General features: G+C 43.4%; 1 protein-coding gene across 4 annotated transcripts; it reads left to right on the top strand.

The window, feature by feature from the left end:
- Positions 1 to 47,486: 47,486 nt before the first annotated feature.
- Positions 47,487 to 141,585, top strand: LOC115318078 (collagen alpha-1(XVIII) chain). Of its 4 annotated transcripts, XM_029977781.4 has the most exons (28): positions 47,487 to 47,829; positions 80,136 to 80,183; positions 81,410 to 81,464; positions 82,932 to 82,970; positions 83,500 to 83,540; positions 84,748 to 84,810; positions 85,111 to 85,173; positions 87,116 to 87,208; positions 90,612 to 90,674; positions 92,008 to 92,133; positions 94,332 to 94,490; positions 99,130 to 99,237; positions 102,326 to 102,445; positions 106,494 to 106,556; positions 107,634 to 107,744; positions 108,960 to 109,052; positions 111,799 to 111,909; positions 114,436 to 114,457; positions 115,596 to 115,678; positions 117,376 to 117,465; positions 120,299 to 120,380; positions 121,112 to 121,233; positions 123,454 to 123,582; positions 123,677 to 123,715; positions 126,598 to 126,663; positions 136,717 to 136,911; positions 138,379 to 138,494; positions 139,057 to 141,585. In XM_029977781.4, exons 1-28 carry the CDS (start codon positions 47,743 to 47,745, stop codon positions 139,493 to 139,495), a joined length of 2,826 nt encoding a protein of 941 aa, XP_029833641.3. In that variant the 5' UTR covers positions 47,487 to 47,742; the 3' UTR covers positions 139,496 to 141,585. The 4 variants fall into 4 exon arrangements, with proteins under 4 accessions (XP_029833641.3, XP_029833644.3, XP_040355564.2 ...); XM_029977784.4 differs by lacking the exon at positions 82,932 to 82,970; XM_040499630.2 differs by lacking the exon at positions 84,748 to 84,810.
- The last annotated feature ends 2,594 nt before the right edge of the window (positions 141,586 to 144,179 follow it).

The raw sequence follows: 144,179 nt of genomic DNA, 5'->3' as shown, positions 1-144,179 counted from the left end.
AGCGCGGGGTCGCACCAAAGTTACCACCTGCGCAACAGGCGTGAAAGCTAGCGGCGGGAAAACGCGTATGCTAATCTAACCCTCCGCTTTTTCCCACCACTAGCTTTGCCCCTGGTACACGACTGGTAAATTGAGTGTAGTACCGTGCGTCACGCATGCATCAAGTCGCTCTAAAAGTGACTGATTCAGTGGTTTTCAATTATGCTCAACAAGTTTCTAAATAGAACCGCGTGTTTATTTTCACTGAATCAAAGTTAATTAAGATGTGTTAGTAGATTATCTAACTTTTCGTGAAAGTTGCCTTCCCACTTTATGTCCCCCCGGCTGTAAACGCACCTGCACAAACCAAATAAGTGTACCCTTCACGGATTGTTGGTAAAATCTGACCGAATTAAAATCAAACACCCTGTAGTGTGGACGCCGCAGCGCCCCAACTGCCAAATAACGTCCTCTCCTCGCCTTGGTTGCAGGTGGCGCCACCAGATGGCTCCTCGATATGCCGCTAATGGCAGCCTGTCGCGGCCCGGCTTCCCATGCTTCTCTATGGGAGACACGCTTGTTTTTAAAGTCGTTTTCTCGATGCGCCACGTCATGTAGAACTTGGTACTTGCGGTACGTGTGTTTGTTAGACACTGCTTCATCATTCGCCTCAGTTTTGGGCCTCAAAGACTGCAATTGCAGTTTTATGAAGGCGTTGAAACGGAGAGATCTCTGGTGCGGTGTTGAAGCCAGCGTCCCTCAAGATCAGAGCAGACGTAACGAGCAGAAAGATGGCGTACCCGGGTGCCATGGGACTGAGGAACTTCCTTTCCTGCGTTTTTTTTTTCTGTTTTCCTCAGTTCCACCGTCTGGAGGCGGAGGCGCTGCCGGCTGGGGCTACTCGGACGCGCGCCGATAGGATTTTATCTGGTCGATGTCGTCGCAGAGGTCGCCGTGCTGTGTCTCCTCACCAACGTATATCTTATGATCGATAACATTATTCTGCAGAAATCCTTTCTCTATTTCCAATGTACTTTTTTGGAATTATTTTTCCGTGTAGACCCTATGCATCAACAAGTCCGACTATATAGATAATGAAGGGACTGGATCCTTATTCTCGAGCACGCAAGATTCCGAATACAAGCTTTATGCAGCGAATTCCAAACTGATAGACTTAAGTTGAGATTCACGGCTCGATAGCGCATTTCGGAATGCGACGTAAGTGTCTCGTCCTCTCAGGTGGACCCGGACTGACGCTGCTTCGATTTCCCGTAGTATGCGCAGTCGATTTACCGTGGTGCACCGGCGCAGGTTTATTCAAGGTTCTTCGATTTACGTATAATGCGCCTGACTGACCGAATCGGGGCCGGTCGTTTCCCACAACGCAAATAATTGAACGGAAAAATTTCAGTTATCTAACGGAAAACGTTTATTTGCCATTGTCATTAAGCCTTGGAAAACTTTTTTTTGGTCTGGTGTTTTATTTCTGTGCCTTTCTTTTATACGTACTTCTGTTTCAAGTGCTTGATCTGAATAGTAGCATAGTCATGCCTCGTTAACATGGACGCCCCCGTTCCCCTTAAAAAGCTTTTATAATGTGAGTTGTCCATATTAACGAGACAAAAATGCATGTATTTTCTCAGTTTGTCCCCGAAGATGGTGTCCATATATAGGGGTATCCATATTAAAGGGGTTCATATTAACAAGACATGACTGTATAGCGTTTATACACGTCCCTCTGCAATCAAATTGCAAGGGACATGGTCATAACAATTTTGTTTGCTGCTGGAAACCAGTCTCACCGCGTCATATCACGTATACGTTTCTAAGAAAATATGACCTTCATGATAGACATCCAGTTACAGCTTATACCTTCAACGTTGACAGCTCATAAGTATGGGGAAAACCCCACTTTTAGCAGCTGTATTTTAATTATTCGCAATATCATGCAACATCTTTTTTATACATATTTTTGTCAGCCCAATAGATTTGAGCATAACCAAAAATCACAAACAAATCAAATGTACTTTCTTTTTTAATTAATGAAAACTCTAAATCAATTGTTGTTCTTTTACGTAGTTTCGTTTTCATATTTCGATAGTATTTTTTTAACTCTTCATTCACAATGTGTTCTAGTATCCTCTTGTTTTGTTTAGCAAATTGTTTAGAATGAGAAGTCATCTAAACTTTTTATTTCAGGGTTCGTTACACGACGAGATATAAATCGTCAAACTCATCACAAAAAAAAGATTAGCTCAACGAGTTTGATAGTTTTGTTTTTCTTAAATGTTTAAGTTATCAACGCTACGGCGTAGCTCCGAATCATAAAAAAAAAAGTCTGGCCTACCTGATTCCCGGTTGCGCATGGAGCTAATCACTAGACTTTGAGGGATCCGTTCCTCGTCCAGGCCTATAAATCTTATTAGCTCTAAAATACTGTACAAATAGAACGTCACGCTGATGCCTAGGCAGTGAAAACACATTTTAGAAAGAGATCTATAGCCCACGAGTCATGAAACATGTCCAAAGCCTACTCAGTAAAGGGTTGTCCAATTACTTTAATATGACGACTATTTTTGAGCTACCTAAACCAAATACATTCTCAAGATACGTAGGCTTTACCCTTCCCGGCTTTCTATTTATTGTATCCGTAATTAAAATAGCTATTCCGAAATAAGCCTTGAGGCTTATTCCGGAATACAATAGCGAGCCGGAATAAGCCTTGAGGCTTATTCCGGCTCGCTATTGTATTTTGAAAAATGGTTGTTCTTTCAATAAAGCTATGTTCTATGTTCTATATTCTATTCAGAAAACGGCAAATGAAGGTTAGGCCAAACCCAACGTTCAAAGTTTCCCGCGCTTCTTGGGGGGTGACGTCACACGTTACACAACTTGCAAGTCATGCAGGCGGTAAGAAAAAAGTATTTTACGGATTTCTTTTATTCTGCTGATGTGGGCTTTCCTAGGGTTCATTTGACGCCCTTAACCGTCTTGTAACGATCGTCGGGAGCAAGCTGTGCTGCCCCCAAATTACAACATCTGATGTCACATTCTTTTTGTTGCCACTAGAGCCTCTCAACGTCTCTGGTCAACTATAAAAATTTAATAACCTTGCAAAAAAAAAAAACAATTTTACTTGTAATTCGGGATCTGTCGTAGAGTGTTTATAACTATTGTATTTAAAACTTGGTGAAAAGAGCATGGCGCGCAGACGAGCTTGCTGACCCGGCGTCATCTGATAAATCGTGTTTAGCGGAACATTTCTGACTTAAAAATAATGGCAGATTTGGAAATTTGTAAAATCTGGAGAGAACATAAAGGTGTGAAAAATAAAACTAAGGACTTCGACTGGGCGCCTAACGCCCAATCTTACTTGATGCAACCTAGGAGCTTAATGTTTCTGTTCTTTCAGTTACGCGTGTTCCGATTCGTTAATGTGATGTGTCATTGTGGCGTTTCCCGGGTCAGCTCCTACGGAGCTCCCTCTTGCTAGCGTGCCCCATCTCCTCTAAGATGTATTTGTATCTTTGCTTTCTCTTTCGGCAAGCTTGCGCCCAAAAACGTATCACGCCCCATTGACGTAAATAGTGGGAAACGTGGGGCGAAAAAAAAAATATATATATACGCATGTTGGAGCAGGCACACACAAGCGCCTATCTTCTAAAGAGCCCGCGATTCATCTGGCCTGTCGGCACTTCAGTGCCAGGGGGGAATTTGTCCTTCCCGTCGAATCTTAGGCGACCCGGTTCTGCGCCTTCACAATGGCGTCGAACTCAGCTCGCCTTTCTTTTTCACGAGACATTTGGGAAAACAATTTATATACTGAAATCAAGAAAGACAAAGTGAGAATGGGCAAAGCCAAGATTAAACCAGACAATAAACAATCGGTATTTTCTGTATCATGAGGTTGTCGATGAAGTAAATGACTCGAAGCTTCCCCGTGCACTTTATTGTTACCTCTGCTACAGTTAAAACTTTGGTCTACACATGTCTCATAGACATGTCTACTCTGACGTGTCGCATACATGTCACATTAATGCGGTATGTGCAAGTGAGTTATACGGACAGGGGGACTTAGTACAGGGGGCAAATTGTCACGATAAGGTGGATGGTAAACCAAAATGTGTTAATTAACTTCTCAATTAGTGAAATAATCATATGGCTTCAACTAGGAACTTGGTGAGCGTCATCGGAAGCCAGACTTTAATGGTAAATTATAGAAAAATTTGTGGCGCGTAGAAAGTGCGGTGGGCGCATTGATATCTTAATAGCTACGTGTTGAAGCCGGTAACTTCGTCCAAATTGCGAGTTGAAAATATACGTTCCGTCTAAATTCACTTCTGTAACAACCTCGAAAGTGGTTAATAGTATTAATAAAGATAGAAAAGAAAGAAAGAAAGATTAACCGAATTAGCGGGGCAGAATTATTCCCCTACATTATGTCATCCTGTACGTATAACTCACCTGCACAGGCCGCATAAAGCTTTCACAACCTTTAAAAACAACAAAAAACAAAAAAAAAACTTTCAAAAATATTAAAAATATGTTGAACACCAATTGTATAAAAAACACGTCCTAAACAAAAAAGGCCATGCTAGAATCTTCTTTTCTTAGGTACTAGAGGAAACGCATAAAAATTAGACATGAAGTCTTCGTCAGTGCCGGCTATTCTTTAAAACATGAAAGAATGCTAATTGGACAGTTTGACGGTATTTCAGATCACGGTATCGTGCACTGGTTAAGCAGGTTCTGCGTGTTCTTCAGTACAGCAGAGAAACAGTCTTACACGCGGTGCAATAAACGCTACAACAAATGTTATAACATTATATTTGGCCCCTAGCTGTCTCGCCTGATTTAATAATATGCCGTACAAACATGTTGAGGCGCAAGCTAGAATCAATTCGATATTCTCACGTGCTGCGACAAATAGTTTTTACAAAGTTTAATATTGACATATACGCCGTTCTATGAACACTGTAAAGACGCGCATTCGAATATATACTTATTTTAATCGAACGTGGTTAAAACATAATTATAAGACGTATATCGAGGCGAATAACGCCCTCTTTTGCAGGCAGTGTGATTCGGCTGCATCACGTATCAAAGCTCGCATCTTTTTTTTATGGAATTTTTTGGTTCTGTTAGAAAGAAGCTATGCCTCGCGTGATGGTTTCAACCCTAGGCATCCTCACGTTTTTCACAGGAGTGGTGGGAGCATCTGAGCAGCTGAGCCTGCCTCCGATGTCAGGTCAATTATTCTGTCATCCCACTATACCTTGTAATTAAAGCGAAGTTTAATATATTCACGCCCAGCTTTTTTTTTTTTTTCGGACTGGGATTTTTTTATCTCTATGTAGATGTCTATTTGTGAAGAGTGCGTGCGTACAATGCTATATCCTCAGCGGCTTTGGACAGGCCTCTACATCGGAAATTAACAGCATCACGATTTGCGTTGCGGCACGTTGCTTAGCCACGCCGTACGAAGTTTCGGTTACTCGTGCGAATCGGAATCGATTATTATTTTAGATACGCATCGCATTCCTGGTTCACGGAAACGTGAGTCGATGACGCCATTCCGAGCAGGAGATCGTGAGAGGCGAACCCAGCTCGCTCTGCCGGTTTTAACCTCCTTCGCTTCGCTCCGTCTCTCCTAAAAGTGAACCGCGGTGAAGATTGTGAGTGCTAGCTCGCTGCTTTAGTATGCACCTCGGCCGCACAAAATCTCGTGCTGCGGGAGTACTCAACGAAGTTATTTGATCGAACCTTTTCTCTCAGTTCAACATGCAACGGAGGCAGGAGTAACCAACAAAAATTATGAAGTTCAAACACTCGCCGCTTTGTACCATTTATATTTGAAAAGATTCACACTGAACTCAAACTAGCAACGCCGAACGGAGGTAAAAAGCAAAAGCAAATTAAATGTTGGATTTTTAGATACCGTGAGTTTAGCCAATCCGAGTATGGCGACATCGCTCCGTGCTGATGAAAAATTTCGCAAGTGTAGTGTGACTGCTAGCTTGCCTTGGCTCTTTAAAGGGGTTAGGTCGCACCAAAAATTAAATATGGAACAACTAAACTTCTATGACCCATTGTATTTCAGCATATTTTTGCTAAATTTATTCTGTAAATGACGCGATAGTTTCGCGGAAAAATCGATTTATAGACCGACACACGGAGCGGCTCTGTTTACCAACACGGCCGGAAGGTCGCGCATGCTATGTGGGCAAAAGCGGCCCGGCTCTCCGTGTTTTCACCATTGCGTTGTGAGGCGTGCGCTCGTTGTTGACGTTGTAAGGACGCTTCTAGCTTTATTTGTGCATCGTATTTTCTGACAACGTATGTCGCATGCTATGCCCGACTATTTGAGCTCGCTGCCCGAGCCTGAACGGCAGCGGTATCGAAACAAACTCCGCGTGGACGGAGTTGGCTTCGAGGATCCGTGCGCCGCAAACAAGGCCTGATGGACTTCCGACGTGAAGTTGCGGCCACCAAAATCGACGGCTGACGTCGTCGTTTATTTAGTTTTTTCGCCAAGCCAGTTCACGGCTGACACGGTGCAAGCGTGCAAGTCTCTCGAGGCCTACAATTACTTCCGGTCGGTTTCTGCACTGCCGGTGGGATCAGCAGACTGGGGGTCTGCGGAAGGGTATTTTTTAATTGATTAAATACACACAGCGTCTTCAAGCCAAGGTATGATGTTTTTCCTACCCTCATGACCACAAGGCATGACAAGCAGGAACGCTTTGTCCGTTCTGCAGTCTTGGCGGTAACACGTTACGGGTAATGGCGTTACCAGGAACGCGTTACTTTTTTCAGAAACGTAGTAACCTAGTCGTTACTTTTTCGACACAGTAACGGGTAACGTACTTACGTTACTATTTCAAATAACGTAGTTACGTTACGTAAATTTTTGAGTTTTGTGCATTTTTTCGCGTGAGTATTTAGGTGAAACCGCAAAAAGAGATAATGTAATTATGTTTCGTTTCTGCGTGAACATAATGTTTCTTGATATATGAGCTTATGCATAGCTGTATTGTCAAAACAGTAGAACGTTTTAAATCATAATTTAAAAAGTAACCCAGAAGTAACGTGCGTTACTTTTTATCGGTAGCAGTAACGCGTTCCTTTTATTTTTAGGTAACGTAGCTCGGTAACGCGTACCTTTTATTTGCAAGTAACGAGTAACGTATTTTGTTACTTCTTTTTTTTTTTCAGTAGCGCGTACAACACTGCCGTTCTGTCGCCGATCCCCTTCTGCTGAGTAGCACGGGCGTAGCGAGCCTCCGACGAGCGCTTGGCCGGTGCTTTGTGCGCGAACACCGTGGGAACAAAATCCAGGTGGTCTCGATCAGACGACGGTTTCCCTGAACATCAGCAAACCTCGGGACGGAGATTGAAATGGAAACCGCACTTGCCTTCAGGAAAGTGCTTGCCGCACAAACGGTCGTTCGCGCGAGGCGAACATTCTTTTCGATCCACGAATATTATCCACCTTCTGTGCCTTTTAGAGTTCGCCGGGAATTTGTGGAAACTCACTCCGCTATTTTTTTCTGTACCTTTCGGTGCAATTAACGGCTACACAGCTTCGTGGCAAGCTGAAATGCTATGACGCCTATACAAAACGCGCGCCCCTTTGCCCACACCATCCGGCTTCGGCGCGATCGCAGCGCCGCCGCAGCTCCATGACGTCAAGCCCGCGTGCCAGTCTATAAGTGAGTGAATAAGTTCGGTCGGTGACGTACTTTGCTCAACGAACAAGGTCCCCTTACACGCACTCGCAGACTTGGCTCTCTCGGCGTCTCGTGCTTCAGCTTCCTCGTTTACCTTTTGCGTTTCGAGCACGCGCTTTTGAGACTATAAGGTCTACGGCATCGCTCGCTTCGTCGGAGTCTTTGACAGTAATCGCAGCAGCGATGAGAGTGATTGTTATCAAGGGATGTTGGAAGTTGGTCATTGTCACTTCGGCCCGCTAACGGCCAGCTCTAGCGACGACGACGAGGCCGTCACGGACGTACTCGCAGTCGTCCGCAACGATTTCGCACGTGCATGTGGATGCAAGGTCGAAGGGCAAGGGGGCCAGAGCGAGACTAGCGTTGGAGTAGTCGAGTAGTGTAAGGGGGGGGGGGGGGGGGGGGGCGATCGTACTGTGGCAAGGGTGGCTTAGGAGAGCATGGGGCGCCTAGAAGGAGAAAGCGTTCAAATACCCAAGATTATCACGTGGTTTATGGCCACCATAGTGATTAACTTGGGCAGTGTTGCTAGGTCGCCGGATGAAATTGATCAGCATTCGGAAATGTAATATTGCAATCACTGTAGCTTAAACAATCACGGAGCTTTGTGTATATACTAAGTAAACTATAAGCATTGCATTTAAAGATTAATTTATTCGTTTAAATTTCGTGCCCTGACCTCTTTAATGTGCATCACACAGTAGTGATGAACATCCAGATTGATATGGGCAGGGCTGGTAATGAACACAGGACCCCTTGCTCATGAACAGCGCAAGCTTTTCACCTACCCCCCTCCCCCCGAAGTTAGGTACCCACCGTTTCTCTATCTCTTTAATATATTTTATATATCTAAACCGATAGAAAAAGTTGAATTTAAGTCTTAGTACCAAATCAAAAATGCTTATTCATTAATATGCCACCCACATACTCATTCGAGCATACACTCAATAGAACAAAGATGCACAATCATGATTATACATATTACTATAGAGTTATAAAAAAAAAAAAAAAAAAACTTCCGGCCAAACACAGTCAGTAGTTTTTCATGATACCAGTGTCGAGAAGGAAGTCAGGAAGTAGGTTCGTAGCGTTCTTCTGAAGTGCCGTAGACGGCGATTATTCCAGCACTTTTGAGAGCGCATTCTTGAAATAAAGTCGGGGAAACCCAATTAAACGTTCGCGAATGCGGGAAATTCAACGCGTAAAAATAAAAAAAAGAGGGAACCTGTGTGCGTTGACGAAGTTACAACGTCATATACTGTGCTACACATTGCAGTATTAAAAAAACAACGGCCGCAGAGAGTTTAATCTAGAATTTCTAATATGAAACTTCCAGATTTTTTTCCAGTTATTAGAAATATGAAACTTCCATATTTTTCTAAAAAGAGGCCATGGCTTCTTTTTAGAAAAATCTGGAAGTTCTATATTAGAAATTCTAGATTAAACACTCTACGGCCGTTGCTTTTTTAATACTGCAATGTGTAGCACAGTATACGACGTTGTAACTTCGTCAACGCACACACGCTCCCAATTTTTTTTTATTTTTTACGCGTTTATTTTTCCGCATTCGTTGTCGCCTTTGTGCCTTTTTACTGCAGTAAAAAGGCACAAAGGCGACAACAAGAAAAAACAGCAAAGCATATCAAAAATTAAAATGTTCCTTGATAAACTTTTCGGGTGAATGTAACTTATTGTTAGCTTAGTGCTAAACATTGAATCAAGGCATACGGTACTATCATGAGAGTTGCCATCCTACACGACTTTCTGGATCACCGCCGCCTACGCCTGGGTACATGGCAAGGCAGCTGTACATCATTCGCGAGACCACCCTGAACTTGAAAGGTCGCACCCCTTTGGTTTTCCCGTCTGCGACGCCGAGGGTGTGGCAGAGAAGGCGTCGACAGCCCCTTATCCGTCCTCTGGTTCCTTTATGCGGTACATCAGTTGCTGTCTCAGTTTTTTTATTATAACTGGGTTTCCTCTCCCCAGCAGTTTAGAAGGTCACCTAACCAGGCTGCCTGACATGACCCCTTCAAACGTGTTTTGCTAAAGCACGCGGCTATCAAACTCAGGGCCCAAACGAAGGTTTGAACACATACAAACACCTACACACACACTAAAAGATCAAGATATCTAGAATTTACTGCGCTTGACTGATTTATCAGATAATAGCAATGCATTGCGAAATATAATAAATAGCTTGACATTGTGTTTTAACTCTGCTTGACTTATCCCATCAGCTGGTAATGTTGGTCGCGCTCGGACTTTAGAAAAAACGGAATGTAGTAAATTCGGACCCGGAGAAAATCATGACGATGGGAAGTGGCGAGGTTCGATTGTCCCACAATCCCTAAATTGGCTCTGAAATCAAAGTATTATCGGATTAAGAACAACTGAACTCCAATCATGAAGTGACGAGCGTTCTCGCAGTTTATTTCCCCTGTCTTTCTTAGCGGTTACCCATCAATTGTGTGGGTGATTTGTAAAGATTAGCTTACAATGTATTCGCGAAAGGGAAACCCATTAACGCAAAAGCACTAAAAACACAGAAGCAAGAAGTGGTGAGAAAATTCAGAACCAACCAGAAAGCAAAATAATCTGATTCAGTATCAAACAAAGCCAAACACATAAACAGTTTACCGCAATGCACCAGTCGCTGTCATTTTCAAAAGCAGTCAGATGAATAAAGAGGGGTCAACTAAGTTTGTCGCTCATCGTCATCGATTGGGTTTCTTCCATAGATGGGAACAATTGACTGCAAGCGTGAAACTTGGAGACAAGATTGACAATTTTTTGTGGCACACAGCATTTTTTTTTTCTCAAAAGAAAAAAAATTATATTACCTTAATTTTTGCACCCGCTAAAAAAACATAACTGTAATGTGTAGTGAAAACTTTAACTACACGCCGCCTGAAGTTTGAGCTAGCAGGGGGATAGCAAATGAAGCAGTGCCAACTTTCCTTCTGCCTGCGTCACCATCGGCTTTTCTAATGAAGGACGCCGAACTCAGAGGTTCTTTTAAATTCCGTGCCTCTTTTCCTCCTAGAGTTTTTGCAACATATGAACTGTAAAAGTGGATTGGCCCTCGAATTCCTCGTGAGAAATGGCGTCACCACTCCACTCTGTACGGACCTACCATTTTTCTGAAAAAATGAAAAGAAAGCAACATTTGTCCCTATCCTCTTTTTTTTTTTTTTGTTTTTCTTCTTTTTTCCAAATTTGACGTTTACAAAATCATTGCTCCGTCTAATCCGCCATGCTCTTCGGTGTTAGACCGTTGATTGTGGTGGATTTTTTTTTTTTGTTTTATTGTAAGTTCGAGTTTTTTTTATTGAATTTGTACGCCGAAACTGACTATAGCTCTTCGCGTTACGATTTAAAGTTAAATCAAGGATAGAGATGGAGGTAAATTGTAAAGGCTTAGGTCGTTGAAGGCGCATCGAATACACCGTTGTTTCTTGTCTAGTTCCTTTTATTCTTGTTATTCTTGTAACCGGCTATTAAAATGCACCATGTTGTCTTATATTTACTAGGCCTGTGGAGGGTTAAAAACCTAAGTTCCAATCCCGCCAAGCTCATGTCCTTTCAAACGACAAACTTAAACAACATTCAAGCTTGCATTCGAATGAAAACTGCAAACTGGATTGACTTCTTTTGTTCATCAAATACTCATGAAATCGAACTGTAACCGCGCGAATGCGGTTTAACCGCCAGTCTGTGCAGCTTAGCTCCACGCCCTGACGTTCATATGGCTCTGTGGGACGTAGACTGAAAAGCAATCAAAACTTACCACTAAAGAGAAACACCCTTCTCTTCCGTCCTAAAAGATCGCTGGCCGATCGTCACAGTAACTCGTTTCTTTTACGTGAACTGTCGCGAGTACATTACGCGGAGCCGGCCATCACCCGTTGCTTCCTGAGCGGGTTCAAAGCTCCTCAGTCAACGAGCGTGGGCGGAAGCGGAAAGCCCAGAGACAGGGAGTCAAGGCCTCGCCGCTTCGCCCTTCCCCTCGGAGGAAGACGGCGAGGAGCGCCTCGCCCTCCGCAATTACCCTGCCAGCGTACTACCCTTCACCACTCTGCTCCGTCTCACCTTCAAACGGACCGCAGCTTATGCTACGAACCATAAGAGCCAATTAAAGAAGCGTCACGTGGCTTTGAGCATAGCACGTCACTACGCAAAGCAGAAAAGTCACGTTGCGCGCTCTCAGTTCCGGATTCGCTCTGATGTTTCAGAGAGTTGGCTTCGGTTCGCTTAAAGTTGAACCACGGCGTATCATCGCGAGAAACAGAAATCCGCTTTTGCCACTCAAGCTCGAAAGCCGCTCGTAAACGGGCGTAGGAGAAAAGAAACGTGAAAGAGTTATGTCCCGTCGATGCAAAGAGCAGTGGTCATCGAGTCGTTGATCGCGTGGGATGAGCTAGGGTGAAACGTTCGATGAGATAGCTTTGAAACCACGTCACCTTCGGGCGATTATGTTTTTATTAATTGGCTCTCTTGAGCGTTATATGGCAGGAGATAAATAGGGAGTGGGGGCGAAAGACAAAGGAGAACATTAGACAGTTTTCTTAGATCGTTTTCGCACAGTACAAAATAGTTGAGCGGCGTTTGACAACTTCCGGTTCTTTAGGAAATTTTGTTTCACTGTTGACAAACGACGACAATAAGCTGCAAGCCTGTAGAAGCACAATTCTGAAACCTCCAGACTGTAGTTTTCGGAACCATCAAACATACTCGGAGATCATCGTCGTCGTTCGCCAACAGTCAAACAAAATTTCCTGAGGAAGCGGAAGTTGCGGAACGCCGCGCAGCTATTTCATGTCCAGATGAGTTAAATCAGAAAAAAAAAAAAAAATATGAACACGTCTCAGAAATCGGAAAGCTCGAAATATAATTTTAAAATGTTAGCAATTTAGTTCTCCGATATAAATTTTATAATTTGAATAAGGGTTGTCCGTCCTAGGTTAAAATACATTACATTACCTCGTGAGTCAAAAGAACCGTTGTACATTTTACGAATTTGGTTTCTTCTGTTCATTGGTTTCTTAACGTATCGAGCTAAAATTGTAGGCAGAGGTGACCGAAGATGGTGAATTTTGTGCATTTAAATTTCAAATGTTCAGCTTGCGTAAGTAAGGGCAACACAAGAGCGTAAACTATGCACTACCTACAAGGTCCATCTGCTACCGATATGTGTCTGTCTGGTGCAACAGCCAAAAGATGGCGCCAACTGTACATGGTGGAAACAGCCCGCCAAACAGTCTATTCTGATGGTTTTGTGTCTATCCAGTATGTTTTAATAGCAAGAATGACCAACTCAATAACTTCACTGTAATAGCCCGCGCCGCGTTTGGCTCGAAAAACATGGTCTATATCAGCGCCTGTGCCCTTGCTCTTGCCTGCTTTTATCTATCAGCTGTTACGCCAGCTCAATGCATTTTTGTTAGCAGACGGTCGCCGATACTCTAACGTCTTTGCCCTTTCCGCAAGTAAGCTTATCTTTGAAATTTTGATGAAGAAAGTGTACCATCCTCGACCAACTCAAAACAGAATCTTAGCTCGATACGTTAAGAAACCGCTTTATATGGGCCCTTTAAAAAGACAACAGTCCCTTTGACTCGCGCGGTATTGCGTGAGTCAGAGACTTTTCATATCTTGATCAGAGCTCGAGTTCGAATTTCTGAGATGCGCATCGAAAATTCCAAAGGTCTTGGTCACGTGGCGCAGTTGCGGAGGTGGTTCACGAGGGCCTCAGATGGAGGATCAGGGGTAGTCGCGGTGGCATACTGAACTGGCCGGCTTGGAGTAATTAACGACGCCTGATTAACGACCCGCAGGACCACGGCGGAGGTAGAATGTGAGGCTCTCCTCCGAGAATGATTGGACGAGGGGCTCGCGGAGGGCTGCAAAATCTCTCCCGCACCGCGTAATTGGGCGTTACGTAAACGCGAGATGCTTTTCTTGTCAGGTCAGGAGAAAGCGAACAAGAGCCCTTCATTTAGTAACGAAGAAAAACGAGCTTGTTCGCCAGGACGCCGTTGAGGTTTTTTCGGGTTGCTAACAAGAAAGGCTCCGCTCAAAAGAGGAGGCTGAAACGGAGATAACGGGAGACTTGGCCGCTTTGCGGATCGGTGACAAATGAACGGCCATCCTTTTTTTATTATTATTTACCTTTTTTTTTCTTCTTATGATTGAGCGCCGCGTAATGGCAGGATAAGAGACTGGCCGATGACTCTCTCGTCGGTGCTTGTAAATCCTAAGAGAACGACGAGAACACGGAGGATTTCTGAAGTAACTTTAAAGGCTGCATATTAAATCAAACGTCTTTCTTCTTCTGGAGAGGGGGGGGGGGGCGGAGGGAGGGTTACTTGCACTTTTTAGGCAGTTCGAGTATGACACTGTTCACCCTCCTCAAGCTCCAAACGCACTAAATGAAGATCAAGGATGTTTTGTTACGAGTGCACTGTGGAACATCAAACACACGCCACTGACTGAAAGTACAGAAGGGATAGCACTCTATACTCCGCGACAACTTTTCTTGGCAATGCAGTGGAAGGCACAGGCCTGCGTTCCCTCTCCCATTTTGAGTGCGAGCGGGCTCTCCTCCTCTCCCCGGAAATGGAAAGAGGAGGAGAGCCCGCGCACAGCTTTGATGCGCTCAAAATGAGAGAGGGAACGCGTGCCTGTACCTTCCACTGCATTGCCAAGAAAGGTTGTCGCAGAGTATAGTCACAGCTCCTTGCTTCCGTCGAATGTGTTACGTCCGAGCATGTTTTTTTTTCTCACTCTAGTAGTTTTATAAAAGTTAAGAGTTTAAGAATTGCAGGGCGCAACTTTTTATCTTTATGCATCTCGCTTTCTTATCAATTATTCTGCGTTCTCATCGGCTAATGCCCTAATCTCATTAGCAACATAGAGATGTTATAATAACTTTCTACGCCTTTGATTTTATAAGCAGCCAGCGAGTATACTTTTTCTTCTCCTTTCTCGATTCTAAAGGTCATAAATCTCCTATGTCTTGCTATTGGTGCCGTTTACGAAGACCGTGTTACGCTTTCGTTAACCGCATGAGCCCCCGCTTTGAAACATATTAGGTGTGCGGCACGTTCGCTTGACTTCCATGCACCTGTGTAGATGCCTTATACCCACTTATAATGCAAAATATTCCAACAACGTCAGTTCCTACTCGTGAGACTGCGCGACCTCTAAAAGCGTTATCTGTTTACCTCGTGCTCGCCTTGTTTCAGGTGCATTGTGTCTTTCCAATGTGTTTTAAATATGTCTTCTGTTACGAAAGGGTGTAAGACTGTAAGTAAAACACAAAAGGACGGACTCTCATATAATATGTCAGAACTCCAGCTATGCGTCCAGTCTGCGTCCGGCATTGTACGATATTATTTAATTTACAACCTAAAATACAAAAAAAAAAATTGATAACGAGCAACTAACAGTAACACGTCACGCTTACCATAGTAGTATAAATAAATGTATTTCTATTTAAATGACCATCATACTGGCGCGCGATTTTATGCTCACTATACTATCTAATGCACATTAATGACCCAAGCATAGTAGTTTCACTTAACTAATGGCATTACTCACCTACAGCAGAGACAGATGACGACAGCCGCAATTTCGGGGCAGTCTAACATCCTGCTCGCTCTACAAACCTCAATATATATATATATATATATATAAGTAAAAAGCCACCGAGGTTCAAACAAATTTGGATAGTTTAATCGGACGTTTCGGAGGGGGATCCTCCTTCTTCAAGCGTGACATAAAAGCAGAGACACTTTTATATCACGCTTGAAGAAGGAGGGTCCCCCTCCGAAACGTCCGATTAAACTATCCAAGTTTGGTTGAACTTCGGTGGCTTTTTTACTTATATGCGAACGCCTCGGCTCCCCACAACTTGAAGATGCCATTTATATCTATATATATTATTTACTTTGAGCTAGGGTAGCAGAAAGTCGCAAGCTTGTCTCAAGTCCACGCACAAACCTGTAATACTCCGGCGTTTTTTTTTTAATTTTTTTTTAGCAGCTCTATTTAACTAAGTTTAATAATATCCTTATATTTTAATATGCTCGGCATGTTACTTAGCATGGGTGAATTCCGAGTGGCTGCAATAAAAGTAGTGCAAACGATTGTGATGCCAAAATAAAGAAATTTTCCCTTGCTTTGTAGCGGAGTGACGCCACATGTTTAAAAACTGTCAGTTCGAGCAAGTAGTCTAAAAACACAAACAACAGAGTATGCCCCGAAAATATATTCAACCGTTGAACGATTGCTAGAGTGAGCTTGCATAACATTCATTTTACACTATTAAGCTTGTTGTGGTCTTCTCCCAACATACTCTACTGTGCAAACAGTGTAACCTGCCCAAATCTGCCGTAATTTTTACAGTGTTGCCAGTAGAAACGTTCAGTTTGAAGGAGTGGAGAATAATAAATTCAAAGATGCAATACCTTCGTGATAAAATACAACACACACACTATTTTAACCAAACAATTTTCGTTCCTACTTCGGCGGTGTCTATCGGTGCACTGAACCAAATCTTGAAGCAAATCAGCGACCATCAAAATTTTCAGCGGAGCTCCTCTTAAACCATTGCAGCCCCATCTAAAAAATAATAATAATTGCGACATAAAAAAAAAGTATACAGAAGCCTAACTTTGTCTGGGGCACCTATATATATATAGAAACAGCATTCTGGTGTATATCCCGACGAGGCAAACCACGGCTCATTCGTGCGCCGGTGGGTGCTGGACATTTTAAAAGCAGGCGGCCACAGCCCAAGACACGAGAAAGGGGTGAGCAAGCTGCACTGAAGCCTCTTTCTTTTAAACCGTCTGGAGATCCGCCTTGCAGAGATGCCCCCCGTTAAGTGACGTCATCGTGGCAGTCCTCCTCCACATCTGTCTGCAGTGGGCGAAGACGGAAGTGTGCCCGGTTCGAACTCGCTCCAAAACTAACAGGCCGTAAAATAGCGCGAAGGAGTTAACGTAAACCAAGCGGCGTCTAGCGCGAGCGAGCGAGCGGACCTCGTTGCGCTTCCGCCAGCGCTGCAGATTTGTTTGGCGGAGTTTCTAAAAAGGAGCTGACTTTGCTAGAGTGTATAACTCGATCGGCCATCTGAAAAAACGCCGACTCCAATGGGGGATTCTGCATGCAAGTTTTTAAAGCGCTCGGCTTGTGTACGCCATACCAGAACTGAAGACGATGGAGAGTCCAATTTTATTTCGGGAGCAACGTCTGGTCGTGAGGCTAATGCATGAAAAATATATCCTGAGTAATATTTTCTTTATGATGCGGCCTGTTGTGTCCCTTTCTTTTTTTCCCCCTGTTACTTCCTACCCTGAGTGCTTTATTGTGATCTTCATGGGGTTCGTCACTGACAAGTCCCGTGTGAATTCATATTCGAACATACCGGCTTTCACATTTTATATTTTATGCAGGGACCAACAGGTCTTGTAAAGCGATGCATAAATAGTCTTTCACATAGTTAATATTGTTAAAATGTTTCAAGGACGCGCGTGTTTGAATGTTCTGCGGAAATCATATATTACGATCTGACTAAACTTGCTGAGAGATATCAGGTGGTGATGTATTTCCATGCCATATTTTTCACGATTGTTTGCGGTACGCAGAATTCGTAAATATTGGGTCACTGAAAAATATAGGTCGTTAACGGATTTTTTTTATTTTTTTTTTTTAAGATTACATTTTCGGCGTATTTGCGATCTTTACTAGGAAAAAAAATTTATCGCGCTCCCCCAAGTGAAACGTCCAGACATATGACGACTAAATCTAAAATAGCCAGCTGGCGAGGTTAGCAAAGTGAATATGCGCAACCGAAATACATACTCAAGATAATTTAAAATGTTTTTGATGAAAGTTCTTGGAGATTGCGAGAATGATCAGGAAGCTAGGATAGAAACGGGTATTTTACCCCGATGTGTTGGAATAAATACTTGTTTATGCAAACATTAAAAAAAACAACGATAGAAATATAACTTGTATGATTTTTTTTATCTCATTTTAATATCTGAAAGGCGTCCGTTGTGATGATATTTGAATGACTGGGATTAAATGTTCTGCCGCAGACGAAAGCCAAACCAAGGCGTGCTTCTCAAACCTAAAAAAAAAAAAAACGTTTCTTTATGACCAGTCATTTATATCTCACCCCCCCCCCCTTCTTTTTTTTTTCTTTTTTCACCGAATACTCACCCAGGCTGACTCAGATACCTCGCAGATTTTCCTTTACGAAGTACACAAACCTATAGTAATAACTTTCACATCCCCTAACCTCATTCCACAGAACCCCTTCCAGAAATTTTGTTAATAACCGCACACTGACGGACCTGGAAAACGCCTTGCTCTTAAACATTTCGACTCTGTAAACATGGTAGTTTTCATTCACTCTTTATTCCCAGGTGGAATTGCCTGTTGCACGTGACTTGCTGGAAGAGTTTCATGGGTTGTCTCACGCTGTGAGGATTATCTCGGACGCTCACCAGCGTCAAGTGTTGTGTGAAGGTATCTTCGACAAACATATGTCCCGAACTGACAGCTTCAAAATCACTTTCATGTCACTTATTTGTTTTAGTAAATTTTAAAACGCATTTTATGTACTAATTAAGGTGTGGTTACTGCGGTTTGTAGATAAGCCTAGTCACAGCAGAGAGTTCCCAAAACACATCTTACTTTGCATTTCATTATTTTATAAAAAGGGAAACAGATTGTGAAAGTATCATAACGCGCAAGCAGACAGGGACGAAGAAGACAGTGGTAACTATTGACCATCCTCATTACTTGTGTTACCTTTGTCCCCGTCCTTTGTGCGCTTTTCAATGCCTTTAAAATTATGAACCAACTAACTCAATTCAAAGTTTTATTTCGGCCACACATTGCAACGTAATTTTTTTTTATTAAGGAGAAGACAGGTTACAGTTATTTTTGGCTAAATCTTACGTTATTTATTATTTATTTATTTATGGCTGTGTTGTAAGCATTGCTGGAAAAAAAGTAACAAAATACGTTACTCGTTTCTTGCAAATAAAAGCAACGCGTTACCGTTACCGTTATTGATATAAAGTAACGCACATTACTTTTGCGTTACTTTTTAAATCATGAATTAACAGCTTTTACTATTTTGACATAGCAGGTATGCATAAGCGCTATATTTCAAGAAACATTATGTCCATGCCGAAACTTAACATAATTACTTTATTTTCATATATGGTTTCGGCTAAATGCTTACAAAAAAATGCAAAGAAAAACTCAAAAAGACTGAAAAATGCACATGGCTCGTCGCCATAGAAACAAAAAAAAAATTTAAGTGCAACTTTCTTAAGCCTTCGGAGAAAAAAGTAACGAGTAACTTAACTCTGTTACCCGTTACCCAAAATAATAACGTAAGTACGGTACCCGATACTATTTTTTAAAGTAACAGTTAACGTTACACTTTACCGGTAACGTCGTTACTTGTAACGGGTTGCCGCCAACACTTCTTTATGGGAGGGGGGGGGGGGGGGTGGAGGCGTGAAAACAAGAGCTTTAGCCAAAACAGGCTCGAACAGCACGCCCACATGTCCGCACACCTTTCTTTGCAACTCTTAAAGTATGAAATTACTGTCTCTAGCAAAAAAGAGTGTAGTCGAGAAGTTCTGTACAAGGTCTATAACTCAATCGATTTTGTATTCTGGTTATATCAAATTTCAGAAACGCCGGATGGGCATGGCGGTGGGCGACAATAGCAATGTGATATGAATTCGTACGCTCGCTTTGCATAACGCAGCACATTACTCTAAACAAGAAATATAAATTAGTTTTCTTTTATTACGTTTTCACCTCAAACAGTATTAGGCAATAATACCGCCGCCTGTCAGATATTTCACAGGCGCATGGCCAATCTTCTCGGGTGCGTTTTCTACGACCAATTACGAATAATGCTAAAAAGCACCACCTTTCGAAAGTTACCGCTTTTTTGCCAGCATCGCTGGCAAACACACTGACACAAAAGTTTGAAACCCTATAAGCTTTCGAAAGGTAGCGTCTTTTATAGCTTCGCTGACAAACACCTTGACACATTGCTGTCACCTATAAGTTATAGGTAGCAGCAATGTATTATACAAGCCACGTTTTATCTAGATTGTTTCAAAAACAGGATCTGTACAGCTACTACCCCTCCCCCCCCCCGCCCCCGCCCCCGGGCCCCCTAACCTCCACTCCCAGCATGCACGCTCATACCTAAGCCAAGGAGGGACCAACACAAAGACGAATCCTTATAGAGCGGCTTTTCACGCAAACGTTACGTTTTGTTACGTTAAATTATGTATTCGAAACGTCCGTGTTTCGAATGTTGCGTGCGAAGCTACTCCTTGAGTTGGTTGGCAGGGTTTACATAAAGCACGGATGTTCCGGTAACACCCGGTAATAAGCTCCCATAGCGTAAGGAAACGTAAGAAAACGGTTTTGTGTCAACGGGCATTCGCTCGCTACGGTGGTCGAAAATAAAGTGTAATATAAAAATTAAATAACCACGAGTTGACGAAAATACACCAATTAAAAAAAAAAAAAAAAAAAACAGATAGCGCAAAGCGAAAGATGGAGTTATTTGCAAGGGCGTACGCCATGGAAACCCCGCTTAGTCCCTACCCTTTTTCTCCAGTGCCTATATTCAGAGCCAAATTTAGAGCGTGGAGCAAGCAACCAACAAACTATGTGGCGCATAGAGCGCCATATACCTGTGCCTACAGCTACGAAAACGTAAACACTTGTTAAGCTTCTTTAAGCAGCACTTTCGCAAAGTCGGAGTTCGTAGTTTTGTCCTTTTCTACAGCAACGCACGTGACGCGTAGAGTCTGGGTTTTCTTCTTTTTTTTTTTCTTTTTTTCTTCTACCGGCGCCTTTCTGAGTGAGCACGTCTAACTAAGGATTTGCGCTCATGGATCAAAGCGCTATTTTTGTTTCAAGGCAATGCACTAACTTGCGCCGAGCGAATGTGACGAAGCAATCGCGTTACGGTAGCGCAAGTAATGATGCGCTGACGAGAAAACTGAAAGACATCCCTGCCGTTGTCATCTTGTGAGTGACCATAGTTGATCCAGCTTTCACCATTCTAGCGCTTTCAAACACGACGGACAGCATATTGAGGGTACCCGCTGAGAAACGTTCAAAGGCTTGAGATTAAAAGCGCGTAATTAACAAAACTTAAATATTTTAAAATAGCGTCGAAGTACTGGGTGTTTTTGAGAAGTCCGAACCCGGCTTTCCGATTCGCGAAAATAAACTAGACACTGCGGGGAGCTTCAACACCGTCAAAACGCAGCCCCAGTCGTTCGAGCAAGGTGCCAATGTTTGAGCAGCAACCGTTATTTTATTCAAAAGTTATAAGCAATTTTCTGAAAATTTCAATGGAAAAATGGCGGCCGCCGGAGCTCTCGAATACATGGAGCTCTATGACGCCAGAAACCGAAAACGCGCCAAAATGGGCTCCATTTTGCCATTGAACATTTCAAAAATCACTTATAAGTTTTGAATAAGGTAACGGTTGGTGCTGAAACTTTGGCATCTTCCTCGAACTGCTGGGGATACATTCTGACGGAGTTTGAGCTCTCCGCGTTGTCTAGTTTATTTTTGCGGTGCGAAAAGCCGGGTTCGGATTTCTCACAAACACCCTATTGATTGCTAGACAGTAAAACGACAACACGACCTTCGGCTTTATAATCCCTCGAACACATTTAACGCGGATGTCGGAAAAACTCCACGGTAAAAGAGGTGATCGCTCGCTAGTACATGATCATATTCGTTAACAATGACCGAACAGGTATCTGACTTATCCTCATTGTAATGTATGATCGTAATGTGGGGGGTTTATACTTGTTCTTTCTGTGATTAGTTGCTCTAATACAGTAAGACTACTGCCGAATGCGACTCTTAAGGAACGCCAAGCAGGTTTGTATCCTGAACTCTCCTTAAAGTTTTAAAACTAGTGCAAACATGCAAATCAATCAAATATAATTCACCGGTTTTAGCTACACTAGCCTCAACTGATTATACAAAAGTCAAACCATGACCACGACCGTACTGATCAACGTCGGGCGTTTTGGCAGGGATTCGCTGAGAAGTTTACCACGACCCCCATTCGTTTTCCCTGGCTCCAAATTTAACTACTCCCAGCATGACTTGTGCGAGCAACTCTCGTTCCACATTCAGGCCCCTGAAGCAAAGAAAGAGAAGCCAGCCCCCGGAACCGGGCAAGAGGAGAAAAGCGAAATGAAGCCCTCTCGAAACACATGCGGCGCAACGTGCACTCAAATAGCAGGGTCGTTTCGGGCGCCGAACCGGAACTCCGGAAGGGCACGAATAAATACAATAAAAAGAAAATCCAGAAACTTTGAACAGGAATCTTTCTTCGACGATAGGCTCGATAGCATATCGGGATATATGCATCGTTTCGTTTGACGGTGGACCTAAGACAAGGTACGCAGCCATCGCTGAAGCTCTGAAAGCGCAGTGTTACCTGTCATTCACGGCACGCGTTTTAGGATCTTAGACAATCATTATGTGTCGTGAGTGGTTATTTTATTTCTTTTGTAATTGAGTGGTTCGTAAGGGAGAACTTTTATTCGCAATCACTTTTTCCTTCTTTTGAGGTGTCATGGCATTCATTAAGAAAACAAGAATACTGCAGCCCATACTTGTCATCCCTGAAAAATATGCGTGCACGTAGAATATGGCACAGGGTCGTCACGAAGCGGGGTCACGTGGTAAGGTCACCTGATCACCGTTCGCTTAATTCGGCAGGCGACACATGGACCGCGAAATTTAATAGATAACGTCATTTCTTGGTCGGTATCTTCATGCATGACGGTTATATCTTGCATACGATATGCCTAAAACGTATTCTACCCTAATAGCGAGGCAACGTATTCTACCAGCCACGCGCCCTATTGACAAGACCGGTTTAACATTTCGTTGGTTCTGCGCATCATATAGACCACACTTGCAACGCACATTCTCCATCGTTGATTGACTTATCCGACCAAACAACGGCATCAGACTGGCTGAGCCCGATCGCAGCCTTCACAGCGGTCCACCCTGAGAGGCGAATCGGCGCGTCAAACGTTGCGGCTCTCGCGGACGCAGATGCGGTGAACGACAGGAAGTCCGTGCCTCCGTCTCCCGCAGGCCGCGGCAGACGCGATCTCGACGAGGACAACGACGCGGCGGGAGATCGCCGTGCGCGCTCCCCACGACGTTATTATATAACTTGGTGGACGGAGACGCCCGGATGTGACGGGACAGCCAACGCAGCCGGCGCCAACAAAGGAGCCGCCGCTATATAGCCGCCGTCTTGACAAACAGGTCGAAGTCGCCGTAGGAGAAGGGACGTGCCGGGATGCGCGGGCGGATTCCGAGAGATTCGAGCTCCCACAAACAAAGGAGGCGTGGGAACGAGTGTGCTTGGCAGTAGTAGGGCAAGGAGAGTACGGTATGGTTACGGGAGAATATGTGATTGTTAAATCGGCGGGATGGCTGCGTCTAAATAGAATCGTGAAATTGCGAAGGTGGGCGCGGATATGGTTTCTTCGATTGCATTGTTACTGAGATTGCCGAGACAAAAGAAGACAAAGATTGGAATGTTTATTGTTGTTCAACAACCATTAGGCTCACATGACTTATTTCAACGACATCGTGAAAACCCAAGAGCAAGGAACAAAAAAAAACGTGTCACGTGACGTCAAAGAGTCACGTGGCGTCACAGTGAAGTGACGCCACAGTCACATGACGTCACAGTGATATGTGGTGTCACATTGACCTGGTGTTAGGCTCTCACGTGTCACACAAATGCCTTTTACGTATCGTCTTCTTTTTTTTCTTTTTTTTTTGGTTCCTCGCTTTCGTGTATCCACGATGTCAGCTCGTCTGTGTCGCGTTATTTTTATCTTTCAAGAGTAAAAATTTAAATGCAATAACGTTACTTCGAGCTTGGTTGGTACCAACACACTGAGTTTGCATAGCATTGTTATCTGAAATTGAGAACTGCACATGAATAACTGCACATATACAAGCTACCAAAGGAACTGATTAAATTGCTTAAGAATTACAACTGCTCTTTTTTAACAAAACGTCAGTCGCTTTAGGAGCAACAAATGTACGTTAAGAAATAACAGTTACGAATTACCATACTGCAATACAATTTATATTTTATACATTAAGACAGAAAACGAATAAGAAAAAAATAGCTAAAGGAATATCTACCGGTATTTGTTTCACTATTACTACAGTTCTCTACAAGCATACCTTGAACATTGGGTATTGATTTCTAGAAAAATAAGGAAAACGACTCAGGGGATATTCAAGATTGAAGTTATGACCTTAAAATCAACACAAGATGGATCCTAAAATAATAAAAAAAATCGATTTTCTAGAGCAACAGGCATAGATAAAGTAGTGTTGATAAAATTGTTAAGGCACACTGTAAGTAAGCAGTTTGTTCCCTTCCAATGCATTTACGCTCCTTCCCTTTCATAACCTCAATGGTCGTTGACTATTTTTGTTTTGCATTTAAGTGATGCACTTACCACAATGATCGGCTGTTTTCTAGGGTTTCTATTATCTTGTTCTATCTTAAAGTGATTTTATAAGCGCGTACCTACTAGATCTGGATCAATAAAATCAGACGATCTAACGAGACTATAGAAAGCCTGTATCAACGTTTCAATTTATACATGGTACCTTGGCAAAAGAAACGCATACAACTTCGAGACAACATACTCTCGTATTTTCACTATAAAAATGCATTTTGTCTTAAAAGATAACAATAAATAATAATGTTTACTCCCACCAAAAGCTGATGGTGGCGGTCAGGAAAAAAAAAAGCTGTAAGATACAGCTTCACGCGTCCCTGACTTTCTACAGCAGTGGCAACAGAGCGAGGAAATAGAACATGAAACAAAAATAAAATTAAATGTACGATCCTCATCATAACACGCTGAGCACGTGTTTCAGATTATTTTATCGCTCACATATCAAGGCATGGCGGACAACAAAAATAAATTCATAGTGATAGAAAAAAAAAAACTATGCACAAACCCCAACAAAGGAAAGTGACTACAATTGATCATCTGTGAAAAAAGGTGACTTGACTTCTCTTAGCAGTAGCATAGTACAGTCGGTACCTTTAGCTATAAATAGATTAGGTAATTCAGGAATGGTGACCACAGGGACGTCACTTTCTAACAAAATCAAAATAGTAAAGCAAAATCGCGTTTTACTTTAATTTGGAGCAGAGTGAAAAGTGATTGCAAGCCCCCAAAACTTTGTTAAAAGAGTAACAAAAATGTAAATGTTTTTTTTCTTTAAACGACTGTAGCTTTTCATTTGAAAAGCTTCAGAAAAAATCTGTTGACTTTCTACGGAAAAAGTGGGCCAATATTTAAAAGAAAGTCTCCAGAAAAGCTAGAGAAAGTCAGGTGAAAAACTGCTGACATTTTATATCCTATGCTGACTTTTTTCAACAGCGTTTCAACAGAATACCACCGCCATTTTTTGTAATGGTTGTATGAACTGATAATGTATTTTCAGACTATATCCTCCAAACTATACACAGCTAAAAGTTAAGAATTTACGCGGTGCAGACTACTACAGGTGCGAACTATACAAGTATTTGTATTTCACAAATCGTTCATTACGACAAAACGTTACGGGTTTTTTGAAAGACAGGTTAAGTTAATGACAATTTCTTTATAATACATGTTTTTTTGTGCGCTAATATACGTCAGGCATGTTTCAAGGCGTGTCCCTAATTAGAATGTTTTTATGTGCGGAATTAAGCGCGATATGCGTATTATGCTCCAGGTGCGAATTATGGGTGAAAAATGAGGTACTTATTGGTTGCTAGATATGACCATCCCTGCCCCATGAACTTGATGCCGCGGTGCAAAAGACATCTCTTGCAAACATGCCTGGTCTTTCCAATATTGTGTAGTTGGTAATAGAATGGCAGCTTTTACAAGATCAGCAAAGTTTTTTTTTTTTTTGTATTTTAATGCAAAATATTTGCTCACACTCACAAGCGTTCTGAAAGCCTCGGGTTTCCAAGGCTCAAAGTTTATTAAATACAATTACAAACATTGTACAATCAGTTCTCACTATAACATTAAGATAGCTGGCTTTTAGACCAGGAGTGTATTTAGGTCTGCACATAAAACTTTCCCGAGAAAAGCAGAAAATATAAGGAAACAAATCACTAAGGTGCTCAAAAGGTTGAGTAAAATGACCACCTGGTCGCTGAAAAATGTGTGATTATTTTAAAGAAACTGTACCCAAATATTAGGGCAGGCTAGTTGGTTAAGCATCCTCAACATAACCAAAGGAAAGACAAGGACACGAAGAAGACGGCGCAACCGCTATCCTTACAATTGGTATTCGAATACAACCACACGAAAGAGGATCATGGTTGTAATGGGAGCGAGTTGGTTCATAATCTTCTGCTCGTCCTTGCCCGCCCTTCAGGCTATTTATGTTTAACTTTTTTAACGAACAACTGCGGCGACAGGATCGCGGAAAGAAAAAAAAATAACAAGATCGTGATCAGCTTAGTCTAAACTTATTTATGCAGTCAAGATATCCCCTTTCCTAATAATAAGGGTTGGCCGCCAGAGTTTTGCGGGACACACCTCCGCTAACAGAGGCAGACTTGTATGAGCGCAATAACCCAATAAAAGAAGGCCGTAGACTTGCCGGGCAGGTGCGGCACCCTTCTTATGGCTCACCGTCGGCGAACGCGCTTGAGCCAACGCGAAAGTAGGAGTATTTAAGCCCAGGGACCCATTTTCGGACGCTCAAAGAACATCTACTTGAACGGTCATTCTCCCGTCTGGAACCAGAAATTTCGCTACCCCCGCTGCCCCAAACAAATAGTGCTCACGGGTGACCCGCGGTGAAAGTTGCGATTCACGTGACCTCATGCTCCCGTAGTAGTATGAGATTGAGAAGCTACTTACCGGTTACTAAGCCTGACCACGCTGGCACTTAGAAATCAATACTGCGGAGGTTAAAACAGCGCTCGTAAACATCACCAGCGTTTACAAACATGCTCATACAAGCGCAACATAAGATACATTGTAATATAACCTCGATAACATTTTAGATGTGCGCTTTATCACTCGAGCTTTCCCTCGCAAACCACAGCCTATCTTAGGCCAGTTTTGGAAAACTGGTTCGTAAGGTGCTCAGAGTCCCGCAAAAGAGAAGAGCTAGGCCAGCCAGAGGCAGCAAAAGTTTGCTCGGGCTTCGCACATCTCCCGCCAGGTGCAGTGTCGGTTTGGGGCCTTCACGCAGATGCGGTCGTGTGCCGCCCGGCATTGTAAGCATACGCGCGAATAAGGATGGTTCCTCGATCCGCTCTCATCAGCCCGTTACATGCTGCGCCATCTCACGGCGTCTGTCAGAAATGTAACAAACCTTCGCCCACTCTTGTAAACGTTACATGAAAAAAAATATCTATTAAAATCGCAATTACTCTCGGTTAAAAAGTATTTACAGTAAAATCCCGAGAGATGCCACACCCCATAAAAAGAGCCCACCCCTATTTTTGGTTTCATTTGCCATGTTTTTTAAACATCAAAAGATAGCCCACTCCTGTTGGCATCAATGATCGCCTCGGCGTAAATGCGGCTAGTTCGTGGTGGTACACAAGCGAACGCTGCTGACAGGGAAGTAGCCACCTTTGCTTCGTTGCCCCTTGCCACCATGACAAGTTTGAAATGTACACGATCCAAAAATAGCTATTTTGTTTAACTTTTCTTGATTGTACACCAAAACTCAGCCTACTCCATATTTTCAGCTGCTTTGCTCTTGATGTTAGGTGGGCTATCTCTCGGGATTTTATGGTAACCATTTATTTTTGACGCCATTCCGGTTAATGGTTCTATTGTCCTGGAAATAAATTGAACACTACGTTTGAAGTTTCTGCTACTAATAACTTGAATAAAATTTGCGAGGACACCTAAGCACTTCTTATGAGTTGTGAATGCGAAAGCATTAATGTAGATTATTGGATCAATGTGACACAAGGTGTCGGATTAATACAAGAACGCCATTCACAATCGCACTATTTTTCATATAAAGGTTCCACGAATCAAGCAATTTAATCAAAAGCTTAAATTTGTCGTTTGCGTTATTTCACATACTCTACATTAACTTCCTAAATGGAGTCGCTAACTTATTATTCCCCTGCTTCAGTGAGCACTCAGGATGATGAAAGAACACGATTGTAGTTTCCGACACGTCGAAGGTGTTGCTAAGTAAAAATGATACCATTTCCTGGCTCGACCTTTTATTTTATACTACTGAAACCTGCTGCCACACTAGGTATTCACCTGAACAGAACGTTATCCATCATTTTCACGATACTTGCACCAAAGATAGAACTAGAATAAGCGATAAATGGAAATAAAGTATGAAACAGGATTTAAAAAGTGGAACCCCTGGCTCAGTAGGTTTTGAAAGCGACCCTTCTTTCTTTAGTGAGTGTCAACTCCGCTTTTGACGCATTCTGGCATTTGTTATCGTACGGTTATCAAATTTCATATTATTTGGGCGGTCGTTAATTTTTTATAAGTTAAATCATAAAAAACTCTTCAAATAATTAGCGTTATTTATTAGAAACTACAATTGTTTATCTTACAAAATGATGAGGCTGCGCTCAAGATGGCAACTGCGTACGATCTCAATACATAAGGTAATCATAGAATATTCTGTTTATGCTTACTAGCGCTTTGAGCTTCAGATTCTATTAATGATGAAAACTATCTTGTCGCGCCTATCTTTGGTGACGGGTCGATACCAATGCTGCAGCAATAAATCGAATGGAGAATTTCTCACAAGGTGACAGAGCGAAGGAAGGCCGTACTTGTCACAAATATACGCGCATCCATAACGGAATGCAACAAAAAGACGAGCGGGAGTTAAGCAATCACAGCTAAAACATGGAACAAGGAAAGCAAACGAGAAGTATAGGCATTCCACGTTTTACGCGTATGTATGTGCGACGCATCGCGTACATCATTCAATTAGTCATACCAGGCTATTGTACGGTGACACGTTTCTAGACGCACGTTGATCCACGGCAAAGAGTTAATGTACTGCCGAACGGAGAAAAATGATAAATGGTTTGTATAGCTTGTACAGTTGTCTTCCTCTTTGAATAGAATCTGAGCAGGCTTTTCCTTCTTTTAACGCCACCTGTTGTTGGCCTGTTTTAAGAACGGCTGACTGGTTTTTAGTAGATGAGGTCAACAACAGCGTTTATATACAGATATTTACGTTAAAATCATCCGGCATCGTCCGCTCATGGTCAGACATCAATCGTACACCTCATGCCTTCTTTCCTTCAAGATCGCGCTTCGTTTTGGTCTTTGGCGAGATGCCCGCTTCCAGATAATGACTTCTACACACTCCTCTTGTGGAAAGAAGAGAAAGAGAGAGAAAAAAAGATTCTACGCATACTCGAAAATTATAGACGTAACGTGAGGGAGCTGTGCACTCAACTACTCTTTATGGAATACAATATCTTAAAAGCAAATCAAATACATTAATTTAAATCATTCCAGTTCATTAAAAAAAAGTTATATGTTACGGACAGCGAAACAGAAACGTCATCGTACCATTTCCGTCACGTTAAAATAAGGACAGCCTATATCAGAGCTAATTACGAAGGTACATTTTAAAATATCCAATACCCGATGTGAACTACCAACAATCTTTCTTAATATTTAAAAAGAGAGTGCGAGGCATTCCTGGTGGGCAGCGATATACACTTTCAGTAAACCTAACCTACTTTAGATTGTATGCAAATATCTGTGATGATTATTTCTTTCGCTATCTATGTTATATATCATTTTCAGAGCTGACTCCTGTATTTTGCATTCGCATACTGCATAGTCTTTTCTTGTTATGTACTTTGTTATATCGTCTAGTTTCTGAGAATTTTTTTAAGCACCTTTTTTTCTGTTTTCATCGTTGTGTTTGGCGGAGCACTGTTTTGTATATTAAACTGTAACCAACCAGCGCCTCGGCAGGCTTGACAGCCTTTTGCACTGGCCCTTCTTTTGGACACAGTTCGAAACAAAATATACGAGTAAAAAAAAAAGGACAGAAAACTCAAGATGTCCTGGTTGTGAATTTGAATGTTTAAAGAACATTCTTGTTCTCATTATTCCCTTGCGTCCGGTTGACGTTTCTGTAATTCGGAGGGAAGCGTCGGTAGCCTGAAGATCTTTGCGCCATTTACGTCGTGTTGTTGCATGTCATATCTACTCTTTTCTGGCATCCCGATGCGAGCTCTTCTTTTGCGTGATTTGGCCAGCAAGTCCATCCGCCATTCCTGTAGAGCTTCAAGTGAACTGAATAGCCTCGTTTAGCCAATCCACGAGCTGGAGACAAGGCGCAAAGTTTGCGATAAGCGATTTTTCTGGTTTCCTTTGGAGCTCTTGAATTGTCGCTGATGCATTCCGATAATTCGTCTTGTTCTATGTTTTTGTTTGGTTCGTCTTCTCTATGGGATTGTTTCTTCCCCTGAGTAGATTGTCTGAATCGATGTTTCCTTATTTGGTTAGTTACCTTGTCACATTTCCGTTTTTTTTTCCTTCTGCGTCTGTCTCGCTTTTTCAGTTCTGTTGATTCATCACCTTCGTGTTTTGTGTGAGAATCTCCATATGAACCTGCTTTACATTCTTTTTTATAGACCACCTATGACTTGCTTGTCGGTCATCATGTAGACCGTAGCTTTTGGGAGGGTCTCTTGCTCGGGGTGGTCGTTTAGTGGCATATTAGTGACGTTTTTTGGTCCAATCGGTGCGTGTACGTCCTTCGCCTGCTGGTCTGATCACTGTTCTCTGAAGAGACAATCATCGGAATAGTTGGCAGACACTCCGGCGACAGTCGCGGGCTCATAAACTTTTCCATGGGCGGTTACGTTAAGCTGATTTGGTTTCACGAAGTGTGGTCTGTTGGAGTTCAAATCGGAGGCATTATGCTGTTTCGGTAGGCAATGATTCTTTGTCTTGATATTTTCTGGTTTGGCGATCCGCTTATTCACTAGCTACGCTTTAAAGTTCAGCATTAATATACACCCCACGATGCGGTCGTTAACTTCTATAATGTTAGCAAATTCTTCTTCAAGGTCTTCTGTGAGTAGAAGTGGTTCCACGGCTTCGTTAAGGTATTCAGTTGGCAATCGTAGCTTTTTAACCGCTCGATGGCTACGTCAAGTTGTCGGCCTGTTGTTGTTTCTTACAAATCATTTTCAAAATGATCAAAGAGATGTTTCCTGCGTGCGATTTGCAGTTCCTTGCTGGCGAGTATGTTCAGTGTCTGTATCGCTGAAGGTATGAATGCCTTGGCTGTTCGTTGCCTTGGTTGGCGTCTCGTTCATGTTGCCAGTCAAACTTAACTTAGGTGCATTGAATGTTGTGACCTCTCGTTGATATGTCAAGTCAGGTTCTCACCGTTTCGTTAAGCCCTCTTCAAAATTGGACCGAAAACGCGCACAAGAATGATGTCTAAAATTCTTTGTGCGCTGGGCGTTTTTATTTTTATTATGCATAACCCACGTCAAAACATCGCGTCCCTATTTTGCAAAGTCAAAGGTCTCTAGAAGAAAATAGCTCCTTCTAACATAGTTCCCATTATGTTTGCGTACTACGAAAAAACTTCACCGTACGTCTTTTCTTTTTTTTTTATTTGTTGTCAAAGTCTCGGAGTCGTAGCTTATTACGGGACAGCCTAACCAAGTTCGACCATTTAAAATGTGCCATTTCGTCATAAAGCTACGTCTTCTTAGCGGCGGTCGATATTTACGTGCCAATACTTGGAAAACGCGATGGGAGAAACATAACCTGATGAGGCAATGTTCCAGTTTCCAAAGAAGTACGTGCTTCCGAACTACCTCGACGTGATAGCCACTCTCACTTTCTTTCTCTTCAAACGTCACAAAAGTTTCGTTCACCGTTTTTGAGGAAGCTGGAAAGAGAGAAAAATGCGATAAAAATATCCACCATACTTGAACAGATCATCAGACGTAAATCAATATTTAAAAACAAAATATGCCAAGAAAAAGAACATGCAGCTGCTAGGAATTTTGTACAGGATTTCTTTCTCTCGTTTTACTTGTCTGTACGGAAACAAATCTATGGCTAACAAAGTAGAAACAGGTTCACGGGTTGTTGAATTAGTGTAGTGCGAACACATTGTTGAAACTTCGGTGGCAATCGTTTTGGACATGGTCGTACTCCCGCCTACACAACACCAAGTTGTGGAACGGTTCTGTAAGCTGTAAGAAAACAAAAATAACTTTCAAGACCCTTAATACGTTGTCAATTATTAAAGCATCTGCAATCTAAAACTGTCAAGGGAAGTGGAAGCAGATTAAGTGCTATGCGACAAGAAAAACCGCCAAAGTTTGACGAAACAATTCCTCCCATATATTGCTCTGGATCACTTCAAACCAAATATATTTTAAGGCATCATCGTTGGTGATATTTACTCCTTCGTTCCCAGATGTTCGGCCGCCTCTGTATCAAATTAATTGTTGTCATTGCACCATAGATTAACAATAACCGGAGATGAGTTATAGTTAGGTGTAAATTCTCATGCTGCGTTGAAGTCGCGATTCGTGTTTAAGTTTTTGGATTATCTTAAAGTAACAATTAGGCTTGGGCGTTTCAGAATCTATACTAATGCAAAATATTTATTACTAAGATTTGCGTCTCATCTGATTGACCCTCGTTGAAAATCTAAATATTGATAAAAACCGCATTTACGCAAAGAAAAAGTGGAATAAACATCACGTGAAACTTTGACCGTTGACTGCCATCAAAATAACTGAATTGTATTATTTTTTATTTATTTATTTTTTGTGTTCATGCGGGTAGAGGCAGTGTATATTCTTCTGTGAAGAGAAAGAATTTATTTTGGGTAATACTGCTGCACCCAGCGTTTCATAGTTGAAGCGTTTCATAGTTATGTTGATGCTTTGTGGTGATGTTTAATAAAACCCATGTCCGAAAAGTGCTTTGAAAAACACTCTTCAGACGAAAGTTGCAACTGAACATGATGAATTGGCCCAGAAAGTAAATGAGCTTTCTGAACACTGCAAAAATGCGTACAAAAAAGTGTCTGAACCAATGTAACGAGTGTGATACTTTGAAAAAGAACTTACAGCTTTCAATTGGGATATATGAATCGCAAGAAAAAGAAAACGATTCTTAGCTGGAAACTGCGCACGCAGAACTCGCTGTTCTAACATCGCGTTGTAATGATGCAGAAAGTCACTCACGTAGATCAAATCGGCTGCTCTTCGTTCGAAAAGACAAAGATAAGAAAACGTTGGCCGAGTCAAAATTCCTTATCGTTAAACTTTGTGCACAAAAATTGAGATGAAGCTATACCCGAGAACTACTGATAAGGAGCATTGCATTGATGCATACAATGGTAGTAAAAATACCCAATGTAGATGAAGTTTTGCATTTTGAAACAAAATAGTGTGTGCTATTTTCCGCTTACAAGCCAAAAAATAGGGTCCTCGTTGTTAGTAAGGACTTTTCTAGGTCCGTTCAGTTGGCAAGAAGAAAGCTAGTCGAATTTGCGAAAACACAAAAGTGGAGACTTAGATTGCGAATATTAACGATAAATGTTTCATGTTTGATCATGCAATTGAAAGTGTTCTGGAAGTTGACGAAAGACGATCTAGGGAAATTACAAAAATTTCACTGAGGCTTTTTGCTAAATTACCCGTGCTCAATGACGCGTGCGAGTGTATGTAGTGACATGCGCTGCGCGTTCTGCCTTCTGCAGCAGCAAATGTTCTAAAGTGAAACTTTAAAACATATGGCACTTTGCACGCGCGTTCACCAACCTCTTGATTCAGTTGTATACTTCAAATATTTAATAGAGATAAGGCGAATGCGTGCAGCGCGTGTACCTATTTTCCCATCACTCTTTTGTTGCTCGGGTAATTTAGAAAAAAATCTATATTAGAACCTGCACAATGAAGTATGTACGAAGAAATGACTTCGCAAATCAACCTGCTCCCTCTGGTAATTCCAATCCTCACAAAAAAACCAAACAAATGGAACAGATGTGACTACGAGAAACTCATGCTTTGTCACAGCTATGGCTATCAGCTGCTGCAGTATCAAAAATTAATTGGACGAATTCATGGGTCTGTACTGCACAGAGTTCAACCGGTGATTGTCTATAGGTACAGAGTCATGGTTGGATGCCACTATAGGATCAACCGAAACATTTCCTGATAGTTATGCCGTCTGCAGAAAGGATAGAAATTTATACGCTACATGGGTCTTTATTCGTGTAGAAAAATGTATTCCGAGCAGGCCAGTGAAAATTCCGGAAGTTAAAAGAAAAACAGTATAGTGTAAAATGGGCTTAAACGGGAAACACTTTTCGGAGGGTGTTTATTATCGTCCACCAAATGATAACAGCGAAGGTTTAGATGAACCAACTGGCATAATATGGTATCTTCTCTTGGGAGGTGATTTTAATCTCTCCGATGTAACTTGGGAGAATGTCAGAAAACTCGCTTCACATTAAACTCCATGTCTTTGTAGAAATGTTCGAACTAACAGGAGGGACCGCGATCTCGAAACATATAAGATCCGCTGTTATGCAACTTACAAGGAGCAGCTGACAATATGTGTGTGTGTTGCCTGGAATTTCTGATCACAATTGTGACAGCGGCATTAGTTCATTTAATGATAAACAAGCCAAAGTGTAAAGAGAGAACGTATTGTATTATAATAAAGGAGACTATGAGGCAAGAAGTGAACTCGGTAGTTTCTTCTCGTATCATTAGAGCTGTCAGATAATATTAGCATTAATAAACTCTGGAGCTTGTTCAAATTCAAAGTTCAGAGCCGAGTTGACAAATATATCCCTCTAGAATACAATCTTCGAAAACCAAGAACAAGCTATGGGTGAGAAAATAAGTGAGACAGATAGTCAAGTGGAAACAGAGATCAAAGTGGAGCGTCCAACAAAAAGAGGTTGAAGTTAATAGGCTTTTTAAAACTACAATAAAAAGATACAAAACCATGTGTTGAAAGTGTTGGTAGTCAAACTAAAATTGAACCCTAAGGAAGTTCGGGAATTTGTAAAATCAAACAAGACGGATGATACATCTGTTCCTCCTCTCTTAATAAATGACCAACTTATCTCGGATCAAGAGATGAAGGCTGCGTATCTCACTTAATTTTTTAAATCTGTATTTTTCTAAGCCAACTACCACAGGCTGTTACCGAAACGTGCAATCGGCGATAAAACATGTTATGTCGCCCCTAGGAATAACGTATAATAGAATAGCTTCGTTATTACGAAAACTCAATGTGCAGAAATCAACTGGACCAGATAACATTTCTCCTATTATATTGAAGAGCTATTCTGAAGGTATAGCGAAATATTTATGTGTATTCCTTAACAAATATTTAATGGACCGAAAGCTTGTAACGGAATGGAAAATGGCAAATCGGGAGATAATAACTGCGTGTGTTGAAAATTATAGGCCAATATCTTTAACGTACCTAAGCTACAAAATCATAGAACTTACGATTTATAGTAACCTCATTGCTCACCTGAATGTAGAAAGTTTTCTAATCCAAAGTGAGCACGGATTTCGTTCTGGAGCATCTAGCAGTACAGTTCTTGACGATGTTTTTCATTTTCTTGCTGGCGCCAGGGATACTGGTAACGATGTTAACTGTTTGTTTTTAGATCTCAAGAAAGCTTTCAACAATGTAAGTCATTCATTGTTCTTTTATGAACTTAGCTCATTGTCACTTGATAGCAACGTAGTGGCTTGATTGAGGGAGTATCTAAACGGAAGAATGCAATGCGTTGTACCTAATGGGGAAAATCTCATTGTGCAGTTGTCACTTCCGGTGTTCCCCAGGGCTCTGTTCTGAGTCCTTTGCGCCGCCTTGCATATATAAATGATACAAATAAGCGCATAAATCAAACGTAAGACTCTCTGCCGATGACTGCATTATTTATAGAATAAATGGGAATTCAAACGATATTAATATTTTGAGAGTGATATCGACAAAATTTCTGGTTCGTGTGGCAAATTGACGGTCGTTTTAAACGTTAAAAAGTGTGATCACACAAAATTTACTAATAAAAGGAATCCTATTACTTTGGCGAACATGCTTAATAATCAAAAAATTAAAGTTGGCTCAAATATTAAGTACTTGGGTGTTATGCAATCCAGCGGCTTATTGTGAAAGAGTCATGTTGATGTGGTACTCCTAAAGGCATTACGCATGCTTAAATTTATTGGACGAAACTTTCGACAGGCTTCGAATCAAATTAAGGATACATTGTATTTTACATTTATTCTTCCATGCATTGACTATTTTTCAGTAGCCTGCGACCCCCACCATAAGTATCTAATAGACAAACTTGTAAAAAGATCAGAATCAATGCGCTGGATTTGTACAACGGAACTAGACATTTTGAGCAAGTGTCACCGTCACGAAGGAGGCCCTGCATTGGTAATTGAATAGACTACTAGTAAATAGGGATATGCTCTTACATTAACCGTTTTATATATTACAAGGCAGGTTACCATATACGACCTCCCCGCTTGTCATCGACCCAAAACTGTCGTAGAGTGGACGCGACCAGGGGGCGGCATACAACACAGAAAGATCGTGCTGGACTTTCTGCTTAAGTTCATTCAAGAAGCCGGTATCCGGCACTATTTTTAAACATTTCATCCTCATCGTAGTCCCCATCTCTCACCCCTAATCTTCCCCACAAATGACGAAAGTTCAAAGTGGTGGAAAAATCATTAAAATGCGTCTTAAACAAAACAAAAAAATATATTAGGAGGAGAGGACCACCTAACAAAATCTGACCATACTCCTGTCACGCTGATGTATTTTCTTTCTTTCTTTTTTTCTCTCCTTTTTTGAAAATTATTGAAGAGTGGAATAGTTTGCCTAAAGATAAATAATTAAACCTTTTAAAAATAGCATTTTATATAGTTCTCCGGCTTCTGTTTGATGGCTGGTGCTTTGATTTTCCCAGTTGTTTTTTCGTGGTGTCTTTTATACTCCAATAGTGCTGATAGATATATTTGTTTCTATTACACTGATGTTTAATTAGTACTTTTTGCATATTATTTTGATGAATATTAATATATATATATATATATTATTATTTTTTTTTGCATTTGCAAGTTTTGGTTTCCCCTCCCCTCTGTGTGAACTACTATTTGATTTGGCAACGTTACTTCCATTTCCTATTGCACTTTACCGCCTCTAATTACTTCTTAGGGGTAAATAAACATTCACGGGCTGTACACTCGTTACCTGATGAAGAGCGGTCCCCACTCGAAAGGTCGTAATAAACTTCGTATTAGTAGCTCCGTCAGTACGCATCTTTGACTAACTATTAACTTTTCCCGGTCCATTGTTTTATATTTACCTTACTTCACGTGTATATATATATATATATATATATATATATATATATCGTTTGTTAACCCACCCCCTGCTAAAATACCTCACGGCGATGCAGGCTTCTTTGTACATGATTAAAAAAAAAACTGGCCCGACAGGTTAAGTTTTTCTAGATTCGGCGACTATGGTTTTGGCATTACCCAGGTAAGTCATGCTATAAAGAAAAGTTATAAGGTCGTTAAAGACTAAACAATTCTTTAACATATCTCCCAGGCTTGGAAACTAATGCCTCTGAAAAAAATTAAACAGAAATCGAAGAATACGTTTATTGTGGCGTTGTTTACCTGAAAAACAAAGAAATAACTTCGGTTGTCTGTTTCCAAGGGGATTCCTGCGCTATATTCTACTAGAACTATGATGAAGAAAAAGTTTGCACACAACGCTTGTCATCATACAATATTTGCCTCAGAATTTTAGAAAGGTAGGGGAGATTATAGCAAACTTATCAATTATTTTCTTGTATAAAATAAAAACTACCTTGTAATAAAAAAAATGTAATATAATATTAAGATGAAATTCCGTTCGTTCTGGAAAGTCATTGTCAGCGGCAAGATTGTAAACAGATGTCTAACGTCGGAAATGATCCGTCTCCAAGTCAGACTTTAGAGTTGATGCCTCTTTACATAACATGCTATGTATACGCCTATTTGCTCGTGGAATGCTGTTTATGGATAGGTCAAAAGTGTTTTGAGAGAAGCCAAGGAGAAACGGCGAGCAACTATTTATCAACAGGTTTGTAAACAAATTCTGTACTAACAGCTGGCATTAACCCGGATGCTACTTAGCTACGAAGAACGCTTTAGAATATTCGTGGAAGCTAGTGCATGTGTATGGGGAAAAAAGCTTGATGATACGGCCAACAGGAGTGGAGAACATATAAGAGGGGGAATGAGGGAAATAAATTAAGCACCCTCTTCGTAAAGAAAAAAATTGAATTATTCAAAATCGCTTCCCTCTCTCGCATAGCAACAAGATCTTAGCTAGGTTAACACCACCTACTCTATGATCCTTGTGTCAAGATGTTTTCGCGCGTGTCGGCGTAGGCATTCAGGAGATGAAAGGTCTTTAATAAAGAGAGACAAAGACAGACAGGTCGGAGTGGCAGCTCTTGGTTAAACTTTTTTTTGTCTCTTAGAGAGTCGGGGTTGCTGTGGCCAGTTCTATGTTCCAATAAGTTACAAAATCGTACGCCAGTGTTATTTCTGACGGTGGCAGAGAGATCAGAAAGAAGGCTTCCACCGCGCCACGCCCGCAGTGCATTTCTCTTTGTATCGCCACACGTCGCCATTGCTGGTCCAACACGGACACGGATATTTCCAGCACATTCGAGGATCCCATTGTTGAAACCGAGAAAGTAAAACACGACGCAATACCGGGACGTCCGAGTGATCTTGAAATCCTCGAAGCTACATTGTAGCCCTTTCCAGCCTTCTCGAAACCTCTCTCGACCAACAACACCGTACAGCCGGAACGAATTAGCTGGGAGACCGCGCATCGCCTCGGTCGTGCACCCCGGCCACGGTCCCCTGCAGACGTCACGTGTTCGCCATTGACGAGGGACGCTTGGTTCAGACGCAATCGGCTCCCAACTGGATCTCGTGCCAACGCTATGTCACTCCGCCTCGGCCTATCCATCACCCTGGCCCTTTGTGCGAAACTTGGCCTCGCAGAGGAAGGAACATCGTGCAGGTCTCTACGTGTTTATCCTTACTGCTGCTGCCGAGTGGCGGCGCTTTAGGTGTGGACGTACCAGAGGACGTCCCATTTTCGGGCGTTCCCCAGCTTGCTGTTGTACCTCTGGCCTTCGCGCGCCCTTTTTTTCGACAACAAATTGGCCTTGAGGGTCTTTACGAAGTTGAAAACTGCAGGCACTGACCTCATGGGCAAGGTCGGTGACTCCGTTCGTTAGAGGTCTGGTCTTCCATCACGCTCAAAATGATTCTCTAACCAAGGGGTCTTTGAAGTTTTGGGAACTTAAACGATGACTAAATACATGCTTCCAAGCCCGCAAGTGATATTTATTTTCTTTCTTTTTGCTCAGGGGGGCGGGGGGGGGGGGGGGGGGTGCTCGTGTGAGTCGTATAGCCTCATCGCACATGTCAAACTTGAGAGGTAGTCATCAATATTACTAATTATGTATTACGACCGTCTTAATAAGCACTGTTTCTTAAGCATTTATGAGAAGACTTTAAGAACTCTGCTGCTGCGTTAAAACTTTGGAATGTAATGTTATGAATGTAACGTCTCTCGTTTTTGCTTGCTGGATGGTTATTTTGTTTGCTGTTGTCAAGTGGACTAAACGTTTCTGCGATTTGTTGCGAAATCTCCAGGTGATTTCTGCCTGACATTTTTTTAGATGTGAACGGCTCAAAAAGTAAGACATGTAATCGAAATTCAGTTTTTTTTACAGCAAATTTTTCGCTAAACCTGCCTCGTTGTTGGTGGCAGAGGCGGACAACATCCCGACGCTCTATGCAGTTCCTAAAAGTGCTTCCCTTTCCTCCTCCCGTAGAATGTTCAAAATTAAATTGTAGCAAGCACCTGGGAAGTTTTACTTGTTTTCCACGCTCAACAGAGGTCGCTGCATCGCATGCATAACAACTGAAATTTCTCAGGTGTATTTCAAAATCGCATGAATCAGAATTTGATGCACTGTATTAGAAACTGTAATTACGGTTTCCAGTTTGTCCTATCTTGTCTTCAAAAGCACTATAGTTCTTTGAATCTGTCACAAAGATGACCGTGAAGCTCACTGAAATTGCGAATGCATAAGTTGTGTTATAAAACACATACTTACTGCGGTCCGCTTTCGACGGAAATTTTAGAGTGGGTCGTTGATCCTACGTGCTTTCTGCACAGGGTTAGCATGGAAAGTGTCGGCCCTACTGTAGCCACGTTCCGAAACTTACCGTCCCACAGATTTTGTCGACTGCCTACACTGCCTACTGGTAACACAGCCCACAGGTTTCCGTTCTCCGTATTCTGCGTGTTAATCGCCTGGTGTATGTAATACCTGGTGGGTCGAATGTATCGAATGAACTTTTTAATGTCGCCAACATCGCCTTCTCCAGCTCTGGCGCTGCAATTATTCAACGAGGGTAGTCTAAATAATTTCTTTGACTTTTCCCCGCATCCGTCAAGAGGATGTTGAGCTTTTCTCCGCGTCCGACAGTTTGGCGATTAACCTTTCACTGGTGAGTTTCCCTTCGATGAGCTTTTTAGCCGGTAAGCTCTTCCCCAGTGAGTTTTTTTTTTTTTTTTACCGGGGAGCTGATTTTTGGTGGGCTACTTTCCGGAGAGTTTTCCACCGGTGTGCTTTTCTGCGATGAGCTTCGCTTCCGTGATCTTTTCTCCGCCGCCCTTTCATACGGCACCCTGCTCGTTCCGATCGACTGCACAGCGCATTCGTGTAATTTTATCCCGGTTGTACGCGGCGACCGGCTCCCGCGCACGGCATCTCCGCCAAAGCACGGCGTTCATTAAGTCCTCGTAAATCCTGCTCGTTAGCTCGAATTAAGAGCCGTCCAAGGAGCTCGAAATCGATCCGAGTTAAGCGACATTAAAACGCGACGGATGAAAGGAGATCTGAGAGAGGCCGTGCACGCACCGCCCGCAGCGTGTCTCTTCTTTTTCCGCGCGTTGCGCTTGTCAGAGAAACGACTGATCCGCAACAACAAAGGCACAACAAAAAATGATGAAAAAATAATAAGGAAACAAAACAAAAAAGGCTCCCCGAAATAAAGTGAAGTTATGTATCGGCTACCCGGAGTGACTTCGGATACATCTCGATGCCACGAAAATCTTAATGAGCAATTAGAAGGTACGAGTAAATGTGTAATCTATATTTCTAAGCGAATGATTACATTTGTCTGAAGAGTATACGAAGGATTTACTTAGATTCTCTTACAAAACTCTTATTTTACCGAAGTAACTCAAATCTCGTAGTGTTTGTGTTATGGAATTCCGTTTTCTCTAGTACGTCAACGTTCCAATTCCTGCAACTACCTTCGCATCTCCAAAGCGCTGCTTCGTACCATTTGCGCAATTTCGTGATCTCTGACAGGAAATCAATGCTTCGAAACTGTATAATAGCTTTTCTTTTTTTTTTAACTTTAGGCGGTGCAGGTAGCGTCAGGAGGCGGGCGCCATACTGAATGTGATCATCTTGAGAGATGGCGGTAATGACATTACTGCAATGAAATTACAGTTAATTAAATTTATTTTGTGGTAATCAGTAATGTAAATAATTAAGTTTCTAGGCCGGTAATTTAGGAATACAATGAATTATTTCAGGCAGTAATTTCGAGAGCAACTCGATACTATTGAAATTACTTTGGTCCCAAATGAGGCAGTTCATTTGCAAGATTTAAGAAAAAAATAAAAAAATTAATTTGCATGGGGAAATGTCGTGGGAGACAGCAAATAAACGCCGGCGATCTGAGCGCAAAGCCTCGTACGAGGAACGCGACAGACGCCACAAAGGCGGGCTCACGCTTTTGTGTGAAGACATTCGCTGCCAGGCCACAGCTTACTAACACCAGACAAGAGGAACGTTTCTAGACAAGAGCTTCCTACAGGTAGCGACATTCTTTGAAGCGCCGACTGCGTGACGTTGCAAGGTTTTAGGAAGCGAATGGCGGCGCACAGCAGAGGACTGAACTGAATGCCGCCATCTTGTTCAAGCGGAATGTGCTTTGTCGTTTGTATTGGTTGTCGTTATTTGTAGAAATAAGTATAAAAAGACTGTCAACCAGCCAGTTCCACAACGCCACGACATCCATGACGGTACATATATACTTCGTTTACTACTGAATTGACAGTGTGGTGGGAGCTACGAGCTTACCGGAACCAATCAACCACCTTCCTTTCATCACCAGACTCTGTGCGTGCGTATGAACGAGGGAATGGTTACGTTGCGAAAGATAGCCGTCTTTATATAAATAGTTAAACCCAAATGCCTTTTCAAGGCCACAGAACACTTCGTGCGTAGCCTTGGCCATGGTAAGTAAAGATGTTTTTTGTAATCGGAAAAGTCGAGAAGCGAGCAAAGTAGGTGCCGCTCGCGGTATGTTTCTCTGACTTCCTTGGGAAGTTCCTTCGGGAATAAGCAAACGCACAGTCATCGCCACCTGTTTCATGGGAAAGTACGGGAAGCTCGCGCCATCCCTTGCCTCAACAGGCGACGCTTCTGCCTGGTAAACATCCAGACCCATTGTGGGACAGCGCGCAATAGAGTGCGCTCTTCTGTTTGTTTGTTTTTTTAATTTTTTTAAATATTACTTGAGATGAATGTTAGTCAATGCCTGAGCTAGTGTTAAAAAAAAAAGGATTAGACTGGGGGCTCTTGAGTCGGGTGAGAGACGCTTCACATGACGACGTCTTGTAAGAACGAGCTCACATAGCCCGACTTAAGTTTTTGACGCGGACTATAGCTTCTTCAAATAAAGAGACGGAATCACATCACCCTTTACCTAATAACTTTCACCTTTGAATGAACAGCGTAACTGATGAATCAATCGTCTTTGAGTCACATCTAAAGAGGAAACTATTCATCATGTTTAACACTTCAGTCGTGAGCGCCAGTGGAACGACTGTTCAGTATGGTTAACTTTGAGGTGCATGAGGCTGCTGCTGTGTAAACAGACATATCTGAGCGCTGGTAGATATAGTGTAAATAAATTAGCACGATTTACTGTCTCAAGGTATTGAAAAGTAATGCCAAAGTAATTGCGTTACTTCTCTAACGCAATTGTAATGTAATGCATTAATTTTAGCCTGCGATAATTTGTAATGTAATTTAATTACATTTTGCAGCTTGCAGCAAAGCAATTCATAACGTAATTTAATTACTTCCTGAAAGTAATTTTGCTATCTTTGATCACCTTACACCGATTACAAACGCTGCGTTTTTCCTGTTCAAAGCGACATGGCGCAAGAAGTAGACTTGTAATATGGTGGAAAGTTAGCCGAGTTGGTGGTAGATGTTTAACGAAAAAGTAAAGCAGCGCCATAAAAACGGAGGACAAGAAGACGAGGTGTACAAACAGCGCTCTATTTGTGCAATTTGTCTTCTTGTCCTCCGTTTCTTATGGCGCTGTTTTAATTTTTCGTTAAACGTTAATTAGACTTAAAATTATTTTATTTTCGCCCACGTTCTACCTGTCAATTCAAGAAATAAAAACATAAACCCAGACTAAACGTAAATTTTATCGATTGACCCACAGCACCATGTTTCATTGAAACCACGTTTGAAGTTTTCAATTCATTAAAACAAACGTAACAATGTGTTTGACAGGATAGGTTGGTGGGCTCCCTCCTTTTCTTTCTCTTTCGTGACTATACATTGCGCGTAAAGTAGTATCGATATATATCTCTCCCTCTTTATATTTCCTTCTTTTTCTCTCTTTTCCTCTTGGTATTCGCCACCCAAAACCTCGTGCAGTAATGAAATGTTCCTGTTTCACGCTTCGGTCGCTAGGTTATTTGCGTTTATACTTCTCACTGAAGTAGGCACAAGCGCCTTTTTTTACCTCTATACGTTGGGCGTCGTCTACTACGATGTTTAAAATATTACAGGTCCTGGGATTTCCCCAAGAGTAGCGGAGCGTTCTACCATCTGAGATAATCAGGAACTAGCCGTTACCGGAGCAAACGGATGTTAACAGCTGCCCCCAGGCGTAAATTATGGTAGCGGCTGTTTATGTTCTTAGCTCAGCAATAATAAAAAAAATTCTTTAGCTCACTTAGCAGGGCGCTCCGCCAGCCTTGAAGAGGCCTCGGGACTAGGCGAATTCTTTTTAGCAGCACACCAGACGCCTAGAGGGCGCAAGTCGCGCTTCATCTTCAGGTGCTAACTGCATTATTCTTCTGTATCTCCTTCTCCTTGGAGAGTTCTTCTAAATCATTAACGAAAAATATTACAGCAGACATTTGCTTTAATAAATGTTTTCTTCTTTTTTTTTTGTCGTGACGTCTGTTATTTGTAAATGCTTTCAAGTTCACACCCTTGAAACAGCGCTCATCGGTGTCAAACGTGAAAGTGTTTAGTGACACCATGTACATGATCAGGACCATCTTAAAAAGGGAACGTGATCCCTTTTAGTGCTTTGGTTGGCGCGAAATTTGCTTACATGTTTTCACTGAAGTACCTACAAATCTGCGGATGATACCATCTTCATAACTGAATGCGAACATGGGGCTTCGTTAGCGGCAACGAACATCGCTCGTGGTCGTTGCACGCCGACGTCGTATATCGCTTATTCAAACTGTGTCAGCGCAAAAAAAAAATACAGGGCCTTTGTCGCTCAAAATTTATTTTATTTACTACCTTTTTTATAACTCAAATGTTAAAATACATAAACACATACCATTTACTATGCTATTACTCCTTAGGTAGATCACGCAAATTAAATACAAAAGCGAGAAAAGCGTCGTAGGATCTTTTTAAGCAGAGATCACTCAAGAAAAACGATGTTCTTATTCTAGCAAGAAGAAACAGTGCCAAAAGCATTAATGTCGCGTTATCACTTACGCCGCGCTGAGGGGCAGCTGCGAGAATAACTCACACGAATTCCAATAGCGGCGGAGAATGAAAAAACGTTCTTTATTCTTTGGTAGGCGGTATATATAGATAAGACACACCGGATCACGTAATTCGCTTTCTAGAAAGGTCGGGAGAGTCAGATGTGTTGTCGCCACATCTTCCCTTTTTCTTTTCTTGTTTTCTTTTTTTTTTTTGTACTACCGTTGCGTAGCAAGCTTGAGTCCGGCAACTGCTAGGCTCAAGAAACAAACACTTTCAAACTGAGCTATTAGGCGAATAAACATCAGTCGTACAGAACTAGCCTGCCAGGTGCAAAATACAAACACTTTCGAACAAAACTATTAGACAAGCGAGCATCTACTGAGCAAACTAGCTGCCAGCTTCGTAGCGTTGCGGTTTTCAGACAGCACGTCCATACCGGGATACATAATCAGGAGACGTAGCCGGCAAAGGACCGTCACGTGACACCCAAGTCGGAGGCGTAGCAGTCAACGGATATTGTGCCATAGCGGGCTCTAATTGTGCCTGCGGTTTTCTACCTTCTTTGGAAAATCGTAACTGATCTCGGAACAATCTGGACAAGATTCCTTAGGGTTCAAGGAAATCAGACCCTTGTGGTTTTTCTCAAGAATCCCTCCTGAGATTGTCTCGACCTTAATTTATTGGCTGGACGAAAGACGATGGCCTCCTTCGTGCAGTCTTTCACCCAAACTGAAGCTGCTGGCCTGAGGGGTTGAAGTTGACCGACGGCATGGCGGCGAGCGAAGTGTCGCCGCTGCGTTTTTTTAAACGCACGGTCCTGGTTTGGGAACATGTTCAGGCTGACCGCTCGAGGAACTAGAATTCGAGGGTGCAGCAGAGGACTAGTACGTAGGCTCCTGCCCATAATTCCGCTGGGCTTTACTCAAGAGGCCCTGAGGTGTCCCTATAAGCCAGTATAGTGCAAAGTAGGGGTCATCTGGCTTTGCCATCAGGGATCTTACCGCTTTGGCCATGCTCTCTACTTCTCCGTCTGACTGAGCGTACGCGAAGAACGCTAGATCGACTCAAATGCGTAATGCACAGGTCGGTTTCAAGACGCGTACTATGCCCGCACACCATTCAGTCGGTTCGTCCACTTTACGAATCACTCCGTTTCGCTCTATTCGTTCAAAGACCTGCTTAAAATCGTCTCGCAAATAAAGAGGCACCCTACGCTACGTGTGAATTGCAAACGGAATACAATCGGGCTTTAAGTTGATTTTCTACTCTCCCGCCATCGTCCCCAAGCCGTTGAAGAACTGCGGGTAGCAAGCTTCTACTGACTGCTTCCAGGTGGCCGCGTTGACGAACTTAATGATGCTTAAACACTAAGCTTGGTAACCCATACTATATGTGCACATTTTCAAATCCTAGCATATACCTTTATTTTATAAGGTACATTGTAACCTAAAGCTTTGTAACCATTAGCATGGGTATTGCTTCAAATCATTTAGAGGTTACGTTGTGTGCCCCTACTTTTCGCCAATAGTTCTAACCTTTAAACCGTGCGCTCGACCGGTGCACCAGATTCATTGTTTCATACAAAAATAAAGTGTTTGAAACGACGAACGCTAGACTCGGAGACGAGTGAGCGTCTCGCGTCTCAGACACTTTATTTTTGTATGAAAGGACGATTTTGTGCTGCCTCGGTCGAACACGATACAAAAACGCCACGTTGTTGTAGAGCACTGTCAAAATAATTTAAACTCAGTGGATTCAATAAATTAGAGTTTATTAATTAAACCGAAAATCAGTACAAAACACGCGACGGCCACGAAGACGGATGTCTTGAATTCAAAGAACCAACACACAATGGTTTAAAAAATCCTATATTATATGTCCGAACAATAGATGAGAATTTGTCCTTCAAAGTAATATGGCCAATAACGCAACATAAAGCAGATGTTCGGTTTTTTATTCACCAATATCCAAGGACAGTGTACTTAGTGCAAAACAGCTCTTGAGGTAGAATCAATAGCTGAGCATGAAAAGGGAGGTGAAAGTTTACGACGTAATAAACTGCACCACAGATTACGGCGTCTTCATCATGGGCCCATGAAGCATCCCGAGTGTGAGTTCTCCCGACCTTCCACCCTGAACCGCAGGAAGAAAAAATAGACTTGCGTAAAGGTTACAGTGAAGGCTTCGTAGCTAACCGCGCTTGTTATATGTTACTGTGTAGAGGTTACACGTCGGTTGCCATTCAAGTAACCTTGAGATCAGCTTTGTGGCTTTCGATTTGGGCCTTGTAGCCTTAGTCTTGACGGAAATAATTTAAACACCAAAACTACCGCCGTTGTAACCTTTATTTTGTAGGTGACTTCGTTTTACAAGTCACATTATAGGTTACCGAGCTTAGAGTATAACACTTCATCTGCGGGGTGGCCGAGAAGAACGGAGCGCGAAGGGGTGACTACGTGCTATTTGACAAAAGTATAAGTTTCGTTTATAATTACGCGTAAACGCGAGTGTATCTGTTGATACAACTGAACTTCTGAAAAGGAAGAAAAAATCTACAGAAGGGAAAGATTGTGTACCAATTAGTGAGTCACTGAGACTCTCAGTGTTTTGTTTTATGTTTTGTAGGGTTATTCCCTTAAAAAAGACACTCAAACTCGCTGAAAGTGAACCTCATTTCGTCTCTTTCTTTCCAGGTCAAGTCAGGGGGGTGACATTGAGTCATCAGTGCCGCGGCGAATGGCCTGAACCCGACCCAGTGAGTTCATGAACAGCTCCTCCTCCGCAACACCGCGATCAGCGGCGCCCTGAGCACTCCCGACTTCGTCGAGCTGACTGGCCCGAGTGATTGAGTGAGGGCGACTCATCACGCCGAAGCCGCCGCGCACTCCGACGGAGAACACTAAGTAGGGAATTCGTGAATTCCACGCCTGTGGCGAGACAGTCAGTTGTCACCATGGTCGTCCCCCATCGTCTCGTAACCGCTCTAGTCAGCCTCCTGGTCGTCACTTCTCTCGCCAGCTCATCTGATCTTCCCCCCGAGGTACGTGACATCTGTTTCGCTTTTACATTGCGCCATCGTGCCCACAATTAAAAAAAAAAAAAACGCAGAAGAGAGAGTTGTTAGACAGACACATTTGACGTCGCCTCGATGTCAAATGTGTCTGTCAAAGGTTCCCTTGCCTTTCTTTAAAACGCCGTGAGGTGCGCAACATGGCTAGGAGCTCGAGGAACCGTCCTTATTCGCGCACACGTTTTCAAGGACACGCGGAGTGCGACCGCGCCTGCGCGAGAGCCCTAAACCGACAGTGCCTCCTGCTGGGAGATGCGCGAAGCCAGAGTAAAATTTCGGCATCTTTCTTCGGCCTTGTTCAGGCACCTCTCTTTTTTTTCCGCCGTGCTCGTGCCTCGATGGAGCGTCTGCGTCCCTGCAAAGCACTCGAGAGAGCCAATCGCTGCAATCCACTGAGGGCGATCGTCGAATGGCAAGGCTGAAAGTACGTTGAGGCCTAGACTTCAAGTAACTGCCTGCGCTGCGGCACTAATCGCGACGTTTCACCTTGCTCAGTATCACAGCGCAGTATGTTTGAGGTCCAGACATATTCTCATCCCTGCCATTCCCCAAGCCGTAAGTTGAAGCGGGTATTTTTAGCCCTGCGGCTAAGTTGGTGGCCAACTTAACCAACTTAGACTTAACTCTAATAAATTGGAAGTAATTAGTTAGCTAATTAATTAGAAAGCTTTCGTGAACTTCCTTAATTCGGATTTTTGGGTGCATAGAGGCATTAAAAAATTGACGCTCGGCCACGGTGGGGTCTAGCGTTCCGCAAAGTTTTCACGTCACCGATAACATAGCCCAACATAGCCCCAGGACTAAGTTCGCTGTTTTAACTTCCAGACCCACTTAAAAAAACTCGCCAAAGACAATTAAGATTTTTTACGTGTGGGAATGCAAAAGCATTCCTACAAGCCACGCATTCTTCAAAGCAGCGCGCTACGCCTTTCTTTCGCACACGGCGCTCCGGCGGTGACATCACGCTCCCCCACTGCGCAGGCGCGGTGGGGGAGTGTGATGGCTTCGTGAAGCTGCCGGCTTCACGGCGGCTTCCGCGACGAAGCATCTGCGTTGCTGTGCTTTTCTTTGTGTTTTATTTCTGAGGTGCGTGCTTGATGACGTATTTTTATGACCATCTTTCGGGGACAACGCCGCCGCTTTTTCGCGTAATGGGACAAGTAAGGCTTTCGCCTTAAAAACATGCGTATAAAGAATACGTATCACACTGTTTACTTTTTGAGCTCTTTCCTAAGTCGCACCCGCGCGGTTCCTTTCGTCCTGATGACACGGACAGCAAATCATTGTGTTCTTTGGGACCAGTCTGTACTGTTTTTTACTTCAAGAATCATAGTAAAAAAACGTCCGACCCCTCGCATAGCATTCCAAATTTCAGATTTCAATGAGAATTAAGATGCATATAGGTGCACTTTACATTAGATACGTGTTATCTTATCAAGACGTACACGTTTCAAGCACCGAAAGCATATATCTTCTTTCCGGCTCCGTCAACCAAATCGCGTAAGAACTACTTCGCGCAAAGTAAAAACAATGCGCAAAGTTTTCTTTTTATTTTTCCTTGAGGGGACGACGAGCACAGGAACGAAGACGAAGTAATTACGAGATGCGCTTGAGCGACGGAATAGCATCTTCGCCAGATGCCTCCGAACGCTGCAGTTGTTCATTTGCAAACGTTGTAAATAAAGCGTTATGTAGCTCAACGTGCCTTGACGCTATTTTCGAATGAGAAAACCCAGATAAGTATTTACTGTAATAGGACCCGCCACGACAAAGCATGATGTTCCATACAGTTTTCTTGCAAATATTGTACTTATGGCTCAGAAAGTCGTTGTTTGAAGCCACCGAAATGGGAAAAAATACACTACTCAAGAAGTGTCGATTTCTGTTCTTATTTTTAGCTACATTGTCCAAGCAAATTCAAGAATACCCATGAAGAAAATCATTCGGGTTCTGTTGTTAACTTAGATATAGCTGCTGACTCGAAAATAAGTTCCTTTAAAGTTGGAGCTGCTAACCTCATACTTGAATAAAAAAACACTTTTATTTTCTGTAGTGCACAAAGGCTAGTCACTTCATCTCCAGAGAAAACCTAGTGAATGGTAGGACCCATGAAAGTGTATGATTTCTGCTAATATTAAGAATGTTTATCTTTGTGTGTTTCTGGTTTTGTTGCTAGAATTATTATGTGCATTTTTGTATGGGACTTTTCTTTGATTCTGATAAGCCAAAAATAAAGCGGCTAGACAAAATAGCGAGTCTCGTATAATGTTCAGTCCATATCGCGAGCGAAACAATCAGACACCCGTTGATAAATATCAGGGACAGAAACAGACCAACTTGGGTAGCTTTGCTCTATTTAACCCTTAAAATAGCTAATGGATTCATGACTTCTTGTGTATCAGCCTCTCATGCGGAGTTGAGTGTTCAGCACTCAACCTAACACGAGAGGTTGATATGGAGGGAGTCACGTTCAGCAAAAGATACATCCCTTCATCATAAAAACGTTCGGAGCTTCAATCATGGGGAAAAGTAACTTTCCCGCATTGTTTAGATTGAATGACTTACGCCTTTTTTTTTTAACGCAACGCTGATTGCCAGCAGCTCAGTTCACTGAATTCCATAAAACATTCAACAAATTGGGGTATTCATATGCAACCATGAGAGTAAAATTTATTAATCTTTAAATTAACTTGAATATACTACAACTATCATGACCTTAAATATATAAAGGTCAAAAACTTTTGAAGTTTTAAATGCACTTTATAAATGTTCGACGTGGTCAACGTCGGTGACACGGCAGCTGTCAAGACAGTAGGTCAGTCCTGTCCACGCGTGCCCCAGCACAACCTGGGATATTCATAGTTGGTATTCACTGGCGGCCATACGTGAGTTCGTTGCTACGAAGAAAGTTTATGGTGAGCTGCCACAAACCCTCGATATCGTGTATTCCACACTGCCAATACGGTAGCTCTTAGAAGATAAGTATACGGGCTTCCTATGAGCCTGCGCTGGGAACACCATGCTCAAGTATGACGTCCAGTGAATGCCGCCTACTCCGCGGCATTAGAAATGCACTAGTATTTCAAGTCGTCGGGCTCGTGTCATACACTAAATACGCCAATGCGTCCAGTTGCTGTGCCAATGGAAATAGAGGCGTTATTTAAAATCTCCACACACACAAAAAAAAGTCGCAGGGAGTTGGATCTGGCGGTCCCTGGAGGAAAACCTCCATCGGCCAACCATAATTTCCAACATAAGCGGCCATGCATGGCATTCCGAGGTAAACATAAACAAGCAATGGCGTACATTCCAGGACACTATAGTCCGTTGCAACCTAAGAACGAAGGGCGAGGCTAAGACGGGCCGGGGAGGAGGAAGCAGACGAAACGCTGGAGAAGAGAGGGGGAAACCTCCTTCTCTCTTTAGCGTTCCGTCTGCTTCCTCCTCATCGGCCCGTCTTACTCTCGCCCTTCGTTCTTAGGTTGCAACGGACTATAGACCTTTTCTGTGTACTCTCGTCCTTAGCCACCTAATAGGCGTATCCGGTATGGGCGACGAAAAAATAATCCAACGTTTCAACCTGCAAAGAGTAAAAAAATAAAGGGGAGGCAAAACGAGGAAGTGTGACGGTTACGCTTATATCCCAAATGCCTTCTATTGGCGTGGCAAAGGCAAAACAAGGTTTTCGCCCATACTGGAAGTGACGTCAATTCAAGATGGCGGCGCACTCGCAGAAAAGGTCTATAGAGTACTTCCGGTTAGCTCCCATTTTCTGTACGTTTCAATTAACGAGAGTCAGAATTCTTTGAAGTTTTTCTTGGCGGAAAATCTGAAAAGGTATGTCAAAAACATATCGTGCTATTAATCGATGAGTACGCCTAGTTCATACGAGGCCAACGAAAAGCACTGTTGCTCGTTTTATTTGGCTCTCCTGCCAAAAGTTATTCCTATTCAACAGCCAACTGGAAACCCGGCCATTTACGCTAAAGACATTCAACAAGACTAGACGCAAATTAATTGAGGCCTTTGTAATTATGTTGTGAACAGGAGAGCGAGTGCGTACACCAGCCCACGTCGCTTCGTCAACTGCACGCGTGTCGTCCCGTTCTAGCTGGCCAAAGCGAAACTGCGCTACGCTTGTCGGACGTCGTTCAAGAAGGCTACGAAGAATTGTACAGCTCGTTCTCGTGCCTGGCAAAAAGCAAGCGTCGTGTTTTCGTCTACGAGTGGAGATATCGTGATTGTGACAACATGGGCCTACCGGAGCAAACCTGTGAATGATATTCATGTGGAGACGTTTCATACGCGGATGTGAAAAAGTTGTTTTCGGTTCTAGAAGCCTGGGGATAAGGTAAGAAAACCAGTTTTGTCTCCAAATTGTTGCCTATCACACGAAACTCCTGGGACATACCATGCAGACACACGTTGGCATGCATGACGATGAGGACGAATAATGAAATTGAGAGGGAGGTACCAAATGATTTCGTGCAATGTTTTATGTCTTGCCTCAAGCTTTTCATGAAAAGGCGCTTTATTTCATGCTCTAAAATAAACCAAAAGAAAAAAAAAAACTTTTGCAGCTCTCAGGATATTTTGGCAAAGTCCCGGCTTATGATTTCCCAGGTTCAGTTCCAATTCAAAAGATCCCAATTCTCAATACTCCGCTAACACGCGACACAGAAACTCCCGAAATTGTGTCTTTTTTTTTTTTTTTTCTAGTTTGTGGATTTTTTGGTTGGTATTTGTTCAAAACTGACACATAAACCGGCTGCTCACAAACGCACAAGCACCTGAAAATTAACGTAAATGAGCGAATGCGTTTTGGTTTAAAAAGAACAAATAATCGTGATAATAGTAATTCCATTAATATTAAACATCCTATGCATAGCGCGAACCTAGTTGGTTTGGGTTATGATCCGGAACTTGGCATGAAAAACAGAACATCAGCACTCTAATCTGGGATCTGAAAATTGAGCCAGTACGATCCTTGATGATGATTTTAACCCGAGGCTGGGGTAGAAGCAGGAATATCTTTTCACAGTGGAAGAGAAAGTAACAGGGACAGACAACGTCTCTAATTAGAGACGCTTTCTTGCCCTGTTACTTTCTCTTCAACTGTAAAACAATTTCCCTGCTCCCACATCAGTCTCGGGTTAACATCATCATGGTAAACTTCCACCGACTCGCTTGCACACTGACTGTAATTACCATACTTCATTCTAAAATGTTCATTTATTTGTACTTTTCGACGTGTCAATGTCTGAAAGTGGCGAATATTAATTACTACTTTAATCAGTCTTTACTTGTTAGTCTTTTCGCTCTATGGAAGGGCCAGATGCGTGCATTCTTGATTAAAAATAAAGCGGTGAGTCCTAGTGCTTTCGTCGACCAACCGACGCGCGCGTGACAGCGACTGGCCAGACTGGTTACTCTCGACGGCCGCGGCGTCCTTCACTTCCCGGTGATCTTCTAAAAAATCTAAATCAAATTTGTGCCGTCAATATACCGATCTCACTAAGCGTTCCACGCATGCCTGACGCCGCCATAACTGTAGCTCACAAGAGGAAGCCGCCCGTGCGCGAGATAGCTCGTGCCGTCTCGCGCTCTGCTCGCGCGGACTTCCAACGTGGTTCTCGCGCGTGCAGAAAGACCCCATTTCCTACGATGCACGGCGACATCGGTGACGTACTCAAACTATACTCTATTTCACCTGATGTTATACCGCAGGAAAGGCTATAAGCGCGACCTCCTTGCTCTGGGGCAGATCTCGGCGGCACAAGCCCTCGTACAGTAAGGACAGCTGCCAACGCTATGAGCTCGCGCTTCTAGCCTTCGCTGCGGTACAGTATAAGGTGAAACGGAGTATAGCTGGTGAGATCAGTCTATAGACCTATTGCTAAATTACCCAAGCATCAAGGAGAATGCTGGGATTCGTGTTCCACGCGCCGCACGTGCTGGCCTCAGCAGTAGTAACTTTTCTAAAGCAAATGCCTAAAACAAATGGCATCTTGCAGGTGCGTTCGTCAACGCTTTATTTTGGTTATTTACTTCGAAGCTTTTTACGGGGAAGGCGTGCGCGTGTGGCGCGTGGAACACCAATCCCTGCATTCTCCTTGATGCTTAGGTAATTTAGGAATAGGTCTATAGGGAGTATTCACTGGACGCCATATTTGAGGGCGATGTTTAGAGCGCATGCTCTGAACGAGCTCACGTTAATAGACTGGTAAGACTGGCAATCTTGGTGGCGCGGAATGCACGTGGCGAAAGAACTGTGGAAGCTCGCCGTCAGCACGCGCTCCATAGCCGAGCACACAGCTATGGCCGCCAGTCAATACTCCCTATAGCACAATACTACAGAATCTTCGTAGCCAGAAGACACCCAGAACACACACAAAAAAATACCGATTGAATTACACAACAGGCGAAACTTCTCGGAGATGCAGCCCTTTAAAGGCATGCGAACAATACCCGAGCCGGAAAGCATTTTCGGCACGTGTCATGGCGACGCGGAGGTGCCCGGAATAGCATGTATACCAATAGGGTGTCATTCAGGTACCGGCGAACATGCAGGGTGAAATATAAACGGGCCTCATCTTGTTGAAAGATTAAAAAGACACTAACACCCCCCCCAAAAAAAAATTTTTTTTTAGGCGATCCATTATGGCATCAGAAAACTACCCGATCAATATTCTGCTACAGTGTCACGTATATTTTTAATAAACTCAAAAAACGCAACCGCTCGAAACCGAAACCGAAACTGCATTGGGGAGGAAGAAGAAATACAGAGGAGAAAGATACCGGAAGTAAGGAGGCTGTGCAACTTCTTTCTTTTTCAATCAATGTCTTTGCAGCTTTCTAGTAATAAGTGTGTGCCTTTGATGACCCACGACTTTGATTGTCTTTGGTGGCTGCGTCTAAACCATAGAAAACAGCACGTGACCACAAAGAAAAGAGTAAGCGCGACTCAAACCGGCCAATTCTCGATCGGCGGTTTTCGGGCGGAAAGGAAACGAATTTCAGGCCGCAAATTGTATTCTGGATAGTTGAGCTCTCATATGTCACGTACAACTAAAACCTTAGCGAGCATAAATACCCTCAGTGCCCCTTTAAGTATGGAAGACAAATAAGAGACCGTGTATGTTGCGTCTATGGATTGTGCAAAACGCATTCACTTTTGGTGAGTCTTCCACATGTTTCACGATGGCACGCAGTTTTTCTGTGCCTTGTATTCTAATACCAAGCTAATTTACATTCCTGTAGAGCGTGGAAAAGGTGACCTCGTCACCGAACACTGGACTGACCGCGAATTCACCCTCTTCTAACAGGCCTTGCATTTCAATGTAGAAGTCTTGGTGTTTTAGTTTGTCTTTTCACTTTAGCGCGCGAACTAGCTGCATTTTGTGTGCCTTAAAGGAAAATATGATTTCGTAAGATACGCCGTTTGTTGTGCACCTGCAGTTCCACGATAGCCCTTGTTGTCGATGCCTTTTTTCCCTTCTGTCGTACATAGCTCGGGTCCTGCTCACTACCTCGTTCAAAGTCTATTTGCCGCCCCGACTTTCTACGGCGCATAGACAATAGAGAGTTTTAGTAGATCGTTCCGATACCTCCAATAGCCCCGATAACGATACTATGCATGCACAAGGGAGGCGGTGGCGGAGTATCGGGTATCGTTATCGGAGTCATGGGAACGATCTACTAAAACTCTCTATTCAGTACTATTGAAAGGCTTCACCCAGAGGACAATAGGGAGTATTCACTGGCGGCCATAGATGTGTGCGCGACCTCTGGGCGCGTGTTGACGCCGAGCTTCCACAGTTCTTTCGCCATGTGCATTCCACACCATCAAGATTGCCGGTCTTAGCAGCCTAGTAATGGGAGCTCGCTCTGAGCATGCGCTTTAAAGAGAACCCACAAATATGGCGTCCTGTGAATACTCCCTATAGCTTCTATGTGGTGCACGCGCACCGAATTTGATCTGAAACTATCGCTGCATCGTCACGACAGCACCATGGTCGCCGAATGCCATCACGCCGAATGCTTCTTAACACTGCAATGTCGCGATATTGTACAAACAGGGGAGTAGGCGCCACTCTTGGTAACCTAAACATATGTGCAGCAAGAACTTGATGAAGTTCAGAATAATTTTATTATATAATTGCTTAATTACCGTTTGACCCCCTTCACCATAGAGCTTTGGTTTTGCACCATCTTGTTGTTATAACACCAATGAAAACAGAAACAATTACGTGCCACCTATATATGCATATAAAATGTCGGTTGTTTGCAACGAAAAAAATTCCTCGATCTGCAGACCATTCGAAATGAAAAACAGCTTTTACGAGCGCGGAACTGTCGAAGACATGCTGACCAGTTGGGAACAACAAGAGACGTGCCCGTCTCCGACACCTTGTTCTCTCTTTACGAGCCATCGATTCTTGACGTGTGGATTGCCACGCCGGACATCCGTGGCCCGAGGGTCAGCTCTGTTTTCCTTTCTGAGCAGACAAGAGCCGACCTTTCCATCCATCCTGCCACAACGATCACAGACCTTCCCCCATCTCTCTCGCCAAATCGACCGGAAGCCGTTTTGTTGCGCACTCAACTGACCCCCCCGAAGAAACTCAAGTTCCCTCTTGACCCCATCTTCCGAACAACAAACAGCCAGCTAACGAACTCTGCAACCGCCGGGACAGTGAAACACAAACACAGAGGTCGACGAAAAGCCAAACAGCAATGAACTGTTGCCGAGTAGGAGCAAATCGTCCCTTGTTCCTCCTCAGAGCGTCCACTATAGTCGGTGGCTGTCCCCTTCTCTGCCTGCTTCGTTTACCCTAAAGTGGACCGCAGTCAATTTGCTAGAGCCAGCCGAGCCAATTACGGTTCGAGATCAAACTGCGTCATCGTGCTCTTCAGCCAGATTGACCGATGGACAGAACAGAAAGCGACTTCAAAATCTCCATCTGTATGAAGATATTATGTGTTACGGGAATAACGCCTGACTCTTCATTTGTATAGGTAAAAACTGCTTGTAGAGCCTTTTGTTCGGTCCATGTTCAGAAATGGTGTGGCTACGGGTCTTCCCGCGGAATTGTCTTACTAGCCCCGAGGGCGTCGCTGCCCTCGGTCGGTCCCTAGTGGGAACGGCGCAACCGCTGCCCTCGCCCGAGAGTCGAGGAAAGCCAATTACCGGGCGGGACCGCTACAAGAGACGTACTGCAGTTGCTCGTTGTTGTTGCGAGCAGCGTGCCGTGGGGCGGGATTCGGGAGCGTTGATCGTCGCGATCGTTATTTTCGGATGAAGGCGGATTATCGCCGATTACAAATCCCACAGGTGCTTTTCCTTTCTGTTTTACTTTTGTGCTATTCTTTTTTTAAAGCTGTAAACAACAGATTTAAGGGATCGCTGGTTTGTCGACGACTTTGGGCGATTCCGAAATTAACGTGGATATTATCAGATTTTATTAATATTTTTTGTCCGCTAAAACTGGATAAAGAAGAAGGATTAAAACAAGGCCATAAGAAATCATGAAGGACCTTCCACATCTGTAAGACGGCGTCTGTCCCACAGAATAATGTGCGCTATTGTAGTTTGGTCGCACCAAGACTGTACACGCGAGCCGAATAAAGGTAGCACCGCAGGGTAGTAAACGACCTGACACCACAAGAAGAGGAACGTTATTTCTATGAAGGCAGGGTATGCCTATTGGTTCGAGAGTTCTAGCCTACTTAACACACAGCGCGTTCAATCTATTTTCAAGCTATTTCAGAGAGTAAGCACTTGAAACTTGTGCAGTTCACACTCTTTGGGATAGCTCTGAGCTATGTCGCTAGCCAACCAACCACAAAGAATCTAAGAATCTGTGCGCTACCATGGGTTCGCAGATCATAGAACGTTTGCATCCTCTGTTTTCACGATTCTTCCCTAGCACCTATTCAACCGATTTCGCTTGCAGTATTCTAGGCCAGAAAAAAAATAAAAGTAACATCTTAAATTAAATCTAGAAAAATATTCTCTTTCCTTTTTTTTAATCTGTATGTCGCGGAAAAGGAACACACTGAGGAGCAGACAAGATGCCCAGGACAAAAAGTAAGATACGCCAGCCTCGCAACTTTATTTTCTTCCTTCCTTCCTGTTGCCCTCCGAGTTGTTTCACTCCCAAGTGCACACATGTCAGAAACATGGTCGTCTGGGAATGTGGAGGGGAAAGAAAAACAACGAGCAAACACGTAACCAGCAATCTCCCGCGGGGTCAAGTTTCAGTGCCTTCCGGTGGCTAAACACGGAACCCTCCCCAAGCTTTACTTCTCCCCACGTGTACCGCGGCGAACGAGCGCTTCCCGTCACCACGCATTCCGAAGACAGGGTGCACGCCTTCAGGAGCGTGCGTTGGAATGTCGGCGGGCGGGGCACCTCATCGTCGATGCCGCCTCGTACGTGCAGGGCGCGCGCGCGGGCGAACTGTGCGTCGTTTTCCGCAGCTGCCTGATTCAGGAGCAGAAGGGGTGACGCTTGTGACGAGGTCCTCGGAGCCGTTTCAGTTCGTTAGGCTGTCCGTTAAGTCTTTTTGAGTCTTTACTCCAGTAACGGTGACTATTTCCATGCAGACTGCGACTTGTAATGATCCCATCCGAAGCTGTTTCGCGGAGTGGTCTAATATTGCCGATGGTTGGCGGAAAACTATCGTTAAATATGCACGCTGCAAAGTCTATTGGGTAGGAGGATATATGCTTTCCTCGATTATTCGAGTGGTTATCATTTGAGCTCTTTTTCGTACCAACCTTATCATTGGGACCCTCTCAAAAAGACCATTCTCGAAACGTCCTTCTTTGGTTGGACCCGCCGCATTTCGTTCGTTCTTTGTACAACCTGAGCGTTTAACCCGCCAAAGAAGAAAACAATCAAAAGGGTGCACTTCGAGGTTTTGGCGTTGTGGCACATCCCCAACGAAGCTTCTTTAAAACCGCCCCCCCCCCCCCCACCCAACCCCCTTTCCATTACCCCCCCACACGCGTTCACATACACACGCACACGCGCCTTGGTCCTGCACCACGGTTCAGGTAACGGCTTCATACGCCATTCGCTCCTTAAACCTACAATGCAGTGTATCTGATTTGATACACTTCTGTAAAAAGTGCCTCCCAAGAAAGCAGAGCAGAAAGGCAACGCTAATACATGCCAAATCACGCCCAATACATGCTTTGTGCTACCTGTTTCTAAAGGACTTCTCTAAATGAAGACATTTGGCTGAAAAGAGTCAAATTACAGGCTAGCTGGTGGAAGTCAACCATTTCGTCGTTTACCCCGAGACTGGGTTTTTTTTTTTGAAGAGCAGAAGTAACAGAAAAAACAGACAGGTTTGAGACCTGGCTCTTTTTTCTGTTACTTCTGCTCTTCAAAAAAAAAAAAAACCCAGTCTCAGGGTAAACGACGAAATGGTTGACATTTGGCTGCTCGGCGCTCAGATGTACGGCTTGCTGACCTCGGCAACACTTGCGTGGAAAGCCCAGCTTCCAGGCAGCGCTGCTATAGCTTCCAGGTTGTGCATCCCTCATGTTTGAAAACTGCGCCAAATTTGCTGTCGCGCTGTGCTTGAACACATACAAAAAGTGTTTTCGACGCATTCATAACCCACAAGAAACCAATGCGCCGTGTATCAGATATGATACATAAAGTGTTTCTTCGTTTTTGATTTTAAAAATTGAATAAACATCTGTTTTTACATTTTTAGAATTCTGCTTTATAGTAGCAAACACTCCCAAATAATTTTATGTAAAAATACGAAGTCATGCATTGTAGGTTAAAATAAACTTTAGAGGACGCAAGCCTCTTAGACCAATCTAAGTCTCAGAACGTACCCGGTGCCCTTCGGTCGTAGCCCGAACGGGACCAAATGCGAATACTAGTAAATCCAAACGCAAAAAAAAAAAAAAAAAAAAAAAAAACGGTTTGGATGTTTTGAGAATGTTCGAACGAGAAGGTTCAAATGATAATGGGAAGAAATGAGGAAGTGCGAACTGCGAATGGAAAGTTTTGGGATGCACCCGATCATCCAGCATCGCGGGCATAACCGTACATAGAAATATTTAAAAAAAAAAAAAGATGCTGGAAGAGTTACGTTTTGGTTAATGTCATATCGGCTTTTTCCCAAATAAATAAAAAGCTACCCCTTGGAATTAGTTCTACTGCGCGAACTGGGCTCTACAATTTTCCTGCTAGGTTATTACGGTGTGATTTATAGATAGAACAGTTGCATTGACTTTATTAGTTGGAAGGCGTGTCTAGTGCGCCAACTGTCGGTGTATATAAAAACAATAGTAAACAATGCGGAAGAAAAAAACTTCAATGTCTCACTTCGCAAGGCAAGGTAGTACTATTAATTTTAACAGCAACGAGATAAACTTATTCAGCAAAAACCGGGCATACCAACCAAACCGGCATTACGCACAGATGCTGCTCCACCACCCCTCGCGCGCGCACACGCACAAACAAACAGACATCCTTCAGATCCAGAGCTGTCTTCACCCTCCTGTGCCCTCCGCACTTCATCGTCATCCATCCAGGGCACAGGAGCCACCAGAAAAATACAGCAAAATAAGCAGCATCTTTTTTTTTTATTCCTCACAAGAGCACAAGTCATACGAAAAGAAGCACAAGACCTGCAGCTCGAAGGCAAACAAACATTCCAAGAAGCCCGCTTGTCCCCACTATCAAAGACTCGTAGAAAGGGACACACACACACACACATAGTCCCCTTTTAACCGTGGCGGCTGCAAAAAGAAAAGAGGGGGCTGTGCAAACACGCCTCTAAGTGGGGGAAGAGAGCGAGGGAGCTGAAGTACCTACCAGTATACCTCCCACCCAGAAGGCATCCTTCAGTTTGCGATGACGCGGCAGAAACGCAAAAAAAAAAAAAAGGCTTTCGAGAGCGAAAAGCGAGGTTGGGGCGCAGGACTGACCAAATGCAAACAGCACAAGACGCGGAGATCCCCCTGCCGATGGATCACGGAGAGAGAAAGAGAGGGACTTCATGAAAGTGTCTCCTTTTTGGGGAGGACGCTGCCGTTCCCTTTCCCCCGTTTCTCACGCGGTTACACACACGTAAAAATATTATATCACCCCGAAAGAGGCGTGCGTCGTGTTCAGTTGGCCAGGGGGATGTGTTGCAAAAAACATGAGTCCGTTCCTTCCGGAGAAAAAAAAAAACAGATAAAAGAAAAGAGTTTGCGTTACTTTTTCTGGCGCTGTTGGTTTGGTGATCTCACGGAGGGGAGTTGACGCGCCCGGAATACTGAGCACGGTTGGGGTGCAAGACGCGGCTCTTTTGTTTTCGCGTGAAATCTCGAAAAACGCGCTTCACCACAAACTTTTGATTGTTGTTTAAAGCGAGGCCGAAACATTCAATGAACGAGGCTCGGGATGGGAGACTGCCATGTCGCTGTTTACGTATTTCTGCTCTCAAGTCAAAATTCATCAGTAGAAAATATATATTGGTGCAGGCACATACTCAATAAACTGAAACTACAGGAGACAAAATATTCTATTCTAATGTAGGCTATTCTGATGTACGCTATTCTAATGCACGCTAGAGGTTCAGTTGGAGCTCGTGTTTACGGGACTTCATGTTTCAAATTGAAGCGGACAGCAATCAGTCTAGTTTTGCGGAGCTCCAGGGCATTCGTTGACTTGGTTTCGCAGATCGCAGAGATTGGCTCTTCGAGTGTTTCGCGGCTAAGCAGACGCGCAGGCATTTCTTTGGGTGTACCTTAGCGTCAAAACTAATTTACAGCATTGTGTATATAACGTAAAACCTATCTGTAATTTCGTTTGACACATTTATGGAGCTCAATAAATCTCGACGAATACGTGATAAACATCCTAACACAAATGTAGTATACCTACACTACGGGACGTACTGTTCAAAGACAATATGTTCACCGACTCCATCCACGAAAGGAACAGCCTTCTCGCCTACACCACAAATACGCCATCCTTCGAAGACTTTCCGCGATCATTTTAATGTCGCTTTTCAAGTTCACGTTCCTAGGCATCAAGGTTTACTTTATTTATCTCCGGTTGCATTTCACTTTAAATATTCCCTGCCTCGGCTGCCAAACAGCAGCTGGTAACACGAATAAATAAATAAAACAAACAACAACCAAATAGGGACGCAAAAAGAGCTGGTGTAATGGACAGAACTCAGAGTCTGCAGAAAGTACGGAGGTAGGAAGCTTCTTGCATACGATGCATGACCTAACCAGAGGTGAATCCAGGGTCGCTAAACTCGTGAAACTCAAAGTTGTGGCTAAAGTTAACGGAGCGCACCGATTGGCCTATCACGATGATGACTTTGCGCTTTTTTCGCCGACGTCCAATCGGCGCGCTCCGCGAACTTCCCGCTCAAACTTCGTGTTTCACGAGTTTAGGGCCCCAGAAGTGTGAAGGGACAGACACGCCTCCCAACTATGTCCAAAAATCAGCTGTGGTTTTGGTCGTCGATGGAGGACGTGTCCCTCCACACTTCTGGCTTCACGATCTGGTGGAGTCATGTCGCCTCCAGAAGCCTCCTTCCTCCGTGTCACTGAGTCACTGACAGCTTAAATAAGCGCAGGATATTAGCTATCATGTATCACGCGCCGTGCTTCGTGACTGGTTCGATGTTACTGTAGGCTGATGACGTATTCTCACTGAATGCGAAATAAAAAATAAGTTGCTTCGCCACGTGCTGAATCTTTTTAGTATATCTCAAGGCAGATATCATTTTTTTAAATCTAAGAATAGTATAGGCCTCGTCATTTCTCCGTTTGTCTTGCGCTTACGTAGAACGCGATGATTGGCCGTATATGTACTCCGCAAACTAAAGTAGACGCCCGCACATTTTTCATCGACAGCGCGTTGATCATTAGACCAGCCGGTGCGGCTGGAAAGCACCCCAAGCGGCGCAGTTCTTTAGGCAAATATTTTTTGTTGGTTTTTTGTTTGGCAATTTAGGGGCTCCGAAAGCCCCAAAAGAAGCCGACGTATATACCCATAATTGATATTCATTGATCAGAGTCTGGGTATATCTTGGCCAAACATTGGACAACCAACGAGTACCAGGGCTAGGATTCACTGCGTGGTTGTTCGGCTTTTTTCATCCCAATTACTTGGGCCTCGCAGTTCCCGAGCAAATGTCGAATCTATATGTTCATTCCTAGAGGAGTTCTCGAGCGATATTCGGCCGTAAAGAAACACGCATGATTAAGCCAGTGAACAGAGAGTCACGCAACCTTTTTTTGTTCGTGTGATGTGTTGCATTGATCATATTCAAATTTTGGGTGTAGAAAGTTTTGGGAATAAATGCGAAAAAAAATCTTGTGGTTTTTCTTCTACGTCCGGAAGGAAGACAGAAGCAAACCGTCGGGTTGATGTTGCTACTCACATGTTGCATAATACACACGCTCGGTTCTGCTGAGTCTTCTTTATGGTGTTAATCTCTAAAAAACTTTCATGTTTTTGTAATTTCTGGTGCCGGTATGCGAGTAGCAGCGTCAACCCGACAGTTTGCCTCTATTTTTCTCCCGCGCAAAAAAAAAAAATGCTTTTAAATATTTTTTTTTTTTTTTTTTCACAGAAACCTAAAATCATTATATTTAAGTTCGATCAATGTACCACCTCGAAACACCTTTCTGGCCATTTCCGTGGCACTTATTTGTTAACTGGCTTATTTATACGAATTGGTGTATGCCCGAATAGCGCTCAAGAACACCTAGTTGTTCGGATGTCACATGACATCTTCTTTGGCTCACCTACGGCACTTGAAAAGTTATGCTGCAAACGGGGAAAGCGGGAAAAGCCGCACTTGGCTTTTCCCGCTAGTCAGGGCCAAATGAAAGTACTTTGGTCCTAACTAACGCCTTGGAGCAAAACCTTACTAGGTCATAGTCTGGCCCCCAGGCTCTCCAAACTTGGGTCAAGTTATTCTTTTCTCTAGCATGTTGCCTGAGACAGCATATCCAAACGGCGCACTCATAACCTTTCTCTGCGTAAAGACTGGTTCGGAAAGTTGCGATTTAGTGGGACTGACTGCGTGGTGACCGCTTATGCCTGCTTGCGACGAGATTATCTTTATGGCAACCAAGGTCCGGTCGCACTCAAACGCATATCTGAACCAGCCTGAACTCTTCGACACCCCCTAAAAAAAGTTTTATTTAATTTTCGAGTAAATTTGGCAACAATAAACAGGCAACGGGCCAGCTTCGGTTGCAGCGGGTCGTTACCGGAAGCGATCAAATAAATCACGCAGTCTAATACAAAATACAACAGCATATCAGTAAACAGGCGCAGAAATAAACGCGAGCAACACCGCAAAACTTCAGCAGCAGTGCACCTATTGATCGTGTGACAATGGCTTCCTATACATTTCCGCGTCACGGACTGTCTGATTTGACTGATTTTAGCAGGCAACCAAAATGGTCAAATTATACCCACGCGACACGCTAATGCATTCGCAAAAGTATATAAAAAAAAGGCCACGTGCATAATACTGATGACATATACATCAATGAAAATATGAACTGGAAGTGGAGAGCGCGGAAAGGCGGCTCTGTTTGGCAAGGAATCTCTATCAAGTGGCCGAAGGCATCTTTTGCAGTTCGCTTCGATAAAGTGACCTTATCGATTTCATCGATTCGCGTTGCAACTGAAGGCGGACAATTTGCGTTGACCGTTTACCAGGGCAGCGTTGGTCTGTCCATTGCAAAATCTAATTATATCCCAACGGTGCGTGGTCTACACTTCTTCGCATACACGAATGCGTTTGTTGTCATGGTCGAGGAAGGCAGCGGACCGTAACGAATACCAGATGTTAATAGGAACATTAATTTTGGGTATTTGTGTTTATGTGTTTGTATAGTAAGATAGAGAGAAAGAGAGAAAGAGAGGGAAAGCGAGCGAGATTGGGAGTAAATGGTGTCCTCTTTTATATTGGCCTTCGTTAAAGCGAGTAAATGAGTGCGCAAAATCACGCTCATTCTAATTGTAAAAGAAACAAAAAAAACGGGGTTGTGCTTCTGCAGCGCATCTCTGCGGAGTCGTTGAATTGTTTGTCTTATTTCAAGACTGGATTCTTTATCCAAAACGTCGCTCTTTCTGCAGTGGGTCGTCGAGCACGGTCTTACCCAGCGCGTCGCCACCCGTTTTTGGCTATCACATTTAAAATCCGCTCTTTTATCTTGCTAGGCCTTGTGAAGAAGACTGCGGCACATCCAGTGAGCGCTTCGTCCCGCGACCCGCGCATGCGTGTGATAAGGGGAAGAGGACGGCACGTGCATTTCTCTCTCCCGCGCACGTGCATGCGTTTTGATCTAACGACTCGGAGTTCTTCAGATGGGGTGACTTAAAAAAACCATGCCCCACTTTAAGGTCCCAAAGATCGAGAGCGGTTTCTAAAATGAAAAATCAGATTAAAATCGTAATGCGCGCATCTTTAAAAAAAAAATGAACAAAATCATGAATTGACGTGTTTTTTTCTTTGCCAACGGCTACCTCCAATAGATGACAAGGAATCAAGGTATGTTATAGCTCCAACCATGAAGCACCAAAACTTGTCGAAATATTTTAGTCAATTTTTTCAGTATTTTTCTGCTAGCTCTAAACTATTAAACTTTCTTGTTTTTGAAAGGGGGGTGGGAGGGGGGGGTTTACTGACATTACTCATGCTGCTAATGACAGCAAAAAATATATATATATATTACTAAATCATATGGCCACCTTGACGTTGTCGGTGATATAGAATACCTTTCCAATAAGTTTCGCACTTTTTCCGAGTGAAGTGTAATTTCAGCCAGCAGAACACTTCGTAAACGTATTGCCGTTTCAGCCCCTGCCTGCAGCAGAAGTACAGGGTGTCTCAAAAGAAAATTTACACGGTCTTTTTTACCGCAAAAATAAACTAGGCATCGCCGAACGCTCATTTTCCGCCCAAAGGTAACGCTAGAGGTCACAACCAGATGCCAAAGTTTTAGCCCGATCTGATGACTTAATCAAAAGTTATAAGTGATTTTCTGAAAATTTCAATGGGAAAATGGAGCCCATTTTTGCCCGTTTCGGTTTCTGGTGACATAGAGCCCCATGTGTTTGAAAACTCCGTCGGCCGCCATTTTCCCAATGAAGTTTTCAGAAAATTACTTATAACTTTTGATTAAGTTATCGGATCGGGCTGAAACTTTTGCATCTGGTTGTGACCTCTAGCGCTACCTTTGGGCGGAGAATGAGCGTTCGGCGATGCCTAGTTTATTTTTGCGGTAAAAAAGACCGTGCAAATTTTCTTTTGTGGCACCCTGTATATTCCTCCATCCTTGAAAAAAATGACATAGATTTAAATTTCTTTTAAAGACCATTCTAATATTCTACAGGGACAGCTTGTCCACAAAGAACGTGGCGTCCCAGAGTCATAAATGATTGTGATCCCCGAAATAGTCGCCTTCTGCGCGCCGCCATCTTTGTCTGCTGGGTTGTGGAACGCGTTCCGAGCTTGCGCAGTGGCTCTCTTCGGCTGAAAATTAAACATTACGCACGCATTTACAAACCAGTGATTCAGCTATTTCTTATTATTTTTTTAGCCTAGGTGGTAAGCGTTCGAAAGGTGTAATACATTGACCGAAAGCATCTGCTAAAAAAGTCCGAGATGTATATTAGCTTTCTCTTGTTCAAGCGAAAAGCCCTCTCGGACAGGCAGCAGGCTTCTTTCTTGATTGGATTTTTTGCAGCCAATCGCCGTGATGTCAGCATGATGGCATTTTGCCATGAGGTGACGTTGATCGACTCCTACTTTGCATACGGCGCAGTTTGCACTTTTCATGACGGCGTCCCAGAGAAGGTTTGTGCATTCGAATCGAACGTTGGCTGTGTTTTCTAGTTAGACCGTTACGACTAAGCCACTCGGTCGACTGGCCGTTTGGTTGTTTTTCTTTTTTTCTTTCAGCAAACTACGCCCTATCCTTAACGCAATAAAAAATTCGCGTCCAACATACATTTTGAGAACAGCAATATCATCCACCACTTCCACTATATGCACAACGCCAAGCACGTGCTTTAAGGAAACGACGCACGCTTCTGTTGACACCCTCCCTATCACTCGGTCGCCACGAGCGTCGTAACACTATAGAACCCGGGGATTGTGACCGTTCGCACGCAATAACCCAGACGCGGGCGAACAAAGAACTGAAAAAGGATCACCAAGCTTCGCCAATTGTCTCCCGAGCTATAAACCCGGTCTTTACAACGTCTTCATTTTTGTTCCCGAAGTCCGTGCACGTTCTCCAACGTCCAACCACCTACCTCAGCACCCTAATAAAAAAAAAAGAGAGAAAACGACACTCCAATACATTGTTAGAAAAGACACGCGGAGAACGAGAACAACGCACGCTGCAGAACCCCCTGCTCGAAAGACTGCTGGTCTCTTTGCATTGTCCCCGACCAACCGGCCGCTCGACTCAAACCACGGAAGGCAGCGGCGCAAATTTCGAGCACGTAGGACCGCTTCATCTCAAGAAGACGAAACGACGCACCCCCCCCCCCCCCCCCCAACCCAACCCCGCCTTTTTTTCCCGTCTCCCGCTGCGCGTACGGGCCACCGAAATACGACGAGAGTCCCACTAAAACGACAATGCGCATATACGAGAAAAAGAAGAAACAGACAACACCGAAAAAATATGAAGAAGCCCAACCGAGTTTTAGAATCTCCCTTTCGCTCTGCAGAAACCACGCCGGAAAAACAAGAAAAAAAGAAGAACGAAAATGGAGACAATGCCGGAGGAACAAAGTAAACGCACGTCGCCGTTAACTCGACCCTGGGGAAAATCCTTGCCGCTTAGTGTCCAACCCCCCTCGTGGCTTCTGGCCGTTGCGCTGCTGCGGCTACGCCTGACTGGGACACGCCACTTCTTTCCGCAGCTTCCCTATTTCTCTCCATCCTCCTCCTCCCTCCTTGCGAGTTCCTATTCGGGAACGGCACGAAGCGAGCGAGAAAATCCAATCGGGGAAGACTCGGCAGTCCTCTTCGCTCCTCTTTCCCCACTGGGGATCAAGGGTGGAATACCCAGCACGGTCCTCGAATAGAGTTGCGGAAAAAAAGAGGGGGCTCTATAGAGGACGACGGCGCTCCGCGGCCCCTATCCCTAATCCCGGTTCGATCTTGGGCTCACCGCGATAGATGGCAGCGTTCAGCGGAGTCGACAACGTGTGCGACGCGCCCCCAACATCCACGGGGTCGCCACCCCTCCCCCGCATCCCTTCCGAGAGACGAGTCGAAAGCTTCGGCAACAAGGCTTGGCCCCCGACTAAAGCTGGCCCCATGGCCTGCACATTCGGGGTGTGCTTGCGCCCGTGCGGCAGTCGTGCGCGGGTCTGTCTGTCTGTCTGTGTGCGTCTGTGTGTTGGGGTGGTATAGGGCAGGTCGATGCGCCCGGCGCCCGCATCTTTTCGAAGCCTTGGTCCGGTCACGGGTGTATGCGGTGAAGCCGGACCGGGCAGTATATTATGGGACGGAGGATCCTGCCGAGATTCCTTCTCCCGGTTCGGGCGCGTGGTCTCCCACGAGGAGGATCAGCAGGAACGATTTCCTGTCGCGGCGTCCTTCCCCACCTTCCTGCCCTTTCCGTTGTCTGGGGTTCCCAAACCGGAAAACCCTCGGACGATTTCGGCGGCGACGGCGGCGGCCGGTCGGATTTATCCGTCCAGTTCATTGTCGATAAAGCTCTCGCGGTTTACTGTATACCGTCGGACAAAACGAGATTGGCTACCGACCCCACTTTTGGATACGGGGAATTCGCGTATGCCACTTGTAATAGCCCGAAAAAGAAATCGTATATCTAAAATCCCGAATGAACGCCCACCCAAGATGAAGTTATAAAAGGCAAAAAAATATGTGATGGGCGAACTTTCGGGATCTTAAGGCGCGCAAATTCCTTTAAATGAGTTTCCTATCGGGACGCCTATAATGAGCCAGGGCAGACGGGATGAAACAGTGTTTAATCACGGCTCAAAACAATGCTATAAAAACTAATCGTGTAAATTAATTAGATAGAGTTAAATTCTCACTCAGAAACAAGGTAATCATTGAGTCACAAAAAAAATGTCAAAGCCTGCGCACGCAGGACTCCATTGACTGCAACTGGTCTACAAACCATAAATGAAGCAGTCATCTAGTAAACTCCAAGAGAAGCTTCGCTCCTGTAACTTCATATGGTCGATTACTCCCGCGTCCTCCAGTCCGCAGTCCCCACATCTGACACCTAATTAAATTTTGCACCCTGCTCCACACACAGCTACTATTCATTAACCCCAGACAACTGAAATAACGTATGCTAAGCTGTGTGTAATTTTTTTTTTAACGTTTAACTTTTCCCAGTTGTTACTTGTCATTTTAAAATAGCTTACAGAATGAAAGCAGACACGCCCAATATACCTATATAAACATCCAAGACATCGCGAACTGGGCAATCTTTTCGCAACAATCCGGAGATTGCGGGCCTGATCTCTAGAGACATAAAGGCGTCCGATGCAAATTTCACGTCTCCCCGGAACGCACGAAAGGAACCGCAAAACGCTATTCTTTTGTCATTCATCTCGATGGCGGAGCGAAACTACAAAGCGCGGTAGCTACGCGCATAGGAGCCGCTGATCCAGTGCGTCCAAAACGATGCCACGGCCGCCTCGATCCACTCGATCAGCGAAGGGGCAATCAGCACTTGCGGCACTTTCCATTTTCCGCTGACTCAAGAAACGCCGCGGCGGCTCGAGGGCATTCTCCATACAGCGTTTCACCTTACAATGGACCGCAGCGAGCGCTACGAGTCATCCCAGCAAATGGAATGCCACGTGTGTTTCACGTGCCCTTCGGAACGGACTCAACGACAGCAAGGAACGTAGTCACGTGACATATTCCCAGCGTTGGATTGGCTGATATGATTCGTAGCGTCTTCTGTCGTTCATCGAAATGTAAAACAAAGTAGAGAGTAGCGCTTTTTTTTTCTTCACTACACCGGGCGAAGAACGTCATGCAAATTGCGACTCTCCTCCTCGTCCTGTGCGCATCCGGAGGTTTCGTCTAGGAGGGACAGCCCTTCAAAGCGAGCTCGTGCTGCGCGCGTTCCATGCGCGCGCCGACATTAAATTCTCGCTTTGCATCTCGTTTGCATAAACACTCTTCCCGCTCGTTGACAGACGACGGAAACAAGCTGGGACAGCTTTCTTGTCGCTCGCCGGACGAGCCTCCGGGCATCTTTCGTCGCGCGACGGGCCGACGAATCTACTCTACTCTGCGCGGTGCCTTTGTCCTTGCCGTGGAGCTTTCTGAGCGAGGAAACAAAGAAAAGTGTCGAGTGAAGCGCGGGAAGAGTACACTCTTTCTGATCACATGTACGCTTAAGCAGAATGAATAATAAAAAGGGTTCCGCCTTGCGCCCGGTTTTTAATTCTACTGCTTATCGCATTTTCCTTTTTTTATTCTGACTCTATCTATATTACGTTTTTACGTAATGGCTGTCTAAACGTCAACGAAGAGCGCATATTTATAAAATGAAGTATCTTCACGTGACTGCGGCTAAAAAATAATCGCGATGCCTCAGGGAGGCATTTAGATGATAAAAGGGAATTAGTGTACACAAAATACCGTGTATCATCGCATGCACACCGAACGGACTTATGAGAGTCTGGGCGGCTTTCCCGCACAGCGCGCGGGAGCCGTTCTTTGTAATTTACGGAACAATACCAGCGATTGAGAAGACATGGTTAACATTGGTACTCGAGACAACAATTTGCACAGGGCTACTGATATAAGTGTATGCCACGCGCTCAAAATCCCATCCATGCTTTTGGGTACGAATGTTACCTGCGCAGGTATAAGGTTTAAAAGCGCAAACAGACAGGAACAGTGGAAAATAGCGCAAACAGACAGGGACAATAGAAAATAGTCCCTGTCTGTTTGCGCTACCTACCATGGACCAACTAGCCCAAACCAAAGTTTTAATGAGTTACCTGCGCCTCCTTTCACAAATAAAAAACTGTCAGCCTTTTCACTCTGGTGAAGAAGGAAGACCAGCCAAGCTGTACTATGGTGGGAATGAAGTATTTATAAATATAAGGATTAGAGTGTGATTGGGTAATTGGTTATTTAAAAGATTAAAGAATCAGACATGTATATATATAACGATCCGGGGTTGTTATTTTATTTCGTAACCAAAGTGACCATGGCCTTGTGATCGCTGTGGTACACCGCCATAGGGTGTACGCTGACGGCAGGCACGTTCTTCGTGAAGACGAGGTCTATACAACGTCCGATGCCTGGTCGTGGGCACCGTAGGTTCGTTCACACACGCAAGCCGGAAGCGCTCGACCATAAGCGAAGTGAACCACTTTCCCTCCTGGCGTGCAATGCCAACGTTAAAGTCATCCGTTACTACGGCAGACGTGTCGTCGCCGAGCATGACCCAGCTGAAGACGTCCATCATGAATGCTTCAATAGCTCTTTTGGGCGTTGCGGAACGGGACGTACACGGCGGCGACCACCGGACCATCGCGCACCTTGACGGAAAGGCTGGAAATGTTGCCGCCATATATGAGCGACGGCGGCAACGAGATTCGTTGTCTGGTCGCCGCCGTCGCTTATAGATGGCGGTAGCTGTCCAGAGTTTTATGTAGTTTTGTGTCGACATTTTTTTGGTACCGGACACAAAACTGGGGAAACTAGCCCTTAACAGCTCCGCTGTAAAAATGATTGGCTTCTTTGTGCAGTGTGGGAAACTGCGTGAACATGCATGGGCTGTGCGCAAAATAACAATACGGAACATTGTCGCTGCGCGCAATGTTCCGTGTAGCAGTATGTTTAACGCAAATCCTATTTCACGCTCCCTTTTAGTCGCCTCAATGGCGCAAACCGCCTCGGTGGCTCCGGTGCAAGGCGCCGACCTATGGATCCCTAACTGGTGGGTTCAAATTCCGGCCGATGTGCCCGCAATCTGACAGAGGCTTATTGCGGAGAAGGCGCCGTGTAACCGAGACACCTGTTGCACGTCAAAGAAGTCCCCAGGTGGTCTTCATTATTCCTCAATCCTCCACTGGCACGTGCAAAATGTATTTCGTTTGGTTAAAAAAAAAAAAAAAAAAAAAAACTTTATTTTGAAGACGTTGCGTTGTCAGTCACTCTCATCATGAAGAGAAGAAACACCATGGGCTTCTCGCTTCAGGCGTTTCTCGGCATAAGAACAGTAATAGAGTTACTCGTCGGCCACTCGCTAAAAAGTAACTTAGTCACTTGTCTCTGTTCCCATAAAGCTACTAAAAAACGAATTTTTCACTAAGAAATTTAAGGCGTTTCACGGGAAACTTCATTGTTTTAATCAATAAATATCGCACAATATAAAGTCTTGTCTTAGTACGTGGTACCAGTTATACCTACAGCAAGCGTTCAGCAATTTATTTCAAGAAACTCGCCACACGTCGTAAGTGGAACTCCACCGGTCCTGAAGCTGGTGCTAAAATTGCTACTTGTTCCTCTCTTATATTGGCGAGGATGCTCCTCACTGCATGTTTCAATGGGCCATATAAAACAGACGAATAAAAGGAAGTTTCTGGTACCTCGCATATTAACTTGGACTGCCCTGACGACCGCGCGCAATGTAACACTGGACCGCCATAGATAATACACTAATCGTACTTGAAATCGTCCACCATATTTCGGTACGTTAATTCGCGCACTGTCATTTGCGCTCACGAAACAGAAGATTATGATCACTGTAACGACATCGCAAACAAAAGTTGTGTCGATAAAACGAGGCTTAAAATACAAAGAACCCAATAAAAATTAAATAGAAGTCGCTCTGTCTACATCAACTTCTTCTGTTGCACCACAATTTTTTTTTTTTTTTTTCAGGCGAAATTTTGCCAAGAATACGTCGAGAAAGTAGGGGTACACCTCAGGCTCGAGCCAACAGGAGAGCACCGTGCACGCGCTACACACTACAGCGTTGTCTAGCCGGAGAAACAAACTTTGCGAAAGAGTTTCGATTTCTAAACTGAAATCAATACGACGCACGTGTTCTACAGTGCCCCAATCCACTTTTGCTTCATGTCTGCGGAGTTCCAGTTTGCTTTTTGTATCTTTTCCCAATTTTTTACTGTTCCTTTCTGCCTTCCCTTTCCACTCCTCTCCTTTCTTCCCTCCCCCCCCCCTTTCCTTCCCAGTCCCCTACTATTCAACGCTACAAAAGCCGACAATCGATCGGATGCGTCCCCACTGAGAAATCGGTCCATCTTCAAAAATCACTCCAGCCGATGAACGTATCGAACCGGTAATACGTGAGACGGAGCCAGAACCAAATCGCGCCAAAGTATCAAAGATCCTGGAGCTCCGATCAAGGTGGCAAGTACCCTTGCGAAAGCCAACGATGACTGAGCAACGTGATAAACCTTGTAAACGAGCTACGCAAGTAAGATACAGAACGGGACATTTGGACGGGACACGATGCTCATGTCTAGAGCGAAATTGATCGCAAGGTTCAACGAACCAAGGAACCAGTAAAAACTGCATTAGCCAACGATCGAAAGACGCTTAGAACGTTCACTGCGTGACCTATTGGAAAATTATGCCTGGCTTTGTGAACGTTTAATTATTGTTTTTTTATTGTAATTTGTGTGTCCGCTTTTTTTGTCACTCGGGACGTTGTTGTAACTTCAGTCTCCAACGTCGAACATTCGATGCGAACCACGGGAACATCGGCGACATTGTTAGGATAAAACTCCAAAAAACGTAAGATATTTTTAAGCGACTAAGGTATTATCAGAGCATCAAGTTCGAAACAGACGTGTTGCCTGCTGTTTACTGAGTTCTAGATTTCCGTTAAGCAGCTAAGTATCTGCTTGCGTGGCGAGTAACAGGCGGACTGTCGCTACTGGAAAAATTAAACAACGTCAAATACAGTACTTGTTTTCTCGTGGTTCTCTTGTACACATATTTTGGAGGTGCTGAATCTACATGCTTTCGGTGTGGGTTCTTCATGTGTACTCCTGACGTGGCAGGTGTTCCTTAAAGCAATCTAAGTTACAGTTACACTAAACAGTAGGTAGTCAAGCTCTCACAAATTGAATTGTGATAAAATTAAATTAGAAATTTTCAGTTTTAAACATTACCGCATTAATAATAAAAAGGTGTGTTTCAAAAATTATATTTACAAATCACGATGATCCCGTGATCAGGGTTAAAAGCAACTCGAGAGGATGTTAAAATATGCGACAAAATATTTGGCATTCACAATAAATAAATAAAGATAAGAAGTTTATTTCATCAACAGAATGTGCACCACGCGCCTCCATAATATTGTCAGGGGTGGTGACCAAAAACAAGAAATAAAAAGGAAGAAATAAACGTTTAATGCGGCGAACTTGTGCCAGAAATAAAAGGGTACAAAAGATAATAACAGAGCGTCGCGGGCGTCGAAGTCGGCGTAGCAGCAGAGTCGGACGCTGGGGCGAAACTGACTCCGCTCGCCTGGCCGAATCCCTTATGTACCCTCGTGGGTTTCTGGATCGTTCGGCGTAGAAGGTTCGGCGCGTAGAACATTCTAACCTCGAATCAGCCAGATGATTCTCGAATTTACCAGAACATTACTTTACAGAGTCAACAAAAATGTGCTTCCGCGGCCAGGAATCGAACCCTGGCTTTCCCGTGGAAAGCAAGCGCGATAACCGTTAGGCCACGCGCGCGCTGCCTACTTGGCCAGCTGCGCGCGCGGCAATATGACTTGTTTATAATTAATCTAATTGATATTCTGCAACCTTCCCTGTAAATTTTTTTGTACTAGATCCCCCCCCCCTTAAAGTTAAAATGCACTTCACTGAAGTGTCTTTGAGCATCATTAAACTGGACTTAACTGGAAGCTTCCTGTAGGAAGCATCCCTGGGTCAGGTGACCTAGTAATGCCCTGTAAATGAAAGAGTAACCGCCATCGCACCTGACTACAAGATTTAGTAATCAAAAATGTACTCTTATTGCACCCAGTCAATAGCTGACGCAAACGTGCATTTCGTAAATTTAGACACAAAGAAGCATATTTTGCTAGAATGTGGTGTTACTTCGCTAGGACCGCCCATGTGTTTTGTCATTTCTGTCACATGTGTTCAAATGATGGAAAGTTGGTCGAATCTGTAGGATAGCCGAGAAGATTAAAGGAAATCTTTGGGACCAAAAGATCGCGTAAAAACGCAAAATGGCTGCCATCCTGCATCTTCACTGCGTGTCGCATGGCCCGAAGGGGGTGGCTTCGAGGCAGGGATGGGCAAAATACATGCAAATATGTATCGAAATACAAATACAAAATACTTCGTCAAAAATGTATTTAATTACAAATCTAATTACATTTCCAAAAAAGCATTTAAATACAAGATACAAATACAACCAAAGGTATTTGTTCTTCTCCAAATACTTTTCCAAATACATTCCTCAAGATTTGCGTCAGCGACTTCAGGGCACCTGCAACGGGTTTCTGGGTATCTCATTTTAATTTTGCATCGCACACTCGGGAGTTAGTGTGCGAGGCTCTAGTAACGTAATAGAAATATAATCACAAAAAAAAATGTAATTAGCCTGGACGTAACAGGTGAAAAAAGTACAGAGCTTCAAGCAGCTATTTTTGTCGATTACATTTTGGTATAGACCAACAAAGAACCGAGACGACCAAGAGGCGCAGCACAAGCTAGAGAATTTTTTATTGTTGCAACTCGCACCAGTTACGAAAATCTAGACGACCCGCGCATTTAGAATGTTCCATCAAAAATATGGATGGAAATCAGGCTGGAAAGCGTCACAAGTTGTCACAGGCACTTATTTAGCCAGTCTGCCTGTGAACGTCGATTTCGTCGCTATTCTTGCCCTGGACTAGCACCGTAATCACAAAGTCACTAAACGCTTGTGCTTGATTGAGAGACAGTGCATTCGGTGCAGAACGTAGTTTTCTTCCTGCTTTGGACAGTGACAATAAATTTGAGGGATGTATTTTCGCCCACAAATTTGTTTTTAATTACAATTGTATTTAAAATATCCACGTTTTAGTATTTAAATACGCACGTCAAATACATTACCCAATTTGTAATTAAATACAAATGCAAAATACACAAAGTATTTGAAAAACGTATTTCAAATACTGCCCATGCCTGCTTCGAGGTTAGGTGTGGACGATGTTTTCGGCACGGCATAAGTTGAGTGGAATTTGTTCCGCCGTTAGGGGAAGGCGGGCAGGCAGGAAAGGTAGAAGGAAAGGCATTGCACTGTAGAGTCTGGGGGTATGAACCTCAGTTTTGGTGACACTGGCATTCTGTTTAAACATGATAACCAACATCAAGAGAGATCGTTGAGGCGTATAAATTAAAAACAAAAGAAAATAAAACAGCATCATTTGTCAGCCAACCATCCATAACCCTGCGGGACAGTTAGCCAACTTTTTCAGGTCTAGTGCAGGGGCCGTTTGGCGTCGATAATGATTCTTTTTTATCGTGAAACATTAAAAGTGACGATTATATGAAAGCCAAAAGCATTTTTGTCCTCTCTTTTAAATAAGTGTTTAGTTGACAGTTAGCGCGGTTTTTTTCATTTTTTGTTCTTCGTCCGTCGTCTTTTCGCACTTTTTTATATTATGTTAGACGTGTTTACTTGGTGGGTTTTGCGTTGTCTCGCCATTCAGAAACTAGGGCGGATTCCTCGCGTTATGTCATGAATTTCATAAAGGGTTGCATTTAAAAAAATACAAACCCAGTATTTCTATAGTTATTAAAAAGTTCAAACGCGAACCAAGCCCTGCTGTAGGGACCTTACGTTTCGAAGCCAATTCGCCCTCTATATCAGGGGCGACTACGTCTACGGCCATTGAGCAGTGTCCTTTTCCTCATCAACGGCCATAGCCGTAGTCGCCCCTGAAAAAGAGGCCGAATTGGTTTCGAAACGTAGGGTTCTTATAGAAGGGCTTGGTTGGTGTTCGAACTTTTTAATAATTAATTACTCCGAACCAGACAGATCTCTGTCAAACGTTTACTTTTAAGTATTTCTATAGTAATTGACATCTTAAAAAAAAAAAACACCGGGCGTGACTTACCATGTTCTCGATTTTTTGATCGCGGATCCGTTCTTCGCCGTTCTTAACGGCTAATGCCGCAATATTATCCTGAGTTCGAGGTGGTAATAAAATTTTCGGGACTCACCGCGCCCTGTGCTTCTTGAGCTGTCGGTGGCCATTCAGGGTGTTTCAACTAGCAGTGTCCCAACATTTTGAAAAGGCGTGGTGCTCGCTTCGTATGTCAGACCAACGCAATGTACTGTTCGCACTTCTATTGAAAAATATATATATATATATTTTGCAATATGCAAACTGATTTTTAAACGCAAACTGACAAACTTTAAAATGAAAAAAAAAATATTGCGAGCAAATTGTTTAATACAAAATTTGTAGATCGTGTTGAGAAACATCCTATCGTGTTTTTCTTACCCAGGACGTAGAACCATGTCGTTCATTATTCAGGCACTGAATGAAACTTTATTTGAATGATTCGATCGCATCAAAGGTTCCGCCGCGCTATACGAAAGAACACGAAATTTATTACAGGAACACAGACACGCACGGCATAGCAGTCTGCAATGCCAAATGAGTATACCCATGACCCCGCGTTAAGTAATACGGTGTATATCGCGTTTTTTTTTTTTTTTTTGCAGCAGCCGCCCACAATAGTCTTGCTTCTTCCCGCTTGTGCCGGATACCATTTATTTCTGTTCCTACTACCTTCGTCTTGGATGACGATCTTCTCAGTCTCGCCTCCCTCCAAGCGGAAACAAGGGTTCTTCGTTCGCTATATATGCCCCCCTTCTTATTTCCCTCAAACTAAAAGAAGCATTGTAGACGTTTTTGTAATTCAAAGGAGGGCCTCTTTCGAGGGTTTGATCCTGATAGATGATACCCGAACCCGCGCACGCACCCCCTCCCTCTCTCCTCCCTCCGCTTCGACACATCGTCTTCCCTAACGCCACTCAACAAAATCGGATTCTGCTGAGCTTTCGTCGGGGCCTTTTCACCCCGCTCCCTTCCCCCCGCCCCAAACCTGCTAAGCCTTCTTCACCCCTGGCTCGCTTATAAACACAAACAGAAATTGCAGAGTAAATACAGGAACACACTCGCATAAACTAAACAAAAAAACTCAGAACACATATAGCGCAGAGGACGCTGCGAGCCAAAGGAGCCAATCCAAATGCCGTGTCAGTGTCACGTGACCTTTGGAAGGTGCACAGCGACGCACGGAGAACGTAGTCACGGGATACGTTCGCAGCACTGCATTGGCTGGGATGGGCCGTACCATCCGCTGCGGTTCATCGGAAGGCTAAACGGAGCCTCGATACCGGTAGTGAGGGAGGGGCTGAAGGGGCCCCCTCGGAGGAAGTTGTGTTCCTGCAGGGTGAAACGTTTGCTCTGTCGATTTCGTTCCTGCGGATCTATCGTCGGCTTCCGTCTGTCAGTGTGTTGTTTGCGATGGCTTCAGCCTCCAGATATCTCACTTAACGCCTTGACAAGCCTGGAGTGCAAGCTGTAAATGGGCTGCCCCCCGGTCACGGAAGAGAACGACGCGAATGAAAACTTCTGAGTCGCTCATTACGAGGTGCTGGCTCCATCGAAGCCTCAGCCGCTGTGTGGTCAACGCAGAAGCCTAAACTAGGAGGGTTTTGTTCTCTGGAATTAAACGTGACGGATCGCGAGTTTCACGTTTTTTTTGTGTGTGAGTGTCTGTTTGTTTTTGTGTGATACAAGCAATGACATGCGCGTGAGAAGCGAGAAACCAAACACACTAGATAATTATGTGAAACTCTACACTCTCTCAAAACGTTAAAGATTTCTCGAAATAAAATTGGTTCTGCGGTTTGCAAATATCGGCTAATTAACTCAGTGAGAAAATGGAAATGCTGTGAAGTGTTCAAATAAAACTGAAGAAAGTGGTAATTGATCGCTTACGAAAGTTATCTTTTATAAACCACCTTCAAAAACGGCATTATAATTCGAACTGTTCAAATATAAGGCCACTGTCTTGCTGCACATGCGCAGAAATGTGTGAGAGTCCTCCGTAAATACACCTTATAAAAAAACGCTTTGCTATAAAAAAAAAAAAAAAAAAAAAAAAAAAAAATTACCATGATCCTTGATTGTCAAGATTCTTTTACGTCTGCGTGCTCGGAACCTGATAAGGAAAAGCAATATGCGTTCATTGATGTGAATATTGTTGATAACCTTTAACGAGTGCTTTAATATATTTTTGCTAAATTACCAAAGCGCTAACCTGCGTGCTTCAAGTGACACGCTGCACTTCCTGACGTCTGCAGCCAGTGGCGTAGCCAGGATTTTTTTCGGGAGGGGTTCAACGGCATTCTCCCCCCCCCCCCCCTCCAATGACGCAATACACCTGGTAATTCCAAAGCAGTGTTTTGACTACGTATTATATTTAACGCGGGTGAACCCTTTTTTTTAGTTTGTCCTTGCTTTTTTTTTATTTAAGGTGCGCTTCTTTATCTCAAATGCTGTGATCTTTTCTGTGAACATTGGAGAGAAAAAAATATCAATGCACACAGAAACAATAAAATAATAAATTGGCGTCTCTCAACAAATCGTTCAGAGTGCACAGGGAAGAGGTGATTGCCTCCTCCTGCGCAAAACATAGTTTTCCACATGGAGTAGTCACTTAGCTAAATATAAATGTATTCCCAACATGGACTATGCCAAATAAAAAGAATTACAAACTCGCGAGAAAAATATTTTAAGATCTATTAAAGTTTCGACGAAAACGTGTTGTTTTCTAATAATCATTTACATACAGTTAATAGTAAATATCTTGATGTTGGTTGTCCTTCTGAAACTTAAACCTTAGGCCAGCTTTGAAAGCCGTGGAGCTCTTTGTCCATGCGAATTATTTTGCACATAAAATTAGATATTAAAGCAAAAGCTTGCTCTTAGGGTGTTTTTCTTTTTTTTTTTTTTATTTGTAGGAATATTTATGCCAGTGTAGCGGATAGACTAAGTAAAGGCATTTGTCATTAAGGGCAAGACATTCGAGAACCCAATTTAAAATCGAAACAATCTTTGTTGTCAATTTTGTGTAATACTGCAAATTTACTCGTAATTAATTTTAATATATGACCACGGTGAGAGCTCTGCATCGGATATTATATATTTTTAATTGAAGTGCCGTTCCCTTTTTTCCTTCTTTTCTGCAGGTAATCGGCGGCAGCGGGGATGATTATACAGACGGCGACAACATAGATGTGAGTTGGCGACGTGTTTTCTGGTGCTAGCTACTTGTGTTCATATTGTATTTTAATTTTAATTTTTTCGTGTACTGTGTTTGCTCATATTAAAATAACTTCGAGTTCCAAGAGATTTGTCTGAGATGCTTTTGCTCAAAATTACGCGAAGACATTTTCCAAGTGAGAAGCTCATGTTACATTCTATTTGTGAGAAATGTTTCTACAAACGGAAAGGTTCTGTGCAATAATATTGAAGAAAAAATGAGCACGTAACAAGCTACACCCCAGCAAATAAAGAAAACGTGCATATGCCCTCTTTCGTACCAAATGAGCAAATACAAAAATCAAAGAAAATGTAACCAGCTGCAATTCAGCACAGCTGCATAAATGTGTGAAACGTTTTAAATCTGTAAGTTTTAGCCTTTTAAAAAAGAGTGCTGCAGTAAATGAGAAAAAAAATGTCCCATACATTTTCAATGGGCGTCTAGCACTAACCAGGCGGCGCCGCCACTCTTCGCATGGCAGCACTGTCTTCCGCCACCGGTTTGGAAAACTGCGGTGGTAACAAACACACCGCCTCTAGGCGCCACCAGTGTGATGTTCGTTTGTTGCACACCAGCTAAAACCATATCTCGGCTTTTTCTTTTTTTTTTTCTTTTTTTTTTTGCGTTAGGGCGGTTGTTGAATTGTCGCAACGCGGTGCAGCTCGTATCATGAAACTAAAGTGCCCGAGGCCCATAGACACTTCGTAAACAATAGTCCAATTAAAAAGAAATAGTGATTTGTCTTTTAAAAACAATTTTCTAAATAGCCATTCACAAATAAATAGCTATCACAAAATAGCAATTCTAAATGAGAATGACTTTTAAATGTCTATAGACCACAAAATGAAGCCCACATACGAATACTTTAAAGCTATTTCTTATTAAGATTTTGGGTTTCTACCTAGAGGCTCTAATACATATTCACCACTTGATTAGATATGCCTTGTGATAATACCCGGCGTGCGTTTTGTGCATTACAGGCAGCTCTGTCGCCAATAATATTCAATCGCACAGTTATATAAATGTTAGACTTGCGCGGCTTTTATAAATTGCGCCTCTTTCAGTATGTGTGCATTGCCTAATTTAAAGTGATTCTGACCAGAACTACACCCTGTATATTTACGTGACAAAAATCAAAGCAGGTTTGCGTTTGCCGACTTTTTAAGATGGTGCCATGCCTGTTTTTGCCTCATTATTCAGTATTCTGAAAATCATCATTACAACGATGAATATCAAGAAGGAAGTGGAGATTTTGGTGAGTCATTTTTTGTGTTTGTTGCTGTTACAAACATTGAATATAAAATGGTCAACTGCTGAGAAGCAGTAGTTTACACGATGTTAAATTATATTAATTTTTAATAAATAAAACACACATTGTTAGTTGTCAACTTCACTACTTAGCAAGAAGTTTTTACTTCCTTCAACTTAACCCACATATCCGTGTATGTATCCTCGTATAATAGGTTGTATTCTTGAATGAAAGACCCATTTTTTAAGAAATCTAGAATAATAATAAAGAAACCTTTTTCCGGCACAGAGCAGCAGTTTTTTACCGATGCACATTCAAACAAGAACAAATAGGGAGATGGTTCTTACATTGCTGGTTAATACAAAAAAAAATATTATGCTTACGCAATTTTTGAACAGTCTAGTTGTCTCAGCACCTGGCGGAGGAAGAAATACAAATTTGATTGGCACAATGCCCGACTTCTATGGACAATTTTTCGATAAAGATTTCACCATTTTCATTTAAGGTGCACAATTAAAAATGTATTCGAAATTTTTCATCTAGAAGCAATATTTCTCGTTTAGCTAAGGTATTTCCTAATGTACTCAAAGAAACATCGAGAGATGACTTATGTGTTCGACGAGGGAAATATGTAGTTTTTTCAGTGCTCACTTAAGCGTGCAATGAAGCCAATCTGATCAGTCGAAACATGTTTCCTCGCAAAATACGAAATTCGTATATCCTTATTTAAAGCAAAAACAATATCTAAGATAATAAGTTTCAAGAAATGAAAGTGGTATGGCTGATTCATTCTAAAAATAACATATAATTAATAATCATCGTCACTCTTTCTGCGCGACCGGCGTTCCAAGTTAATCAGAGATATCAAGGCGTCATGACAGGTATTTCTACAGGCGGCTATTTCGCTCGAACGATTCACGACTTTCTTCAAAACCCACATTTAAAACTAGCAATAAAAAAACAAAAACAGTAGAGCATGCATGATAAATCCAACAAGAGCTCTTCACAGTCTCAGAATTGGTTGTTCATTTAGTGTCTGCTGTGCTCCTCTTATTTTTAAAGGGAATATTTAGGAGAAGAGAACAGCAGAACGACGAATCATGATTGGTGCAAACAAACTATTTTTTTAATTATTATTACTTAAAATAGTATTGCTCAGGAATTTTTGCTCGCAAACTAACTTGCCGCGCTGGAATTAAAACGTAATGAACCCTGAACGTCTTGAAAAACAAGCTAGTCAAAGTACAACCAGAGACAAAAGCCAATATGGGATGCAAGTGGACAGGCCTTAGTTTTTGTTTCTGCTTTTGCATTTTGGTTTGTCATATCTTTGTTATGCATTGGCTTAGATAAGGTTTGGGCAGGATTTCTGTGTGTTTGCTTTTCGTTATGTATTTGCGTTTGTTGAATTCGGATGCATGTCTTTGTAAAGTTGATTTGTTTTATCGTTCGTTTTTTGTTGTAAAACAAAAGATGCCATGCCACCAGTTCCACCTCCCCCACCACCTCTTGGTGAGTTGTGAAGTAAATCCGAAACTAGCTTACCTCTTCTCAGTGTTTTCTTTAATATTTTACAATTAAAATTTTATATTTGTAGTTTCATTTCTAGATTTTTCTTCAGCTGTCAAAAGGAAGCATTTGTTAATGTTGAATCTCGGTTAATTTAACATCCTATTTTATAGTTTCCCTGTCTCCAAAAACATAACATGCGCAAAAGTACGCTAAATGAAATGTTCAACTATTTTATATACAGCAGCATTGCTGGCAGCTTTATAGATAACTACTGAAAAGGACTTCTCGATTAAATATTGACATTACAGAAATGTAATGTAGAAACGTCTTCGTGTCACTAAAAATTGGCAAGGCACAATTTATATCAGTGCTGCTTGTACATTGACTTTATCAGCAAACATACAAATCATTAAACCGAACACCATGTTTTTTTATATAAATTTAGTTTCAAAAGATACCAAAGCCAGATTTCTTTTTATGTGAATTTTAATTACCTTGTACTAACACAATTACCCGTCTTGTTGCGTAGATCATAGCGCCAGCAAAGCTACCACAGAAACCTATGATGATGTAAGTATTCCTCTTTATTTTTATACCGAAATTCGTGGCTAACACACTGTAAAAACGCAGGGTTTGACTGACCACCAAGTTACTACTTTATTCCAGACTGGGCCAGTTATAATGTTGAATCCTCCATTTAAACGCACAATATTACTAGTGCCTGCGCTGACAGTGCCCTGCAAAACGCCACCCATCGCAATCCCTTTAATAAAATTAGCCAATGAAGGAGGCTGATGGGTATGCCACTTTAATAGCCATTAAGTCCTAGTGGAAAAAGTGGGTTAATACCTTGTCACCGAGTCTGCACGACCTACTATAGCATACAACTCCTAGAAAACAATGCTGTAGTACTGGTTATGCTTCATCACTTACTGGATGCCAGCGCGTTGGTTACGAGTGCTGCTTCAGCTTTCGGCTGGGAGCCTTGTTCAATTAGAGAGAACGCTGGTCCCATCGAACTCTGACGCAGCCTTTCTGTTCAATCTGTGTTCAGCTTTGGATTCCAGTAGATGACGTAGAAAACTCAGTAATATGGCATGGTTACCTACGTGTTGCTTTAGCGTGTTACTCCTTGGCCCTCTCACTAGCCAAGCACATTAGAAGGTATAAACGACTTGCATTCTGAGTGAGTCGAGGGGGTGTTATATACATGCAGGTATTTGTGAGAATTGCACAGTTAATTTCAAACCAATAAGTGAAATTCAGTACCGAGAGTTGCACTGCGCTTTGTCAGATTTGTGGGTATAATAAAGGGTGTAGGATATAAACCAGTACAACTGTATACTATCCTCCTGAAAAATATCAATGACGAGACATTTTAGAACAGCAATCTAAACCATGTTTCCTGGAACTCTCCAAGCAGCACAGGAAGAACGGATCATATACCTTTTTAATACATAGACACTGAGACACTCAGTGTCCTGTTTACCATGTTCAATGTTCCAAAGCAAACAATATACTGAAAGTAGAAATCTGTTTTTTTTTATTATTATTATTATTATCACTTGATGTGAACCTTTTTGTGAGATCCTACTGATTGATTCCTTGTGTGCCCTCTTTACGAGTACCTAGTATTATTTAAAATCAACTGACGCCTCAAATCCTCAGCATACCTACTGCCCCACAAGGGCCTGTTGTTCTGCGAGTACATATGCGTGAACAGTTTCAAATGATTTCCTCCTGCCTTTTGTTTTTGTTTTGTTTTTTTCGGGGTCAGATTGACAACGATGAAATTACGGAGGATTTCCTAATGGTTAACGGCTCTTCACTAAACTCAAAGGTAACCTCGCTTTGGTGGCCTCCGATTATAGATCATTCACCTGCTTCTCATCGCAAGCATCGGCGAATCTACTTCAAAGAGAAAAACGCTTCGCTTTGCTTGTGCAACTCATCAGGACCATGGCTGCATCATTATACCCTAGCTTATTTTCGGATTATTTTTATAATATGTGCTCTATCTGCTCATCACCCATGGCTTTTTTAAAGTAAACAGCTTTGTAAGAGCATGAGTGTTCTCATTACTAGCATAATTAAGCGCATAATTTCCCTCTTTTTTTTTTCTTTCTTGCTATGGTCTCAGGGAAGAACTCTAGCACCCAGAGCAGATGGTGGATTGCATGGCAACGACTTCGAAATAACCGAGGTAAGCTTGTCCAAGGCTATGTAGAGCGAAGTTCGTCTGCTTCTTGCACAGAGGTTGCAATGATGTCAGAACGCCGAGCTCTTATTGGTTGATTGAAAAGAAATAGTGGGTAGACCTCAAGGCATCCAGCATTGAGGACTACCCACTGTCCTTTCTATCAAAGCCAATCAGAGCTCGGTGTCGTTCTGACGTCATCGCCACTCCTGCGCAAGTAGCAGACGACTTGCTCTCCGTATAGTCTTGTCCAACTACAGGTTTTGTATAAATGGCATACGAAGACCCTACAACAAAAAAGGCAGCATTCCGCATCACGGTGATGATCAGGATTACATATGGTGCCAGCCTTTGTCCAATAACCTATTGCCATGTTTACGCTTGATATCTTTATTAAAGGCAGCGTAGAAGAATAATTTTGTGCGTTTAACCCATATCAAGAGTGACGAAGGAAATGCATGCACATTTTTTTCCTTTTTAATGCCTATAGCAATCTACTTCGTTTTTTTTTTTCTTCACCACAACCCAAGATGAAACCTATAGGATTCACTAAATAATAAACGAAGAAATTTGCACGCATAAAAACTTTAGGTACATGTACACTAAGTACGCGCTCATCTTACAGAAATCACAGGAGACGCTGCACAACCTTGTCTATACAGTTAGGTAGCTCGTGTGAACTTCGTTAGACGGTAGACATAATAATACTATCATGTTATATCTTAGCTCTCGCTAAGATATAACATGATAGTGCAAATTCCTTGAATGGATACTATGTCTTGAAATTAGCAGCAGAAAAAAAATATAATTATCTAAATGTTTCAAATTTTAGTCAGACGACGCGAACGTTTGAATATGATTTAAGCTGTAAAATACAAGATGCTTTATTCAACTCATTACGTCTCCGAAAGCGCACACGGGTAACCTGGCCACACACTCTCATCATTTCCGTCAATGCAGCAATATCTTCAATATATTTTAATAAGCTTACTGAAGATTAACGATGTCGCGTAATTACCACGTTGTAGACACGCGACTAAAGAGTTTTATTTTTTAATCTATAATGTATTAAGCCACTAAAAATCACGCCTTCCAGCTTCGCTTCCTTGGTATTGAAACCGTGCGATGAGACAATGGCGCCACGTTGCGGCTCCTAGCAGAAGTATTTATCATAAATATCGTGTGTAGCAAGCCAAACATAGTTTGTAAGGAAGGTCAGCTTACCTGAACACAGCGCTATACAAAACGCTCGCGGCCACAGTCGGCGCTAACAATTTTTCACACAAGAACTGGTAAATAAGAACAGGGTCCCCTCCATGCGCCGGTGAAAGCAGCCGCGATCATCTCAATCCCAGTACGTCTACTCGATCCGCCAGTGAACGAAGAGCAATCTGATAATAAGATGAGCAAAACAAAATTATCATGTAGATTTTAGCGATTACTGGCACCAGTGAATGTCGTCTCACGGTGATTTCCGGACCGTCGAACACACGCGCGCTTCGTAAAGGCATAATTGAGCGCAGATAAACGAAAGGCATGGCGGTGTGTTGCCATCGCTGTCGCTTACAACTGCGACTAAAGTCTGGCTCCGAGCAACTCTTGCGGGGAGAACACACAGAGAGAAACGCTGGATGTATAGATAAATTTTTAAATTTCAAGATGCCAAACCTTTAATCCACAGCGAGATCGAACGGGGCAGCGCTTCACTGTGGGACGTAACGCGGACGCTGTTCTTGGTGGCGTTGCCAAACCGCTGCCAAGGCGGAGCGGCGCGCCGGTTTAGGTCTTGTCATATAGGAATGTTTGATCCACAAGCTGCCAATGAGTGTTATTTATTTTTTTTCTTAATTAGCATCGGTCGCAAGATCTTGTGCACCTGAGTTTTTTCCATGTGCAATGTGAACTAATCTACATATTTGAAATGTTTCATATTTTTTTTTTTTCTCAGCCGGACAGCATTTGCTACTGCCCGAGCAACAATCTCACCATAGCCCGTGGACCACCGGGATTGGACGGACGGGACGGAGCAACGGGATTGCCGGTAATAAAAAATAATCTGTATTCTTTTTTTGTGTGTTTTGTTTATCACTTGTCCGCAGTGTAAACCTTGCGATATTTGACTGACTTCAAAAAATTAAACTGATTGTAGGAAGAAAGTAATCATACTGAATTTACTACAATTTTTTTTTCTTTTCATGGTCGATTTAGATTATGATTCTGTTGCACGCAAGGTGTGATCTTATACGTGATGCAATCTTGAATGACGTTTTCTATTGCCCAAATGCAACCTCTTTGAGAGGCTCGTGCCGACCCGTTTGGAGAAATCTGTTAACTTTCTGATGCAACAATTGGGCCATCCTTTGTGTTTCCTCTACTTCAAGACTGGAACCCTGAAAAAAGGTATTTAAAACATTAGACGCTTCCATCAAACAAAAAAATATATATATTGCCACACCCTGAGTCAGTATAACTAAAACTGCATCGAACGATCTGTCCCAGGTGAACATAATCTGTAGCTGGAGCATCGCTGTCACTGATCTACGGTACCTGCGAGTTAACTCCTATTGAGCGAGAGGAATGGTATAACAATAAGCGTATAAAATAACAATCATCAAATCTATACCAGTGTATTCTATGCAGCAGCTTCTTCTGTTCTCATAAGACTAATCGGTTTGAAGTCATCAATCAAACTTAATTTGTAGGTGTGTTCAATGTCCGGCCAAACAGCTTGCTGTACTCCGGGTGTAAGACGCAGTCGCTTACGGAGGCCGCGAGAATCACCCTGTAACGATGCCTTCACTTTCTCCCTTAAAACCTTGACGGAACACCAGCGGGCAAGCCTCGAAGCCTGCACCGAACTCTCCACAACATAGTCGTAAATCAGCGGCCTCTCGCGGGGAGTTAGAGAGATAAGAGAACCACACCTCCGAACAAATGGAACCTCGGCAGCACGCTTATCGCCGGCAGGTGCTTTCAGCTGCGAATAAATCACGCTTTCTTTTTTTTTTGTTTTTGAATCCGAGGTCACTTTGGTGGCCCCCTTTTTTAAAGATCTTGATCGTGCCGGGCACGTGTGAGAGTCTGTTTGTGTTTCTATGCATTACATGCGCTCTTTATAGATGAAGCTTGGTGTTTTTTGGATGTTCTGTGTCGTGCGCTAATCGTGAACTTGGAAGACGGTCGACTTAATTTTATGCCTCCTAAATTTGGGGGCAGAAAATATAGCATAAAGTAATGAAAAGGCTATCAAAACGAAGCTCATCCACATGACAAGCGCAGTAAATATATCTTTGGTGCAATTTTTCTAGTTTTATTCGCAGACCTTATGGTCTATTTGACTACAGCAGATAAGGTATCCCGCGACCCACCAAGGTCATATCAACCTACAACGCAAACCCTTCCCACTTTTTCAACCTCATACATGCGCTCGCACTGGGGCTTTTTAAACTCCGAATTCTGCTATAGCTCTTAAACACTAAACTGAGTGTCAAAATTCCAGAATTCATTGCTTGAATTCCAATACATTTGGAAATTTATTGCATTATCGCAGGCGTCCGCGTCAATGGAATATGTGTTGCTGTTTTGAATATCTTCTAATCAAATTCTCGCAATAATTAAAACAAGCAAGATTTATATTTATAAAGTTACATGCCCATCTTTGCTCTGAACCTTCAAGCAAAATGTACTCAAAATCAACCGTTTAAGACGTGTTTAATATATTGTGAGCAATACATGTTCAATAATTTGAAAATTCCATTTTTTTTTTTTTTTTTTTTTTGCCGGAAAGCAGTGACAAGGACAACACAAAGCATGAATTTACTACTTTAAAAAAAAATATTTGATGACTCTCTATTTAAAATTATGAAATACCTGTGATTAAGGAACATATGGGACCTTGAAGTTGCCTTCTGCGCTCCGGGCTACAATCTAGAATGGCCTTGATGGGTCGGATAGGATGTATCGCATTGAATCACCAAAAATCATATTCACCATGAATATGCCAGATTTGTTAGCTAAATTTATGATGGCAAAATAAAGTTTTCAGGAGATTCCTTTCCACACCCTGCATATACGAATGCACTGAATACTGATATAATATAAATGAAAAATTGGCCTGCAGTCTCAGGTGATGCCGGTTCAACGTTTACGTTTAGGCACTAAAGAAAAAATGAGCTCGAGTGCGTTCTACCGGCGCACGTAAAGCCCCCCTCGCCATGGTTCTGACAATGATACCTTGGCACTTCAGGCTGTTACTCTGGATTGGACTGAGTCCGTTGTCAAATACAATCTTTTTTAGTACTTATTTGCGAGTAACTGTTCAGAAAGTAGTTCATATAGTCATTTATACATGTCAATTTGAGTGAAGTGCAGGCATATTCATCCAAAAGTTTTGAATGGTGGCTCCATTGTGACCAGAAAGCAATGAGCTTCTATTCTTGTGAGTTTCGCTCCAATCATGGATAAGTATGAGCGGAATGGAGTTCTTGATGTAAATACCGCGAGGTACCTGGCAGTCGCTTAAATTCGGAGAATGAATCGAGAGTTGCTGCAGAACTTTTGGTCTTTCTGTTTGCAAGCAGTTAATGCTTAAAAAGGGTTGATAAGTACTTGTGTGTCGCTACGACATTGTGTACTTGCCCTTTAGAATATGCAAGCTTTGGTGTAGCTTCTACGTTGTTCTTCTGTTTGTTCCGACTGCTTGAACTGTCTTCTAATTTGTGACCGTCTTAGTGTCAGACTGGTGGAGTGCGTTCCAGCACTGCCCTGGTGTTTCCGCGTTATTTTTTTTTTATTTCAACTGTGCCAGCACTAGTAATTAGGGGTTGTTCCTAGACACTCAAATAAATACTGATTGACTGATTGAGTATTATTATTATTATTATTATTATTATTATTATACATGAGAAACTCTTCCGGTATAGGCGCATTGAATCTGACAAAAGGTCGGTACTTCTATTGTCTTGGACCGCATGTGGAGAGCAAAACATTATAATCCGCGGGTGGAGCCAAGGCAAGACCGAGACCAAGAAACCTACCATTATCAAAAGTAATTGATCTCTATATCAAATACTCGACCGAGACATGCACCGAATTCAAAGGACGCGAGACGACATGCTCGAGAACAGCAGCAGAGATAGAAGCTTTGTGTGAAAGCTTTTGGTACCTGATTTTTGAGTAAGCAGGAGCCAGAGCTCAAAAAGTCAAATGTTGCGTACTTTGCGGGAATCCAGGCACGCGTTAATTTTGTAAGCAATGCTGGCTGGCTCTACCCGAGCAAATGATCCTATGTGAGCACCTACTAACTTTCGAGCACACTGCGTCCAACGCTGTTTTGGGAAGATTTTGCGACAACCCCTTTCAGCCTTTCGATAACGTGAGCGTAGCAGTTGCGGTGAGTTGAAACAAAAGAGAACACGTCGTTCTTTCTGTGCGGTATTTCATAGGGACCACCGGGACCGAGAGGCCTGCAAGGGGTACCAGGACCGGAAGGACCTGTCGGACCTCAGGTGAATTGGAAGCACCATAAACTTCCCAATCTCATGCAATAATATTTTTTCAGCAAGCACCGCAGGCGCAGTGCGAGAAATCTATAGTAGGAAACCATGACGTGTGGCTAAATAAAAGTTGGATAATTTTATATCCCTCATTCCTCTCAGCCACTGAAGGGAAATAGGAACATAAAAATACAAAAGTTATATTTATCCGCTTGTCAAGGTTCCTCATTAGTCTCAAAACAAACGTTTTAAATAAGGATATAAAATTCTAAAGTCATATATGTAAACCTAACTAAGTGCATAACTATTAATCGTAAAGGAATTTAAGACTGGAGGACTAAAATAGGAGAAGTACAAAAAAAAATGAAAGCCGTTTACAACTCCCTGTAACGCCGAATTAGAGCGCAGCTCTTGAGGAGGAGGAGCGGAAGGTACGGAGAGGGGGTTATACCCGTCCTCCTCTCCTGCTCGGCCCCATTTAGCGGAAAATTTTCCGCTAAATTTAACGGAAAACATTCCCTACTAAATTTAGCGGGGAAAATTTTCCGCTAGATTTAGTGGGGGAAATTCTCTGCTAGATTTAGCGGGGAAATTTTTCCGCTAAATTTAGCGGGGAAATTTATTTATCATGCACCGCGCGGTTACGCCGTCGGCGACGCCGTCGCCGCTCAAGCCGGAAGCGGGCGCCTAATGGTACGTTTACACTTGAGCAGAAATCCGCTGCCGCGAAAACGGATCCGCTCCCGGCGGCGGCGGCGACGAGAGGGTCGCGTTTACATCTATTTCCTTCGAGCGGCGGTCTTTATTATGTAAAGGACATTTTCTGCCTGTAAGACATTTTGTTTCCCTAGCTATTCTTTTTTCGTTAATAATCAAATCATATGGGGAGAACGTGTTTTCCATAATTATAATTCATATAAAACTCCTAAGGCATTTACTGACGTGATGATTGATCTTGATGGCTCCTTGTTTGCTGCGCAAGACTCATCTCTCAAAATGCTTCGCCACTGCAGTTTAAATGATATATCTTTCATAGCATGACACTAAAAAAAAAATTCTGGTAGTTTTGTTTTTTTGCAGCACCCGGATCCCAGCCAAAGAGCAGGATGTTCCACCTGCTCATTGCCCCTGCGCACATCATATATGTCAGGAAAAATCGTATCTCTAGCTTTCTTATTCACTGGGGTTCTATTGCTTTCTGTGGTTGGCTGCCTTCGTGTTCTGGAAACAAAGCGAAGTTGGGGGGAGGGGAAGGGGGGGGGGGGGGGGAGGCGTGTATACGTTTCTTGTATCTAATCGGACCTTCATAAAGGCAATCGAGCTCACTTAATTTCCGGAATGTCAGGGGCCAGCGGGACCACCGGGACCCGCTGGTACTGCCGGCGTCGATGGGATTCCTGGTAGCCCAGGCCCACGTGGACTACCGGGACCGCCAGGACAACCAGGACCATCTGCTCCGCCCATCTTTGACGTGAGCCCCGCGAATGTTCATTTCTCATTTCATTAGTTGGTATTTAATATTCAGATCCATTTACAGATTCTCTATAATTTGACAACATACTCGTAAAAATATCGAAGAGGTCTCTCAAATAACCGTCCTCTTCTTCCCCATCCGGTACTGGTCCTTACCGTAAAGCGCCACTCACCGACCTGTTATGCACGAGCTCGGCCGACTGCATATCCTTAGGACGCCGCGTTTTGTAATGTCTGCTGAAAGACGGAAATAGAACTCAGTGCGTGGTTGCATTTCTTTATTCGATCTTTCTCACGTGATTTGAAACGTAGTGGCGCCAGTGTGCAAATAGCCCCCAACGTTTTCCGGTACTGAACTAGGCGGTGGGTTACGCAGTACTTCCGAAATCAAATATACACGCTATCTTCTCTAAATGGACACTTATAGCGCTGTAAGACTTGATTCACTCTTATGATAAAAGAATGACGAGTAAAAAATTCGGAAATATACGCGAACTGGAAGTGTGGCGGGGCGACCCAAGAGATGGCGCCCCTGAGTTCGTTGCCAAACGAAAAATGGCGAATATTGAAGTAATCAGAACAAGCTAATCTGAACCACTTGATAATCATTCACATCCTATGAGACACAATGCGTGGCAAGTGATAATAATTACATTATCTCTGGGTAGCCAATGAGATGACGGCCACGCCCGATGAAATGAAACAGGAGACAAATCCGATGCAAGGAACAACATAATGATTATTAGTGGCGCCGTCTTGTTATTAAGTCGTCAGTTATGATAGAGTATTGCACACTATCACACACTTTAAGGTAGAGACGTCTTCACGTTGTTTTAAGCGTGATGCGTCGGGAGTTAGAAAAACTTCCTTTTCACGCTGAGCTTTGCTTAAATTCCAGGCGTATTCGTATAGGAATAAATACGTGACAAGACGTTTGAAAGTGAAGTGAACTTTGCACATCCGGCACGACGAAAAACGTACAATGAAAGAGCCTTGCCCTAGATACGCTGAATGATTTGTCATTTCTCATGACGAACTTATAACCGCTATTTTTTTTCGAACTGAACACAAATAAGCAAGCGTCGAGTCTACATGATCCCACATCGCTAAAAGGCCCCTATCAAATAGTACCAGAGACAAGCGAGCTAATAAATATGCCCGCTACGCTATCTGGTTCAGCTTAATTCACCGACCTAACTACGCCAAAAGAGGCACACCTTGAAGCTCTGCGGTTCAGGCTTCGCTAGCGGAAGCCTATTCTGAAGCACTTCATACTCAGGTGGCATCCTTAAGTGGCAGCGTAGAGGTGACCATGGTGCCAAAATAGTTTCTAAGACCACACTACTAAGGTATTCGCACAAAGAAATTGTGTTTCAGCATTTTATGCAACAGCTAAATTACGCAAATTAACTCCCGTACTCTTGCCCTTTTTCTATGGTAGGTTAGGACTTGTTTTTCTGACAAGCTCTCTCCGAGTCTCCAATGAACTTAATCGTTCCTCTATTCCACTCCTCTCATAGACCGTGATTTCTCAGTGTATGTGTATTTATCACATCGTTACAATATAAAGTTGCAGACGTTAGCTGAGCTCTAACAGATACGACTTTTAAATACACACTTACACGTTGAATTTCATAAACGTGCCAGAAACCAGTATTGGTTGTCTTTCCACGAACTACTGCACCCCACAAAATATACCCCCATCAATCCCCTATAGTTGATGAAATTCTCCACACATTCACGACGTTGAATGTGTGGAGTAACACTGCAAAAAGCTAGAGGTTAGAAGCGACTAAACCACGAGTCTAAAGACTGTGGCACATCCTTCACAATGAAGACAAAGGCTAACCGCTCATCCACACTGGAAGCAGATCCGCGTTCGCAAAGCGGTTGCGAACACGGTTGTATAAACATCCAGTACAATTGCACGCGCACTCGATGACATCGAATGCGCGTGCAATTGTACTGAATCTTTATACAACCGCGTTCTCAACCGCTTTGCAAACGCGGATCCGCTTCCAGTGTGAATGAGCGGTTACAGTGTATTATGAGTTCATTTTCTTCAGACATTGTCCAATCCCCTAAAAAGCACCGGTATCTGAGGGAGGTTTAGTAAGAAAAGACCATCAAATGCCTCGCTGAGTCTTCATCATTAAAGGCTTACAAGTCGAAGGCTTTGTTAACCATTTGCTGCAGATTGACAACGGCTACTCATCAGGCCTGTTCAGCGGAACGAGCCCGTACGCCGGACGGCCCGGTCCGAGTGGACCCCAGGGTCTTCCAGGTCCAAGGGGACACACGGGACCTAAGGGAGAGCCAGGACCCCCCGGACCCCGAGGATACGAGGGAGAGCAAGTGAGTTCCCGAATCATTGCACTGGGGACGCCCTTTTCTTTGATGTTACCCATGCACGTGTCCTGCATGGTTCATCGTACTCGTCAACTTAATGTGCGGTAATATACCGGGTGAAACAAGGAGACGGTAGGCTCTTTAAATCGACCGGAAAATTCGGTTTCTTAACCTATCGCGCTACGACTTTGTGCAGCGTTGCCCACAGATGGTGCATTTTTTTCGTAAAATTTGCAAAGAGCGAACTTACCTGAGGAAAAAGAAAAGAAAGAAAAAGGCTTAGCTCCTATGGAAACGCAGCGACGCCTCCGGTCTGCAAACAAAACGGCGCCGCTTCGCACGGGAGACAAGAGATGGCGCAAGCGGTCGCGACGCCAACTGCCACCAACGAACAAGCAGACAAGGAACTGCAGTTCGTTACCGCGCCTGTTTTTGTTTCTGCGACTGTCGCCGCCTGCGGAACGCGCGTCGCTTGAGTCGAAAAGATTGTCTGCTAAAGACGCTGGCTCTCGGCGCCGTATGCTCGTTCGTTGGCGGCGTTCGTTGCGCCATCTCTTGTGTCCAGTGCGAAGCGGCGCCGTTTTGTTTGCAGGCCGGAGGCGTCGCTGCGTTTCCATAGAAGCTAAGCCTTTTTCTTTCTTTACTTTTTCCTCAGGTAAGTTCGCTCTTTGCAACTTTTACGAAAAAAATGCACCATCTGTGGGCAACGCTGCACAAAGTCGTAGCGCGATAGGTTAAGAAACCGAATTTTCCGGTCGATTTAAAGAGCCTACCGTCTCCTTGTTTCACCCGGTAGTTCGAAAGTTGAAACACACTTACGTGATACAAGAGCGATGAAGTTATAATTTTTCGACCAGTTGTAGAAAATTCAACCATAGAGTCCCTTTGGAATTCTTGATTTATTATATATATATATATATATATATATATAGGGAGAGAGGGTGGTTCAAGTCACCAGGCTCGATCTAAAATGGACCCTAAAAGTCGGCGCCTGCACGTTGTATTCTAAACTTTTCGTGAAAGGTGTAATTTACAGGTCGCTTTTTTTTATTGTTTTTTTTTTTTTGTAAAATTACAAAGCGTAGCTCTCTTTCTGTAAAAAAATAAGGCCAAGAAACTTGCCAGGGTCTACGGCGGGCAGCACACAGACGACAGGGGTTCAGTACATAGAGTTATTACAAGAAACGCTAGAGACTCAGCTGGCGCTAGTGTCTACGGGACTTCCGGTTGCAAATTGAAGAAGACAACATGCAGTCTACATTTCCAGCCTCCCTGTGTATACACATGGAAAAACGCGCGTGAATTTTGTCTCTTTGCCGGAAAATAACATGAATAACTTTTGTCATTTCGGTTGTACCGGATAGTATGTACCTTTATTGGTATTGTGAAAGTGTATTTGCTTTATTTACAGCATTTTTCTTTACCACTGAAAGATGTTAAACTTCGCTCTATTTTAGGCCCAAACCTCTGTTGCAAGGAAGGTATGTAAAAACGAGCGACGATTGTAAGCAAACTAACGATCGAAAGGAATGTAGAGTGTGTTCAAGGTTTGCTAGTATTTCGGTGGTGCTTATATATTGCTAATATGCTCGTCCTGTCATTGGATGAAAATGACTCCGTCGTGCATCTTTACGATCGGTTAAAAAAACATTCGAACGCAAAAAATAAAGCAAGTGAGCTACGAAAGGTGTGTTTTTTTATTATTTCCTATGTTGGGCAGTTTTTATCGGGCACCTGCTCTCTGGCTTCCCCTATTCGCAAAGATTTGGAGCGTGCGGGTGATGAGTTGAACCCAGAACAGGCATCTTCGCACATATTCATGAGCAGAAAAAATAAAGCAGTACTTATTAATTGCAAATCTGACTATATTACGTCGCTTTCAATTCATTTTGATCGTCTGCATGCACAAAGAGTTACCTATCCAGTGTTACTGCGTAGTTCTTGCCGTCTCTCTTAGTTTTCCACATGTCCTTCGTTCGTTTGGCACGTATATCCCCAATGCTGGAAAGCGTCGACGCCGTGTTCGTGCTAACAGTGTCCGACAGTGCACATAAATACACGTACGAAGCGGTTTTAGCACCGTTTTTCATGCCACAAATTTTAAATAAAAATGCTGTAACTGACCAATTATTTCGTTTGCGTGACTGAGAAATGTTCCAATGTGCCTAGTACGTACAAATTATTCGTAATCGTAATCTTTATTGGCTCAGGAGAGCCGTGGCACCGCGGAAAGGCGACAGCCCGTACCATGGAGGCCCGCGGTGCCACGTCTAGTGATGATGATTATGAGATAATATATACAAGGGAGGACCGACGCGGTCTTCTCAACATCGCAAGCACCGTAGCTTGAAGGTTTGGGGTTTGCCAAGGCACTTCTACCAGCTGTAAGAAGTGTCTGGGCAAAGGGTGGTGTCCGGAGGCTTCACCGTGCGTTGCGGCTGGGAAAGCCTTGGTGGTTTGATGGTGTTGAAGACGACGTGCTCTTCTGATCCGCCGTACGAGTCTTGGAGGTACGGCGGCGGTTCAGGCCAGTAGGCAAGCGAGCCAAGGTGACCTTCGGTAGGCTTTTCCATGGACGTTCTGGATGGTGAAGCCCTGGCGGTTGATGGTGCGCTCCCTCGCTTCGTTGAAGGCAGCGGCTCCAGGTGGTGGCCCAGTCAAAGTAGACGGCTGCCAACCCCGCTGCTGCCACCTCCGACGTCCAGGGCTAGAACGTAGCGCCGCGGTCACCCGGCGTAGCTTCCCGCTTCTCTGCGCTCTTATAATCGAGCGCAGAGAGAAAATGCACTCGCTTTTTCCCATAGAAATGCATTACCGGAAGTCAATTTCTGACTGCTTGCCGTCTGCTTTAAAATGCAACATCACACTAGCGCCACCTGAACCTCTAGCGTTTATTGTAATAACTCTATGGTTCAATAGCGGGGTGTGTTCGGCGTTCGTATCGATAGATGGCGCTACCTCCTTATCGCGACGGCTCGCGACCACCGTGGTTTATAAAATGGATGTAATCTTTTTGAAATAAAACTTCGGTTAAAAAATAAATGCGAACAATAAAAGGAAAACTTAAAGTAAAAAAAAAAACGCGTCTGCTCAACGCCGGCGCTTTTGCTGCCAACGGATTTGGTCTGCGTGTCGTCTGCTATCTTTCGCTGGCCGGCTGCTCCTTCAGACGCTGCTCCCGACGCCATCTATCAATACGAACACCAAACAGACCCTGCTAGCGGACTTGGTCGTCTGGGTCGTCGCCCGCCGTAGACCCTGGCAAGTTTCTTGGACCTATTTTTTACTAAAAGATAACTACGCTTTGTAATTTCACAAGAAAAAACCGACCTGTGAAATACACATTTGACGAGAAGTTTAGATGGCTACGTGCAGGCGTCGATTTTTACGGTCCATTTTAAATCGAGCCCGGTGACTTGAACCACCCTATATATATAGGGTGGTTCAAGTTACCAGGCTCGATCTAAAATGGACCGTAAAAATCGACATCCGCACGTAGCAATTTATACTTTTCGTCAAAGGTGTATTTCACAGGTCGGTTTTTTCTTGTAAAATTGTAAAGCGTAGTTCGCTTTCTGTAAAAAATAGGGCCAAGAAACTTGCCAGGGTCTACGGCGGGCGATGACCCAGACGACCAAGTCCAGCAGCGGAGTGTGTTTGGCGTTCGTATTGATAGAAGGCGTCGGGAGTAGCGTCCGAAGGTGCAGCCGACCAGCGAAAGAAAGCAGACGACACGCAGACGAAATCCGTTGGCAGCAAAAGCGCCGTCTTATGCAGACGCGTTTTTTTTTTTTTTAAGTTTTGCTTTTATCGTCCGCATTTATTTTTTAACCGAAGGTACATTTGAAAAAGATCATGTTCCTTTTAATAAAGCACGGTGGTCGCGAGCCGTCTCGATAAGGAGGTAGCGCCATCTATCAACACGAACGCCAAACACTCCCCGCTACTGGACCCATGTCGTCTGCGTCGCTGCCCGCCGTAGACCCTGGCAAGTTTCTTGGCCTTATTTCTTAAAGAAAGAGAGCTACGCTTTGTAATCTTACAAGAAAGAACCGGCCTGTGGAATACACCTTTGACGAAAAGTTTAGATTGCTACGCGCACGTATCGATTTTTACGGTCCATTTTAGATCGAGCCTGGTGACTTGAACCACCCTATATATACCGTGCCGTCCTCTACATTTTAACACGAGTAAGGACCTGGTTTCGCACGGTGTGACCAATAAATATATTTACAATGCAAAATATAGTGCTATATTTACAAAAGGAAGATGCATTTCGATTGCAAAATTATTAACTAGAGTAGTTATGATCTGCCCGACCTCCTAAGAGTGTTCCTAGAAATAAATCAGTAAATGCGCTAGAATGGTAGTCATATATGAGCTAAACATCGGCTGGAAATTATTCAAATAATGTTGTTCATATTTGAAGAGCTTCGAGACTGGGGAAACCAGAAAAAAAAAAGGGGACACCACTCTGTCAACTTTTTTACGTTTTCTTCAGTTTCGAGGTTTTTCAAAGATGAATCGCCACCAGCTCGACTGTTGTTAAAGTATTTTTATCAAAGTTGTCGCTTTTTTTCTTTTTATCTAGGACTTTTGTTAACTGATATGTTGGCAACCGATTAAATAAAACAACATCTCGCAGGGTTCCTCTGGCAGTCCTGGACCACGAGGTGAACGAGGTTATCCTGGAGCCACGGGACTACCTGGACAAAAAGGAGCGACTGGCAATGAAGGGCCCAAAGGTCAAAAGGTATCAATGAAGAGCCGCAACAAGAAAAGCACTCGGCACTGATAAAAAAAATTTCAGATGTATCGATCAAACCGTCATATGCAGAAGTGACTTTTAGGAGAAACGCGGCGGACGTTAGCGTCCAGTCTCGAACTTCCTGACACGCGCCGCCGTGTCTGCTCCAAGTGTCACTTCGCGTTCCTTTCCTACCGCTCTTTTTCTTGTTGTTTCCAAAATATTTAAGCGACTAACCAATTTGTTTTGTGAGTCGCGGGGTTGCCTTTATTTTTTTTATTTTGTCGTTTAGAACAATTGGGGAGCTAGACAACTGTCCTAGCTCACTTCGACACGCCACGTGCACTTACGGAGGCTCGCGAAATTTGTGTTAGTTTTCGTAAAAATCCAATTAGCGGCGAGATGTTTTGGCTCCTATGGTTCCCCCTCGTGATGTCATTACCTTGCAAACACCAAGTTCAATGGTGTTTGTAAATAGCAAGGTAGAAGCTTGAAATTCTTGCGCTCTCAAAGGAACACTGCCAACACCGTCAAAATTAAAGTTCTTTCATTCCTCTTATTTCCGTCGATGATAAATCCTTTTCTGACGTCATGGTCAGCGTTCGACCAATTGTGGAAGGCCGACCACAGCGACGCTTTCGGTCGCGCACGTCGCCAATAGGTCTATTGCTATACTACCCAAGCATCAAGGAGAATGCAGGGATTGGTGTTGCACGCGCCGCACGTGCTGGCGTCCGCAGTAGTAACTTTTCTAAAGAAAATACTTAAAACAAATGGCATCTTGCACGCGCGTTCGTCAACGCTTTATTTCGGTTATTTACTTCGAGTCTTTTATACGAAAAAGGCGTGTGCGTGTGGCGCGTGGAACACCAATCCCTGCATTCTCCTTGATCCTTGGGTAGTATAGCAATAGGTCTATAGACCTCTTGCTGAATAGACCTGCTAAATTATCAAAGCACAAATGAACACGCTGCGAGAGTAGTCAGACGCGCTGCACATGCTGGCGTCTGCAGCAGTAACTGTTCTAAACCAAAAGTCTAAAATATATGGAATCTTGCACGCGCGTTCGCCAACGCTCTTTTTTGGTTATTTACTTCCAATATTTTATACGGCGAATGCGAGCTCGTGCGGGCCCTGATGCTTGGGTAATTCAGAAATGGGTTTATTCTGCAGTAAAACACTTAGAAAGCCAACAGTGATTGGAAAGCACGAACCGTAATTTGCAGCCAATGCATCATACGTTGGCTTCACTACTAAATAGAAACCGTCTAGACAACTGAGATATATGTTCCCTGACAAAAGCTGAGCTGTACATGCGTCTCATATAAACGGAATTTATTTGTATCGTGCGTTGTTTGTTTGTTTCTGTTTTTGTTTTTTGGAGGGGGGTAAGATATTTTGCACAACTTTTCGTTCTCACTTTGGTGTGCTTAATTGTGTTTTTTGGGTGCACGCCTAGGTTGGTTGGCAGAAGTCTACAATTTATAACGAACGTTGTGAATATTTTTCTATTTCCTCTTATTTAATTTTTATATTTCTGCCAAATCGTTGTACTTGTTTTGCAATAGGGCCCTTGACCCAGTCAAGTTACCTCATGGTAGCTTTTCGTCTGGAGGCCCGTTAGGGTAATTTCCTGTAAATAAACATTTAATTTAATTTCAACTAAAAAACATCATGAATTACGCTTTTCCTTAGCTCAAAATGCACCAGCCAGATTTTGTTGAATCCAAATTTCATCAATCAAAGGTGGTTGTAGGTATTATTATATCGGCTTAGGCTTGCACCTACATTGCTGCTTTGAAGAGTGTTTGATGTCACTCAAAAAGCTAAACATTCCGACTTTAGACTAATTAATTGGTCTAAAGTCGGAATGTTTAGCTTTTTGAGTGACATCTTGCTTGAATACTTCTTGAATACTTCTTTCTTTTACTATGACTTAAGTCATAGTAAAAGAAAGAAGTATTCAAGCAGACAGATGCCATGCATGCGTCACTTAATGTGTTGATAATTTTGGGCAACCTAGAGGTGAGGAACTTTAAAAATTGAAGTAACCATTTCAAGAATAAATAAACATACAGTAAGAAAACAGAAAAAAAGTTTTTCGCAGCATTGTATTGAGTGACTTAAAAAAAAAAGGTTGATAACAAAAGAGCATTCGAAATTGATCAGTATTATGCCTCGAAATAACGCTACCTACTGCAGCAGGTAACAGAGCAGGAGTGTGATGGGACAATTAACGAACTAATTACCTCCATTTCGCTAGATGGCTTTACAGATGTTTTTCTTAGCGTCTTATCTGGCACATATTCTTTAGCCCGTCGTTAGGATGGGTAGTAGCAGTTCTTAGAGTTCAGAAGGGAAAACTTTTCGTGTTATTCAGTGGCGCCCCCAGACCAAAACAATGTAAAAGAAAATTCCAAAACTCGGTTTTTTAAGAGGCCAGAATACGACGATTCTTTACTGAGACCACATGACCCAGAGGTGATGCGCCACAACCGCATATTGGTTCACAAACCGTCGCTACTAGGTCAATCGTGGATCTTAGGAACGAATATTTTGTTGATCTCATGCGCCTTTTTTGTTTCGGTATTTCGGGCCCTTGAGACTTTAAATTGGCCACTACATAGCACAAAGCAAAAATTTAGTTTTTTTTTTGTTTATTATTTAACAACTTCCCAAGTCCTATCTTGAAAATTCTGGTTGGAACGTGCCAGCTAATTGGTGATTTTGAGGTATCTAGTTGCGCTGGTAGATATTATGTCACACTTATACCTTAACGTGGGCTGCGGCCGATAGCTCTACGAGATATTCCTTGCAGACTGCGAAGAACAGCTTCGGTTATAAAGACATGAGTAGGTGAGGTGTATTCTGTGCCTTTTCTGCATTTCCTCGGTTCTGAGTTTTAGTAATCACGATCATAGTTTCTCCTCTGCGAGTGCCCTGTAGTCTTTCTAAAACGTTCTGCAACATTCTATTTTTTTTTTATGACAGTAGATTGAAACTACTTTCTTCGCTTTCTCTTCAGCGCTAACTATATAAGTACTGCGGATACAGAAATACACGTGAACTTGACAAAGTCGATGTCACGTGACAGGGAGATGCCGGAGTAGGACTTCCAGGACCCCCTGGCCCACCGGGGAACGTGTACGCCGTTCCGCACGACAGCGACCTGGAATTCGGCAGCGGGTCGCTATCCTTCATGCCTGGGCCTAAGGTAAGTTTCGAGGAATCCAGAAGGACAGGAACCCCAGCCCTTATGCTTAACGGAACACTGGACTCCCCAAAGACATTTTTTTTTAGTACATGGATAAAACAGGTCTCTATCAAAGCTCCGAATTATAAAAAGGCCGAACATCGAAACGTCGAAAAATCAAAACCCCGAAAATTTAAAACGACGAAAAATCAAAATGCCGCAATCTCAAATCGCCGTAAATCAAAACGACGAAAAGTGGGAATGCTTACATATCTGATCACCCATTTTTGGGCGATCAGACATGTATGAGCTTAGTTTGCATGATTTTTGTTGTGTTTTATAAAACCTCTAGTCTTTCAGGTGGCACTCAACTATCAATTCCATTAGAGTGAAATGCTTCGTTGCCATCAGATAGTCGTGCCTGTGTGTCATGCACAGCACATTGTAGGGCAACAAGGATTTTAGCGTGTAGTACAGCAAAGTACTGCAGGTCAAACAGATGTAAAATTTTACTTTTGCTATCTCTAGTGCGTATCAGTCAGACAATAGACTTCTGGTTGGTCAGAACAGAAAGCAGAGCTGCACGGTGCATACGCAAGAATGACAGAGGAGTGCGCAGCATTACTTTGGTGGTTTACGAACGGAATATACCAGGCCGTGGTTGTCGTATATTCTCAAGGGGAAAAACAAATCTTAGCTGCGAATTCGATGGTTACGTGTACGCGCTTGGCGAAGACCTTGGGTAGAAGGCAATACTGGAGGTGTGAAAAACGAAAGGAGTGCAACGCCTGACTGAATATGGATCATTCCCGAGATGATATTCCCCAAAGTGTTTCAAAAACACTGCCCCGTTGAATTTACACGCCGGATGTCCTCAGGGTTATGGTTCTTCGTGTGCGAGAGGAGATGAGGGCCCATGCGGCATGCTCAGGTCAGGCTGCCTTGTACAGCAGATCACGGCTAGCGTAACAGCGTCTTCGTCACTGCGCGTATACCAAGTAACGAAGCCTTGCGCCAGCTTGTGAGATGGAAGAAAAAAGCCGCCTGTCCACGCGAGCCTGCTTAGCAGCTCAACATGGAATGCGAGATCTAGACCGAGATGGACAGGAGTACCTGCGTTGCGCACATGTGGAGATGAAGCTGGTCGCCCAATTTATTTTACGGACAATAACCTGAAGCAACTGAAAGACGCTGAACTGTGGTTGGTGGATGTTAAGACCGTGTCGCCGCCCTTTGAGCAGATGCAGTACACAATTCATGATTTTGTCCATCGTTGCGTGCATCCTCTCGTCTACTACCACTTGACGAGACGAACACAAGTGACGTACGAGGTACTCTCCGAACAAGTGCTTAATTTCGCAGCAGAACCTGGACTTGCACTAAATCTGAAGATTGAAAGCACGAACTTTGAATTGACAGCAATCAACGCAGTTTGGTCACTTCTCCCGTTCTAAGTTCCACCCGTGCCAGTCAATATGGAGGAGAGTACAGAAGTTAGGACTGACAGCGCTCCATAAAGCTGATCTGGATTGCTTTGCGGTTAGGGTGAGGCGCTTTTTTTTTGTGTTCCTGCAAATTGAAGGCGTACACGCGTGCCTGAAACCACTCTTCTCACAAAAGACAACTGCGTTAAGAAAAAAAAAAGAAACACAGCATGCAATAAACAAGAACAAGAAAACGTCTCTTCTGGTTTCTCAAGTAAACCCTCGGGGGGAGGGGGAGGGGGCGGGGGGGGGGGGGGGGGGGGGGGGGGGGAGAGGGGAGGTATAAAACATTATATTTTGTAATTTTCAGTCGTTTGTGCTGTATGGTTCTGCCAACTGAGTTTTCGGCCTTTGTCGTCTTCCGGCATTTTGATTTTCGCCATTTTGTTTTTTCGGCTTTTTAATTTTTTATGTTTCGATTTTCGGCGTTTCGATAATCCGGCATTTTAATTTTTGGCATTTCGGACGCCTCCTGGATACAACATGTATGTCACAAAAAAAAATTATAAAAAAATATACGCAATATTTACTTCAGAGCTTCATTTTTAGCTAGGAGCGATTTCGCTCCTTTTCGTTTTGAGAAATCGATCCTCAAAGTAGAAGCATGTTTAGGAATCTCCGCAAACTCAAAATATTTCTCGCCACGTAATTAATGCGCAAAGTTTTCTTTCTTTCTATTTTTCGTGTAAAGGGGGGGTACGTTTATTTTGTGGCATACTTGTCCTACCCAGTAACAGAATAAAAAGTTTCCAAGAGTTATGTGTCCCTTTAAACAAAGCATTTTTTTTTTCTTTTTTTTTATTGTAGCTAGCAAGTCGCTAGGTACCGAAAATTTTTTCTTCAGGTTCAGAAAGTATGAAGCCGGCATTTGTTCCCTTTTATTTTCACACGTCGTTGTCATTCATTTTCTACCCTGCCTCCCGCAAGCAGATGCTTAGGCACACGCCGTACTTCAAGTATAGGAAGTATTCACTGGCGGACATAGTTGTGTGCGCGACTGCTGAGCGCGTGCTGATGGCGAGCTTCCGCAGTTCTTTTGTAACGTGCATTCCGCACCCTCAAGGTTGCCGGTCTTAGCAGCCTATTAATGTGGACTCGTTCTGAGCATGCGCTCTAGGCAGCACCCACAAATATGGCGCCCAGTGAATACTCCTTATACTTTCTGAGGAAATCAATACATTAGATCACGATTATTTCTCGGTGGTGGATAATTTGCTCGCTCTAGCTCGCACAACGGAAACGCTTGTGAAAATGGCGTTTCCGCTTTGATAAAAAGAAAAAAATACAAAATATTTTCATCGACACACCCTTGGTAAAAAGCATTACACTAATAGTACATTAACGGTGTACTTTTATGATGCACGTCGCAAATATAAAAACTATATTTTTAGTTTCCTAATAGTATATGAAACATATTTTAGCATGAACACCCAAATGCAAGACAGGGTCAAAGCGTGAACCACACTGCTACAACATAAGGTACACTAAAAATACAAACAGTATAATTAAAATAGGCTTAGGTATATTAAACATATGCTTCAGGTGTATTTTTATTATAGGCAAGTACAACGTTAGTATGTCTAATTTGTATTGATTTTTCTAAAGGGAATTGTCCCTTGAGCAACCAAAAAGGTCAAGGAATCAAACTTACGTCACGATCAGGTAATCTCATCAGGAGAGAAAAATTACTCATGGTATTTCACTGCTATCTGCCGTTTTATTCATTTTATAACTGCGCCCTTTTTAAATTATTTACTCTGTTTTGCCTATTTCCAACCTTTATTGACGTGAGATTGAACCATCCGAAAAAACATTTCAGAACATATTTTTGGGCGAATTTCGCTCAGCAATAATCTGATTATGCGGAACACTAATCTCATCGTAAATTTGACGAGCTAAACTTGCAGGAGAAGTTTTCGCCCTGAAGATTTCTGCAGTCTTGTTCAGGCCAAAGACCTGTTAAAGTGTAGTCAAGTTTGTCAGTGGCAATGCATTGTCCAATTTTCATTAACCTTCCCATAAACTTTGTAGTACGTTGAGGGACAAATATAAACAAACAACAAGTTAATGAATCTTGTATTTATTATAATTTTATAGGGGTGCCGTTCATTCTCACACGCTGGTACGACTTCCTTTACGAAATCAATAGTATTATACGAACTAAAAATTACGGCTTTTCAAGTTTAGGTAAGACACGGCTTTTTTTAAGCACTGAAGACACTATAGAAGCTAAGTTATTTAGAAAACCTTCGGCTGCCGCTCTGAGGCCTCCAGAAGGGTCACCTTAAAGCTCTTCATACTAGCTCCGACTACGTGCTACGTAAATTAATTTAAGTTCTATCTCTCACCGACAATTCCCCGATGCTGTAGAACTTGCATAACTGGATATACAGCAAAATCCGCAGCATCATAAAATCCAAATTTAATCTTATTTTTTTAGATCTTTTCTTTTGAGTCTGTGCAGTTTTAGTTTTATTCGTTGAACGTTTGGCGTGCAGTAATTAAGCCCTTTGGGGTCTGAAAATATCGCGCCCGTGGGGCGCGATGTTTCTCTAAATAGAAACTCTGCTGTGGTGTCCATCTAGGGCGAAAAAGGCGACATGGGCTTCGAGGGACCCGTCGGGCCTCCTGGTAAAGATGGTGCCAAGGTAAGAGACTGCCGCTGACTCGGGATTTCGGACTATCTGCAGATCGGACGAGAACAACGTAAAAAGACGAATTGCGCACTAGCAACCTTCACTCATTCATTCACTCGTTCATATACCCTTAAAGGCTCCGAAGGGCATTACGTAAAGCGGGCCGGGGGCGGGGGCGGGGGGGGGGGGGGGGGGGGGAGGTGGCATACAAAGTGAGCAGATACATATGGAACATTATACAAAAATAAACAACGAAGGGAAAGAAATAAAACATTCCTGGACAAGCAGTGGCCACACAAAAGACGATCTCAGTTCCGTATTTATTATTGACTGCATTTCTAAAAACATATGGGTCACCGATGTTAACTATGTTGTCATGCAGATCGTTCCATTCTACTATGGCAAGTGGAATAAATGAGTCGTTAAAAGTGAAGGTGAAACCGCGCATACGTCGTAGTTCAAATGGCGTCGAGATGAACGATGGGGGTTGACCATATGATCACGAAAAGAAAACAACACCCGTTGTGGTTTTATTTTTGTTTTTTTGTATTAATCATAAAATTGCTTATTAGTCATTTTGTAGACCATTTTTGTATGTACAGTACGTCTCCCAAAAACGATAGAAAACATATTGTAAAAATTCGGTATTTTCTCATCTAGCATAGAAAGTAGGATATGACCGCATCCTATACTAGCTCTGTAGTACATAAAACATGGTCAAGGAATAGGACTTATTTCAGGTCAGCGGCTTACTAGAATGTCAGTCTGTGGGCCCCTTCGAATTTTACTTGATATGACGAACTGTAATTAGCATTTGGCAAGGCGCGTCGATCACTCTTTCTGTTGGTATCCACTCTCCCGTAACACCGATTTGGGTCGTGCTTGTTGAATGGTGATATAAACACGAAGTTGTTGGGGATAGCGTATAATTGAGTACAGTAAACAAGTAAATAACAGCATTTTTTTTCTGCTTTCTCGTCCAGAGCTCGGAATACAAAATAGTTGTTTTAGTTCAGTACACTTAGGTTATTTCTAGTTTTCTCACACACGCTGTATTGTGCTCGCGCGTCCATGCAATCAACCGTACAGGGCGAACCAGGGAGGGATGGTACTGACGGTCTGAATGGAGCCAAAGGTGAGCGAGGGGACCCTGGAGTCATCCACTACCAAGAGATCGATGGCGAGACCATAGTACATCAGGTAAGCCCCAAGTGAAATTGCGATACATTGTTTCCTACACAAGATATTTCTTGGAAATTACTCTTGCCGCAACAGACATGCCTGGTATGGCGGGAAACGCACTGGCCCATATGACGGGATGGTTCTCCAATTTAGAAAGACTATAAAACATTTTGAAACACGAACTCGATATTTTATTTCAACATGTCAATAACGTTACTCCTCCCGTCTACGGCGCAATAAAGCGAAACGAATACTGAACTATCAAGTTATTTGTAAACGCCATGGCAAGGCGTCAGAGCACAGTGAGCAATATACGCCGTTAATCTGCGGGCCTTGTGTACGTAAAGGGGCACAAAAAGACATACACTATTTATACTCATCATTGGCGGGTGGAATATTCACTTATAGGCTACCAAGCCTCAAATTCGTTAGCGCTGATAAATTACCTGAAGATCTTTAGGTCGCAGTATAACCACGCATCTCTCTGCGAGGCATCGCATCGTCGCAGAATGCCCCGCAGGCGCTGCTCTGTGAGAGACTCAATACGGATCCTTCGTGTCTGTTCTCATTGTTCGAACGAGTTTGGACGGTGAGAGACAAAGGCAGCTGGCCTTTGCGTTCCACCATTTAAATCAGAGGTCGACTCCCCGACGTTTCCCCGCGCTTAATTCCATCCTCTCCCCCATTCTCTCAGTGTATATGCTTTCAGTAGTGCAAGAAACCGCTTTGCTGTATCTATGTTCCACTTAGTGTAATGGTAAGCTGCAGTACAAAATATGTCGTAAAACATTCATGGATACAAGATATCGGTCGAGTAAACTACAATCAAGCTTTGGCATATCCCCCAGAGAAGGTGTTGCAGTGCATATGTCCGTTTTACGAAGAGCTTAGTATGTATACAAGGATCATAACCGATTTAAGGTTATGGCCCTTGTAGAAAAGCAGCCAAGTCATTTTTTCCGACACTATGGAACAGCAACGGGATCTTCGAACTCTGCTTATGCGAGGCTGGTGCTGCACTATATGTTAGATATGGCTCAACGGATAGCTCTTATATGCGTGCCACTGTAGAGGAACTCCTCCTTTTCATAGCAATGCACCCTCGCCCAGGTTAATTTTATGCCTCTACTGAATGAAAAAGTCAGTCGTTATTTTACAAAAGTCATGATGGCACTAGAATGTTCAATACCATGAGGAAAATAGAAATCTAAAATCTTCTTCTTGACCTTCCAGAAAGGCGACAAAGGTGACAAAGGCCGCAGGGGCAAGAGAGGCCCCCCGGGACCACCGGGACCTCCCGGATTTGTCGGCGAGTTTGGACAAACGGTGCGCAACATCTGACATTTGTTAAAAAATAATGAAAAACCTTCCGTCTTGATACGAGGCCAAAAATATTTGACGTTAGATATCATGCATTTAAATCCCAGTCCCGTCGATTTCGATAAGGAACGATCGTTGCACCGGCGTTCATCCCAGTAATTGTAGTTTGATGTACTAATGTCTGTTAGAACCCCCACTCTGGCCAAATTGAATATTTACAAAAGAAACATATCGAACGCAGGTATGAGGCAGAAGGCCTTCCTGCGGTGTAAAAAACTTTTGGAACTATCTTGACTTTGGAATGCGAAACGGACGAAGTACGAACCGCCGCGTTGGCGAGAAAAGAAGGCATAAGAGACGCGCTTCGGCCACTCTCTCAATTGAATGTCTGTATCGTGCCCTACATTGTGCACGCTCGGCGGCAGTCATTGGTGTCAGTGTTGTACACGTTCCTCAAAAAAAGGAACGAAAGCTCGTTCCTCGTTCCTTCTGATTTTTGGAACGCGTTCCCGTTACAAGTTCCATCTGTGAAAAAGGAACTCGTTCCCGTTACAACGTAAAAAATGGAACGTATCGTTACATATACGTTACATTTGTGGTTTGCTAATTACCATATTTAGTTAAATCAAGCAAAGATTGTTTTCTTTTTTATCTATCCCATCAATACGCAACATACGATACGGCATGATTGTAAACCTGAGACTGGGGCAGAAAAGAGAACACAACAGAAGGTAGTAAAAGGAGAGGCAACGTCTCAATTGAGACGTTGCCTCCCCTTTTACTACCTTCTGTTGTGTTCTCTTTTCTGCCCCAGTCTCAGGTTTACAATCATGTTCAACTTACACCAGCTCGCCTGCACTCTGACTATTTTTTCGTATACGATACGAGTTTGTATGTCGCGATGGAAGGGCACCAGAAGAAGAAAACAAGTGGAAGCCGGGTTTTATTTGTTGATATATTCAAGTTAAAAATCTCAGCTTTTAACCACATTCATGTTTGTAGTGGACGATTGAGACGAGCCAAATGTAGCCACAATGCACGAGCGTTTTACAACAACCTCACACGTTTCAATTTAACAAAGTCCCTTGTTAGAACTTAACAACAGTTGCTTCTCGATGTTGCTGTCCGCAAGACGAGCAAGTACAGGAGCGGGTATGGATTTTTGAAGGTCAGTCTTGAAAACTACAAATACTTCTTTGTGAAGGCTGGATTTGTTGTTCAGTTTGAAGGTAGGGGACAAGAGAAGAAATAAAGGTTATTTTTTGTGTATTTTTTAAGTGACCAATGTTCGGGATACAGGGTGCGTTACATGTCTGGCAACCTGTGATCTTGTTGTAACTGTAGGTTTCGTTAGGGAAGTTCAGAAATGGCTGCAGTTGGCCTTAGATTTCTGGGTTTTGGTGTATGAGGGTTCGTGAAACCAAAAAAAAGTAGTCGAGTTTGAAATGACCCTCTTTGTTTTTTCCTACGACTAAAAGCTTTGCTTTTTGTGCCGCAGTTTCGGGCACTCAAAAGAGTCAATGTCCACCAGCCCTCCTGCACCCAAAACTATTAGCAATCAAGGACCACACAAAATTATCCATAAGACTAGCAGTCAAATAGTTAACGAGATCCTGCACTTCGTAAAGATATTGTTTTTGTATTGTAAAAATTTCCCTGTTATAAATAAAATAAAAACTACCCCACTGGACGAAAAAAAGGAACGCCGTTACTCTTTCCGTTCCAGTAAAAATGTGACGCGTTCCCGTTCCAGTTCCAGCGATGCAAAATGGAACGGCGGCGTTCCTTCGTTACTCCTAAAAGGAACGCGTTCCAGGAACGCCGTTCCTTGGAACGCCGTTCCGTACAACACTGGTGTAAATGAATCACGATATGAAAGTGAATTGGTTAATAATGAAAGACCGCTAAATGTCTGCCAAAGTACATCTGTTGTGGCGAGACAATAAGCAATATAACTAGTCAAATGGTCCGCGTCCTAAAGTAAGCCTCGTTTCGAGCGGAACAAGTTATATGATTCACAAGTTTTTTCATGATCAGCAAAAATCGACGCTGATACTACCTTATGTTTAAAAAAGAAATGTGCCTGTCTTTCCAGCATGGTAAGAACTCCAACTACTCAGATTGATAGGAAGTGAGTCGCCTAGGTTGAAGCCGCTGTGCCCTCAAAGTGCAAGCCGTACTTTCGCCAGTTGCGGCGACTTTACAATACCAAATTGTAGTTCGCATTTTTGAACCAACAACTCCGTTGGGTTCTCAGGTACAGATTTCCCCGAATAAATAATAAGAAAATCTTTCAGATTGCTTGGCTTAGGTTGCTTTCCTCAAGAAATGCAACCCGTGTTTTCGTGCAGATACAAATTACCTCGCACAAACTGTGCCGAACATGACTCAGCAGCCGAACATGACAGAAAGTGCATGTCGCCGCCAAAACTTTCATTCATCTGCCCCCGTTATCAATTAGATATATAGGAACAACCCTTCTAAAAATCGCAAAACCGCGAGGAGACTTTACGTGTTCGTTTCGCTGTCATTTGAATCTTGAGGCTAGTAAGTGAATTCAAAGCACCATCTCTACAACCATTCCTGCCTTTCTGACTCATGCTGACACAGTTGTGTTTTTTGTGGGTTTTTTTTTTTTTTTTTCCTGCTTACCGCGTAGTGGACAGAGCTGAAGGCGTGGTCCTGACGTTCACATAAGTCTGCGTCCCGATTAAGTAAGGGAAATAAATCCCTTTTTTTTTCGCTTCGTCAGATGAGCCACGGCCTGCCGGGTCCTAAGGGTGAGCCGGGAGAGTCCATCAAGGGCAGTAAGGGAGACGCTGGTCCTCCAGGGCCGCCTGGATCCACTAGCTACATCGGGAGCGTGAGTGCATCTGCTTTTGTGGTTTCCACGCTTTAAAAGAGGTGTCGTGTGCACGATGTGCATCTCAAATATAAGTCAAGTTATTTAAACAATGGAGGGTGAGGAAAACCAGGACAACACATCACGACCATCAAGCTTGGAGATTCGTGTCGTGTTGTAACGTGATACGACGTCCGACAGGTCGTACGGCGCGCCGTATATATAATCCGATCAGGCCCCGGCCAATCGAGGCATCGATTTTGTTCACGTGGCGCCGTGATTGGCCGGTGCTTGGTTGGATTCGGCAATCTTTACCACGCGCCGTATTACCCGTTGGATGTTTCGTCGTGCTTGTGTCTCGCGCTTATCGGATCTAGCATATGTAACGCTACATCCAAGTAGCTAGAGCTGATAATATTAAACCTATATTATGTCAGATCCGATCATATTGAAATATTGAATTTAAAATGCTTAATCGTAAAGCGTTCAATTACACTGGTCGAGTTACTCTGCACTCTTAAAAATGCCCATAGCAAATCTTATGGCGATGATATCTGCGTTAGTGCCCCTTCCCTGGCACTGACAGAGGGGTATTCTTAGGTATAGCCCAAAACAACCCATTCCCGTTTGAACCCGTCCCGACCTTCCCGTTTAAACCCGTCCCGTTTCAACCCATTCCCGAAACGACCTTCCCGTTTGAACCTGTCCCGTTTCAACCCGTTCCCGAAACGCCCTTCTTATATGCATCCGTAGCCGAAACACCCATTACGTTTGAGTCCGTCCTGTTTAAACCCATTGGTACAAAGCCCCACACATCTCAACCTCTTCGCGAAAAGTCTTCATCGTTCTAAGCCTGGTTTGCCCACATTTTCTCCTTAAGAATAGGTTCCGAAATTTTGCTTATGCAATTAATGGAAAGGTGCCGGCGAGCTATTTAGTTATGTTGTGAACTAGTTTTTACTGTCAACGTATCCTTAAACTATACGTCACTTTCCGACAAGCTCCAACGAAATATATTTCTACTTGAACCACTTGAAATGCTTCTTTCAAAATTGTCGCCAAAATGGGGAACTACGAAACGCGACAACCTTACAGCGTACACGATGTTGACGACTTTTTAAATGTTACTACGAAATGGTGTTAGGGCGTACCAAATTGTACCACTTAGGTTAGTGGCCCAGATGAGCACTTTCAAAGAGACTAATAATATTGGTGGCAGTCTTTTGATTCTTTAAGACAAACAGCGAAAACCAACAATCGCTTGTTCGCGCTAACAGTGTCAGGCTCTGTACGATAATGAAGTCTTAAAATAACGTAGGCAAGAACTTTGAGTAAGCGAAAATTAGCGCTACCGTAGGTTTTATATCGCGACGCTATTTTTAGGTTACTCAAAGCGCTTACGTACGTTATTCTAAAACTTTCTTATAGTGAACGGGATATTTTGAAGAGTGAGAAATCAGGCAAGTTGACAGGCTGGTGATTGCGACTTCATTTTTTTACAAGTTCAAACACAGAACCCTCGCGCTCACAAGAAAAACTCTCCACAAAATACTGTCGCCTTTGTTGAGGAAGTCGAGCAGGAAAATCGCATTATCAGAAAGGCGACACTCCATTTTTGATAGTCCGCGGATCTCCACTGGCCCGCACCGCACAACCATTAGCAAGCTGCTGCAAAGATATCCTTGTCAAGGTTGATTAACGTGGAAGTTGAAGCTAGTTGGTATGCAGACATGATTAAAACAAAACAGCGCAAATATGATGGACAAAGCAAACGATAACCGGGAGGACACAGCGCTGTATCCTGTCGGTTACCTTTTACTTGGTTCTCGTCTTTGCGTTGCTTTGTTTTTAATTAGGTCTTGTCAAGGCCTCATCCCATTTGATAATATCGATGAAGCTTTTAATGTTCGGGTGAGCCCTTCCTGACACAGCTTTTATCTTACAGTGCCATGTCTCCAAGGTTGTTTTGGGAGAGGGAGAAGTGAGGTGGGAGCAAGGAGGACAGACATTGGACACTTGAACCTAACCAACTGTTAACAATACAAACGAACCGACCCATTTGATAACGAACAATGGCCGAAGCGGGAAGGTAGTTTCGGGATAGGGCGAAATGGGAAAGGATGAAACGAGAAGGTCGTTTTCAGTCGGGTCGAAACGGGAAGGTACAAACGAGAAAGCTGAACTGGAAATGGGTCGAAACGGGAACCACCCGTATCCACATGTCTCCAGAACGCGTGACTGAAGATAAGACTGCCAACCCCATGAGGGTTGACAGTCTTATCTTCACTATTTCCTTAGAGCACGTGGTTATTTTTATGTATCTGTTTTGCTCAATTTTAATATTCAAAGAAAAGTGACGTATTCTGTCCCCTTCGTTTTTCTTTTGTTCATTTTTTTTTTGCGTAAAGGTCATAGTAAGCAACCTCAACTAACCATGTTGATGCAATGTGTCTGCGTGGGGCAATAAATCTAACATCCTGCTGAGTCAGGACAAACGTGAAAATATATGTCTGAATGTATGACTGATATTACGGACATTTCTTTCAGGACGGCCTTACCTACGTAACAAGTGAGTACCGCTCTGCTCCTAATGTATTGTTTATTAAGCTTAATAGCATTAAAGTAAAAAAAATAAAGAAAAAACGTTCCTGTATTTGTATGCATAGCTGACACATTGAAAACAAAATGCGATGGGGAGGTAGGATATCACATCTTCATTGGTAAACAGAGAGCATACTTTGCATTATTCGTAACTTTAAATTATGTGGAATTTTTATTGACACATAATAATCTTTATTTTTGCGTGCCCAAAAGCAATCATGACGATCTTCTCAATGGTACACCAACACAAAAACAAAAAGACGGGAAACAAAACTCCAAAAACTCTAACATACAACTATGAAAGGGATGAAGAAAGTTATAAAGACATATATCAACGTTTACTTATAACTGCATTCCCAGAATAAAAATGCGGCACTATATTTTCTTCTCTCTCGGCAAGAATAAAGACATGCCAGCTTGACGCGCTGTAGATGATTTGCAGTCATAATTTGTAGCGCTGTCGGCGCCTCTGCGCATTTCCCGGCAGTGGCACCGACAGTGCCGGGAGATGCACGAAGCCTAAATGGGGTTTCAGACCCTCTCCTGGCCTTAATCAGCTATCTCTATTTTTCCACCGTGTCCTAGGACGATCATAATGGCTCACTAGTGAGGGGAGGCGAAATATAAAGATAAGAGAGTGCGCGGCTGGGGAAGAGGAGGATGGGGAAAGGTGAATGTATGTACTTTCAGATCACAGTGGAGTCTACGAGCCGATGTCTCAATCAAGGAACGCCAGAAGCACAGCGTCACTGCTATCAGCGTTTTTCGTTGAGTTGTATTCTTTGCAGCTAATCCAATGACATTCAGAATCTGTACCGTAAAAATGAGCTTTCAGTCTGTTTCTATGAATATGCGTGTCTTTTTGTCTTCGTCTGCGCTCGGACATGCCATATTAGACCAAGTGTAAAAAATCTGCGTACTATCATGGGACGATCATGATAGTAAAAACTGCGAAAAAGCATTATATATATATATATATTTATATATATCAATATATATATATATTTACAACGCACGCCAGTAAAAAAGGAAATGCCGCGACGTTCTTTTTTTTTTTTTTTTTTTTAATAGGGCTTTGTTTACATGTCTCCTTTTGTTTTTCCTAGGAGGCCAAAACGGAGAGCCCGGTCTAAGAGGGCCCATTGGACCTCCCGGAGAGAGGGGGCCCATGGGATTCCCAGGGCACAAGGTGAGGGAATTTGTGCACATTGTTCATTTCGAAACTTGAGCAAAGCAAACAAATTGCACCGATTTCATTTTCTCAAGTATATCAACAATATTATGCGTATTTTTGTTTAATATTCAAAAACACTTATGCAGCTGAGCATGAGAAGTACTTCAGAAAGACAAACCAACCTCATGTTAAACAAATCAGCGTTTTTTTTTTTTTTTTGTTGTTGTTTTTTTTTTAATCAGCACTAATACGTTTTATTATGATTGCTGGGGATTTATTACGGTAGTAGAAAACTAAATTCCCTATTTTTCGAGCCATCAAAAACCGCCTCTTAATCGCCCGGTAAACTTTCCTCCGTCAAAACGTTATTCAACTTTACACCCAGAAAGGGAACACGTAATAGACCAGACTGAACACGATCATTCCGACTAGCAATGACCAGTGATTTAGATTGTTTTAAAGGCAAATTGTATTATTTCATGAGTTAAATGTAATTTCGTTGTAAAGGCAAATTGTATTATTTCATGAGTCAAATATAATTTCGTAGTAATCATTACCGCAAATAAACAATAGGTATGGGTTACATGAGGCCACCTAAGTTGCTCCTTTTCTTTGACTGTGGTTGAAAAAATTGCGTATTTTTCCATTAGAATCTTTTATCGCGCATAGAGCGAAACGATATTTCGTACTATTAAAAAAGTATGGGAATAAATAACATAACTTAAGATAAACAGGGGATAACGTTAAATGAAATCCACTGAAATAAAAAAAAAATGTGACGAGTTGCAAATCATTACACTCGTGAGGTAATCACAGAAAACACTGTTCACCTTTTAGGCATGAATAAGTTCAAGTAATTTGTTTCGCAAGTCGTCAAATAATCTAAGCTTTGACTGCAACTAAATGTAACTGCAATGGATTACGGTATCCCTTTTCATTCACGTCTTTACCGAATAAGAGGCGTGTTCTTCTGCCGCGGTATAGGATGTTCCAGCAAATAAAGGATAGAATGCACGTGCGAAAAAACCAACCGAAACTAGCGAAAATTCAAAAGACGCTAAAATAATGGCATTTCTTTAGCTTTATTGCAGGAAAATCGCAAATACGTTTTCTTACAAAACAATATTTGCGAGGGACGTGCACTAAATATACTTGTTTTTCGAAAATAGAGTAGAACAATTTGCGCATGCTCTGAATTTTGTCAGTGTTTTGGTTGTTTTTTAGGATATGAAAACGCCATACAGAAATTGCTAGCAAGGCATATTTTACATGTAAGTTAGCAATGCTCAATCCCTGTCCGGTGCCGCGTTAAAGATAGTTGGAGAAAAAACCGCAAACACACCTACTACTCATGTTGCGCTCTGCATCAGAAACACAGCAAACAACGTGAATGAAAAATTGCGATATGCGCCGATAGCATTTTATAACAATAATAATAGCTTTATTTCCGACAATGAGGTGCAGTGTTTGGGGGGGGGGGGGGGGGGCTTGGGGAAAAAAGCTGTTAAAACAGCTTGACTGGTCCCGAGCCCCCAGAACTCACAGTGAAAACACACTCTATGTTCCGTAAGTCGCCGGGCTCTGTCGATTGCGATGATTGGCCATCTGCACGTGCTCTGCGGGAAAGTAAACTGCAGTGCTTTGCTCATAAACAGCGCGCATATAATATTGAAGTTATTCGATCAATTTTGTCCCTGTCTGCTTTGATCCAGGGTGACAAGGGAGAGAGCGGTCCACCTGGACCCCCGGGCCCGATCAGCTTTAGCGCTGGCTCCTCCTACGCTAACGTCCGTGGACCAAAGGTGAGATTAAGTTTTGGTATACTTCGTTTGGCATAGTGGACCACGAGATAATAAGTAAAAGGCTACAAGTGTGATTTCTGGGCGCGTCACGGTCGAACGCGGCTCATGGGTGAGAAACGAGCACTATACTTCGCTAATTGACTGGCGTGCGCGCGATTACAGTCAATCTGTAGGCAAATATTCGGGGCCGATTAGTGAAGTTATGGAAATCACCTATTACTAATAATGTATGAATAACAGTACGTGATACAAGTACTACCCAACTCATTGCGCGTGGCTGTGATGAACGTTGGCGGCACTGAAATGTCTAGTTCGTGACACGAGATGAAGAGGTTTACTCTGCTCGAGATTCCTCGGTATTTTTTTTTTTTAATAGCTAGTGAGCGCGGAACTCAATATTTATGGTTATTAAGAACATCAGGAATTACGGCTAAACGATACTCGGTGAAACCCCCCAAAAAAAACCTTCATGACCGCTTTAAGTGGAATATGTTTAACCGTTGGAAGCCAGATTTATAAGCACCCTTCGAATGCCACACCAGCGCGTTATGAGATTTAATCACTTGTTTACCCCAGAGTTTTGTGACTGTCAATAATGTCTTGCGCAAGCCGTGCTGGTTATTTCTGTGGTGCTGAGACACTGTCAAAGGAAGACTCAAGCTTTAATTTCTTATTTTATAACTTTTGTGTCTAAACTGAAAGATAACGGGCAACATTGAGCAACGAAAAAGCATTTCTTTCGTGACGAATAAGAGCGGAATGCATTGACATCTTGTAAACTCTGAGATGGGGAACGATAAAAATAAACGGACGAATACAACAATCCTTCCCCATCTCAGGGTTTACAAGATGTCGATTAATTACCAGCTCGCCTGCACTCTATCACTGCTTACAATTCTGAATACATTATTTCCATGACGAGAGTGCGTGATTCGATCATTGCATTAAAAAAATGTTAGTAATTACATTCTGTTGCAACATAAGATCTGCAGAAACTCCAGCTCGCTTGCACCTTTGCATTAATTGCATCTTAATCATAAGCCACACATATATTTGCTTGAATATCAGCTATATTTACTCTTTTTAAAGGAAATCTGAAGCACTTTTCAAGAAATCTGAGTCAAGAGCGGACTGCTCTAGCTTTTTGACCCGTTAATTCAGTTATCGGACCTGTCTTGGTACGAAGTAAACGTAAACCGCGTTTATTCTGAAAAATACGTGTAGCGATTGCCGCCGGGCACGCGGCGATCCTCCTTGTCGCCTGTTATCTGTACACTCTAAAAAATGTCTGTGCGTCGACTTTCACGCACAACACTCGGAGAGCCAATCACCGCAACTTACGGAAGCAGCTCAGCGAATGATGATGCCGAAACATATGTTTCGACCAAAAAACGCAGTCTGAGTTGTGACGTTAAGCAATGCAAAACGTCACGCTTGCATTGCTTAATGTGACAACTCAGACTGCGTTTTTTGGTCTAAACATATGTTTCGGCATCGTTATTCGCTGAGCTGCCTCCCTAAGTTGCGGGGATTAGCTCTCCGAATGTTGTGCGTGAAAGTAGACGCACAGACTTTTTTAGAGTGCACAGAGCCCCCAACCTCGTCACACACAAAGTTGGGGCCGGAGTTGCCGGAGCGCATTGATTGGCCTATCCCGAGGATGACTTTGCGCTTTTTTCGCCGACGTCCAACTGGCGAGCCCAGCAAACGTTCGGCTCCAACTCTGTTTGACGAGTTTAGGGTTCCAGAGCGTCGTCGCGCCATTAATGGCGTTCCCTAGCCAGCTTAGTGGCGAGCAAGGGTCATCTGAGCCCGCTGATGACGTCACTTTTGCTAGTTTTTTTCTCTTTGCTCTCGCGCTTTTCTACCGTCGGCGAGCCGCAAAGGGCGGGTCTACGCCGAAATTATAATTGGCTATTATGACGCTCTTACCAATGAAAATCGAAGTCAAAGTTAAGACATAATTTTAAGGTGTCTGTATTAGAACTTTCACTACCTGTTCAAATTCAAGGACCTCTCCATTTCCCTTCAATAGACCATTCTCAAAACCCCATCGAGCAACATTGGCGGTAAACACTTTCTGGAAACAAGGCCTTTGATTGGATCCGAGTCGTCACCGAACGCTGACGCGGCACCCGTGTCCAGTACATGATCAGTGTGCGTGCCCAAAGAACAATGGCGGACTTGTATAATTGACGCAGCAACTACTAGATGGCGTGCACTTTCGAAAATGGTTTATTGCCCGATGAATTGTGTTCAAGAGCTACCACTGAGCAGTGCAGTGTGTCCTAAACGGTATCTAGAGTGTTTTATTTTCACCGCAAAAGTAAACTGTGCATCGCGGAACGCTCAATCTCCGCCCAAATGTAGCGCTAGCGGTTCGAACGAGATGCTAAAGTTTTTTTGAAAACTAACCGTTATCTCATTCAAAAGTTGGAAGTGATTTTCTGATATTTCCATTGAAAAAATGGCTGCCGACAGAGTTCTCAAATACACGGGGCTGAATGGCGCCAGTTACCAAGGACGGGCTCCATTTTCCAGCTCAAATAAGAAAACGGTTGGCTATGAAACCTTGGCATCTGGTTCGTACCGCTAACTCTTCATTTGGTCAGAGAACGAGCGTTCGGCAATGCGTAATATATTTTCATCAAAAAGATATTTTTTTCTTTTTAGAAACTTTATTAGAAGAGGACTATTGGCGTATCAGCATTCTAATGTGCGGGCGGTACTTTGCATCTCGTGGGCGTAGCCTCTCCTGTGCATCTTATGTCGTAACAGGGTATAGATTCATGTAAGCACGAGAGTAGTAAGTATTCTTCTTCTAATTTCGTAGGGGGAGCAAGGACTGCCTGGACCACCCGGACCTCCCGGAATCAGCCAGTGGGTGGACACGTCCAATAGCATCAGCACCAGGGGTAGGACACGATTCCTCCCCGTGGCACACGTTCTAACGCAGTCGAGGGGCTCGGATGGCATGCGTAGGTGTATAGGGTGTCCACAATGGATCTTGACGCTGTAAAACGAGACGGAACACTCGGCGCCTGCACACAGAAAGTTCAGACTTTTATCGACCACTTGTTTAGGTAGTGGACTTTGTCTAATAAAATTTCCAAGTGTAGCTTCCTTCCTGCGAAAAATTATAACAACAGACTTACCAGGGTCAGCGGCGGGCGCGTTTGCAGACGACCGAGTTTGTGATTTTTGTAACTTGTTGCGCCATCTTCCGCTATCGAAAGATGGCGTAAGCTTTAGAAAGATAATACGTGATGGCGTTGATGACTTTAATATTAGTTTCCGATAATTTTTATCTGTTAATATCATTCACAAGGTGCGATTTTACCTACGGGATTGCTGTTGCGATGTCGCTCGTGCGGCATAAAAAACGTAGTGGAAGTATAGTACTCGAAACCGCAGCTGCGGAATCGCAAGCAAAATCGCACCTTGTGAACCAGGCTGAACACAGCGCTTTCACAATTGTGTTTAAGGCAATAAGATGACTGGAGTTGGCCAGTGGATGCCTACTTCAAGAGCAAAATAATAGACACCAACGCGTTTACTCTGCCCGAAGCTCTTGCACCCGCAGAGAACGCTCACAGAACGGCACTCAATAGCCCTCTCACACAATTCCTCGCTGCTGTTAACGCAGGAGGGCAGATCCTCTCTGGACCTCCCGGTCCTCCCGGACCACCGGGACCCCCAGGACCTCCCGGCACCGGAGGAACTCTCCCGCCCAAAAACACGGCTCCTCCGCCTTCCATCGTCCCGGGGGTAAACACCGAGCACGTCTCTTTTCTGTTTCAGCTGACGATGTATACGGCAACGGACGTTTTGAACCATCATAGCCATTTCTCAGCTTCAAAAATGTATCACGGCACACTACGCGCCCCGCTCGTCCCAGTGTCCCTACCGAAGGTCATGTGACGTTCATAGTTGGCACTGAGTTGGCGTCGACAAATTGTAGCGTCCCCTGCGGCCCGTCCTAACGTGAAACGGAGTATATATTCGTCTTCGTTCTTCGGCCTTCTTATCTGCTGATGTCGCAGTCGCATTGGCTGCAGTGTGATGATAACATGCTTGGAACTCATGAGCTGTCGGCGACTACATAACTATCGTTCTTCGTAAACATAATGCGACGTCATCGTCGAGTGAAGTGACTCTGCAGGCACGAGCTCTTAGCTTTCTCTGGTGGTACTTTTTCTGCCGAAAACATACGCATGGTGATTTTTTTTTATTACCCGTATTATAACTAAAACCACCTTCTTACGCTTAGATCTTTCTCGGGTTGGCCCAAGAGAGGATGGTTGTGCATGCGTTTAGAAATTACGAACTCAAGCTTGTAATGTGTAGCCTAAAGATTCTCCTACAGTTTACGCTTTACGACATGTACTTAACGCGGGGCACGCGTAGAGCGAGACACTGAGCTCCAAGCAGAAAACCTCGAAAATTGAGTAGCGTATTTTCCGGTTCGCAGGGGAAAGTTTGGGCTCAAAAATAAAAGTGTTTGCTTAAATAGTCCGCACGCCTCGAAGTCCGCACCTGGAGGGAGCTTAGTCGACACGATAATCTTCTCGTACACAGTACACTTTGACAAATCTGTGCTTTCTTTGCTCACAAAGATGCTCATACATAAGTCATCATTAACATACTCTTTTATTCACGAAATTCGTCACGTCTCGTCATAATAAACGATCTGGAAAAACAAAATTCCTGTATAGTCTGCACTGCGTAAAATTTCAACTATGAAACACGTATAGTCTTCGGACGATAGTTCGAAACACGCTAACTTAAAACGCATGTTTACAAAGAAAAACAGTTTTTTTTTTTCGTTTGCTGAGACAATGAAGATGTGCTCGCATACCTTTAATCCCAACTCAGATTTTTTTTTTTTTAAGGGGGTGGGTGGGTTGGAAAATGGGGGTGGAGCACTTAGAAACAGTGATTGTACCCGACTGGGGGGGTCGAGGTTATCATGGGGTGTGGTGCGGGCGATGAAGACAGGTTTGAAAAAACGCATTTTATTACTTCCGTAAATAATAGTCCAAAAACTGCTGCTTTTCAGTATCTTTCCTTTTCAAAAGATTGTCCGGTGATATCCGGAAGTTACTAAGGTTTTGCGCTGGCTACGTAGAGTGGACTGAAATATAGTCAGATGTAATGTATATTTCATTAAAAGGTGCCTCAATATTTGTTAAATCAATTATGAACATCAATACGCGACTGCACGCCAAGTTTCGCAAAGATGCATGGCTTGTCGTGCCGTGATGTCACATCAGGAATGGTAACGTGTAAGTCGCGGGCGTTGCCTTATTCCCGGTTTTGATCAACATGGTTGATGGTACGTACAAAGATAATCGTCGAAGAACTGAGCTTCCCTCAATTCAGCTAACCGCGTCTTCCTCCGAACGAAGTTGTTTTACTGAGACAGCAGTCAAGAGCTATCGTGGCTCTCTTTGCATGATGTTACGTCAGAGTTTCCGCTGTAGCCAACAAAAACGCCGTGTTTTCCGGACAAAATCTGAGCAGTTAGGCTCTGTTTAAAATTGAATTACTTTTGCTGAAGAGGATTCAAAATTCAGATATTGTGAAAAAGATATTCCTAAAAGCACAATCACAATAGGATTTAGTCGGTTTCTGAAACACACAATTTTATCGGACAGTACTTTTAAATATTCAAAAAAAAATTAAATATTGTTGAAATACAATATAAGAAACCTATGGAGATATTTCCTCATAATTACATATTACCTGAGGTCACCTATTCGTTTAGAGCCACAAAATCAATTTGACACGCTTCCAAGGTTTCTGATGCAATGGCTATAGCGCATTCGTATCGAGATGCGTTCTGCACCCTTTAACATCGGAATGGTACCAATTGAGTGTTAGTCAAGGAAATTCGTTTGTTCATCGTTACTGTATGGGCGGACCAGAACCATCGCAATTTTGGGGTAAAACTGTTTTCTTCTCTTTTATCTTATTTAACGCACGCAGGCCGTGACTTTCAAGAACATGGACTCCCTCTTGCGGATGTCCGACATCAGTCCGCTGGGGACGCAGGCGTTCGTGCTCGACGAGGAGGCGCTGCTTGTACGAGTCAGCAGCGGCTGGCAATACGTGGCTGTGAGTTTAACCCCTGTGGGACACTCCCAAAACTGTCGCTGCATTCTCGCCCCTTGCCACGTTTGCTCGTTCACCAACCGTGTTTCTGTTCCAGCTTGGATCTCTGGTACAGCTGCCCAAGAAGACCACCACGGTAAGCCTGAACGGACCCTTTGCAGGCCTTCTTCATTTTACCTTATATGCGTCATCCTGTCTTCAAAGGGTCACGTGACCACTCGCTCAAACGCTAAGTAATAATCATATATACGTCACTGACAGCCAAAGATATGCACGGCGTGGCTCATAATGTTCACGATTCTTACGTTACATGTTACGAGACATCATAAACTTTTGTTTAGGAATAATTTTTAGCTTGATTTAATAATAAAAAACTGTTTCTTTAAATGGCGAGGATTATATAAAAGCAATGCAAGGACAACTGCAAGGTTTCTAATGCAAGGAAAATTGGGCTGACGCTCCCGGAGGCCACACCCAGCCCGCGCGCCGTGGCCATCCGTAACCAGGTTTCGCAGGTTGCCGCCTTCTTGCGGATGAATGCTCGCTGCTTCTTGCGCTTTAAGTTGAAACCTAACCTGGGTCGCTCTTGGTTCTCAAATAGGGAGTATTCACTGGCGGCCATATCCGTGTGCGCTGCTGTTGAGCGCGTGCTGACGGCGAGCTTCCGCAGTCCTTTTGGAGCGTGCATTTAGCACCATCAAGGTTGTCGGTCTTATACTTCGTTTCACCTTATCTGTGAGCGAAGCCAAAGCTAAAAGCGCGAGACCAGCGCTTTTTGCGTTTCTCCCCAGCTCGCGCGCTCGAGCAAAGCCTGAACGCACGGAGTTTTCGTGCTCGCGCTTCCAGCTTTGCCTTCGCTCGCACATAAGGTGAAACGAAGTATAGCAGCCTATTGATGTGAGCCCGTTCTGAGCATGCACTCTAAACAGCACCCACAAATATGGCGTCCAGTGAATACTCCCTATAGACCGATTTCACCAAGCATTCGGCGCATGTGCGAAGCCTTTATAACTTTAGTTCACAAGAGGCAAGCGGTATTGCCCATGATGGCTCGTGTCGTCTCGTGCTCTACACACGCAGAGCTCTAGCTAGCTTGTGGCACGTGCATAAATACTAAAGTTCACTCGACGCATCGCAGCAGCGGTGGCGTAACTAAAACCCCTTAATGTCTCAAAAATAGCGCAAGGTGCGTCGATGCCCGAGGCACGTGCAACATGCAGTCCTTGGGAAGATCATGGCGGCACAGTGCAGCACTGAACAAGATTTCAAACGCCATGTTCTTCCCAGAAGTGGCGCGCGGCACGTGTCTTGAGCATTTGCACAACAATGAGTAGCGCCACTTTTCCCAGGGTAGATGGGCTTTAGGCATAGCCAAACTGACTGGTAAGATCGGTCTATATGAGGGTATTCACTGGACGCCATATTTAAGGGCGCTATTTAGAGCGCAGGCTCAGAACGAGCTCACATTAATAGCCTGCTAAGACTGACAATCTTAATGGTGTGGAATGCACGTTGCAAAAGAACTGTGGAAGCTCGCCATCGGCACGCGCTCAGCAGTTGCGCACACAGCTATGGCCGCCAGTGAATACTTCTTATTGGCTGGTTCATGAACCAGCCAGCACATGCACGTGGCATGTGCTCGCGACCCATGAGCGCTGGCTGATTTGCCGATTGCAAAGGGACTTTTGTTAAAGGTACCTTTAAGGCCTGTTCACACATAGAGCGGAACGCTAAGTTAGCGCTATACGTAAGTGCTCCAAGGAGCGCTCATGTGGCGCTTCCAAGCGCGTGACTTCGTTCTAATATAGCGTGTGATTAGCGCTTTAGTAGCGCCTCGTTAGCGCTCCAATAGTGCCTTGCTAGCGCTCCAGTAGCGCCTTGTTAGCGCTCCAGTAGCGCCTTGTTAGCGCTTCAGCAGCGCCGTGTTAGCGCTTGAGTAGCGCTTCTTGTACCGCGGTGCTGCGGATTAGCGCGTGCACTGCGGTTCCGGTTCCTGCGGTTGGGTGTGCATCAGCAGCACCATGGCGAACATGGGGGATGCTGAAATAGAAATGCGACAAATGCTCTTACATACGCGATCGTATGTGTGGACGGCTTGACGCCCAGAAGAGCCTTCTGGGGGCGCGAAATCTTCCGCCACCGAGATACCGACGGGTACCCTGCGAACCTTGTTTATATAGGCTGAGGGACCGAGGCAAAGATCTTTTTCGAAGGCGTTTTTTTTTTTTAACTGTTTGTCTTTGAAATCACGGTCACGCATATCGAATAGAAAGCGATGAGGTCGTACCCATTCAACTAGTCGCTCATAGTCCATGACTCTGGATCGCCTGCCCGACCTTTTGCTTGGAGAGCGGCTCTTTTACTTCCTCTTCTTTCAATGCCAAAGGAAAAACAACAACAAAGGAATCGCCATGCACGCGCTATTCCGCAGCAGCAAGCACGGCACAAGGAGCGTGAGAGCGCTAACAAAGCGCTTCTGAAGCGCTAACAGAGCGCTGCTGAAGCGCTAACCAAGCGCTACATCACATGCTAGGAAGTGCCACATGAGCGCTTCTTCGAGCGCTCACGTAGCGCTAACTTAGCGCTCCGCTGTATGTGTGAACCTGCATTTATGGTGGCCGTATGAATGACCTATTACAAACTTCTGATCCCCAAGATCCCGGCGATTCGGGGTCTTGTCTAAACACCCGTGTAAGTCACTTAAAAATAAAAAGCGAAGAATGCTTCGGGTTTGCGGTACGATCATATAACACAAAAAATATCATGCAGAAGCAGCGGAGAAAGCGTCTTATGTTTTTATTTTTAGTACTTTTTTTTTCTTGTCTGGCGTTAGAGCAATCTGCTCAGACTAATGATTTGGGCAACCTACTTTATACGTGTCTCTATTATTTTCTGCGCATTCTATTTTTTATCAAGCGATGTTCTACACAATACAGGGTACCAAGACAAATAAAGCTAAACCATCTATACGCACTAACATTTGCCTTTCTTTTTTTTTACCCTCTCCATGTTTTCAAGACAACAACGACAACATCGCCAATGTTGTCTCCTGATAGTCTGCGACTTGATGGATCTGCACCAAAGGTAAGAAAGTCTATAGCTTATTCAATATTCATTACTATACATCTTGTAATCTGATATAATTTTCTAATGTATAACAACATTTTAAATTCACGCTGCCGGGCCTCAGATCAAAAGAAAGGTAAGTCTCCACCATTCGGTCCAGTTTCTTATTATCTAAAATAACTATCGCGTTCCTTTTCTTTTCATCGACCCCTTATTAATAGAGAAGTGATCATATACGAAGAAACTATTTAAAGTGCTGTGGATAAACGAAGTTGGAGAGCACCGAGTTCTGGGCGAAATCCATTTTTCGCTTTCTGTTCACGAAACGTAGATCTAGCTCTGTAGTGTGATGATCTGGAAGCTTCTAGTCCCTCTCAATGGTGTGTGCGATAGTTGGATAGTGTGTAATTCTATATTTTTGAAAGTTTATGGTTTTAAGCGGCCGTCGACAAGCCGACAATGCAAGGCAGCTCTCGTGTGCGCTTCCGAGCTGCCACAGCAAGGGGCCACCGCGGTCAGCACCGATGCACCGCCGCACGCCGCCCATCTCTCGCAAATACGGTCTCTTCCGGTAATACTTAAACTCAGAGAGATGAATCATTGCAATACTCTTCTCCGAAAGCTGAGCATGAACGGTTGCTCTAATCTGAAGCAAAACTGAACCATGCAGAAACCAATGACCCTTTATTTCCAAGGGAGAGCTAGCCAGTAATTCCTTTTTATAGATAATCCTATGTTCAAGGGGAAAGCTTGGTTCACATTTTTCAAGTTAAAAGTTAGTGCATCGTCCTTGAAAAGGATTATTCAATATATGCCAAAGACAGGCCACACATCCGGCTTCAAAGTAAAATTGTACCATATTGTACCAATGTAACACTTATGCCCGTTTGCATTTCCCGGTATTCTTATGTCGAAAGTGACGTCACAGCTCACAACAAACTGTAGTGAGTCAGCCGAGTCGATCGCCTGCTATGAATAAGCTCAAGGCTTTCGTTTTCCAGTCACGCCAACAAATTGTCGACCGTAAACACGCTACTTTCCTCAACTGCATGAATCGACCAGAAAGTTTAAAATGAGCCTGCGTGAAGTTGTTTATGTGCTCCTTTTTTATTCCATTATCACTTAAAACAGAATGGCAGTTTGTTTATACGGAGGTCAACGGGAACGTGAACTCACTTCGGTGTATCAGTATTTCGTTACATGTATAATCTTGTTTCTAAAATTTGCGCCGCAGCAGAGTAAAAAAAACGCACTGCTTCAAGTGTCGAGCAAAGGTTGCAGACGAGCGAACGAAAGCGTCGACAAAGCGCCGCGGAGCGGCATTACCGTAACGGCCGCCGTTCGTTAAAGGGGTACTCCGCCGATTTTTGAGCTACCTCAACTAACTATATTTTCTGACTCCCAGGCCTTTACCCTTTCTGGAATGCTATTTAATATCGTGAAATTCATAATAGTTATTGCGAAATCGGCAAATGAAAATGATGCAAAAACAGACATTCAAATATACCCGCCCTTTTCAGGGCCGTGACGTCAGTGGAAGTTCAGCTTGCCAGTCGGGCGGTCAGTCTAAAAAATAGAATATGCCAATTATTTGTTCCGTGCTGGAGCGCGGGGACTGGAGCGAGCTTCCAAGGCATTCATTTGACACCATGAAACTGCTTCAAATCAGTTGGGAACAAATTCTACAGTCCAAAGAGTGAACCCCTGCACTTCCAATGACGTCACTTTTTCATTGTTGCCAGTAGAGACTTTCAGTTTGAAAAACACGGTGAGGACCAAAATTGTAAATTCAATAACTTCGTGAAAAAAAATTATTTTGACCTAATATTTGGGATACTATTTTGGCGATGTTGTTTGGCAAGTTTAGCAAAATTTCAAGCAAGTCGGGGACCATGAAGAAATCGGCGGAGTACCCCTTTAAGGGGCAACATTAGCAGCTATATTTACGTTCAAATTATGAGTCGCGTTAGTTCCATATAAAAATTCCCGTCTCAAATATATGTGTTTAGCAACAAAATGGTGAATTGGGCTAGCCGGGTATTTAAAAAAGTAGTCATTAGTCGTGTAGACAGCAGGATCGTGTATAGCATGCCACAGTATGGCGACTTTTGTTACCCACTAAAGACGATAAATACAGCCAGCGCAGTACGACTGAAAGCCTGGGGCATTGGACGTGCATCGCACAGTAGTGATACACGCTCGCACCCCGGTACGATGTTCATCCAGATCAAAACGGGCAGGGGTAAGAATTGAATCAGTACCACCCAGCAGACAAAATCTGGGCCATGGAGGCAAGAAGATTCCGGAAGCGACATGACGCCACCAGAAATGAAGCAAAAAGTGTGGAGGGACACGCCCCCAACGATGACCAAAACCACCGGCACTAGAAGGTGACCACAACAGCTATGGTTTTGCTCATCGTTGGGCGCGTGTCCCTTCAGACTTCTGGCTTCCCCTCTGGTGACGTCATGTTGCTCTCCAGAAGCTTCTTACCTCCATGATCTGGGCCTTCCAAACGTCATCAGCAGCGGATCCACGCAGCGACGCCTACCTTGCGTCAGCACCATCGACAGCGCGTGTTGCAGAGTCCCACAACGTGTGCGATTTTAGCAAGCGGCGACGCCAAGACGGACGCATGTGCCGCTTTGCGGTGATTCTCGTCGAGATTCGGCGGGTTTGCCGCAAGGGGCGGGTCGGGTGATCCAGTAACGATTACGTGATGCGCAAACATTGTCGTCTAGGTAAAAAGTTATATAACCCAGGATTTCTGGGTTCTGCAGCGCGAGCTGTACAGATGGTTCATTGCGCACTGAACTTGTCAAAAGGCAGGGACGGAGTAAAGACGACGACAACACTGGTTTTTTTCTATTTTCCGCGCGCCACCGGGACGCGTCATCCCCTTGAGAAGCACACTTCACCCACACATTCGTAACACTGCGGTTAAGCAGCAGGGCGAGGGGCCGCCAAACGGGAATAGTGCCATTATACTCCGTCTCATCCTACGATGGACCCCGGGTCCAATCACGAGCCTGTTAGAAACCACGTGGTATATTTGCTTCGTCGTGCGTATCAGTGCGCCAAGATGGTCATGCGGAGGCAAGTTTTTTCGTCTGCTTCTTGAGCCCTCGCGGCGGCTTCGACTGCTTGCGACTACCTGAACACTACTAAAGGGATTACATACCGTCAAGAATGAACAGTATTTCAAATACAAGTATTTGAAATACGTATTTCATATCCTTTGTGTATTTTTCATTTGTATTTAATTACATATTGGGTAATGTATTTGACGTGTGTATTTAAATACTAAAACGTGGGTATTTCAAATACAATTGTAATTAAAAACAATTTTGTGGGCGAAAATACACCCCTCAAATTTATTGTCAGTGTCCAGACCAGGAAGAAAACTACGTTCTGCACCGAATGCAGTGTCTCTCAATCAAGCACAAGCGTTTAGTGACTTTGTGATTACGGTGCTTTGTCCAGGGCAAGAATAGTGACGAAATCGACGTTCACGGGCAGTCTGGCTAAATAAGTGCCTGTGACAACTTGTGATGCATTCCAGCCTGATTTCCATCCACATTTTTTGACTGGAACATTCTACATGCGCGGGTCGTCCAGATTTTCGTAACTGGTGCGAGTTGCAACAATAAAAAATTCTCTAGCTAGTGCTGCGCGTCTTGGTCGTCTCGGTTCTTTGTTGGTCTATACCAAAATGTATAATCGACAAAAAAAAAAATCTGCTTGAAGCTCTTTACTTTTTTCACCTATTACGTCCAAGCTGATTACATTGTTTTGTGATTATATTTCTATTACGTTACTAGAGCCTCGCACACTAACTCCCGAGTGTGCGATGCAAAATTAAAATGAGATACCCAGAAACCCGTTGCAGGTGCCCTGAAGTCGCTGACGCAAATTTTGAGGAATGTATTTGGAAAAGTATTTGTCGGAGACCAAATACATTTGGTTGTATTTGTATCTTGTTCTGGAATGCTTTTTTGGAAATTTCATTAGATTTGTAGTTAAATACATTTTTGACGAAGTATTTTGCGTTTGTATTTCGATACATATTTGCATGTATTTTGCCCTTCCCTGCATACCGTATGGAAGCAATGTGGCGATGAGAACCCGGCATCAGAACCAGTGGCCATTAATAAATGAAGATGAGTCGGATTTAGTGTTTGACACGGGAGCGTATGAACGAACCACGGGCGGAAACCAGATACGGGTCTGAGTACGTACACAAAGATTGCATTGGATTGGATTGTTACGGCTAAGGCGAAACGACGTTATGCCAGTGTTGCATGCGCGCCCTCCAACTTCTCCAAACAGTTGACATATTTACGAAGAATGGTCATGAACGTTTATGAAACTAAAAACCATGTACCTTTGCTTCACCAATAACACATAGAGCGCTTTCACAAGAACCATATATATACGTAAGATTAGTGCTCTTCGTACTCTGCGTATCAGAATTTCTCTCGCGCACTTTTTGCAATGCGGACGCAAGCGTTTCTACGCTTCTACGGTAGTGCTTCGCCCGCCAGCCTTCGGGCCCTAGTCCATCGCAGGATGAGACGGGCTATAGGGAGTTTTAGCAAACCGTTACCGTGTTCCGCGTAGCGCACTACCACAGCCTTTGAAATAGGCTTTCAAGCGTGCGCCATGGGTGATACCGTGACCGTGGGCGCGCGCTTGAAAGAATGCTTCAAAGGCTACGGCAGTGCGGTACACGAACACGGTAACGGTTTTGCTAAAAGTCCCTATTATCCCACTCTTCGCCCGCGTCAACAGCAGAAGAAGCTCCTCTTGCACGAATTTCGGGTGATAATAGGGGCTTTTAGCAAACCGCTACAGTATATATACTAACGTTACCGTGGGCCCGACTGCGCATGTGTGACCGCGTACCGTTAAAATCTTGTAAATTTTTAGTTTAACGTACAGGGGACTCGTACCGTGCTACCGGAGCTCGACCGCAGCATACCCTGGTGACAAAAGTTGACGGCAATAGATACTTTAAAAAAAACGGTGGCGCAATAAAATGGAATAATAACAAAACTAAGTATCGGCATAAACCGGTTGCTGATACTCAGGGACAGCGTTTCTTGGCAAAGCAGTCAAAGCTATGGGCGTACTTGGGCTCGCGCACCCTGGGAAAGATCAAATCTTTGCGCGTGCCCTCTCTATTTCTTCAGATATGCCATGAAAAGCTGCCGCCGAGTGGCGAGCACCGGTATCGTGCCCACAAAAACCAACAAAACAGCTTCGTCTTTTTTTTTTTTTTACTTTTTTTGTGCTTAAACTTTGAGCTGCCCAGTACATACCTGAAGTGTTGGAAATCGGCGATGACTTTCAGAGTGTTATGCGACCCGCTACTAAGTAATCGACGCGCTGTCATGTCAAGAATTTGAGGAATTGCATTTCTTACACAGATAAGAGGAGGCTCGGTCAGCGACAGTGGTTTATTGAACATAACCAGAACGCAAAACGGAACGCTCAAAAGACTCTTCCGCTTTGAGAAGTACGACCTGGACAAACGTTTGCGTTCTCTGAAGATGCCCGCCGAGGTAATCAGCGCGCAGAAAGGGTGCCGGGCATCGAGGGTCTCTACATGACACTGAGGCGTCTCGCGTATCCAAACAGGCTTCTTGGCTTGTTTGCATATAGTTTGCAGCCACTAACTGCGGTTAGACCCAACTCTACTCCTGACCCCTTTTGTCGAAATAAAGGCAAATGTCGTGCAATGTCATCACTAAGTATTGAAGTACATTAAATATAAAGACATTTTGTCTTCTTTATAGGGTGATTCCACGTCAGTTCGTGCAATGATGGTTCGGGTCATAATTTAGATATTTTTGTCAAAAAATATATATATGAAAGCCATGTTCTTGAGGGGAACATTTAGCTATATATGAACGCCGTAACAATTTTTTTTTCGCTGAGACATAAAATAGAGAACCTCGAGGCGTGGAAGTTGAGATTTCACGATGCTACTTTGCACAATCGTCATTTTCTCATCGAAGCTTTCACGTCATCTTAACTTTTTTAATACCTTTTACGGAAGATATACAACACACACACACAAAGTTAAAAATATCAATAAAATATTTCTATGCTAACTAAATGATCAAACATGGCATCAAAACGCGTTTTAGATACATATTCACAATTTTTTGGCAAATGAACCATCTTTCATAATACTTCACGAAACATATCAAATTATGCGCCTTTAGATATTCTTTACGGATATATAAAGGTAATATGCCCCCCATGAATTGTCTTCTTCTTATTAACGCGCAAATGCAAAATGTGGCAAGATTGGGCGTCGATATTTGAAAAAAGAACTCAATTTTTTTTATTTTTCTGAAACTCCCCTTGGCGCTTTGCAGTGACTTGAACTAACTTGAGATGGCAAAACATTGAGTAACGTATGACCTCCAAACGGGGAAATCTACGATAAACCTTCACTCGGAGGGAGCAGACGTCTTCGTCATAGCGGCTTTGCCGCACAGCACCAAACATTTTGAACGTTAGTTATGGCATGTATTTTATGTCTTTAAAATTTTTTTTTTCATAAGGGGTGAGTATCACTGAGGCGAAAAGATATTTGGAGCTGGAATACCATTAATTAGCTTATAATTCACAACAACAAAACGGCCCCATACTGCAAATTCGCTAACTATGCATACATAAGCTTAAAACTCTCAGTTGCGCAAGTGGCCATGTATACAATGAGCAAATGGCGACTGTGCAAAGTAGCATCGTGAAATCTTTTAAATGTCCACGCCACGAGCTTTTCTATTTTTTATCTCAGCGAAAACAATTGTTACGGCGTTCATATATAGCAGAATGTTCCTCCCAAGAACCATGGCTTTCATATATATCTTTAAGAAAAATATCTCAATTATGACCCGGACCATCATTGCATGAACTGACGTGGAATCACCTCATAGGCATTTATTAACAAATATGATAATGCTCCTTGCTTTCTTTGTGGCGCACAAAACAAACACTAGGCAGTTTTAGTGGGCCGTACGCTATAGGTTTGCGTACGCAAGGAAATTGCGGGTCGTGAGTGCGCATGCGCAGAACGCAATAGAAGGGCTAGCGTATTGCGCACGCACGCAACGCTGGAGATTTTGCGTGGCGGGCTAGCGGGCTTTGCGGGACGCCGGGGACGCTCTCGTGAGATCTCGGACCCAACGAGAGCGCCAGTTTCAAAATGGCGGTTACCTCGACTGGCGCAGAAAGGGCGACGTGGTGTTTTCGAATTTCTGTGTTACGGGAAATTGGCTGGTGTTCAGCTCGGCAATTCTTTCTGGGACCTATCGCAGTCGAATCAGATCGCCGTGCAGCTGAAGGAGTGCACAGTGAAAATGTTCGCCGCTCGGAATGTGCGTCAACGTTGCGATCTGCTCAACGCTAAGCTACGTCAGAAAGAGAATATGTGGTATGGAACGTGGTTATATACGCAATTGAGCATTTGACCGCATCGTGACATGGATGAAAACGAACGAAAGGCTCGCATGCTGCGGCTCAGCGTCTACGCAGACAAGCACCACCAGAGCTTCGCCCCAATCAACATCATTCACCACGTGGAGATGCGGTTGTTTTTTTTGTTTTGTTTTTCTTTAATTTTTTTTCTGGAACTTTTATTGCGTGGGGTGCAACACGAACGCGTGTTTCATAGGTCATTAACGTCAGGGATCCGTCTTAAGCGGTATTCGCGCAAAGTACAAAAATTGTTGCATCGCCCCTTTAAAGAGGTACGGCTACTAAATGTTTGCACTTATTTCATTATTTAGATATGACCAGGGATGGGCAAAATACATACAAATATGTATCGAAATACAAACACAAAATACTGCGTCAAAAATGTATTTAATTACAAATCTAATTACATTTCCAAAAAAGCATTTAAGTACAAGATACAAATACATCCCAATGTATTTGGTCTCCTCCAAATACTTCTCCAAATACATTCCTCAAAATTTGCGTCAGCCACTTCAGGCCACCTGCAACGGGTTTCTGGGTATTTCATTTTAATTTTGCATCGCACACTCGGTAGTGTGCGAGGTTCTAGTAACGCAATAGAAATGTAACCACAAAAATATCTAATCAGCTTGGACGTAATAGGTTAAAAAAGTACAGACCTTCAAGTAGCTTTTTTTGTCGATTACATTTTGGTATAGACCAACAAAGAACCGAGACGACCAAGACGCGCATCACTAGCTAGAGAATTTTTTATTGCTGCAACTCGCACCAGTTACGAAAATCTGGACGAGACCCGCACATTTAGAATGTTCCAGGCAAAAATATGGATGTAAATCAGGCTGGAAAGCATCAAAAGTTGTCACAGGCACTTATTTAGCCAGTCTGCCTGTGAACGTCGATTTCGTCACTATTCTTGCCCTGGACTAGCACCGTAATCACAAAGTCACTAAACGCTTGTGCTTGATTGAGAGACACCGCATTCTGTGCAGAACGTAGTTTTCTTCCTGCTCTGGAGAGTGTCTTTAAAATAAAGCCGGAGGCGAAAAAGAAAATAGCCACATGGCCGAATAAAGAATGGAGACAATATCTTACAACCACATGCATAAATACAAGATGTATTTTCGCCTGCAAAATTGTATTTAATTACAATTGTATTTGAAATACCCACGTTTTAGTATTTAAATACACACGTCAAATACATTACCCAATTTGTAATTAAATACAAAGGCAAAATACACAAAGTATTTAAAATACGTATTTCAAATACTTGTATTTGAAATACTGCCCATCCCTGGATATGACCTATGTTGTACCGGCAGTCCAGAAGCACTAGTCTAGACTAGTGCTTTGGGACTGCCCGCAGAAAAAGAAAACTAATTTAACCGATTTTAAAATTGTGTCTGGTGGCGGTCTGTGAAGCTCCGTTCGAATGCCGCACGTCATGAGTTCCTAAGAAGCAGCGCCAGTTCGCGGCAGTATGGTTCGCTCGTGGAGTTACTTAACCTTGAATGTGAATTGGCGGAGAACGCTGACGCGTTTACGCCTTTGTATATGTTAAAGTAGGGTGCCTATGTTAAAGCTTCCACAATGCTTCCGCAACGTGCATTCCACACCATCCATTCGGCGTTCTTTGCAGACGTTAGGGAGCTTGATTTGCATGAGGACGCGGCGACCCCTGCCAGGCCAACCATAACCCCCACCACCACCACCACCCTCCGGATGCGATAAGAATAACGCGCTGAAATATGGCAACCAGTGAATACTTTATCTACATAGCTTGCAGGTGTCGCCATTGCCGGGTACTGACGGTTATTTTTACAGACTGGTTCCCTCGAGCTGCTACTTCTGTGGTGTGAAACTGGCGTGGTGAACCGAGCACTCGTGGCACATAACACACCGGCATGGCCGCGAATGACGTTACAGGGAAGCTATGTAGGACAGTTGCGAGCAAGGACACTGGCCGCCGCCATATCTCTGTTCGTGCAGACAAAACCTTGCAATTGAAAGCTTGCCAAAGCTATGCTCACGCGCAAGCTGCACGTAGTACATGCGTGCATAGGGCACCAGTCGGGGCGCCATGCTTGCAACTGTGTACAGGCCATAGGGCTTACGGGTCCCGGATATTACTGATAGGTGGGATTGTCACGCGTTAATGCCACCAAGCGGCAACGCTGGCAACTACGGTACCCTTGCCAGTGCAGGAACTCTTGACGTCACGAGCGCGATAGGCATTGCGCTTCTCGCTAGCCGACTTTGAAGCGAGAGGTAGAGAACTCGCGGTCACGTCATTTGGTTTCCGTACCAGCTAAAGGGTGAACGGAACGTAGTGTGATGACGCCCCATGCAGGTGAAGAGGCTACCTGTTTACGGGCTTTCACTATTTAGGTTGTTTTGGCTTTACTCTGTATAAACTATATTTCCAGCCCCCCCCCCCCCCCTCGACTAACCCACTAAAATTATACAATCGTTCTTCGAATAGAATGAACTGGATGTTCGAACTCAAACAAAAAACAAAGGTTTCATGTGACCACCTAGCAAAGATAAGAAAAACATTCTACGAGCAAGGTATGTTCGTTGCAGCTTCGTGTGGCAGCTCTGAACCAGCCGTGGACGGGCGACATGCACGGAGTCCGCGGGGCCGACTACGAATGCTACCGGCAGTCGAGGCATGCCCACCTTCGGGGCACCTTCAGGGCTCTACTGGCCTCCAGGGTGCAGAACCTGGACAGCATCGTCAGGGCCAAGGACGCAGACCTACCCCTCGTCAACCTCAAGGTCGGTTCCTCTTCCGAGCTGGGATGAACTCTAACACTGCTTCTTGTAACTACTCAATATATTTAGGCAACGAGAAATTAACTTGCTTGGATCTCCGCTGTGGAAGAACAGTTCGGTCACACTAGCGCGACTGTGAACCTGAGATCTTGAGCGTGCATGGCAGAGTCATGGTTGCAGTCTGAGACCTTAAGTTGTAGTTACAAACTCAGTGCAGCCCGTAAACACCACACACGCTACCAGGCGCCACCATAGCGGCCAGTTTGCTTTGACCAAATGGTGACGGAATATTAAATTGCCTAGCTGTTCTGTCCCTGCCGGTAAAAGCTCTCCTCGTTGTTAGTGCAATCAGCGTTTGCTTGGAGTCATACGCGTTTCACCGCCGCTGCTGCAAATTTAATGGTCATCGGCCAGGAGGTTTTAAGTAACTGACTGCTTCTCTTTCCCAAATATTTTTTCCACCTTCATTCTCCTCCAGAAGTTTTCCCCACACGTGGCTGGTGCAGCTCCCAGTCAATGAGCAGCTGGAAGTCTTCAGGTGGCACACTGCTACTGGAGACTCATTTTGTCCTCAGTCGAATATTGAACCAACTCCACATTGAATTTTGCCTTCTCTGTTATCACCGAGTACAAAAAGATACTAAAGCCGATGCTTTAACCTCCCCGAGCCAAATCTGCCACGTTTTCGCCTTGTGGCAGCCTTTACTCCCTCGCCCGACCCTTCCGTGCTCTCTTTTTCCAGGAACCTCAAAATAATATTGAGCTATGCCCTGTGTTTGTATATAGATGTCTCACCTTGGCCTGCTGTATCTTCAGAATGTTTGAAAGCCAACGGATGAAAAGTACTATTTCTTGTAAATATAAAAGAGCTTCTGCGGGTTTTTGCTCGGGCGTTTTCAGCGGAGTCGCACTTATCCTAAATCAATCGTCGGCTTGAAAATGAGGGTGGCGTCATCTTGAATCATTGTCTACATTCTGTACATGGTGTACCGATAGCTGTAATATAGCACCCGAAATGTACCTCAAAACGCGAATCTGCCATCTTTAGCCGTGTTTTCCCATTCTTTCTTTTGGGCTGTACATTTTTTCCCCGCACACTCTAGCAGCTATAAATACTACAGTTGAACTTGTCTAGCTTGCATACTTGCACTCGTCTGGGATATCCAACTTCGCAATTAAACCGCCCTGGGACATCATGGACAAGCCTTGAAATGTCCGTTATATTCCATCTTCCGAAACAGCCCTGATACTAAGCAAAGTATAGGACAGCCAAAAACAGAGGTGTTCATCTTGAAATATGGAGTCTTTAGGTAGTCAGCAAGTCACTTTGACTTTATATGGTCAATTTATAGACGCGTTGGGCGTGGAAGGCCTGCATGCCATTCCATGTCCTGTCTCGTTCTCTAAAGGTGTCTTTATATATTCCTGAGTAAACGACCAATATTATTTCTTTGTGTTTTTTCACTAAAGGGAGAAGTCGTCTTCAACTCTTGGAGAGAACTATTCTCCGGCGGAGGAGGCATGTTCCCATACCCTCCAAGGATCTATTCCTTCGATGGAAGAAACGTGCTCACGGACAGCACTTGGTACGTCCCTACACTGTGTCCTTCTTGGTATGAATGACACACTCTCAGCCGTCAAACTCATTGCCACTGCCCTCACACTCGCAAACGGCTGGCGTAATTTCCTACCAACCTTGGTCAACAGTCAAATTTACAGTACAAATAGTAGAAAGTTAGTCTGCTGTGAAGTAGCATTTTGTTTCTCAACCGCGAAGAAGCACTCTGGCCAATGCATTACAACTACTAACTTGTGCTCACTAAGGTGTATCACACGCCGGTACATTTTCCCTCATATAGTGCAACTCTGTAGAAAATAAAATTTCACCTCGGCACACTTTCAGTACACATGTAACCATGATAAATTCATTTGCGCCGCTTTTAACCTAGCGTTGTGGAGCTTTTTTACAATGTTTGAGCAAGGCTACCATTCCTCTTTCACTTCTCGGCGAATCGGCAGGGATTTGAGCAAAGCGTTATAGCCATGCCGAACTAGCGCACACGTTTCGCAGCAGCCTATGCCAATATAAAAATTGCATCGTTACAAAGAAAACATTTCCGTCTATTTGAACATCGTGAAAATACGCAGGCATCGCAAGTACGTCTGGCACGGCGCCGACGCGCTGGGGACCCGGGACATGGAAAACTATTGCGACGCCTGGCATTCGGGCGCGCCGGCTCGCTACGGCCTGGCTAGCTCCCTCCTGGGCCAAGCACGGATGCTGGGCCAGGAGAGGCACTCGTGCGCCAGCAGCCTCATCGTGCTCTGCGTCGAGGTGACGAGCCAGCAGGAATACGAGCTTGACCAGGAATCCATCCAGAGCATAAAGCAGAGAAGGAAGAGAGACGTCCACGATGTCGATGATGCTTCGGATGACGCCACCGAAACACAACGGAAAAAGCACAGGACGGAGCGAGTCGGCGATGTTAAAGAACAGGAAACTGCTTCAAAGGCGAGAGCTAAAGAGGCAGAAACATCATGGGAGCAATGGTGGAAGTCTATGTGGCCGTCGGAAGCGGAAGATTAGACGGTCAAGAACACTTTCGAGGTGGTCGGACGACGGATAAAACGCCGTTGCAACGACCCTTTTGGTGACCATGGCGTATAATTGACAGTCATACCGTCAGAGCTGGGAATTATACTTGTTTAATTAGAGCTGAACAAAAAGTCAAGGAGCGAAGGACACGGGGCAAGGGATATTGATTAACCGCAAGATGTAAGAAGGGCCCCACCGGTTTAAATAGTGATATTTGCCTTTAAGGTATTCAACACAGTCACAGATTTAAAAAAAAAAAAAAAAACATGTTGTTGCTCCAACGCTTTTTACAAACTGAGGGTCGCTGATACGCTACTGTGACATTTGATGTTACGTCGGACAGAATAGATAATGAGAGAGGGCCAACGAAAACTGAAAAACGAAACTATTTGTAGCTGTTTTGACATATTTCTGGGAAAACAAAAGCTCCGAACGTGCCATTAAAATTATAAAATATTTTCAGATCCATCCATGTGGAAAAAAAACTGAAGGTGCATATCTGATCCACAGATTATAAGTTCTTGTCCTCTTCTCTTTTTATGAAGGCATGTGCTTATTTTCGTAAAGCATATAATCTTCAAGACGACGTTGAAGAATCGGTTCGACAATAAAAAATCATTGTGGTGTTGCTTGGTTGAGAACAGAATCACGGGTGGCACATCTGTCACATTATAAGAATGCTCAGTGTTTTTGGTTCAGTCAGTGAAGCACTGTAGAGTACTCAGCATGCATGTTTTATGTTTAAAAGGCTCACAGAGCAAACAGTCATTAAGTCAAAGGAGCTGAATGGCCAGAATGCGATGCCAGTCTCATAGAGTGAAGTGCGTAGTTTCTTGAAGTTCCGTATAATTCTTTACCGATTGGACAGTTTTACTTGGAAACATGGGAGATGAAAACCATGCCCCCAAGTTCACACATCCCGATATGAAGGGCACTTTTATCCTAACCCTGCCTTTGGTTTACCGCTAATACGCCATGAAATTCCATTTTGTTCAACAACCTTTTAGCCAGAAAACTTCACCAATTGTTTCATGATACTCTTTCTGAACTCAAAGGTGCTAGCTTCTTCTAGCCCGGGCAGGTCACCTCTCTGAGCTATGTGGATAAACAAAACTACATTTTCTCTTGTGGATTGGGAATGAAGAAAAAAAAAAACCTTTTTACCGCCTGACGAAGAGATGTGAACAGTGTTTTGTACGATTGCTCCGAGGATGTTCCTAAGGGGTGCATGTTTACTAGAGTGGGATTTTGTACAAGAGAGATGAGTGTGCGTCTGGTGTCGTCACTTCTGTCCGTGTGATATGGTTGATGTTGTAGAAACTCTTGTGGTTTATTTATTGTGGGCAATCTTCTGTGCTATTCACTTCCATATCTGTGTGGTGGCATGCATTTGTGCCAAATGTGTTTATTTTCTTCTTTTTTTTTAGGTGTTCAAAACGCACACTGTTGAGAAATATTTGTACTATGAGGAAAAAAAATATATATTAAAATCACCCAGTTTCAAGATAAGAGCTCAGTATGCCATCACATAGAAATCAACAAGATAACTTTTTCACTGGTCGATACTACTAAATCTAAATTCTAGGTTTTTAGAAAAGTATCAAGCCGGAATAGTTATCAGTTGATAATTTGCAACTGCCCTCTGGTGTAATTTGTAGCATAAAAGGGCTGCTCTTTGGCACAGAACTTAAAGGGAAACTAAAGCGGTTCGTGATATTCAAATTCACAGAACAAAAATACGCTTAAATCACCTCAAGCTGGTTTTATTATTTTTTTTTTTTTCAAAGACCTCTTCAGCTTCCCTGTAATTCCAAGATGTGCTCTTTCAAACAAAGTCCCACGCCGTATTTTTACTGTCCTTTTGGTGCTTTCATCACAAGAATCTAAGCTCATGCTGTCATCAAATAGTAGAATGAAAACAACCTCAAAACCTATTCACTGCATGTGTTCCATTTGAATTCTCGTGTAGTCGTCTGCATTTCCCAGGGCAATAGTGTATAGAATTTCTCAATGAGTGAGGTACCAAGTTTTGTAACTCATGTTGTGCAATAATAAACTTTCCATTGTGAACACAAAGACTACCCAGTCTTATGCCATATCGAAAAAGTAAATTATGCTGTAGAAAAAGCAATTAATTAAATTAGATCATCATCAGTTTGCATAGAACCTTTGGGCACCAGGTATAGGCATCTGCTCTGGCATGGTTTGGCATCTTTCCAGAGTTTAATGCACTCACCGTGAGTCATTCCTATGTAAATTTCAAAGCTAACTCTTGTCAACAAATGTTCCAGACAAAACGTGCATGTGTTGAAAAGAGTTGCAGAACACATTAGAATTTGTATAAAATGCTTATTTCATATTTGTAGACTGCACAACACTGTTAGCACGAACACGGCATCGGCACTTTTTCACATATTAGTCAAGCAGAATATCGAAGGACACCAACATTCACCGCTAAGGTTCCTGTTTCAATGAGGACGTTCCACCACACTACGTACCCTAGTTGCGTTTTATGGCAGCCATTAATTTTTAAAAGAACAGAAAAAAATCACCGATTGTTTCTTTCCATTAAGTGTTTCACGCGAAGCACATGCATATAAGAATGTATTTAGATTGGCTGATGACTTAAAATAATTTTGTTTGAATAACAGGTCTTCACTGTCTATCACAGCAGCACGCACTGGCAAGAATTGTAGAGCTGTCCCAAGAGTCATTTTTGAAAACAAATTGAATAGTGACTGCCCTGAATGGAATACAATTAAAACCTTTTTTTATGTATTTTTAATAGTGGGTAGGTTCTTCAAGAGCAGGAGTACACTGTTTAGAATGCAGTTCATTGTCCACGGAGTTACCTAGAAATCATTGTAATGAAACAATTGAGTAGGTAAAAATGACTAAAATTGAACAGCGCGATTATAAAGAGACAAAAAACTAAAATCTGTAAGTTTCCTCTTGGGGATGACAACCATCATAAAAGTGGTCGACAAACTCCTACACTTCACTGCACTTTCTGTTTTACGACCTTCATGATTCTACTTCACTCTTGCTGGGAAACAGCACCAGAGCAGCCGGTCAACAGTTGATAAAAAAAGATAGTCACCATGTTACGCTTTCCGAAAACGTAAATAAGCAGTTTTGTGCGAAAGTGCCGAGTTAACCTAGGTGCGGTAGGCGAATAAAACGACCCAGTACTAGTATAAAAAAAAATCGGCCTACTGATGATAGTGTGCCTGTGAGATTGTAGTGACATCATACGGCACATATGGCAGGCGTGCAGTAGGGCACTGAGGGAAAACTTGACATTAAACCGTGCCTGTTATTCGGGAAATAAAATAAATACTTAAAACTTTGAAAATTTACTATTTGGTTAGAGAAACAAATCAAATAGAGTAATGTTTGATCTACCTTTAAGATAATTAATTTAGCAACCCCTAAAGACTTGCCTTCGTGAAGCAAAATATTTCTGAAGCATATCAAACAAGGGGAAAAAGCACCATCCCATCTCAAGGTGTCTATCGCAAAAAAGAATTGTACAAGACAACTATAAAAAACACCGCAATTTACATAAGCCTGTAATGTGCAAATGCTAAAGCAATAAAGTTAATGAGACCATTACTTACTGAAATACCAAGCAGTTGCAAAGCTTCAATTTTTTTGCAAGATTCTGATTAAATAAATGATTGTGGTTCAAAACAAGCGCAATCAAGTATGTCACACTCGCGTCTTCCAGTTGACCTGGCTTTAGTCTGCACACCTCCTCCATTGAAACATATCACTACACAGTGAATACGCATCCTTTCCAGGTAGGTGAGTAACAAAGGCTTTGTCCATGGCAAGCATCATCTTTGACTTACCAAATAAAACACTAAATGCTACTATTACATATCATATATGATATGAAATACTGCCGCTGTAATAAAGGGCAAAAAGATGAAATACTGCGGCGCTCGCAGATGTTGGGGGTCCATATCAAATGAGCGAATGACGTTTCAGCGAACAGCGACATTTGAGCTAATCGACGTTTTAGCGAATAAAAAAGGCGCGAATAGTCGCCTATAATCGGCCGCCGGGAAGTTCCATTCGCTTATGTGTTATTCGGTGAAACATGGACGTTCGCTAAAACATCATTCGATCAAGCAGACATGTACACGTTACCCAAAAGAGTAACTAAATACTGTTACTCGTCACTCGCTCAAAAAGTAACTAAGTTCGTTACTCGTTACCGATTCTGAAAAGGAACGCCTGAGTTACATCAAAAGTAACGAGTTCCTTTTACGTTACTTTGACGAGCAAATACACAACTGTTTTTGTTTCATGTTTTTTTTTTCTTTTTAATAGTCCTTGCACTTAAGCAGTAGCTGCCTGTCGAAGTTTTTATCAGTTATGTGTCCCCGCTGCCTTGAAAATACATCTCTAGCTACGCTGAAGAGTCGTTCTACCGACGCGCTCGAAGGAGGGGCAGTGTTGTGCATCAGCAGGAGCTGGTGGATCTGGGATTTCCCTCTCTCTTGTATTCTCTCTACTTCTAAAGTTCGAAGTTGACAATGGATTGTGTGCCTTCCCGCGTTGGCAACCTCCGGGTTTACATTCGGTCCGTACTCGGTTCTAGAAGGTTCAACCAACAAAATTTATTGTGGTCGCTGGGTGAAGGACATTGCCAGCTGTAGAGTTCAGT

The sequence above is a fragment of the Ixodes scapularis genome, unplaced genomic scaffold (genome assembly GCF_016920785.2).
Source record: "Ixodes scapularis isolate PalLabHiFi unplaced genomic scaffold, ASM1692078v2 PGA_scaffold3__209_contigs__length_174095766, whole genome shotgun sequence".
NCBI classification, from domain to species: domain Eukaryota; kingdom Metazoa; phylum Arthropoda; class Arachnida; order Ixodida; family Ixodidae; genus Ixodes; species Ixodes scapularis.
Note: the sequence above shows the minus strand (reverse complement) of the source record. Positions and strands in the feature narration are given on the sequence as shown.

Coding starts and splice junctions, on each gene's coding strand:
- LOC115318078 (XM_029977781.4), top strand. CDS start 47,743: ATGGTCGTCCCCCATCGTCTCGTAACCGCTCTAGTCAGCCTCCTGGTC. Junction 85,174..87,115: donor ACGACTTCGAAATAACCGAG/GTAAGCTTGTCC, acceptor TTTTTTTCTCAG/CCGGACAGCATTTGCTACTG. Junction 87,209..90,611: donor ACGGAGCAACGGGATTGCCG/GTAATAAAAAAT, acceptor GGTATTTCATAG/GGACCACCGGGACCGAGAGG.